The sequence below is a fragment of the Erpetoichthys calabaricus genome, chromosome 13 (assembly GCF_900747795.2).
Source record: "Erpetoichthys calabaricus chromosome 13, fErpCal1.3, whole genome shotgun sequence".
NCBI classification, from domain to species: domain Eukaryota; kingdom Metazoa; phylum Chordata; class Cladistia; order Polypteriformes; family Polypteridae; genus Erpetoichthys; species Erpetoichthys calabaricus.
In genome coordinates this window covers 48,317,067-48,446,628 of record NC_041406.2, presented here as the reverse complement: position 1 = coordinate 48,446,628, position 129,562 = coordinate 48,317,067, and the positions used below count along the sequence as shown (strand labels likewise).

The window sequence follows — 129,562 nt, the reverse complement described above, 5'->3', positions numbered from 1 at the left end:
AACAAAGGATAAAGTATCTTTGTAAAAGCTGTACTTTTTAAACGTTACAAGAAAAGTTAGTCTCTTTTCTTCAACAGCCAACACTGCTTATTTGAACTGGCTTCTCGTTAGATTGTTTACCTTTTGGTTGTTGGGTTTGAGTGAACGATAACTGTAAATTGTTTCATTTGTACCATGTATGCGGAATGGATGAACACTAATAAACTTACCTGTGTTTGCAAAAAAAGGGGGTGTCCAACTGTCACCTTCTTTTCTCTCGTTATGCTTTTCTTCTCTGGAACACGAACTTTGATTTGGACATTTCAATTTGAGGAAAACGAAGACGCACTTAACGTTGGCAACCAAGTGTGTGGATTTGCGCTCTACAGTTCAAACGCGTGCAGAGCGGGCAGAACCATTCTGGCTAAATGAAGGGGGAGAGTATAAAGTAGAGACTGCCGGGACAGTTACTTTTGGCCAAAAACAAACAAAAACAGTTAATTCGAAACCGTGTAGGAATTACTCTATTAAATATACTTCCAATAACTGGGTAACAAACACTAATAAAATAACGTTTTGGTATTTATGATGTCCCCTGTGAGTTAGAAGCACTTGGAATAATCCTAACTCTGCTCCTTTTACGGGAGGCTTCTCTTCTTCTACTGTGATCTCTCAACCCTCCATTGCAGACATGCTATGTGTATGGCATGCTGAATCAGCATTTGCCAGCCTCTAAATGCATTTTAACATATCTTCAAATCAATTTTAAGATATCTTAAAAAAACTATAGATATCTCCCATCCATCCATTATCCAACCCGCTATATCCTAACTACAGGGGTCTGCTGGAGCCAATCCCAACGAACACAGGGCGCAAGGCATGAAACAAACCCTGGACAGGGTACCAGCCCACCGCAGGGCACACACACACACACACCAAGCACAATTTAGGATCGCCAATGCACCTAACCTGCATGTCTTTGGACTGTGGGAGGAAACCGGAATACCTTGTTGGTTCGCAGTTCCTCCCTGTGTGGATAGCGCTTTGACTACTGAGAAAAGCGCTATATAAATGTAATGAATTATTATTATTATTACCCAGAGGAAACCCATGCAGACACGGGGAGAACATGCAAAGTCCACGCAGGGAGAACCCGGGAAGCAAACCCAGGTTTCCTAACTGTGAGGCAGCAGTGCTACCACTGCGCCACCGTGCCACCCTATAGATATCTGATAATATGTTTATTTCAAGACCTTAAATGCATTTTCAGATATCTTAAAGATTGTATTTCAAGATGTCTTAAAATGAAAAACCTGGTAATTTATAGATGCCTTAAATGCTTTTCAAGAAAACTTGAACAAACCTCCTGTGCATTTCTGACAGAGTACGCAGCTCTACTTGTGGTCCAGGCTTTGCTCTTGTCACATTTGGACTGCTGGAATTTTCTGTTGGCAGGAATACCAGCATGTGTCACAAGGCCTCTTCAGATGATGTAAAATCCAACCAGCTAAGGTGGGCACATGTCACTCCTTTCTTCAGATTACTACATTGGCTTTCTGTAGCAACATGTATTATGTTCAAATCCTGGATGCTTGATTAAAGAGTTGTCAGCAGGTCAGTACCTATATATATATACTGTAGATATATATATACTGTAGATATATACATACTGTATATATATACTGTATATATATATATATATATATATATAGATACATGTGAGGTCCTCTGCTGATTTCTGACCACTTAGGACTGCTGATGAATAGCGTCTGGTGATGTCACCTCTGTGTGGCACCAAATCTCAATTTAAATCCCTACTTTTCATGTGTAGCAGGAATGAGCTGCCCACCTCCATTTGAAATTCTGACTTGCTCAATGTGTCTAGGAAGCATCTGAAGCCTCTCTTGTTTGGTGAATTTCTGTCTGATTGATGATAGCTTTTATTTTGTTCTGAGCTCTTCACTTGAGATCTTTAATTTTGTAACCTTGTCCTTTGACATCTGTCCCCAAACAGTCCCTCAGTTATATTGACTTCTTTTGTAAGTCGTTTTGGATAAAGATGTCTGCCAGTCCTAATTACATAAATGTAAATGATGTCATGCAAATGTGCATTTCAAGACATCTTCTGATAGCTTTGTGTGCATTTGCAGATTCCTGAAATGAAATTCAAAATATCTAATAATTACATTCTTAAAAAATCCTGTGTTTTCAACAGGACTTCCATTATTTTTAAGATATTTTCATTTGTAGAGGAAATCAGAGATATATTGAATGGAAATTCAAAAATCTCAAAATGGTCTGGATATATTTTTGTAATATTTCAAAATGTAGTCAAGTGTGTTTTAAATTTCTTAATATGATACAAAAGGTTTTAACTCATTTTAAAATGCATTTCAAAATATTTCAAATTAGATTTCAAGCTATTAGAAAAATATGAAGTCATCTAAATAGACAAAGTTATTGGAAGATATCTGCATACCATTTTGAGATACTGCATCTAAAATGAAATTAAAGATCTCAAATGTGATTCAGGCACGTCAGAAATGTATTTTCAGTTATCTCAGAGACATTCCAAGAGCTCTCAAAATGACCTCTCTGTTACTTAAGATATGCGTTTCAAAAAAATTCAAATACATTTTCAGATATCTTAAAGTAGACAGGACTAAAAAAAAAGCAGGGAATAGGAAATTGAACATGAAGTGATTTGAGATTTCTGATATATTCCTTCAGGTAACTTAAAATGTGTAAGATGTTAGTTTGAGATATCAGAAAAAGTATTTGAGACTTGCTGAATTTATAAATGCATTGGGCTTTAAAGTATAAGGAATCATATTCCATGATATTTTCAAATGCATATTAGATATCCAAAAATCTTCTGAGCGTCTGTTTAGAACATTTGGAAAATTCTGGTTGTAAACAGGCCTATGCAGACCAAAAAAGTTTGCCAATTCTGTCCTCTTAACTCCTCTGAAATAACATTAAGTGGAGTTATGAAGGCTCCTAATGTCCTCCACTTCACCACAGTCCTTGGTGACTTATTCCATGGGCCTGTACTTCTCCTTGTGAAGAAAAAATAGGATATCCCCAAATGTTAATTTGGCTTGCCATAAGTCTGTAGATGCACACTGTTCATCTGTAATTGTATACTCTTTTCAAAAATGTTTTTGAAATAGAATAGTTTTTAGGTTTGTCAAGTCCTCAATTTAAGTTATTTAGTTTGCATATAATATAATATAAGCATACACATGTGAGACTATTGTTTAAAGGCTGCTCTGATCTTGACAAAAATCTTACATTTTGACAAAATCTTATTATAAAAAATATATTAAAAGTGAAAAATAATAGCCTTTTATTAACAGAGATCAAAATGCAGTACTGTACCTTACAGGATATCATCTTGTCCTTTATTCCAGCTGGGCATTACCACTAGATGGCAGTAGTCTTGAAAAATTGATCATACCATACCATTTTTCTAGAACTACTTAACCCTGAGCAGAGTTGCCTCATGGGGTGTTGGGTGGGCTGCAATTTTACAAATAAAGCAATGAAAGAAAAAAAGAAAATGAATGAAATGTGAAATATCCATTAATTTGGGCATTTTTTGTACTTGCATGTTCAAAAGAGAGCTATGGAGAGCCAGATCCTTTCTCAGCAGCAAATGGCACTTAATAGTAATCGGCCCTGGATGAGGTGCTTGTCATTTCAGAACACTCTAGTATAAGAGCAGATAAATATCACAAGGTACTTGAATGTTTTTGTAATTTTCACTTATTTTGTAAACATTTTTCTGGGGTGGCACAGTGGCGCAGTGGGTAGCGCTGCTGCCTCACAGTTAGGAAACCTGGGTTTGCTTCCTGCGTGGAGTTTGCATGTTCTACCCGTGTCTGCGTGGGTTTCTTCCCACAGTCCAAAGACATGCAGGTTAGGTACATTGGCAATCCTAAATTGTCCCTAGTGTGTGCTTGGTGTGTGGGTGTGTGCCCTGTGGTGGGCTAACGCCCTGCCCGGAGTTTGATTTCTGCCTTGCACCCTGTGTTGGCTGGGATTGGCTCTAGCAGACTCCCGTGACCCTGTAGTTAGGATATAGTGGATTGGATAATGGATGGATGGATGTTTTTAGGATTTAATGGATTGCATGCCAATTACACTTTACTCAGATCAGATATCTGTCCTCTACAATCCTCAAAGCAGGAAAAAAAGATCTCAACAACAGCCAATTTCTCCAGAGCTGGCTGGCCCAGTAAATTCAGCCCAGGATTTAACCGTCTGATACTAAAAGACGTCTCCAAGAACGCCAAAATTTCATCACGGGATCTGCAGGTGTAACAAGCCTAAAACGGATCATTTTCAATCTGTCACATTTTCCTCTTTTAAGTGTTTTATTAAACCAAACAGGTGTAAATGGAAACAAATTAGATGGAGAACTGCTGGCTCCTTAGTCATTTGCATCTTATTGTTAATTATCTGAAATTCCCATTGTTGCCCAGGAGGAAAATAAAGTGTTTTTTTTTTTAAATTGTTTTAGAAAAATATAATTAAAAAAACCACAACTATCCATCCATCCATTATCCAACCCGCTATATCCTAACTACAAGGTCACGGGGGTCGGCCGGAGCCAATCCCAGCCATCACAGGGCGCAAGGCAGGAATCAAACTCCGGGCAGGGCACTAGCCCACCACAGGGCACACACACCCACACACCAAGCACACACTAAGAACAATTTAGAATCGCCAATGCACCCAACCTGCATGTCTTTGGACTGTGGGAGGAAACCCACGCAGACACGGGGAGAACATGCAAACTCCACACAGGGAGGACCCGGGAAGCGAACCCAGGTCTCCAAACTGCAAGGCAGCAGCGCTACCGACTGTGCCACCGTGCCGCCAACCACAACTATAAAAATTTAAATAAATTAACAAGCAATGAAGACTCACTAATGTGCTTGTCTTGCAGTCTTGTATGTATGTTATCATCCAGTTGACGCTCAGAACCGGCCAACTCTATTTAATTTCCAAAGCAGCAGGGCCGCAGTGGGCTCAAACATACAGAATGCTGGCAGTCACCTCCAGTTCGCCCTCTGGTGGTCGTCCCGAGTGTCAACTGGATGATAACATGCATACAAGACCTCAAAATCCACCCCCCTACCCAGAAGGTGGTGCATTAGGGCTGATTTCACCCTAAAGTATTTTTAGTCGACAAATGAGAAACGTGTACCAAGTTTCATGAAAATCACTCCAGCCATTCGGAAGTGATGCTGGAACATACATACATTGACTTTTATAGATATAGATAAGGAGCCATTAAAAACAGTGAATGAAGGTGTTTAAGACTGAAATAAACAATTAACAAGTGAGACCACTAAAATGTAGCATCAAAATGTCACTTGAGCAATATGTGCTTCATCAGCAATAATTGACTTCACATTAAGAAACTGGGTTGGAACAAAAACCCCTACAGAAACTGCGGCCCTCCAAGACCAACACTGCCCATCCCTGTCTTAGAGCAGGGGTGGGCAGATTCAGTCCTGGAGGGCCGCAGTGGCTGCAGGTTTTTGCTCCAACACAATTGCTTAATAATAAGCCCTTATTGCTCAAGTAACACTTCAGCTTCACTTTAGTTGTCTCACTCATTAAGATTTTGAACCTTTACTGCTTATTTTAGTCTTAAGCAGCTGTATTCTTGGTTTTTAATTGCTCCTAATTAGCAATACCATGCAAATGACAAAAGAGACCAGCATTTCTCCATTTAGCTTGTTTTCATTTACACCTGTGTGTATTTACCATGCACTATTTGGTTTAATTAAATACTTGGAAGGAAAGTGAAAAGAAAAAAGTGAAGCACTGAGAATTACTCATCTGTTTTAGACTTCAAATCATTTGGATGATATCCTTAGAAAGGAAAATAAATCTAGGATATGAGAATGACCTGACATGGCAGAGTTAATTAAATAATTGGCAAGGATTGGTTTTTAATTAAGCAACTGGGTTGGAACAAAAACCTGCAACCACTGCGGCCCTCCAGGACTGAATCTGCCCATCCCTGTCTTACAGGATTCAACACTGTGGGTCTTGTGATAAGTTGGAGTATCGACTTTCATTCAGAAATCACAGACGGCTGCACAGGACTTTAATAGGTGGTGGTGTCGTAGAATGCCACCATGGAAGAACCGCAAGAGAAAATGGGGAAGTATATATTCAAATATATCACCTTTATCTGGAGGCCCTGTCTGCATGAAGATCTATTGTTTGACTGTTCAGATATTTTGAAAAAGTCAACAGTTTGCATCTTTTTCACTTCTTTAGATGACTGTATTGTAAATGGCACCCTTCAAAATGTGCTACAATAACATCAATTTGTACAAGAGAACATTAAAGAGGAAGGATGATGCTTTGTCAGATGGGGGAAGATGTCCTAAAATGGACACTATACATTCAACCAAGCTAAAAAACTAAAAAATGCAGTTCAACTTATTAAAGTGGATTATTATTAATGGCCTGTGAGGACAATCGCCGATTTTTTAGTTTGTTACAGAAAATTGAATGTTAACTTGGTAAATGCAGTATTAGCTCCCAGATGCTTGTGCTTGTTGAATTCCTGAAGGAAGCCATGACTTTCATTTGAGAAATTTGAGTGCCACACTGCTCAGGTCTGTAACCTGTGTTCTAATTGTAAGACGATGTGCCTTGTGTATGTATGTCTTATAATGACGTGTGTTTCTAATTATTGAGACAAGGCACAGCAACAATTACACAATGCTCTGTGGTTGGAAGCAGGCTGATGTTCATTCTGCTTTGATTACAGAAAGAAGGTGTAAGCCGCATGTGGGGTTTTACTAAGTGCGTGGGTATTTGCAGGTAGCTTTTCCTAACAATTATAGAATGATGGCACAGTGCCTGGATCCTAGTTCATTTCTAAGCTGCATTTCTGTGCTCTTCATCTGTAGACTCCTGGATGCCACCAGATTGCCCAAGGTCTCCAAGGCCTTGTGATGGTCCGCCATCCTCTAAAGGATTTGATCTTACTTTTTTTTTTCTCTTGCTCTTACTGTAGGCTCTTGTCTACTGTGTTATGGTGTTGGCAAAGTGCCTATAAAAAGTATTCACTCCATTGGAGGTTTTCGCATTTAATTTTTATTAAACAACATTCAATCACAGTGAATTTAATTTGGCTTTTCTGACACCGACCAGCAGAACAGGACTCTTTAATGTCAAAATGAAAACAGATCTCTTCAAAGTGGTCTAAGTAAATTACAAATATAAAACACAAAATGATCGATCACACAAGACACGCCGTCTTGAGCTCATTGTTACTAAGCCAACATCCAACTCGCTGCTCCATGGCAGCAAAAAACAATAGAATAGGTCTGAAAACTGAATGAGTGTAAATTCCGTGTTGATTTTGACTCTGTCTGTGGAAAATGATTGATTATTCTGACATACTGCAAAGGCATGTTGAGGGCACTAGAAGGAGCAACACAGGGTCCTATCTGCTGCAGAAATCTTATACGCATTAATATTCATTAAGTGTGAAAACCCTCATTCTGCCATTTCTGAGTTAGCAGGAACATCAGCCCAGAAGCAATCACATCGTAATGCTAATTTGCTCCCTCTTGCTGGACCTTTTAGGTAATATATGAGAGTGCAATGAGAAAAAAAATTAAAGTAATGGAAGGCAAAAAGCTTAAGGACGGCCTCTCACAGCTGCCTACTAATGTAATTTAGAAGTGGAGTGCACCTTGATAATACAGTTAAGACTGCTTAGAGATTCATGCTATCTGCTCCCTGCCAGTATTGTTATCGTCCCCCTCCTATGACTTCAGTGTCTGTAACTTGAAAGACTTCACCAAGGCCCCTTTTGTATAAGAAAGAAAAATGATTTTAATAAAAAAAAAACATATTATATACATATATGTAACCCACATACTGTATACTCTATACTGTATATATAATTGTTACTGAAAACATGTTGAGCATTTGCTTTTTCTCTACTCTTCTTAGTTTTCCTTCAGCTGTTATTGAAAGCTGTGTGCTTGAGAGTTCTGCTGGCTGAAGCTTTTTGTACCGATTCTCGTGATGTAGCATTTTTAAACCCACTTAATCTCTAATGGTTCAGTAGACCAGAGCAGATTAGCCAAGTCCTGCTGACAGTGAGTGGTTTGTTTTTACTGATCACCTCAATCACCTCATTGTGTTGCCAGTGCCAGGACCCTCTTGCTGCAGTCACGTCAATAAGTGCATCGGTCACTGCCTTCGCTTTAATGTAATTGGGCTCACTAGGACTGTCACAGCCAAGGCAGGAGTGGAATAAGGGATCAGGGAGAAACGGCAGAAGCTGCTCTCCATCCCCTTGCTTTAAATTGCACTATTGGCTCAGGGACAAAATGTACTAATCACTCAAAAGTAGATGGAACTCTTTTAATTACATTGATAGAAGGGAGAGGCTCATAGGCTCATTACATAATAAATTCTTAAAGAGCACACAAGGTAATATTTTAACAAATCTTTATCATATTTTTTTCACTTTCTATAGTGCAATACATACTATCACAAAACATTGACATAGTTAACACTGTCAGCACTACAGTACATAGATGATGCCTTTTGAGCATTTTAACTGCATGGAAAAAGAACTCAACAATGATCACTCAAGTTATGGAAACATCAGCCACGGGTCATTCTAACATTTTCGTACAGGCTTAACCCAAAGTAGCATTGTTCAGAAGTTTTTAGAAATGCAGCATCCTTAAGAACTAAGCAGAAGACCGGGAAATAAGTCTTTTAAAAAGAGATGTTAAGTTTGAAACAGAAATTCAGCTTCCAAGATGTTAAATTGTCAGGAGGTAAAATGAAAAGACTCAGTGTCCAAAAATTAAATATTTAATCCAACAACTGGAAACAACAAAAGTTTCTGCTTCTTTTTTTTTCCCCCCACACCTTCTCTATCCCTACCTAGTGGCACAGCTACAGAACACAACACAAGACACTTGGTTCTTTCTTTCTTTCTTTCTTTCTTTCTTTCTTTCTTTCTTTCTTTCTTTCTTTCTTTCTTTCTAAGTTCTCCCGCGGATAAGTTCGGACTTGATTTTACAGTATAATTTCTGGTATTTTATAATGTCGTTCGTATAAGTCAAATGCAGAAAACTCACGCTATTAGTCCAAGAGATTATGATATGCTAACACCCACCTGAGAGGGTAACTACAGAACACACTGCCTTTTTTTTTTTCTATGTGGGTGCGACAATGCACTGTATCAGCTTGTGCTCCTAATCTCTCTCTCTCACACACACCCTCATACACCTTTATCGTAAGAGCATCCCTTATCTACGATGGAATGTTCAATCAGAAGAAAATATGAAGCTGGTTTTAAATTAAAAGTCGTTGAAGTACTGAAAAAAATTGGTAATTGCGTTGCTGCAACAAAATCCGATGTGTCTGAGAAACTAATGCGAGATTGGAAGAGGCAAGAAGATGTAAAAAAAAATTGTGTGTCATATTTTTGAACAGGCGTATAAGTCTGGGTCTGATTTTATGCTTGATTTTTCGGGTTTAAAGACCCGACTTATATGTGAGCATATACAGTAAATTGCCTCCCCTCCTTTAATGTGCCGCTTACCTTAACTCTTCTGTTGGCACAGAAGCTCCCTGGCTTGAATGTGACGTAACTGACCTAACTTTATAATTGACTCCTCCTTTTTGGTAAATGAGCTTAAATATTTACAATTACTAGCTATGATACTTAAATTATTTTATTAAATTAAATTATTTACTTAAGATCCCACCTTCTTCTGCGCCACTACCACCTGAGCCATTATGCACTACAGAGTTGAACAATGTTGCTCCTGTGCAGCTAAAGGATATAGAAAAAAGTATTTCTAAAAGGAAAAATCAGTAAAAGTACTCTAAAGCTTTCTGGAATAGATGCTGTAATTTGGTTAAACTTACACGTAGAAGCAACACATAGCTATGAATCCACCAAAAGAGGATCAAGTCAGTATACACTCTGAACATCAGTAAAGCATATACCCTAGGAGCCATGCTGTTTTAGAGCTTTTGACTTACCTCATGGTTTCAGTTAGAGAAATAGACCCAGTTTCAACCAATGTCTCAAGAAGTGCATCTGCTGGGAGTTTATATCTATAAAGTTTAGGAAATTTTTCAGAGTATGTCTTCCATCTCTTGAAAATATTCTCAGTTGAATCAGTGTTCCTCTACCATTGCCAAAAATAGCCTGAGTGACATGTCATCACCCCTTCTCAAGACACAGTGCAAAAGACATTCTCTATGGCCTTACCAATCACTTCCACACAAAAGCCTTGGCTTTGGTCACTGCTGTAGCTACCATTCCATTGACAATTAGATATATTTCACGGAACACCCCTCTATTTATCAGTTTCTGTCACCAAAGGCACCTTGAGAGTTACTCACCAGATTTTAGAGGCAACTCCCACAAGATGCAGAAGAAGACCCTGAAAATTGTCTTCCTATAGCCACTCTAAACACATCCTCACTAAGTGTTTGGGTTTTCCAGTCTGTTCAGCAGATATTTGGACCTTCTTAGCCAACTTGTCAGCCAATGACAACCAGTTAACAGCTCAGTTACCTGCAGGCTTTACCTGAGTATCCGGAAGATACAGCCTTAGATCAAATGACACAATTAAAAAGTCCAGAATTGACTCTTAACCAAAGGTTCTCTGGTGCCAGGTGCACAAATAGGCAATCTTTGATCATGGTGCTTGATATGGACATCTAATAACAAATCACCACTTGGATTTGGTTCAAAAACACTGTTCCACCTATTTAAAGTACATCCCTCTAGGAATCTCAGTTCCTGATGTGAGTGTCAAAGTCTCCCAATAGGAATCAATATATGTAGCACCATATTCATTCTCTCCATAAAGCCTATCTGCTCTGAATAGTTCTTAGGTGAACATCTGCAAATATTAGTCAAAGCCAATTGTCTTTATTCGTGCATATACACCCCAACTGTGTGTATAAATTATATATATATATATATATATATATGGCAAATATCTGGGGACTTAATAGTATTAGAACATAGGAAATTTGACAAATGAGAGACGATTAAGTCCATCAGGCTCATTGTTGTAGCTAATACCTAACTTGACCCAATATCAAATCCAGAAATGTCTTAAAGGTTGTTAAAGTTTCTGCTTCAACTACAGCACATAGCTTGGTAGTTTGGTTCAGACTCAAACAACCCTTTGTGTAAAAAAAAGTTCTTGCTGGCTTCAGCCCTAAATGCACTTCACTTTTATTTCCACTGGTGTCCTCCAGTACATGATTAATCATTTAGTTGAAAGAATTATACTGGATCTATTTTATTGATGCTTTTGAGAATTTTGAAGACCTCGATTAGGTCCCCAAGAATTCTCCTCTGCTTGAGGCTAAACAGCTTTAATTCTCCAAGTCTGTCGGAGTAGGACATTTCTTTAAGTCCTGGGATGTAGCCCATTGCTCTCCTCTGCACAGCTTCATGTACTGCTAAGTCTTTCTTGTAGCGTGGTGACCAGAATTGTACACGATACTCCAGAAGTGCATTCACTAGCGGCCTATGCAATCTGAGTATGTAGAACATATAACCTAACTTTTTTTTGCCTTTTTAATAGCTTCTGCTCATTGCTTAGATAATGAAAATGTTATGTTATCATAATCCCCTAATTCCTTTTCAGAAGTTGCTTTCTGTAAGACAGCTTTCTTATCTTGTATTTATAACTAATGTTCCTTTTTCCAATTTGTAGCATTTTATACTTTTCTGTGTTAAACTGCAATTTCCAAGTGTTTGACCAGTTCTGAAGCTTGTATAAGTCTTCTTGAATTATTTATGCTGCCATTACTCAAACGTTAGATATCATCTGTGAATTTCACAAGTTTGTTAACTACAAGAATTAAAGTTATTAATATAAATGAGAGAAAGCAGAGGTCCAAGGACAGACCCCTGTAGGACTCCACTGATGACTTCAGTCAATGTACAGCATTTTTTTCTTATCTGTACTCTTTGTCCCCTGCTGGTAAACCAATTTCAGATCAAGTTTTGTTGGTTATCTTTAATGCCAAGAGCCTCCAGTTTCAGAATTAATCTTTGGAGTGGGATTGAAGGCTTTTTGAAAGTCTACTTAAATTATGTTGTATGCTTTGCTTTTGTCAACTACTGCAGTTGCCTTCTCAACAAAAATCTAAAAGATTGGTTTGGCAAGATCTTTCTTTCAAAAACCCATGCTGGCTGCTATTTAGTATATTATTTTCATATTGGTACTTTCCACAGGAGCCCACCAATGGCAAAAATCTAGAGAGGAGAGCCCACCCTTGATTGACAAATCTGGATCCAGAGCCAGTGTGGTGTGTAGAGTTTAGTCTGAATATTCTAGTTGATATATTTCAACCTCCTGCACAAGTTTCGGTTTCTCATCCAACTCCTCCCTTACACCTTGCAGGTGCAAAGCCCACACTGTGACACCATGCAGCTTCTTTAGGCTGAACTTGACTGAATTGCATGGCCTCCAGGGAGCATAAGATTATCCATATTTTGATTATTGTAATTGGGGGTTGACCTTTATATTCTTTGACAAACACTAGCGCATATAGACCAGTGACAAGTGACAGAGTGAACCAAGCAACACTATCAATCTCTGACAGACAACAAAGCAGCCAAACAAGCCACAGCACGATTTTACCAATTTTATTTTTACTATCTCTTCATTTGAAATAAATATGTAGCTCTTCATGTTAAATGACACAAGACAGTTTAATGAGCATGTTGCAAAATGTCACCAGAAAAACAGTCAGATTTGTTTGTTGGCATTTGAGTGACAACATCATGAACATGCAAATGCATCATAATGCCGTAATATACAAAACACAAAAGAAAGATTTATACATCGTAATTTACATGAGTCATCCATTTGCTTACTGACAGTACTGAGAAAATGATAAGTGAGAAACCTCTGTGGAAAATGAAGTCCCTGAAGCATGAAGCCCATGCACATTTATAAGCATTCCATTATTTTCTGTGGACCTTACGAGGGCTGAACGACTGATACGCATTCCCAGATATATCTTTATTTTGTTCTGTATATATTGTACATTTTGCAGACACTATAAATGTGCACACACAGACAATGTTTTAATGCCAAGCATCATGGAAATTGTGTTAAAAAAAAAAACAAAAACAAAAAAAACCAAGGGCTCATATCGAAATGTCCAATACTCAATGAAGAGGCTCTTTAAGATACACAAAGCTACGGCAAATAGGGCTCATCGTTACATCACTGTTCACCAACCGCCGATATCCACAATGTGACAGACATTTTAACCCACAGTGAGGTAGGTCAGATTTTAATAAATGAAAAAAAGTATTTGAAAGATACAAAAAAAAAAAAGACAAATGCTTACCCCAAGATATTTTTTGTCTTTTGCACACCATTCTGTGCACTTTTTTTAGCCCCTTAAAATAATTGTGCTTTCCACAATAATCTTGGTTTAATCAGTTCAAGAGACATCAGCGATTGTAATGGACACCATAAAGATTGCAAGGTGTCACCTTATTGGGGCGACTTCTAGAGTAAGGCTAAAGGAATGCTATCGAGAAATTTGTTTATGAGGGGTTTTGGTGTTCTTTTGGTCTTCTGCCCAAAGAATTAAATAAACAATGCATTATTAAAAAATAATTTTTGAACCATTGTGTTTTTAATCTGCATCTAAAAATGGTTTTGATTTGTTTTTTTAGTACTATTGTGTTGTAATTAAATGTGTGATGCTTTAACAGAGTACCACACCAAACAGTCGCCTTTGCTTACATGTGATATACTGTATGTGTGGACTTTTAAAATTGTGAGTAAAAAAAGACTGCATTTGAATCCCTGATTACAGAACAGAAAACAAATTATAATACTCTAAATACAGAACTTCAAAGGTTTAAACAGTACATAACAAGATTGTGGACACGGAAGCTGCAACATCGAGTAGAATATAGCTTATGGTACTGGGTACTTTTGCTGTCTTCATTTAATTGTCTTCATGCGGTTCTATTAAATATGAATTCACATTAAAGTAAAAGATTAAAGTGTTTCTATCCACACAGCACCCAGAATACAGATGTTCCAAAGTTCCCAAAGACCTGAATGACCTATGTAACAGTGCTAAGTCGAGGTAATGTTGTTCCACCTGCACCAGTCTGTTTCCTGGTTCTCTGTATTCTTCATCGGCTTTGCCATCAATTTCGTCCCTGCAGAGGTGGCGGATCTTCAGATGTCACTCAAGACGCTTTAAAGGTCTACTTAGCATACCGACTTTTGTTGAGTTATTAAGACAGAATACAATGGTCCTAAGGGATGTGTTTCCAGACAAATGTTTGGATTTTAGAAATCCCCGTCACCTATGTGCCTCAGAGCAGCAAGAGAACAGAAAGTCTAACCTGTGTTGTGTTGTGTTTTGTTTTGCATTGCCTCAGTCCTGCCAGATTGGTAATAGCACCAAATATACAACATACTGTGGGAAGCAAGCGTTACTCCTTTTGCTGCCTTCATGTAAAAAACTTGCAGTTTGTAGAGTCAATGTAGCAGTAAGAGGTGCATTTCAGCTCTCCATAAGACCTGGGGAAAGAAAAAATATTTCATGTACAGTTGAAGTGAAAGGCAGGCCGGGAAGGTCTAAACACATTGTTAAGCTGCTGATGCACATTAAGCATATTCTATAATGTCAGCCTTGGATACTGTGGCCATTCACTGGGTTTTAGGTGAATGCTATCTGAGTTCAAAATGGGTGCTAAAACCTTAAACTGTAATTTCCTAATGGATCATCCGCTCCCCAAAGACATTTGATAGGTCAAGCAGATGTTCTGCTACCCACAGTCCAATGTCATAGGAGGAAGGCACCTAAATGACCCTAAGAAAGAAAGAAAGAAAGAAAGAAAGAAAGAAACAAACTTTTTTTCAATTTCTATTCTTCAATTTTAAGATCTTTGTCTCTCTCTGTAGGACTTATCTTAATGGACTTAAAAAACTTATCTTCAATTAGGATTCTGCTACTTGTATATCTGTGTCATGTAAGTACACATTGATTATAAATTATTTTTTATATATTAGTTAATTAGTCATATATAACTATTTCTGACTTGCTGTTTTTTCTCTGGGGCGGCACGGTGGCACAGTGGGTAGCGCTGCTGCCTTGCAGTAAGGAGACCTGGGTTTGCTTCCTGGGTCCTCCCTGTGTGGAGTCTGCATGTTCTCCCCGTGTCTGCGTGGGTTTCCTCCCACAGTCTAAAGACATGCAGGTTAGGTGCATTGGCGATCCTAAATTGTCCCAAGTGTGTGCTTAGTGTGTGTGTGCCCTGAGGTGGGCTGGCACCCTGTCCAAGGTTTGTTTCCTGCCTTGTGCCCTGTGTTGGCTGGGTTTGGCTTCAGCAGACCCCCATGACCCTGTAGTTAGGATATAGCAGGTTGGATAATGGATGGAAGGATGGATGTTTTTTTTCTCTTGTAACTCTTCTTTTATATTGTGTAAAGCACTTTGAGCTACATTCCTTGTATGAAAATTAGCTAAAGAAATAAAAGTGTTGATGTTCTTTTTATTTTATGTGGCCACATGCTATACAGTATGTGGAATTTGGGGCATTGTTGAATACAGTATTAAAAGCCCCGAATTACACTGTTAGGACTATCTTACACAACAGGAAGATAATACAAACAATGAGCAGAACATCTAATTTAGCGCTATGTTGGGTTAACCACAAAAATTGACTATTCCGTTTGGGTGAAAGTGTGCAGCCACTGTGGCCCTCCAGTATGGGGAATGGACAAACTGCATTGCACCGTTTATACCAGTTCAAACTGAATTTGATACATAACTCAATTAAAAATTGGTCTTCTAAAATGTATCTGCATCTAATCCATAATATCTTATGTGTTATACTGAGACAGTAATTGTCTATACTTCATGTCAGTTCATTTATTGCTTCAATGGATGTTTAGTATTCCTTTACTGTATCCTTAATGTACTGTCTGTCTGTCAGTCAGTAATGCTATAGTTCTGTGGTTTACTGTCTGAAGGTATATACAAGTTTAAATGAGCCGCAAACAAAATTCAATTTGTGCACCCTGCCCCTAGCTTGATGTATTCCAGAAAAAAACAAATAAAGCAGGTTAAATCTAATCAGGTCCAAGCTATTTATCTTTACAGAACACAATGCAGCAGGACTTGTTTTAATTCATACTCAGGTGATTCAGGGGTGTGCCCTATGCTACTACATACAGGTGATCCATTTTCAATATAGGAATAAAGGTGGGAAGTTCTTCAAATTTCATCTACATCAGACCTTAGTTACTCAACAGTAAACATCTGATCATACAACAGCGGGTGACTATACAGCCACATAATAGCAGGCATGGCAAGTGTCGGGCCACAGTGTGTATTCAGACTGTTGGAGAAGCAGATGGTGAGTGTACCAGTTGTACCTTTACAACCTGACAGAGCTCAGAAAGAAAAAGCGGTCAGTTTCATAAAGGTCTGGTTAGAAGTCTACAAAGAAATGTAGAAATAAAGTAACACAAAACAAACCATATAGTACAGAGAGTATGAAAACAGAAAAAGAGAGAAGAGGTGTGTTCAGCATCAATGATAGAAAAGTACAAATTAAAAAATTGAACAATCCAAAACATCCAGAAAATAAACTATTCTTAAACTATGCAGAAAATTGGCCAAACAAGATTGTCTCCTACTGAATGAGGACAAGTTTACTGGTGCTACAGCCACGAAAATTAACTAGTTTCCAAAATATTAGCACAAAACTCACTTTGCAGGGGTATGTTGGGAGCAGCACTGATATCACGTTGCTGCACCCACCACACGACAAACCAACTGGATTGGGTCCAGAGTGTAGTGGGTGACACCTCAGCACCACACTGAACAGTGTGAGGTTTTTACAGTGGCGGGAGTGCCAATCCTGCCACCAACCCCCATGTTTTCCCTGTAAGTTGGAGGACCTGCTTACAGGGATGGATGCAGATTAACATCATACCCAAGATGAAGCAATTGCAGGTTAAGGGCCTTACAAAGTAGAGTCAGTTCTGGCATTTATGGGATTTGAACCAGCAACCTTCTGACTGTAGGCACAGATCCTTAGCCTCATAGTCATGTGATTGTTACAAACAGATTTGAATTGTAATTCCCAGACTTCTCCAACACATGGAAGTGATAAAGGTTTACTGCTATGGCAAGCTGAATTAACATTTACAGATAGTTCAAAATTCATTTTCAGATACCTTCAATGCCTTTAACAGTATCTGCAAAAACATCTATTTCAAGATGTCTTAAATTCCTTTTAAGATGTTTGAAATATACTAATTCAAGATATCTTGAAATGGTTGTCTGGTTTTCCATGCTCCTTTTTACCCGACTGGTCAAAAGCTTTGGCAACTAACTTAAAAACTCATGTATATTTTCTCCTGGATCCTTATGTGGTCAGATGAGTTGTGAGCACTTAGGACTGTATGAATGCTGAATAATGTAAATTGCATTGGTTATTGAGTTTTTTGCATTTAATTTTTCTTATGAGTATATGTTGTGGATACTATTACAGTGTATGTAATACATGTCTGGTAGCTTTTCTAGGAAAGTGTGAATAAGACTTTTGCTGTCTTTGAGACATACAGCAGTAACACAGCTTAGCTAAACTAGCATGATTGGTTCTAGAAAAGAAGATTCACCTGAAACTGTTTAAATTAACCCAAATCTGTTCAAAATATTCTTGTTCTAAAGAGTAACTTATTTATACACGTGGATGTCTTATATAAGCTTTATAATTTTTGAACTTTAGAAAAAACTTACCCAGGAAGATATGTTTTGCAAGTCTGATAACCAAAGTCTTTGCCATCACATTCTTCAACCCCATCATGCCGATATCCATCCCCACAATAAGCATGTTTGCATTCTGAAAAAATGTAATATACATGAATAATATTAAGAACAATATCCATCCATCAATCCATGTTCTGGAATCCCTTACATATAGTACGAGATTAAAGTCTTGAGGAGGCAGCGTTTATCCTGGTGGCACTGGGCATAAAGATGCAAATTACATTCACTCTTACTGTATGTGCTCACATGTGTTATAAATGAGTGCCAATTGTAGCAAATGAATAAGCTCTGCTTGACTTGCAGCAATCATTTTTTATATCAAGGTATAACTCTCAATGAAATTTAGATAGGTGTTGTATTTTTTGTTTATAATTTTAGACAAAAACCTTGGTAAAAGTACATGGTTTGATGAGCACCCCAAATTTAACGAAGACAAAATGCTTCTGCATATTCAATGTATGGAGATATGCTGGGTGTTTTAACACATTTAAACTGGCAGTGTAGCTGGGATTAAAGATGGAGTTGCTAAGGTGGTAAAGGCTTACACAAACTTATCATAGAAAAACATGCCACAAAAACAAAACTCAAAACATTTATGTTTCTGTTTGTTATATATCTGCTGTTATTTATAGGTTTTTGTATAGTCGCTGTTGTCAAGTATACAGAGCTGTAAATATTCAGGAGAAGGTTAGAGGAGTAGAAATCCAAAGCAGTCCCAACATGCTTTGAAAAGAGATGGGTCTTCAAAAAGCAGTTTAGGTCATTTATTGCATTTCAACTAATTAAATTTGAAGAAAAACTAAAAAAAAATGAGTTGTTCTAAAACTTTTGACTAGTAATGTGTGTGTATACATATATAAATATATATGTATGTATGTATAAAACAGCTAAAAAAGCAATTCACTGTAAAATCACATAAAACTCCTTTGATCATAATAAGATTGCAAAACATTTCAGTCCGGGACATCTCATTACTTTCAAATTAAGTGCCGCCAGGCTACAAGGTGAGGAATCAGCAGCATGCCTACAACTTACTGATGCAGCCATCAGTAACAATCTTGTTGCCGTCATCACAGTCTTCATCATTAAGCTCCTGCACGATTCCATCCCCACAAAAACCTTCCAGTTCAGGGCTTTCAAGAGACTGGTATGGTGTCAGCTGTGGGGAAAAAAAAAAAAAGATACGGGTCACTGTTGGCATAGGGCAGTGTTGATTTCTGAAACCTGGTGCTCTGGGTTTTATGAAGGCAACAGAAAACAAAAGAAACTGCACTTAAATAGATTAAACATTTAGAGTGGCTTTATATATTTGGTTAAGCTGAATGAGATAATGAAAAAATTAACAAAGTGATCAAACCTTAATTTCCCATAGACAGAGAAAATTAAGATACGCTACTACACGAAAGCAAAATGTAGGACTCAGAACTATTCAAAACAAGTGATGAGTAAACCGCACTGAATTGGCTTTTCTGCAAGTTTATAGAAATGTTTGGAAACTTTTCTGAACTTGCTGAAATGCACTGAAGTCAACGGGAAAGGACTAAATAAACTAGTTTTGAGTGGATTGTAATGGTGCAGCGGTCATTTAAGTGTCCCTTAGGTCTAGAGATGTGTATGCCAAGTATGCTGGAATAACTATAGTGGCCAAAAATGTGACCTGAGCTGTGAGGCAGCAATGCTAAACACTGCACTACCCTACCTCAAACAGTAAAAGATACAGATGGAACAATAACAACCAAAAAAAATGCAACAAATGGTCACAAAGTAGCAATAACTAACATTATATATCAATGCACTCGGGGCAGTGATGGCCTCTACCACAAAGCAGGTAGTGCAAACCAGTCTTAGAGGCCTGCCAGATGTGCACCTGAGCCATATAAGAGAAGGGATTGTGACGCAGCGCCGCATCAAAACAAACCTTAAACCCTGTGAAATAATAATAGAATAAAAAAAATGTATTACTATTTACAAGGCAATTCTATCTTTTTGATGGAAGAAAAAAGTGGAAAGCTTCAACACAGATAAATTGAATGTAGCTGGTGTGTCTTTTTTGTTTTTGATCTATCAGAAAGATAGAAACATCATGTAAACAGTTGTATATCTTTTGTTATTATTATTCTTTTACAGGGTCTCACAAGTTTTGTGACTCTAGGGGGGGATTTGGCTGCTTTGGGGATTGTATTGACTTGGGCACCACAGAACATGGCCAATTGTGTATGCGTTCAGCCTGCATCCCCTATCCCTTATATGGACCCAGCGTGCAGCTGCCAGGACTTGAAGATCAGCTTGCGATTTTCCATACTGGCAATTCATGCATGATGTGCAAAGAAGATTGGCCAATGATGTGCCTAAAAGACGTATGCTTACTGTATGCAAGTGTGAAAGTAATGTGCAAGGCTGCTAAAGATCTGTCATGTCATGCAGGCCTCACAAATCAACATGTGACGATGGGAAAAAAATATTTATCTAGGCAAGCCGTATGGAGAATTTCTAGAAAAATACTCAGGGAAAAACGGTCACTAACAAACACAAATTTTGTCTATCAACACTAGTGACAGTAAAGTATTTCATACAATATTCTTTGTATGTGTGACATATGACAAATAAAACTGAGCCTGAACATCCTATATAGTAAACACCTTGGTAGTTTATAAAAAAAAAAAAAAATAGAATGTCTTCACAATAAATACCAACATCACAAAAATAAGGAAAAATAAAAATCTCTTTTTGGTAAAGAATCACAGGAAAACCAAGGAGCAGCATAGTTTGTTTTAATTAAATTGAACTTATATAATAAGTTAACTAGGCAGTTTATTTGAGTTACTGTAATAAATAAAAAAGTAAAATTGTAAAATACCTGAACTGGAAACCATCCTTCTGTATCCTTAAAATAAAGTGACCTTTGATCTCTTCTGAAAGCCAGTGCATTATCAGTGTTTAGCCTGTCCAGTTCATCTTGATTATTTACCACAAAAATCTATAGGATAAAGAATGTAAATCAACTATTATAGACAAATTAAAAAGAACTTTAAAATATATAAAAGTATTTTATATTTTAAACGGACATTTTGGACTTGAGAAGAAGCACTTTAATGCACGATGGTTAGAAAACCATACAAGTCATCCCATAGTCTCAAAATAAAATAATCTAATCAGCAGTTTCTTGGTCTCTACTTTTATACCTAGTGGCATCAGATCTCTTTAAAACAGAAAAAAGGTAAAAGCTTTTAACAATTGGATTAGGCAGGCTCAGTGTGCGGGTGGATGGATAAACGGATGAGTGTTTTTATGACTATATCAGTGAATTTTATAGTGTTCAGTGCATTCCTCTTATTGCTTGTAAGTCACAGAAAATAGAAATCCATCAACAGCTTTTAACGGTAAAGATGCTAGGTCTTTATCCATCCATCCATCCATCCATCCATCCATCCATTTATTTAAATTTTTTCAGCACATAATCACAGTCCTCCCCAGTCTGTTCAGGTAGAATGGTGGCACAAGTCAGGAAACGGCTCTGGATAAAGAACACATGTTCACTTTGTTGTCCGTTACTCCTCAGTGTTCCCCACGTATGAATTATTTTTGCAATGTAACACTATTGTTTATATTAAGTCCATGCTAGTGTTAGAAACCCATTTCTACAAGGAGTTGCTATATGATGTGATGTGTTCCCCTGATGTCAAGTAGTTGCCAGGAATGAATGAAGTGCACAGGACAAGGACAGTACCCAGCGAGGCTCCTAAAGAGTAAACATCACACTGCCAGAAAAAGTATGAATTTATATAACAATAGGAAAGAACTGCACTGTTTGGGGGCACTAAGCCTTGCTGTTGTGGTTGATGCTCTGGAAACAGATTATGGCACCCTGAGGAGAACCTGGAGATATTTGCTGAAAATGCTAAAGAGCAGGCATCCCATCACATGCCAGGGATTTTTAATCTTCTATTCATAAAGAGAATGAGGTCATGGATGGCTGGATGGAATCCAGATCACCTCCATGCTGGCAGATGACAGCAGGCTGCTGATAGCTGGGATGGGCTTTGAGGATGCCCTGAATACCTGGCTCTTCAAAGGCTACTGACGCCACAGAGGTGCACAGAAACCAATAATCTATTCTGGTGATCATATAGGCAAAGAATGGCCACCATAGACTCTGAAAATAACTCTAGGACTTGACCAGATGTTAAAACATGCCAAGGATTTAAAGCAAGCTTGAGGCAGAAGTAAACTGAGAGTAAAGTCCAGAGAAGAGATGGCACTAAGGGTAACTGGTGAGACAAAAAGGCTAGGGTCCAGACTCAGATATAGGGAAGGAAGGTAGAAAGGGGGCGCTTAGGTAGTACAGAAGAGGAAGGTTAGTGGACAGCTCACCTTATCTAGAAGACAGATGTCTAAGACTTGTTCAGCCAGGCCCAGAGTTGCAGCAGGGATTGGGTTTGTTCTAATTGTTCTTATTTTGTGTGCTTTATTCTGCAATAAACGCCATTGGTATAGCTTCTGTCCTTAATTTATTGTAGATGTGGAGAGCTGCCACAAGTGTGTCCTCTAAAGTTATAATGATGTGTCTTCATGTACAGCATATGTTTATGGTGCTAAATTTCTACATAAATTGATCAAGAGACTAAGCCTCTACAGACATGTGGTTAGCCTCCACTGTCTGGAAATCCAAACACTTACCACTGGCACTTTAGGGTAGTTGACGCCAGGCAAAGGCTCCTCATATGGAGGGCTATTCACAGTTACCGGTGGGTTACAGTAGCATCGGCCTGGAATTCCAGGCAGTCCTTTCTCACCTTTTTGTCCCATTATTATTCGTCCTAGGAGTTTAATGTGAAAAAGGACAAGCTGAAAGCATTTGTTAAAAGAAATAGAAGAAACCCAATAAGATGTTATGGAAATGTTTAAAACTCTAATCTACTATACCAACTGCATTGTATCATTTAAAATTATTTCAGGTACATATTGCAGAAATATAAAGATGGCTGACATAATTACTGATTCACTTTTGAAAACCTTGTTTAATTAATAATGACATACATTACTACAATCTTCGAAATACAGCATCCACAATTTGTATGTTTATTATTCCTTTTATATTCTTTCTACTTTTCTACTGGATCAGTACACTCCACAGTCTGTTGTGAACGGATTTCCACCACACTACCTCTCTCTCACATTTACCATTAAGACCCCCGATATCTGTAAGTCCAATTGGGTATTGGCATTAAACTAAATCTATTTTTAAATATTTAGACTGTACAGTTAATATGTATTAGAAGGTACTGATTTTTTGCATTATGTATACAAATCTGTATAAAAATAAAAAATGAACAATAATGAAGATAATTATTTTAAAGCACAAAGAAAAAATGAAATTAACACAATAATAAAATTAAAATACTATATAGCAAACATGACCGATAGTGTTTTTTCTCAACAGTGTTTTTTGCTGTCAGTTTAATAAAACTTGCCAGAATGATATTTATTACCTACATGGAGTCTGCTTAAAGTGGCTGTCACATTTAGGATAAGCTATTAGGAAGTGGTAATCAGAGCTGGAGGTTTGACAAACTGCTGATGCAATCTGCATGAAGACTCTTGGCATGGCCATCCGTTGTTTTAAGCACCACGGCTTCAAGCTGATTTTCACACTGAGAGTTTGTTAACTACAGAAATCAATGCACCATCCAAGCATAATTTTTATTCTCTTTATTGTATTTGTGGAGAAAACTGTTGAATAATAAATGATGCATTATAATTGCAAAGAAATATTAACACACCATCATTTTTCACTTAGTACTTCAGTGACACATCTGTGGGGAATCGGTACTCACTATCAATCATTTTAATGTTGATAAGTAATGGCAGCCACATCTTACATCATCAGACAGTTCCAGACCAGATCTGCCGAAGCTAAGTTCCTTAAAAGTATTGTAGTGTGAATCTTTCTGTTGATCTAAGCCACTCCAAGTCATCTATGGTCCAATTTCAAACATTGTTAATCTGGACTAATCATGATCAAAGGAATAATGATCCAAGAAAGAAGTGCCACTCCATTACTAGGCATCACGCACAAGTCACACATATTAGGTCAATTTAGAGTCATCAGTTCTCAAATTTATCAGGCTTGTAGTCTGAAAATGTGACTATTCATACATGATCCTTTAAATACAATCTTGAGGAATGATGGAAATCCATCCATTAATTCCCTGAGCTCACTTATTCCATTACATGGTAGTGGGGAGACGGAGCCAGACCAGCAGGTGCAAGGCAGGAATAAAACTTGGATGTGACTCTGATTACTTATTTACGCCGGCCAAATTAGACTTGCCAATCTGCTTATCTTTAGGATGTGGAAGGAAATTTAAAATCTGGAGAAAAGCCAAACAGACGAAGATAGAAAGTGTGAACTTTGCACAAAAATCAAACTGAAGTCCTAGAAATGTGAGATGAGGCATCAGCACTGATCATTGTGCCACTGTGCTGCTCTATAATATACAATAATTGTGTCTTTATTTATTAATTTGGAGAAAACTTAATATGATCCTGGCATTTGGTCACCTATTAAAGGAATACTCCACACAAAAAGGATATTTTTTTATATGTTACTTACCCCATGTACTTTGTAATGAGGGTCGAGAAAAAAGTTTAATCTCATGTCTTATTGCAGAAAAAAGAATTTAGGATAAAACAGCAGCCAATAGCGACCAATGCTGTATAACCACAAATGATGTGAAAAAAGAAAAACAAAATCGCATGTTACTTGTGTGGCATGGTCCACATGTCAGTTATCCAGCTGTATGATGAAAATGTGCACAGCACATGCCTTTTTATTAAATATATTCTTTCAGAAAAGTCAGTGCACATCAAAAACGGAAAACTAAAACCTCATGGGAACTGCCATTTTAAATTCAAAACTGGAATCGACCAATGAATGAGAAGGAGAGACAGGTCTTCAATTCATAAAGGCAATCCCACCAAATTTTAGTTCCCAGTCTTTGACTAGCATTAATTTAGGATAAATTTAGCAATATTGTGCTATAAAAGTATTATGCACTTTTCAAGCATACAGCTGGATAACTAACATGTGGATTATACTGCATAAATAACTTAAGGCTTTTCAGACTGTTATACAGCATTACTCTATAATGGCTTATATTATATCATAAATCGTTTTCTCTCCATTCTGCATGAAACATGAGATTAAATATTTTCTTGGCCACCAGGTGGTAACATTTAAAAATACATAATATTGGTGAGGAGATTTCCTTTAACACTGCTGTTTAATTTTTAATACAATTTGTATTTGCTTCTGTTCTTCTCAGATGCCCTTTTCTGTGCTGAACCCTCCTATTTGACCACATAGCTTATTTCAATTTCAGTCCAACATTAGAGATGTAAACGTAATTTGCATTTCATCCAGTCTTAGCTTACTTGTTATGCACTTTACATAAATGCTACAAACATATCTAGTGAGGTTCAAAATATCTGGCAAGGCCTTGAATGCCTAAGATTTTATTCTTACCTGATCCAGGAAGTCCAGGTGGGCCTGGATGACCAGTAGCTCCAGGTGGACCAACAGGGCCAATGGGACCAGCATGCCCAGTGTCTCCCTTTTCTCCCTAAAGACATACGTAAAAAATGCATGATTTTAATTTTCATGGAGCCTGGTAATAATCAAACTATTTGTTGTTGTACATTTATGACCAAATACATCAAACTATTAAATTTTATCATTAATGAAGACCAAGAAATAAAACTTGCTTATCATTCATGGGAAGCCAAAATAAAAAAAAAAAATCCAACTTGAAGTTCAGTTTAAAAGCACATCTTGTAGCAGGACAGAATACTTGGGGAACCACAGCAAGTGCAAATCTACTCCATGGGTGAAAGAGATAAATGCCGCACTCTTATTTTTATGTAGGCCATAACAAACACATCCAGAGTTTGACTTTTATTACTTTAAAGTTTCATGAGCTTATTAGGTATACAGGTCATAAAACCCCTAAAAACATTCATTGCTTCATTTGCTTGCTTCCTCAGAACTGTATAGCATTTAGCTTTCTAATAAACAGCAAACCAGAGTGAATTCTGACCAAGTGTTTTATTAAAAAGGCCTCATGGCTGCTTGAATCAGCTATTTTCCTTGGCCTCTTGGCTCCTTTCAAGTGCTGTCCGTCCCTGATCCTTTAAAGAACCAGTTATGACTGATCAGTTAACAGTAACAGTAACAGTAAGTCTGAGAGTAGTGACATTTAGCTTCTTTCTTCTCTGAAAAAACAGGGGAAGAATAAGAGAACAATTAACTCTGCTGCCTCAGAGCTCCTGGAGACTAGGCACAAATCCTGGTCTGGTTACCATGTGGACTCTGCACATTCTCTCCATGGGGCGTTTCTTGCTGGTTTTCTATCCCAATAACTTACTTGTGGTGGGGTCCGAAGGTGACTGCTTTTAGACTGTTTATTACATAGAGCGTAACTGAACGCCCCAAATCCCATACTCATACCCCACTGTCTGGATTGACTGCTAATATACAGTACTTCAATACTTAACTCTTTCTTTTATAAGATAATTAGATGGGCTACCAGAATAGGTGGGAGAAAAAGTTACACATTTATTCATAATTAAACTTAAGGCCTCCAATTGTGCCAAAAATATAAGCAAATTGACAAAGAGTGTAGGTAAAATAATGCAACCTGATAATAAGCAGTTTACCTTGCATCCACAATGCTTACTAAAAGATGGCTCTCTGTTGTATGATGATTGCTATCTGTTCCGGCTTGGTCTTAGCTTTGTTACCATATGGCTATTGAATAGAATGAGAAATGGCCTGGCCTCCTCCATGGATGGAACAGCAGAGAGATGCTGAGGAAGATGGTATCTCCACAGGATGGAAAATGGCAAATGAGAGACCGTAGTGTGAAAACCTCCATTTATTGCGGTTCTGTAGCCCATGAAATGCCTCCTGGACCCAAGGTAGGATTAAGATCCCCACAGGCCCCTGGGTAACTTAGAACTTTAACAGAAAATTGGACATATTTTTGAAAATGCAGAGCATGGACACCAGGTCAGTTATCGCAGTGTGGTATTTCTTACTTTGATTTTGGCATGAGACTCGATTACTTCATCGCCTCTGGGGGATAGGAGTCACCTCAATCAGTGTGCAGATACTCCATTTTTTCATCAAGGGGATTGGTCCAGTTTAGTATTCAACCAATGAAACAGCTCAGGCATGACCCAGCCCCAGTTCAGATGCTTTCTTTATGCATTGTAAGAAAGGCGTTATATTGTGCCTGACCCAACACAGATTCACACGGAGGCACGTATAAAAATTAAACAAATATTTATTTTTCTTCAGCTGGAGGGCACATCTTCCCCGTAATCACCCCAGCCACAACATAGTCCCAAACACTAAAACTACAACACCAAAACACTCCTTTCTCTTCTACCACCACTCCTTCACAAGCTTAGTCCTCCTCCTCCCGACTCTGGCTGTTGAGTGGTGGTTGCTGGCTCCTTTTATGGTCCACCTGGAAGTGCTCCAGGTGATTGATCACCTGTTTCCGGTTGCACTCCCGGGTGGGGCTGAAGATTAGTCCAGCTTGGCTCAGGGTGGCCACCCCAGATCCCAACAGGGCTGTGGAGAACTCCATCTCCCATGAAGCCCTGCGAGAGACTGAGGCACCACTCCAACCCAGGGGGGCGGCCATCCAGCGTCCAGGGGGAGGTACTGCACCGTCCAGGGCTGCTCCCCCTGAATACCCATCAAAGGGTCGTCCACCACAGCATGTATAACTCCTCTCCAATTTTAGACAAACATGAAAGAAAGGACGCACCATTAATTAAACCTTAAAGTGCCTTCTCAAACTTGCTTTTCTTCCACAGTTATGCATTTACTTGTCCTTCCAGTCTAGGCTTTCTTCCTGGCAGGAACCAACCCCAGATAGAGCACCAGTCACTCACAGCATGAAAATTTAAGGTAGAGAATTAACTTAACCTGGACATCTTTGGAATATGAGAAGAAAAAGGAACATCTAGAGAAAATACATTGAGCCTCCACAGACATTGACTAGACTCAGAAATGGGTCCCTGGATGGGTGGAAGCAGTTTTTGACTCTGGAACATACATCCATCCATATAATTCTTTGGTGTTCAGTAAAGACAAGAACTAGCAATGAACAGACCCTGCGAGAGAACAGCCAAGGACATAATGACACAGCAGATCATTTAAAGGGGACAAGGCAAAGTGGGCAAAATTACACCAATTTTTTTCTTACTTTTTTTTTTACCAAGAGATTAGATAATGTATAGAAACAAGCTATTAATAGAAAACGAGTCAAATAAAATCATTAGGGTAGTGATACACCACAAAGTAAATTGTGGAAGTAGGAAAAGCAAATTATCTCAAGTCTTTACTTCAGGGGCAGTTACTTTCTTTGTAGCTCTTGCATTTTATTGCTGCCTAATCACTGATAGAAAAGTAGTGGAGTGATTCTTGTTGCTGCTATCCTGCTTGTAGACGTCTATGTCTAACTGATATCGTTTTGGCCGTGTGGCCCATAGAAGGAACATACTGCTGTAAATGACACATGGTGACTAATACAAAAAAAAAAAAGGCCTGTGAACGTATTAGCGCAACATAACAAGTTATGTGCTGATCATCAGTGAATGGCATGGAGACTACAAAATAAAACTGAGTCCAGCTCCTACTGTTCTTGACTTTGACATGAAACATGAGTTGACACTTTGCTGAAAATAAACCTGGTCTTAAGAATGTATTCCAAAGTAATACAATAATTTTGTGAAAGAGCTATCTAAGATTCTTTCCTTTCAACACCAAATTTATAAGAAACATTATCTGTCCACCCATTTCCTGAACCTTTTCAATCTCAGCAGCCTAATCCTGACTACTGAAGCAATAAAAATGATGCAACTCAGTTGATTTTGCTTTAGTGATATTGAAGTAGGTCATTGGAGGCAATAATAATATGAAATCTTGAGCCTGAATGTTCACAGAAGTGTCAGGAGACCGTACTATATATCTTCAGTTGGTAACATGAAGGAAAGTGAATAGCTCTTAGTAAATGTCATGATATTCCCTGGATCATACAATACAGGAAGTGCAGAGGAGCAACGCGACGCAATACACAGTCCTGTTTATACCATAATGTACAAAGTGAGGGGTCATAGGACCAATATAGCTGTAACATGAAAGTGATCAGAACTCTTTAAGCATTTGAATGTGATGTTAAGGATTAATATTCGTTAATGGCTCCCTTGTGTGTTGCATTTTGCCTTTCTCATAATTGCATTATGTGAAAAAAGGTAACTGGTATAAGATAAAGAAAGGGTGTTAGCTGAAGGCAGGACCCCTGAGCTTCTGCCTGGTCAAATTTAGCTTTGATATGGAGGTTATTTAAAGTATATGATGTTTTTTGTTATTAGATAGATAGATAGATAGATAGATAGATAGATAGATAGATAGATAGATAGATAGATAGATAGATAGATAGATAGATAGATAGATAGATAGATAGATAGATAGATACTGTCCAAAAAAGCTAAACAGGTTGTCTGGTTTAAAAATTACACCTCAAATTAAGTTTTTTAAGCCCTGCATTACAGCATGTTGCACATGCCTTTAGCAGAATATCTATTGTAATAAATAAACAAAAACACATAGGCAAAATCTGTAAGTTAAGTTATTGTGTTCATAAGAATTACTATGAATGCTTTAAAATTATTTCAGTTTTTCTCAGGTGCCTCCTGACTCGCCTGTACAAGAAACCCCCACAAATGATATACTGTTCAGCTGATCTTGATGTCTAGCTATGCCAGATGTTGAGCTCTGGAACCAAAAAGTCTTCATGTTTAGGGCCATTTCTGGACCATGTTTTGTACAGGAAATTACACCCTTATGATAAAGAGTAAATCAATAGGTGTTTTCAGCAAAAATACAGTAATCAGAAAGACTTGAAGTTGTCCATGCCATATCAATTGACCCCAGGGGTTCACCCCCTAATGGGACAGAAGGGGTCAAAGTTACTTCTTTTCACACTTTCAACTTAAAAAAAAAATAGCGATTGATAATACAGGCATGTGGAGAGTCATTTTATGTTATTTTGAGGTTGCTGATCATGAATATAATACTTTCCAATTTGTATTCTTTACCAGTGGTCCTAGCCCTCTAAACCCCACTCCCAGAAGATTAAAAATGACAAATTTCCAACATGGGGATATGGAGGATTATTTTAGACTATTTCAAGGTCAGTGATTACAAATATGATGATATTTTTGATTCTTTACTAGAGATCTAAGCCTCTGTGGACCTCTATCAGAGGGTGAAAAATGACACATTTGTTTTACAATTGAGAATATTTAGATGTTAAACATTTAAATTGAAACACTCATTTAAATATTTAAATATTTGATGCAGCAACTGTCCATCCATCCATCCATTATCCACCGCTTATCCGAGATCGGGTTGCGGGGGCAGCAGCCTAAGCAGGGAAGCCCAGACCTCCCTCTCCCCGGCCACCTCCTCCAGCTCCTCTGGGAGGACCCTGAGGCGTTCCAAAGCCAGCTGGGAGATATAATCCCTCCAGCGTGTCCTGGGTCTGCCCCGTGGTCTTCTCCCAGTGGGGCATGCCTGGAGCACCCCCCCAGGGAGGTGTTCAGGGGGCATCCTAACCAGATGCCCGAACCACCTCAACTGACTCCTCTCAATGCGGAGGAGCAACAACTCTACTCTGAGTCCCTCCCAGATAACTGAACTCCTCACCCTATCTCTAAGGGAAAGTCCAGCCACCCTCCGGAGAAAAACCCATTTCGGCCACTTGTATCCACGATCTTGCTCTTTCGGTCACTACCCAAAGCTCGTGGCCATAGGTGAGGGTAGGAACGTAGATCGCCTGGTAAATCAACAGCCTCGCCTTTTGGCTCAGTTCTCTCTTCACCACGACGGACCATTGCAGAGCCCTCACTACTGCGGATGCCGCAACGATCTGTCTGGCAACCTCCCGCTCCATTCCTCCCTCACTTGGGAACAAGACCCCGAGATACTTGAACTCCTCCACTTGAGGCAGTAATGTGTTCCCAACACTGAGAGAGCATTCCACCCTTTTCCGGCTGAGAATCATGGCCTCAGATTTAGAGGTGCTGACTCTCATCCCCGCTGCTTCACACTCGGCTGCGAACCGCTCCAGTGAGAGCTGGAGGTCACTGTCCGATGAAGCCAACAGAACCATGTCATCTGCAAAAAGCAGAGATGAGATTCTGAGGTCACTGAACAAGACCCCCTCCGCTCCTTGGCTGTGCCTAGAAATTCTGTCCATATAACTTATGAACAAAATCGGTGACAAAGGGCAGGCAGCCCTGGTGGAGTCCAACCTCAACAGGAAACGAGTCCGACTTATTACCGGCAATGCGGACCAAGCTCCTGCTCCTCCTGTACAGGGACTGAATGGCTCGTGACAACGAGCCTTGTACCCCGTACTCTTGGAGCACACCACACAGGATGCTTCGAGGGACACGGTTGAATGTCTTCTCCAAATCCACAAAACACATGTGGACTGGTTGGGCAAACTCCCATGGCCCCTCTAGGATCCTGGCCAAGGTGAAGAGCTGGTCCAGTGTTCCACGACCGGGACGGAATCCGCATCGACGAACTCTCTTCTCCAGCACCCCTGAATAGACCTTACCGGGGAGGCTGAGGAGTGTGCAACTACTGTATTATTGTTTATTATGTACTTCTGTCTTATGAAGTAAATCGTTACATTTCTTTTGAGCACCCCGAATATGTGGGGTTTATGCTAATTCAGACTACTTTTTTACTACTACTGTATATAATGTTGTGATGGTGTCATATATCATGCTAATTCAGAATTTTTGATATACTGCAACTAAGACAACTATTTTAACCTACTGGTAGGCTTTAACATTACATAAATAAAATCTCATAGAAGAAATAAGTAAAGGCTCTGACAACTGGAATATAGAAGGAATTATACATATTTGGAAAACAACATTTTAACAAAAAATGTTTTTTTCCTGAAGCAACAAAGTTCACATTTACTTGCAAAAATAATTGACTTATTGTGATAACTGCTTTTAATATATAAAGTTTAATAACATACAATTGCTGTGCTGGTTACCTGCTTCAACTGAAGAGTAAAACATTTATATGTGACTTGTTTGTTGCATGAGGTAGCTAAATGATTAATTTTAGTATGTTGTTCAGCTCAAAATTATGCAGCCCAAGAGTTTGTAACTATATTTAACCAAATCAACTGCAAGATTGAGTTTCTATATTTTTAGTAGATAGAGATGTCACTTCATCAATGTGGTTAGGCTCCAGTTTAGCTAGAAGCTGTTGCCGTGTTCAGATCAAATGAAAATTACTTATTTTTCTACTTAAAGCTTATTTTCATTAGTGAAAAAGGGCAAAGTAAAGTATATTTTTAAAATATGTCAGTTGCTTGCTCACTAAGAAGCAAGTGGGTGGCACTTCAGTCTCGTCCCTGCCTGTGTGGAGTTTGCATGCTGGGTTGCTCTTTGTAAACAAAGCATGCAGGTTGTTATTTTACTCCAGTCTGGCCCAGTGTGAGTTAGCTCTGTGACTGACTTGTATCCATTTCATTGTTGGTTCTTTCTTTAAACCCAAGGATGTTATGATTTTTGTATTAAAATTAAAAAATTAAAAATGCTTATGGATAATAAAACGATCAACAGAATGATATTAAAGGTATGGAGTTAGTATATTGGTAGCTACATATTGCTAACACACAGAATAGGCAATCAGCATGAGTGGTACTAAACGGAAGTCATGTTACATGAATGATAAAATGTTCACTAAAACCTAAGAAAATATGCCACAGATTTTTTATTTTGTGTGTTGCATTTTTGTCAGTTGTCCTGAGGAGACACGCAAGTATGAATTTCATTCATTATACTATGTACATATGACAGTAAACTTGACTTGCATAGTGAGATAGAGACCTCTATAAATGTGATGACTTCTAAAAACACTGACAACATGATTTCTAAAAGGCCTGCCCATGTGGTTTAGATCAATCCTCATTAACTGATGACACCATGGGAAAGACACAGCTGAGGCACTGTTCATAAGGCTACTGGTCATAGTGATTGACCTCCACTTTCACATCCAGTAAACCTCCAAATTAAATACACAAGCTAACCACAAATGTATATTCTATGTCATAAAGGGTACACATCAATCCACAGTATGAGATATTTTAATAGCCTTTGTCCATTACTGGTTAAGACATAAAGAAATAAACTACTATGCCAATTCAAGCATAAGCACTTGGCAAACTCAAAATATATTTCGCAAATTGTTCTAGGAATATTTAGACGAATCAATCCGCTATCCTGGAAGCCAGCCTAGCCACTTCTGACAAAATGGCATCCTCCTCAGTTACAGGATGAGCCTGGAATATCCTTCTTCTTCCCAAAAGAACAGCTGTTGAGCCACATACTACAGAATACAAGAAGCTATAATTGCTTGCTTTTAAAGTTAATTTACTGGATGTCCACAGATCACTTTTAAAAATCAAATAACTATATTTTGTTTAAAAAGAAAAAAAAGGGTAAAGTGACCTGGAACATACAGTATGTGCTTCATACATTCATACATACATACATACATATATACAGTATATATGTCCAGACACCTGGTTAATACAGTTCAGGGTTGGGGGGTTGTAGCCTCGCCTATCCTGATAGTACTGTGATATAAGGTGACTGCATCACAGTCCATCACAGAGCACAATCAAGCACACACCCAAACGGACTTCAAGTTAGAGTCACCACTGATGGTGACATTAACAATGCATTGTCATGCTTTCTCCTAGTCAGAGCTCACAGGGAGACAAAGTATCTTGCAGCCCATCATATGACAATAAGGAACAAAAGTGCATTTATAAATAAACATTACCTAACTGAGCATTTTGTACATTTTCTTTCTGCTTAATATTTTTTATTAAATTACCGTATGCACTGATACAAACTGGAAGGCAGGATAATCTCAAATGTCTGTGTCATCCTGTCCCAGTGCCTCACCCTAACTTTCACAAGCATGCACTGTTACTTTTATAAATTATTTATTTGCACTATAATAAAGCTGATTGGTGAATTTCCAGCCAATGATTAATCACTGGTTTGCCTCCTGCTTCCATACGAACTTCCAAACGTAAATACTATTTATAATCATTTTTCCCTTATTTAAGTTTTCCTTTCCATACACCTCACCTACTGTAGTAGCACTGAGCAGAACATCAAGTCCCCTGGTGAATGCTCTTGGCACTTTCAACAGTAAAGTCTGCAGCCACTCAGTATGTTTGTGTGAATCAAAGGAATAACCAAATGATGACCCACTTCAACTTCTCTAAAGCATACACTGAGCAGTCACTTTATTAGGAGCACCTACCTTTCCTATCTCCTTGACACGTTCATTCATTTATTTACACATTTATTTTCCTAACCTATATACTACAAGGGGAGAATACAATGTGTCAGCATCCCTGAGCATAAGTCAGGAATTCTGTCCTTAGATGGGATGTGTGTCCATCACTAGATTAATTCGCCAGACCTGACTGACTACACTAACATATATGTATTTAGGATATGGTAAGAAACCAGAATAAATTGGAAAAAAATCATGCTGGCACAATTAGAATTTGGAAACTCAACACTGACAGGGTCCAGAGTGGGATTTCAACTCCAGACTTTGGAAGTAAGAGCCAGTACCTGTGTCTTCCACGGTACGTGCAGACAATCCCACTTAAAGTTAATGAAATATGGCAATAGATTACATGTGTATGTGTTTAAATTAGAGCAAAGACAAAACTAAAGATCTAAGGGACTTTAACAATGACTTCATTGAAAAACAGATAGAGTGTCACGATTAGGCATGAGCAAATCCAGTGGAGTTTGCTTTGACATGATTTCAGTGAAATCATGGAAATGTTCGCGAACTTCACTAAACTTAGGAAAATGCATTGAAGGTAATTCAGAATGAGGGATTGAACTAATTTTTTAAGGTATTGTGGTGGTGCAATGGTCTTTTAAGTATAGTTGGCAGAGAAGCATCTGCCAACTATACTGGACCGATTATTGTGTCCAAAAATATCACCTGAGCTGTGAAGCAGCAGAGCTTACCACTGTGGCCTTGTGCTTTAAACAACAAAAGACGAAGATGGAGTGATAATCACATACAAAATGTAAATGGCCACAAAGTACCAATAAGTAAAAAAAAAACCTCATTGGGTTCACAAAGTTCCGGATCTTCATGGCACTGATAGGCCATGCCACACAGCAATTTTTAAATTTGCACTTCACACACCTGGCACATTTTTTTTTTGATCTGTATTAATGTCTCACACTTTTTCATCCAAGTAGAAGTTAGAAATAGTAGTAAATCTTTCGTTATTCTCATTATTTCATAAGGTCTGATGTGTTTTCTAATTCAGGAAAAGGGAGGTGTCAGACTCCTTTAAGATTTATTTTGACTCACACCATGCTGCGTGGCTAATTGTGCAATTAGCCATGCAGCGTAGTTACTAGAAAGTAAGTGCAAAGAGATCAATGCTATATACTTTGCAGCAGTGTTTATTTATTTCCCTACTTGAATTTTGGAGTGCCAGCAGTAAATATATTCATAGAAGTGTGTACCAACACAGCCACAGAGCCTGTGTATTTACTCGTGGGGCTGTCCCTGTCACAACTCGATTTATTTACATAGCAAGAAACAAAACAGGCTTCATCAAGCATAGAATGTATAACCTACAATAAACTTATGCAGAACAATAAAGTATTTTAATAATATTCTCATTATAGTCAGCTAAGGAACACCTCAAATTAAAATATTGTTCGGCTAGTGACATATCGAAATCGTGTATGGAGTAAATTATTCACAAATCTGTGAAACAGGTTGGGCAGTTCCATAAAGTATGAATTTGAATACACCATACACAGGTGTCAAAGTTCTGCACGTATATGATCAGGTAGGGCATTGCTATCCAACATGACTGCTAAAGCTCTATGATGGGACACTGACCTCACAAAGCATCTTGGGGTACTGGAATAAAAGTTTACCTAAGCTAGTTGCATGGTAGATTTTCAGGAAATCTTTTTGGCAAACATGGAAATTTGCTGTAAAAAATTCTTTGGGGTATTTCCCTAATCAAAACCATTCATGAGCATATTAGAATCAGCATCCTTACTGGGAGTTTTCCCACATGGCAGATGTTGCTTTCAGGGGGGTCTAATGCCCAAAGTCTGTTAGCTAGTTTAGCCTCAATCTCCAAGTCACTGTGTGATACTTAGAAAGATCATTAATCTGCTCCAAATCCAAACAAAAAAATCATAAAAGTAAATGTACTGTACCTAATGTATGTACTTGTAAACTGCTTGATGAGTAGCTTGTTGATGATTGTGAATGACCTGAAGAACACATAGCCAATGACAGCAATGTGGTTGGAAACGGCTGCTAAAGATGACTGATACAACTTATCCAGAGTAACAGCCAACTTAACACAAAATTTATGAACAAAGAATAACAGGATGCACAACTCATTATACCTTGTCACAATTGGTACAACCGAGTGTGAAGCGGCTGGGATGAGAATCAGCACCTCCAAATCCGAGACCATGGTCCTCAGCCGGAAAAGGGTGGAGTGCCCTCTCAGGGTTGGTAGCGAGATCCTGCCCCAAGTGGAGGAGTTCAAGTATCTCGGGGTCTTGTTCACGAGTGAGGGAAGAATGGAGCGTGAGATCGACAGGCGGATCGGTGCGGCATCCGCAGTAATGCGGGCGCTGCATCGGTCTGTCGTGGTGAAAAAGGAGCTGAGCCGCAAGGCAAAGCTCTCAATTTACCAGTCGATCTATGTTCCTACCCTCACCTATGGTCATGAGCTATGGGTAGTGACCGAAAGAACGAGATCGCGAATACAAGCGGCTGAAATGAGTTTCCTCCGCAGGGTGTCTGGGCATTCCCTTAAAGATAGGGTGAGAAGCTCAGTCATCCGGGAGGGGCTCAGAGTAGAGCCGCTGCTCCTCCGCATCGAGAGGAGTCAGATGAGGTGGCTCGGGCATCTGATCAGGATGCCTCCTGGACGCCTCCCTGGTGAGGTGTTCCGGGCACGTCTAATCGAGAGGAGGCCCCGGGGAAGACCCAGGACACGCTGGAGGGACTATGTCTCTCGACTGGCCTGAGAACGCCTTGGGATTCTCCCGGAAGAGCTAGAAGAAGTGGCCGGGGAGAGGGAAGTCTGGGCATCTCTGCTCAAGCTGCTGCGCCCGCGACCCAACCTCGGATAAGCGGGAGACAATGGATGGATGGATGGATGGTTTTACTTGTGATATAGCTAAAACAGAAGTTCAGATGGGTCAGAATATGATGAATACTCAGGCAATTTCATACGTCTTCCGCTAACCATCAGCAGTATATGCTTACAGTATTAGTGCATTAGGGGTGTTTTTTTCATGGTGCACATTTGGTCTTTGTTATTTTATTAGAACAGTGTCCAAATACCACAGGCTGTGAATATCATTGCTGATCAAATGTCTGCTTTCATGGTTACATAAACGTTTTCAATAGGATAACACCCAATGTCATAAGACTATGAAAATCCAGAAACGATTCCTGGAAGCAGATAGTAAATTCAGTTTAAAGTACTGACCTACCTATTCAACACATGCCAATCAAACAAGCAACTGTGGGAAGGTTTGGATGAAGATATTTAGGGTAAAGATCATTACCAACTAAACTGCAGCAATTTTGAGCATATTGGAGTGGAAACTGGCAACTGTCCAGTGCTCAGTGATTGACACTTAGCCCTGAAGAGTACAGGCTGTTGGGAAGGCAAATGGGGAACAGTATGGGAAAGATGCTTTATAAATTTAATAAAATCAAATCAGTAGTAGATACACTTGTTGTGATTATTTCGGGAGAAAATGACAAGTCTACATGAACATGAAATTGAACGAAGTGTGTTTTAGGGATATCAGAAGTACTGGTCCATAAACAGACCAGAGTCATTGCACTGAGGACAATAAGATTAATAAGCAAAATCAAAATGTTAGCTGATCCATTTGTCCTCTAGACCTCACCCCCTCACATTTCCTTCAGGCTCTCTCTCCCTCTTTCTCATTTCTGCACTCAAGCATGTCATCGACACTTCAATATGCATAGGGACATTTCACATAACATTCAAACGGACTTTGATAACCCCACTACTCAAAAAGCCCAACCCACACTCAACCCATCTCTGAGAGGCTATTACAGAGCAGTCTCTCTTCTTTCTCTTTATCTAAAACTACTGAAAGTGCTGTCTTCACTCAATTCTCTTCTTCTGCACAACACGATCCTAATCAATCTGGCCTCAAGAGGGGCCATTCCACCCAGACAGTGCTGTTGATTGTTGATGACATGCTATGGTTGGCTAAAACTACCACTATGCCACCTGTGCTTATCCTTCTGGAGCTATCTTCTGCTGTTAATAATGTAAACCATCAGATCCTTCCACCCAACTTCTCATTACTGGGAATACTCTCAGACAGTTTGAGTCGTATCAGGCAAATCCTGTCAGGTGTCAAAGACAGGAGAGATGTCAAAGTCACATCAGGTGAGCACTGAGATGTCTCAAGGATCAGTTCCAAGTCCTCTGCTCTTCTCTGTGCACACCTCCTCTCTATGTCCTATTATCAGTCCTACAATTTCTCATAGCACTACTCAGCTGCACTGTTGTTCCCTCCTGAAGGCAACGCATCCTCTGAAGGAATCTCAGCATGTTTCAGTGACATTTCAGCATGGATAAAGGAACACCATCTCCAGTTTAACCAATTAGCACATAATCCTGGGGTGATAATTGTTGACCAGCTAAAGTTTGCTGATCACATTTCAGTAGTCTTCCCTTCATACAGATTCAATTTGTATAACATCTACACTATCAGACTGTAGCTGACCAGATCAACTCAAGCTGAGCTGCCCACATTTATCCGAACAACTGACTCCCTCATTGTGTTTAGGAAGTGTCCGAAAACTTTCCTGCTTTGTGAATATTTGCTTTATTGCTAATGGTTTTTGATGCTAGGTTCTCTTTGTACTTAAGGTGAGGCAAATTTATATTGTATTTTAATTAATTTAATGATTGCTTAGTTTTAAAGTGCATAGTAACTAATGTTGACTCTCTTACGCTGACCTCTTTGGATAAAAGCGTTTGCTAAATGAATAAATGTAAATATAATCACAGCAGTATGTCAGGCATCCCTACTGCAAATTATTTTATACCATTTAATGTGTTACATGTTTTGCTTGAAGAACAAACAAAAGAGTGGCTGAATATTCAGGGTTTTTTTTTAAACATCTTTTCGGCTTGTTTCAGTAAAGTAGTTTGTTTAATGTAAATTTCAGAAGTAGTGCAGACATAAAACACATGGAGGCCCTGAACAATTTTTCATAGCCACACCACATGTTTATTGTGCTTTCTGATGTGAAATTGTTCAGCTTGGGAGATCATTTTATTGTTTCTTTATTGCTTTTGGCTTTATAGGCTTAATATGATTTGGCTTTATATTGTGTGTGTTTTATATTGAGTGCTAAGAATACAACAATGAGATCAGATTGGTATTGGCGTTGGTCTCTTATGACAATTTAATTGTGTTCTATTGTCTATGTGTTACCTATGAGAATGCAATGAATGTACCAACAGAGAGCACTATTGACATTTATTTTAATAAACAGCAATAATTAAACAAAAAAAAAAAAAACTTACATGTTTTCCTCTTTTGCCAGGTCTACCAGTTGGGCCTCGATGTCCTGATACTCCAGGTTCTCCCTTTGGACCCATTTCTCCCTTATAAAAAAAGAACAATAAAATTTTAAAATATGATACCTCCTTTACTATACAAATATTTCAAAACCTGTAACAGCAGTTACATAGCTTCTGAAAAATATGGATCTTTTATTTCATTAGAGAATAACTCAAAATTACACAATGCAGATTAAAACCATAACTTTTGTTTTTTCATGTTAAGGATCAGTTCTGAAATTTGTGTCACAAACTGTGTTTGGTGATTATTCTTAACTATACAGTTACGGAAACATGAGCTTTCACATTGAAAACAAACATGCATTTAAACCACACTGCGGTAAAAATGTATTGAAAGCTTTGCAAGAGGAGAGTTTCAGGACTTTGTACCTTTCAGCATCTTGGATGCTATGCCTAGAAGTTTAATTCATTCCCAATATAAAGAAGTAGCAAATTTCACAGATGATGGCACAGGCCACTTTCTGAAACCTCTTAAAAAGTGACACTGTAACAGTGGTAGTGATTATAAATGCATTTTAAATAAAAAGAGATGAAAACAAAACTTCCAGCTAGTGTGGGCAGTGGGAACACAAACCTTTAGTGGAAGCTCCTACTGCTAGACATTCAACAGTAACTATATGTAATGCAGTTATTCATTAACATCTACAAATAAAGAAGCAGTTTACTTTCAGATGTGAAATGTAAGACCTGCAATTGTATTTTGGAAGACATTTAATATATTTCAGTGGTATTTTTTCTGATATTTCTGACAGCTGTTTTGCAATATCCCTAAAAGTGCGCCATTTTTGAATCATTTGACTTTTTTTGTGTTGGATAAGAAAATGCATTTATTTGCTGTATGCTACTATGTATTTTCTTTCACTGATGCATACTTACATGCTTCACATGCACATGCCCCTAAAGTAGTGTTAGTTTTCATTCAACGACAGCACACTCTATGTATATACAGTAAATGGCTGAGTTTCATTATCAGTGCCAGAATTTATGATTGACTTTTTATTTTTTTTATTTGTAACTTCTAAGATATTTTGGTCTCAAGTGTATTTTATCATTTTGATTGGCACTTGGCAACAAATGTGTTTGAATTAGTCCTGTTTAAAATCCACTTGTGTCACAGTGGTGCCCACTGCCACTTCCACCATCATATCACTCACAACGGCACAGATTATTCTATTTAGCAAATGTTCAAGTAATAATGGACACTGATGGCATGCATGTGTTCTGTCCTAACTATTAAAATGGTACAATGCTCCACTCTTGTTACAGTATGTACTGCTATAGCTACTGTAATTGCCAGCCCTGTAAAATCCCAAATTTGAATTTAAAAAGTTACAAACCTTCTGGCCTAGCATTCCAGGTAGTCCCATATTTCCCTGTAAGACAATAAATTCTTTAATTATCAAATGTAAGTGATCCACAGGGTAACAAATAAAAAAATACACCAAATAAAGGGTGTTAAATGGTACCATGTTAAAAATGTATGTTCATCAATCTGTTTCAGTTTGTATCACTAAATTATTTCTGGAGTAAGAATGGAATTAAAATGAGCATTTAAAAAACTAGGGGGCTTTGCCCCCTGCTTGCTTTGTTTGCCCACCCCCTTGCCTCCGCTATGTGGCAACCTTTTCGGGTCTCTGCCGCTCGCGATGTGATACAAAGGGAAACACATACAGTTTTTTTGTACCTCCTCTTTGCTCAATCAGCTGCTGGCTTGCTGCTGTTGCTGTGCCGCGTGATCTGCATTTCTTGCGGTGCACTTCTGTCATATCACCTATGTCCATATATTTCGATCTCTTTGTCTCTTTACCTTTTCATTAATATCGCATTGAATTTTGATCCCGTGTTTGGAATTACATCGTGACAACACAGCGTATAACTGCCTGTGAGTGAATATCGTTTCTTTCTCTCTACAAGAAATGTGGACACTAATAAACATTTTAAAAAGTTGCTTGCTTACCTTTTCACCTTTCAGACCTTGCTCTCCTTGTTCACCTCTAGATCCCTTAGAGAAAACAATTGAAAAACAATCAGTTTATATCTAGAACAGGAATCACAGCAAACGTTTTTCAAGCTGAGTAGGGAAAAGTGCTACATTAATACAATGTGAACATGCCCTGGACAAGCGGGTTAGGGAGATTGATGGACTGAGGATCACATAACTAATTTTAAATTCTGTTGAAAGTACAGTATATACTTGCTCAAAAAACACCTTAAAAGTGGGAATAAACAAAATTGTCAAATAAAATATTTAAAAAGTTTTCACTTTATTTGGTAGAGATTCAGATCCTCACTGGACTGATGGATCAATTTATTTCTGTCTACATTTTTTGAGTAGAAGTTATTTATGGAATCAACCCAGAATCCATTATGAATGATGCAAATAATTGTAATCCTTAATATATCATGCAAAGAATACAGATGAGACAGATTCACTTCAAATATAAATTATCTCACAAAAAATTTTGTATTTACAAGTACAGGACAAAGACTGTGAATGTATATCGGGATATATAAGAAGAATAAGTCATAGAATTATGTTAGTACCTTTTCTCCTTTAAATCCAGGCAAACCCTGTGAAGCAACAATAGCATATGTTACTCCAGAGTGAATCTACATGCTTTACCATTACAGAATAATAAAAAAGTACAACCCTTCCATTGTACCAAAATATATTGAGCAATCATAAAATCTCTCTATATAAAATATCACACATGACAGAAAAAACCTTCTCTTCTGCAGTGCAACCTCAGAAATAAATGAGGAAGGTTTAGCGAGTGATACAACAAGATAACAATCCTCTATTTCTTCCTACAGCAGAGACGACCTCAACCAGTCATAAGTGCCATGAAGCATCCAGTCCTCGCCTACACATCTGCCTCATCGGCTCCTGGTGCTACTTAAGCAACAAGCAAACAAAGCAACAGAGTCATTTTGAACCAGCCAGGGAACTCAACCTTCACATATACAGCATCCACAAAAATCCAAACAGCTTTCAGAGGAAGAATTGACCTTTTTTTCTTTTGCTTTCAATCTTCAAATTACACAGGGTAGTCTGTGGCACTCTTTTTGCCAGTCTCTATTTCCAGGATCCTGCTATATAAAATATACGTAAATTACATACATTAATTCTTTGCCATCCTCTTATCAGTGTCCTGTTGTGGCCTTGGAATGAAGTGTGAGATATTGACCTCATGAGAGAGAGACCTAATGACAAACCTTGTCGTTTAAGTCATTAACACTAATCTGCATGGTTGTAAAATTGCTTGCAAGATGCCGGCCAGCTAACCTTTCATGAAGAATCATTGGAAGCGATGAGTTTTGTTTTATTTTCATTTCATCCAATATCAACAGAGGTGGGTAGAGAAGCCAAAAATTGTACTCAAGTAAGAGTAGCGTTACTTCAAAATAATATTACTCAAGTAGAAGTAAAAAGTAGTCATCCAAAAAATTACTCAAGTAAGAGTAAAAAAGTATTTGGTGAAAAGACTACTCAAGTACTGAGTAACTGTTAAAGGGCCAGTCACGGATAGTTGACACAGACTGCTCAGCCAATGAGAGCGCAGCAGGTCTGCCATGCCTCAGAGACCCGAGTTTGATTCCCCGCTGGGGAGAAAGTGTTATTTTTTTTTTTCTTTTTAATGAGATCGTTATTTTTTTATGTGGGAAGCTCCTTTTAAAATATTTTTTAACAATTGAAACTGCAATTAACATGAACAAGTGTCCTTATAACTGTTCTTATTTTTAAGTTCTGTAAGACATACACTGTCAGACAGATCACTGAATAATGCACAGACAGGCACTGTATAATAGAAGATATAAAACTATCAGGAGAAAAAAAACAGATAGATAGATAGATAGATAGATAGATAGATAGATAGATAGATAGATAGATAGATAGATAGATAGATAGATAGATAGATAGATAGATAGATAGATAGATAGATAGATAGATACCGTGTTTCACCCGAAAATAAGACAGGTTCTTAAATGAATTTTTCCTCCAAAAGATGCGCTAGGGCTTATTTTTCAGGGGATGTCTTGTTCTTCCCTGAACAAAAATCTGCATTTCTCTCTATTATAAAAAAAAATCTTGGAAGGAGAAGATACATGATTTTCTTGGAAACACTTTAATGTCCCGCAAGACAAGGCAGTGAGACAAAAGGACAGCTGCTGCACATGCTTTTAAATGATCGACACGCAGCACTACAGCAGTAAGACAACAGCTGATCCAACCGTGTCTCTTTAGCGTGCGTTCATGACAGTCCAAACCAAAAGTCAGGGGACCTTAACAAAGATTGGGAAAACTGTTACCTCAATCATGAAATGCACAAGACTCTAAATCAGAATTAAACATTTTTAATTGTGAAGCTGAATGAAGAGTAAGACCAATTACATTGTCCGATAAACTTTGGTCACAGAGAGAAGCAACCAGGCAGGAAAGGAACTATAGGTAGTGTGACAGGGGGCCGGGATGCCCCTGCTGTATATGTTCCGGGAGAGCAACCATGGGCAGCTCAGTACCTCCCCCGGGACACTTGGTGGCAGCCTCCCTGGCCAATGGTGATTCCCCAACCTCCCGCAGGGCTCCATGGGAGATGGAGTCCTCCATAGCCTGGTTGGGAGCTTGGGTGGCCACTAGGGGGTGCTGCCTGGATTCCACAGCCCGGCTGGACAAATCTTTAGTGGTCAAGCACCTAGAACACTTCTGGGTGGGCTATAAAAGGGGCCAGCCACCACCACTCAGTGGCCAGAGTCGGGAGGAGAGGACAAAACTTCAAGGGAGGAGTGGTGGTGCCAGAAGGGCGTGTTTTGGTTTACTTGTGCTTATTGTGGGACTGTGTATTGCCTGTGGGGTTCACGGGTAAGACATGCCCCACAGGTGAAGAAAAATAAAAGTCTTGTGTTTATTTTATACATGCCTCCATGTCAGTCTGTGTTGGATCAGCGCCAATATAGCGCCTTTGTTACAGTAGTCAAAGCCTACAAGGGAATACTGGATGCAAAGAAAAACAAAAAACAGTCAAAAGTTCATTGGTGCGAGTTGGCCATCTGCACTAGAAAACCAGCGTCCATAGATTCAGCCACCCAGCATAGGGATAGGCAACTGCAAGGGGAAAAGACATGGCAGCTACTGGTTGGATGTGTTCAGCGGTTTTACAGCCCAGATAGGAAAAAACGATGAGGCACAATAACATGCTGCTTGTATTAAACTGATACATGGCAAGTACACAGCCAGAGACATTTACTAAAGATGAAAGCTAGAATTATTTCTCAAACAAGTCTGTTTACACCTATAAACATAATAAAAAGTGGTGTCTCTTTCATTTCTGGCATTTTCTAAAGCAATCAAACAGCATTTCAGAAGACAAGCTAAAGTCACTAACCTTGGGCCCTATTGGTCCTCGTGCACCTGGCAATCCCATTAGACCTGGATCTCCCTTTTCACCCTGAAATATGAAAAAAGAAGAAATGAAGTCTTTTGGGGAATACAGTCATTAAATAAATACAGCTAAGGCATCTGAAATGTTGTTTTCCTGTCATCATGGATAGTGTGGTAGAAGATATTGTACGATAAGCAGCTGTTAAAGGACCAAGGCACATTTCATCTGATGCTGGTAGTCTGCATTCAGTGCTGATAAATTATAAGCAGCCACACTGCGGATTTTCCTATAATATCATCTGAAAATATCCCAAATGTATAGGAAACTGTAACACCCTGGATTATCACATTTAAACCCAATGTCCACAAACCAAATCTTGGACGTCAAGTTGCCAAATGTATTTAGAGTTTCTATTACCAAAAAATATTTGAATATTTGTACCACAACATATGTCATCCAATCATCCATTTTCTAATCTGAGGTGTTGAATGCAGACTTACAGAAACCCACAGCCTACCCATGGAATCACTTCGAAAAGAGCAAGAATGAACACTGGCTGAGGTCAGTTCACCACACGACACACTCATGGATGCACTCAGATTTGCTCACATCACAATTGATATTTGCCAAACCATCTAACTGCATATCTTCAGTCTGTGGGAGGAAACTGGAATATCCAGAAAAAAAATAATGGAAACAGAGGGAGAATACTTCAACTCTACACAGTGGTGCTACAAGCTGGGAATTCAACCCTGTATCTGACTTCACACAATGCCACAAATACAAATCTTTAAAACACAATTTCAGATATAGTGTATCATTTTGGTAATCCAAAGCATTACATATAATACATTTTTAAGCATTTTAGAAGAATCTGTTGTCTTGGTGCAGTTCACACCCGACTCAACTGGGAATTCTTGTATTTAGATAGGGGTTGCATGATGGTGCAGTGAATAGCATTGGTCCTTCTTGATTCTGGAGACCTGGTTGGACCCAGCCCAGTTTGGACTTTACATGCTCTCTCTATACACATTTTGTGTTGTTTATTCCAGTTTACTTGCAGATCTGAAAAGTAGTGGAAGTGAGGTAAATCGGTCCAGTGACGCACTCATTGCATTTTGTCATGTAGCAGTTCCTTCCTTGCATCCTAAGATGCTGCAGCTTGTTTCAGAAGATGTATTAACCTTAAAGTGATAGCGTGTCCATCAGCCTTGAGGACACCATGAGACTTTTAAGACAAAGGCTTTGATTCTGAAAATGATACAATTTGGTACCCGGCGGGGGTTCATGCCGGCCGGGATGCCCAGGAGGACCGGAGGAGGGCTTGTGCCTCCTCCAGAACACGAGGGGGCGTCCTCCCTAGTTGCTGTGGGGGCCAGGGATACAGAGCTTGGAAGCTCAACCCTGTAGGGGCCCGTGGTCACCGCCAGGGGGCGCCCCGATGCCTTGGGAGCTCTGGACCTCAGTACTTCCGCCACACCCAGAAGTGCTGGGGGGAAGAGTATTGGGGACACCCAGAGGACTTCCGGATACACCGACAGAGCTTCCGCCACACAGGGGTGTAGCTACAGAAGCCCTTAGGATACACCTGGAGTCCATCCGGGGTGTATAAAAGGGGCCGCCTCCTTCCAGTCAGGGGCAAGAGTCGGGTGGAAGAGGACGAAGCTTGGTGAAGAGGAGTGGAGGCGGACCAGAGACTTGGAGAAGGCATTGTGTTGTGGCCAGGACTTAAGGGGTGATTGATGCTGTGGCACTGGGTATTGTGCACTAAGATGAATGTAAATAATGTAAATAAATGTGTGTGTGGTGAAACCATCTCATCTACCTGTCTGTGTCCGGGCTGTTCCCCACAACAATTAAAATGGAATACCGAGAGTATGAGTATGGCCTTTACAGGGGATAAACCTTCACTGAGCTGCATCTGTATGATAAATAAAACAAATAGTGTTGGATTCTAAAAAGGTTGAACAAATACTAATAACTTACATCAGCAGTCCATGGCTATAACACTTGTACACAACCATGAAACTGAAATTACTTGAATAAAGGCAAATACAGTAATTAGTTGAAAGGAAAACCAACATGCATAGCCATTCTAGTGTTTTGCAGACATTTTCTAAACAAGTGATAAGTGATGTTCAGTTGTGTCACAGGATGACTACCAGCATTGAGTTAGTCCATGTACCTGCCAATGTGTACACTGACGTATTTTGTCTTTTATGTCAGTACCTCTTTCTGCCTAACAAACTTAGAATCTGCTCCATTAAAGGCTCATAAAGGTATCGATTATGTTGAGCATCTGACATTTCACACTAGCTGAGATCACAATTATCTAAATGTGTTATAACAGTCCTCTTCACTCCTTCGATATTCTCTCGATGTAGTTTTCCCCTTATATTTTTGGCACTGTTTTTACATATTCTGGTCAGCCTTCTCTAAAATTTCTGCTGTGAGATTATTATTCAGTTTCAAGCCTGAAGCTTTGATGATTTTAAACATTTCTGTTGATCTGCTTTCTTTCTAACAAAATGCAAACAATGGAAAGATTACCCTTAGGAAGATATTATGGAAGTTGTTACATTACTGTTTGCTTCAACCGAACAAATTATTTAGAAAATGCATGTGGCATCCAAGCTGGAGAATATTTTAGCTCCTGTTAATCTTGAAAGACTTTTATCAGATGTCAGTAGGATGTGCCTCTAATGCCCAGCTGCTTCCTTAAGGCATTTCAAACTGACCTATATACTTTTATTGCCTTTCCTCATAACTTTGAGAACCACTGCTGCACACTACAGAAAAGGATCTGGGATTTCTTCTGTTATTTGGAAATTTTTTTTGTTTCCAATTTTTTGTAGCTGTTCTGGAAAAGTAGAGCTGGCATTCTCCTTACAGTGAGCAATGCAATAAACACACTCACTTCTTTCCATTACTTTTATCAAGGCATTTTCTACAGTGAAAGTGTAGTTGGGTGGCAGAGTGGCATTTATTGCAGATGGGGTTGATGTCCCAGGTGCCTTCTGGCTCCCTGGGAGGAGTGTGAATGCTCACTCTGTGTCTGCATGGGTTTCCTCTGGGTACTCCAGTTTCCTCCCAAAGATATACAGGTTAGGTGTTATCTCATTGTATGTTCATCCAAATAATGCTAGGTTAAGCTTAGGAGTAAATGTAAATATAAAATTACCTGCCAAATAAACAAGAACATTTTCCCCAAATGAACTGGAGTGCATGGGATGTAGCTATGTTTTTACATGACTGCAGTATGACACGGGCTGACTGACCTTTGGCCCACTTGGTCCTGGCCAACCTGCTGGCCCTTGTCTTCCTGGAAGGCCTGGTGGGCCTGTCCTTCCCTGGAAAGGAAAATAGCCTGATTATTTTTAAAACACAAACAGAAAAAAACACTATTCAGTCAAAAATCAGAATTCTACAAGTAATATAGTAATACAGATAATGTGTTAAAAAAATAAGCCACCTGACTAAACTCTTGACACCCTTCCCTAACCCAGTAATGAGAGCTACATGACAAAACAACCCAGTATGAAGTGGTTCCTCATATCTATTAATACAACAGAAAAGGTTTGGCAGAGACCCAGCAGGCTTATTTTACATTGGCATTAATGAACTCTTACCGAACTGTCGAAACCTTCTTCACAGAGAAAGTATTATTTTTTCCCAATTTAAGTTTGTATAAGGTATTATTATCCTATTGATTTATGGCATATAGTTTAAGATTCTTCTAGTTAAACAAACCAAGTCTTTGCACTGGTGACATATTGAAGGTACCACAATACAGTACAGTATCTTTATTTTACAACAATATGCCTGAGTTGTTAGGGTCGTTTTCTATTTTCTGTACTCTGCACGATGTATCCATCAGTTTGTAAGTGTTGCTCACTTGGAAAGAATTTTCAAGGGCAAGTAGGGAACGGGAAAGCAAGGACTCAAGGGAATAGTCAGACAAGTTTCATATAAAAAGAAAGAAAACCAAACTTAAAAGTGCAACACTTCTTTAGAAATTTGTATGGGCAGGCAGAATATTTCATAAGCCAATAACCCTTTAATTGTAAGTGTTTGGAAACAGAATTCTACAAGGACAACACAAGGAGAAACACTGTGGTCCTCAACAATGCTTTCCTTATTCACCCAGTATGGTAGATGACATGGGAAAAGTTCTATATAGAAGAGCTGAGGTCCAATTTTCATCCTGAGCACAAAAATGATCCTGGGGACAGATGAGAAGTAACTTCACAGTAAGTGTAGAAGGTCTAGATGTAAGCTGTGGGATGCGGCAGGCTCTTTATGAAGAATATACTGAGACAAGAAGAATTAAGAGAAAGACAGAAACATCAAGGAATCAGAAATGGTGTCGTTTTGATAGTGAAAAGTGAGGAAACCATCCTCCAAAAAAGAGGTACAAGACCTATACTACACAGGCTCAGAAGCACCTTTATTTATTAGGTATGATTTATAAGATCTCTTAGGTCATTTCCCTCATTTCCCATTTAATGTATTAATAAGCTAACTGAATGAAGGTGTAGCAATAATGCGGAATAGATGGTGAATGTTACCTGCAGCATGATGGAATCAAAAATGGTTTGAACAGAGTAAACTAGTTTGTGGACGGTCTGGATTTAGCAATTGGATCTAGATGGAACAATCAAAAGACTCCTTTCCTTGTTTCAAAATAAGTGTAGTCATTGCTAAATTAATTGAAGATCTGTCTTTGTGAAGGTGACTGCAGAAATGTTGGTTAAGCAACTGATCCCAAAAGGTGGATAATAGCTTATGAGGAGAACCTCAGAGCCTGGCAATTTACCTTTACTCATAAAAGCTTCCCTAAGTTCAGTCATTAAAAGTAGGAAGTCTAAGAGAGAAGATTCTTCCTAGTTAGATTAGAGAATTCCAGACCTTCAAGAAAACAGTTAAAGTTAAATGGTGAGGATATTTTTGATTTCATTTTTTTCTGACTTTGACATTATGTCTTATGATCTTTTTCACACCCATTTAAGGGTTTTAAGCATGCATATTTTAGTTTCAGTAAATGTATTGGATTTTAAAATGTATTTAAAGGAGTTCAATTATTTCTGTGTTTGTTTCCCAGAAGGTCACGACCTGCAGTGTCACCAGCACATCAGGTTAGAATTTGGTGAGAGGCATTCCTGCTATTCGAGACTGAGGACAGCTTCCTTAAGACTTTGCTTGCGGATTTCTTCCAATTAATTTCAATGAAGTGCATTAATCACAGAGGGTTAATTGGTAATGAGTTATGATTTAGTTTTGATGGCCAATGTGGAAGTTAATGAACTGCATCTTCTAGACCCAAGAGCAAGTAACTTTTTCGGTTTCGTCCCAAACGCAAAGTATGACGCCCATGCGAGGTGGAGCTCTGGAGAGGCAGGGATTTAATTCTCATTTAGGGCAAGTATGTAATGACTTATAATACTGCACAAGAGCATAGAAACTTAAAGAATGGATTATTTTTTATACATTTGGTCTGATATTTTGATATTTTGAACTGGGCTTGGAGTGACCTATGATAGGTTTCTTAGAGCAACTGAAACTGTACATACTACATGTATGGTAACATTGTATTACATTTGTGCAGCTACAGTATATTGAGAAAAGTTCTGTGACTTCATCAAAAAGAGAAGAATTATTATATTATGTAGTGGTCTGAAGATCAGAGTAATCTGTGTGTCAAATGGAACGCAGAACATGTTGCCCTGGAAAGATAGCTTTTCTAACGGCTGAGGTGACACAAAATACATGACAACAGTGTAGTCAGTTGCAACCCTCACCACCATGGACTGGCATCTATGTTCCAATGTCAATGCAGCAAAAGTTCCTAAATATTTTTTACAATCATATTTTTGTCAGAAAAATAGAATTATTTTTAAGTTTGTATTAAGATTTGTTTTTCTCAACAAGTCCATATTTAAAGTTTGAATGAATAATAAGCAGCCCCATTTTCTTATATAGTATGCACCTGCACCTAATAACAGTTGCTGGGAGAATGCACACGCTCTTCACCGGCATGACAGGGCAGAGACTGAACCCAAGACTTTGGAGCAGGCAGATAGCAGGTCTAACCATAACACCACCTACTGATTGACACTTACACTCAGTGTAATGACAGTACAGGACACATTTTACAGGTAAATTACTAAATAATTGAAGGATAAATTTTATGAACAGAATTACTTTACAAATTTGAACTGCGAATTTTAAGTGGGTGGAAGGGTGGTACAGTGTTTAGTTGTGCTGTCTCACTGCTATGCAGACCTGATGATTCATCCCAGGAGTTGGTTATTGAATGCATGGATTTTAGATGTTCTTCCTCTGTCTGCACAGATTTTCTCTAGTATCATTGCAAAGACATACATTTTAACATAACTGGTGTTTCTAAACTATGACAGTATGAATGGATGTGGTGTGTTCTGTGATTGACTGAAAATCCATTTAAGTCTAGACTCTGTCAGTATAGACTGCGAGACTGTATTAGAATGAACAGGCTCATAAAAAAAATGAATAATTTAAATCAAACAGGATAAAAGCCAAAGAAGACAAAGCTTGCAAGAATTAAAAGAGGAATGCCACAAGCCACTGTAATATATTGTATTGTAAATTTAAAATTTTAAAACAAGAATTATAATTGGGTTAGTAAGCCCAGGATTGGTTGCTGCTTTTGACTGATGTTGCTGGGACAGTCTATTGAATCCTTTAACTCTCAGTTGCATTTACAGCTTTGAAAATGGAAGAATGGACAATTTTTTAAAACTAAAAACTGGTGCTTCATCAAAGTCAAATCTTGCTAAGAATATATCTACAGTAAAAATAATCAATTCAAATATTTCCCCATATTAGTCCACAACAAAAAGTTAATAAAGGCTTCAGAGTCTTTATGGCACTATTCCATCAACAATATGTCTCTTTTTTTTGGTGTGATTGAAACTTTAGACAAAATGAAATTGAGTTGGACAAGCTAAATGAGTCGTGGAATATTATGTGTCTCTGACCAAGTTTAGCTGTAAGCATATATAATCTGCGATGCAGGCGGTGTCTGCGTATGTCTGGTTCCCTTTAAATTTAGCACTAAAAAAGTCTCTTCTGATCCAACATACCACAGCTGCACTATTCTTGAGGCGCTGAGAATAATAAGCTCAATACTTGCAACTCAATGCATGTGTCCTCTGAGCTATATAAAGTACTCTTTTGGTATGTTAGATCACTGAGCTTGGGGATTAACTCTTCTATTACTTTTTTTCTCTTTTTGTCTCTTTCAATCACCTTCTGACAGTATGGTTAACTGGGACTGAAGCATTAAGTCCTTGAGGGGTTTGGTGCTGCTCAACTTCCAGGAATGCTTCAGTCGGCACAAATGCTATTTCATATATTGTACCTAAGTGCACTGTTCCATTGTGACATTCTTTCGAGTTAATAAAGTTAATAAAGGTTCTGAGTTAATACAACTACTGCATTAATCATAACCTGCATGTCTTTTTCCATTTGAACAACTGTAAACCTGCTTTTGCCCCCTGTGTGTGTGTGTGTGTGTGTGTATATTTATATCACAATCTGATTATTTGTGTAGTCACCTACCAAGTAATGCCTGTGGTTGTTCGGTCAGTTGGCAGACATCCGCCATGATCTTTCAGTTGCGAGAAGCAGACTGTTACTCTATAACAAACACATACAGTGATCCCTCGCTATATCGCACTTCGCCTTTCGCGGCTTCACTCTATCGTGGATTTTATATGTAAGCATATTTAAATATATATCGCGGATTTTTTGCTGGTTCGCGGATTTCTGAGGACAATGGGTCTTTTAATTTCTGGTACATGCTTCCTCAGTTGGTTTGGCCAGTTGATTTCATACAAGGGACGCTATTGGCAGATGGCTGAGAAGCTACCCAATTTACTTTTCTCTCTCTCTTGCACTGACTTTCTCTGATCCTGACGTAGGGGGTGTGAGCAGGGGGGCTGTTCGCACACCTAGACGATACGGACGCTCGTCTAAAAATGCTGAAAGATTATCTTCACGTTGCTATATTCTGTGCAGCTGCTTCCTGAAGCGACAGGCTGCGCGGTGCTTCGCATACTTAAAAGCTCAAAGGGCACGTATTGATTTTTGACTGTTTGTTTTTCTCTGTCTCTCTCTCTCTCTCTCCCTGCTCCTGACGGAGGGGGTGTGAGCTGCCGCCTTCAACAGCTTTGTACCGGCAGTGCTTCGCATACTTAAAAGCCAAACAGCCCTATTGATTTGTTTGCTTTCCTCTGTCTTTCTGACAGACTCTGCTCCTGACGCGCACTCCTTTGAAGAGGAAGATATGTTTGCATTCTTTTAATTGTGAGACAGAACTGTCATCTCTGTCTTGTCATGGAGCACAGTTTAAACTTTTGAAAAAGAGACAAATGTTTATTTGCAGTGTTTGAATAACGTTCCTGTCTCTCTACAACCTCCTGTGTTTCTGCGCAAATCTGTGACCCAAGCATGACAATATAAAAATAACCATATAAACATATGGTTTCTACTTCGCGGATTTTCTTATTTCGCGGGTGGCTCTGGAACGCAACCCCCGCGATGGAGGAGGGATTACTGTATATCTATATGGCAGACGGCTGGGGATCCTGCCCAGCCGGGACACCTGGAGGGACCAGGAGAGGAACGATAACTTGCCTGGACCATGAGAGGGCAGCCGCCCTGGTCTGCATGGGGGCCACTGGATCAGAGCTTAAAAGCTCAACCCTGTTGAAGCCTGTGGCCACCGTCAGGGGGCACCCAGCAGATTGCGGTGCCCTGGATTGCAGCATTTCCGCCACACTCTGAAGTGCTGCCGGAAGAAATTCCAGGCACACCCAGAGTGCTTCCGGGTGCTTATGCGGCACTTCTGCCACACCAGGATGTGCCACCGGAAGATCATGGCACCTGGAGCACAACTGGGGCATTATAAAAGGGGCTGCCTCACTCCATTGGACAAGCCGGAGTCAGGTAGAAGAGGACGGAGCTTGTGTGTGGAGGAGTGAGGGTGGCAGAAACAGAAGAAGAGTGGGAGAAAGAAGGGAAAGTGCTGGTGGGTTGTGGACTGTGAGAGGTGCAAAGGACTGCATAGTGATAAAAGCAGGATTAAACATGTGTGTTTGAATGCGTCGTGTCCGGGCATCTTTTACTATATATACTATATATATATATATATATATATATATATATATATATATATATATATATATATATATATATTGTCACACACGTGCGAGTAGGGGGACGTTGTGTGGACCAAGTAAAGGTAATTCCACGCCAGGCCAGGGGAGGGCGGGGTGCACTAAACCTTCTCCTGTTATCTCTACAGACCAGCTGCGGGAAAACATATCTGAGTCAGTGATGACACTTCCGGTTCCGCCACCCAGAAGAACGTCACTTCTGGTTCCGGTGCACAGAGTGATGTCAGAAGAACATCACTTCCAGTCTGATCACTTAAAGCCGCCATCTTTCCCAACCCTCGTCGGTTCTATCTTGGACTCAGTGCTATCAACAGCTCTGTATTATTCAAAAAAACCATTTTGCAGGCAGGAATATTATATGGGTGGCTGCCCCAAACCTTTTTACGTGTGTCGAGTCTGTTCCTTTTCACTATAATAAATATATATATATACTTTTAGTCATTGTTCATATGTGCAGCCCCTTTAAAGAGAACGTCTGTTTCTTTTCGTCAGTTGCCTAATTTCTGAACATACTGATTTGTAATTGACACACCTTCACCTCATAATTCCACACAACCAGAAGTTTCTGAAGACCCAGACTGTGTTTTGGCTTGTCACAATTATAATACTTTTTTATCATTGGATAGCATGGCCTGGATAAATAAAACTTAAACTACACCAAACAAGATTTTCCTTATTACTTTATTCATGAGCCACCTCTGAGGTATCTTGCTATCTCTCTCTCTTTCTTTTGTTCTCTCTCCTTCCTTTTTCTTTTCTCACCAGTTTAAAACTAGATACCAAAGCCAAAACAGGGAGTCAGAAGTGAGAAATTGAAGAACAATATCTTTTTTTACACTTGAAAACATAATAAATAATAAACTCTTAAACTTATGGGAAAATATCTGAATTATAAAATATAAGAGGCTAATAAAATTATTTGCTTTTCACTCTGGAAGATCTGGATTCCAGTCTCAATCGACATGTCCTCCATTTAAAAGTACTTGATACCCATAGTGTTTAGTTAAAAGGCTAGTTGGTCTGAAGAAGCAGCATATGCTTGTATATCCTTCAAAAGTTGACGTGTCGTACATTAAGTACTGTACAGTGCCATGCTCATCTAGTATCTTTTACTCAGATAATTAGTGACAAGTCAGACTAATAATGATCTCCATACAAACCCGAATGGCTTTCTAGAATGGATTTACTGTTGAATCAGAATAGGAATTGGGTTCAGTTAACAAGATTGGCCAAACTGCAATGACGCTGAATGACAGCTGGCCACAAGCTTGTTAGAACTAACAAGTATACAAAAAGAAGCCGCAAACTGGGAAAACAGGAATACTGCTGACAATCAACTAAAGACTCGTAGACTTTTTTAAGTTATTGCTTTTTTCACAAAATTATGAGATTCCCTTGCTTGATGTATTATAATCAGGCACAAGGAAGGGACCTGATTCTTTACAGAGCAGAGTCTCTCATAAACTCACTGAAACAATTTCGAAAAATTAATTAACTTATTCTTCATGTCTTTTGGGATGTGATATTCAGATAAAAGCTATAAAGACTTGAGCTGAACATATGAACATGAGAAATTTAGAAAAGTACACTAGGAACAATTCTGACAAGAACAAGCCATGCAGTCCAACAAAGCCCATCAGTCCTCTCCAATTATTGCTTTTCCAACATCCATTTTCCATCTGGCTCGTGATGAGTGAAGTTGAATTAGCTTGCATCCTAATTACCCAAAAACCTATATGCTCCGCCTTTACTTACTGTCTATCCTGTTGTTTGCTAATTAGCTGTCAAAAGCATGTGCAGTATACCACACAGACTGTAACCAGGATAGGATATAAAGCTATGTCCCTGGTACAGTATTATGAGGCCAAAGAGCTAACCACTTTTTCTTCTTCTTTTTCCAATGTTTTTTGTGTTAACATAAAACTACGAAAATACTTTAATAGGTATGATCTACATAACAATCTTTACTTTAGACTTTAGGAAAACACAATATTGAACACAAAATGTCAGAGATATTGGTCAAAAGATTAAAGGACTCTTGTTAGGCTGTCCTACATATGCTTATAAATTTTGTAGACTGCCCAGGATAGGGTGGGCAGCAAGTCTGTCTAGGGCAGGGGTAGGCAATGTCAGTCCTAGAGGGCCTCAGTGGCTGCAGGTTTTTCTTCCAACCCAGTTTCTTAATGAGAGGTCAATTATTGCAGATGATGCACTTATTGATCAAGTGACATTTTGATGCTTCATTTTAGTGGTCTTGCTTGTTAAGGCTCCCCACCCTTAATTGCTTATTTCAGTTTTACACAGCTGCATTCACTGTTTTTAAAGGCTCTGTATTAGCAATGAGGTGGAAATGACACAAGAGCCTGCAGTTCTCCATCTAAGGCTTCAAATCATTTAGATAATATCTTTGGAAAAGAAAAAATGTATGATAAAAGAACCTAACATTGCAGACTAACAAGTCATAACATTAAATAAGGTCTGAGATTGGCAAGGATTGGTTTCTAATTAAGTAATTGTGTTGGAACGAAAACCTGCAGCCACTGCAGCCCTCCAGGACTGACATTGCCTACCCCTGGCCTACGTTATAAGAACTGTGATTATTGTTGGACAAAGTGGGCATTGCCCCTTCTACTAGGATTTGTAGTGGCACAACAGGCCTATTAAGACAGCAGATTTAATAGAGATGCAGCAATTCAGCTTCGCCTTCCTGCAGCTTGCATTCCAAAGTACCTCATAAGTGAATGAACTGCAGTACATACCAGTCTCAGCCTATACTTCATTAGATAACAAAGGTGCAAGTCAGAGTTGAACAGAGACCCATTAAGACCAAACGGTGCCAAATGGGCATTTGAATCCAAACAAAGAGCTATAATTTAATGAATGACAACTGTAATAGACAAAATAATGCACCTATGGGAAGGCGCGGATTTTGTAACTGGAAGCGACATTAATCCAATCATGAGTGGTTTCACATTCCTTTAATGTGTGGAACTCTTTCTAAAATGACCTTCTGCTTTCTTCAACTGATGAGCCACTTTCTGTTTGGGGAGCTGAAAGCCAAGATTCACTCTGTCAAGTCAAGTTCTCTGAAAGTAACTGAGCCCAGTCTGAGAAGACTAAGAAGCAACCATTGCTTCAAGAAGGGGGGTTCAGCATCTAAACTCTTCTGCCAGAAAAAAGCACTGCTTTTCCCTAAAAAGCTGCAAATGGCGCATGAAAGGGCCTAACTGAGAAAAGCACAGAACGCCATGAACAAAAGACCATGTCGCAAAGAGAAAGAGTGCACTCCAACACTAGAAGAACCCTCCACTGGAACCAAGAGCAACAACTCCACACAACGTCAGACATCACCTTTAAAGGCTTTGTATTGTAAAATTAGAAATAAATTAGAATTCTAAATATCCAGAAAATAGGCAGCCTCTTTGGTGTTATACTGTTGTCTGTCTCATCTCTCTTGTCGTGTCCTGTTGTTTTTGCCAATATACTGTACAGTATATGCAGTTATCATACTTGTATAATCCTTGTGGTTATCAAAAAATTGCATTATTATGTTTCTTAAAATGAGTGCGCTTTAGTTACTTTGATATAAGTCTAATGGCCGGAGTTTGCATTCTTCAGCAGAGAAAGGTAAGGTTAATAAATTAGGAGCCTTACCGAATTATTTAATTAATTACCGACATTGCTAAAGGCAAAACGGATACTTAATTTAAGAAGAGTTCAATTCTCTTCTATTTCCTACAGTATGCTGGACTTTGATTTTGCTCAATTATAACTGAACGTGGACCGCCCAGTGTCCATCCATCCATTTTCCAACCCGCTGAATCCGAACACAGGGTCACGGGGGTCTGCTGGAGCCAATCCCAGCCAACACAGGGCACAAGGCAGGGAACCAATCCTGGGCAGGGTGCCAACCCACCGCAGGACACACACAAACACACCCACACACCAAGCACACACTAGGGCCAATTTAGAATCACCAACCGCCCAGTGTTCTCTCTAGAAATACTAATAACCAGAATTCGTGTTTACCTCTCCTCCACTGTAAACTGGTTATATCTCAATTATAATATTAACAGACATATGTTGTTAGGATATGTTCATGTTAATCAAATGGATATCAGTTTAATTATGTGTTTATCATAATCAGCATGTTCATGTAAATAAGTGTTGTATGGTTTAACTATTTCTGCTGTTCATTATTAATGTAAATTTTGTACCAGGCTCACAAGCTATATTTAGTCAAGAGTGCTAAGCAAAAAAATAATTCAGTTGAATTGAGTATTGTGCATATAGGTGGGAAAGGAGTGCAGGGAGAAGAATATTTTAAACTAGGCAGCCTGGTTTAGTAGCAAAGGTGTTGGTCTTTAAAACCTAAGGCTTCTAATTCAACCCCCAAAAGACTAATAACATGATCCAGAACAGGTCACCTAACCTGTTGGTGCTCCTAAATAACTGCACACCATACTGATCTTATAAGTCATCCTGGATAAACGTATCAGCTAAATAGATTGGCCAAACTAAAACTAATGAGAATACTGAAATTACAGAAAAATGCTTCATTATATTGAAATGTGTTATATAATAACTAAAATTTACCTCTATTGTTTCACGCACGAATGAGAATATTAATGTCTTGTCTTCTTAGTTCAGTGTAAAAAAATAAAAGGAGACTTCCAGGGACATTGTTTCAATAATGTGCAGTGACTGAATTTCTTTTGAAGGAGTTCTGATATTTACACACTTCAACACGCATATCGAGATGTCTGCTAGAAGTGTCAGAACATGGATAAAGCACATTAGACACAGGAGCAATGCTATTACTGATCAGCTCTGTAATAGTAACAAATAAACTGCCTCTCCTGAGAACAAACAACACCAGACCACCAAACCTGAATGTTCTTAGGAACTAAGACAAGTACTCAGAGAACACTTACACAGACATGGAGAATGTTGAGCCTCTACACAGGCGATGACTGGGTCAGAGTTAAAACAGAACTTGGAGCTGTGAGACAACAGCACTTATCACTGTGCATCCAGGCCAGCTCATCTGTAGCATGCTCAGTTTTTGCTATTTGCTCATGTAAGCAAATGGCCAAAGAGAGACTTTTCATATATGCAAGAAAAAAATCAGAACATAGGACCATCATTGCGTAATCCAGCAGGTGACAAAGAAATGGAAAAAGCCACAGATTCTCAAGCTTGGGTATATAGATATATATAAGTGGGAGGAATGTCCAAGAACAGTGCTAACGGGTGAGAGCTCGTGATTGTTGCAGCGTCATGACCATGTAGCAGTGTGGTTCACAAAATTTGATCACAAAACATTAAAGCAACAAGATTAGTGGGAGGCACCTTGAAAGATCAACTATACTTTATGACACAAATAGATGGCCTTTATTAAAGTGAGATCACCTCTGCTAATTGGGACAGTGCCAGAACTATAATACTGGGGCGTCTCAGGCTATTCAACATTCAAACAAATGGTAAATGTTCTGTAAAAAAAGAGGTAAATTATATAAATTATACAAAGCCAACTTACCAAGTCATTAAATATAAAAATAGTATACCTACACTTACTGTAATCAACTAAAAATTGTCCAAGATGTTGTTTGAAAGGAAAATAAAATCAGTACGCTTTACCAAGTCCTGCAGTTGTGGTATCTCTAATTAAATGACGGGCTGTAAAATGCAGTGTGACCTTGTAGTATTAATGGAAATGAAGTGATTTATGATACTGTGAATGTAGGAAGGAGAATTAGGCAGACGACACCACAAGACACAGGATACAGGCTGAACTGTAAGAGTCCCTGCTTCCCCCAAGATTTAATACATCAGACTGAGCTTTACTAGTTCACCTTGGGTGACAGTCTGACATGAAGGAACCTAACAACATCGGGCAGAAATAACAACCAGTTCTTTAATTAACAAAGCAGGTCTCAAGTCTACTCTCTGGTTAGAACTGCACCTAGTGCTCCTGAGATAGGCCATATCTCCCGCTACCCCTCAAAGAGAATGAGCAGCTTTAAACTTGGATTAAAGAAAGTAGAATTACAACTCAGAGTTACATGGGGGTTTAGCTTTTGCCTTACAGCTTCAGCGACCAGAATTTGATTTCTGGTTGGAAGCTGCCTTTGTGGATTTTATAAATTCAACCCCATCCATGTAGGCCTGGTTTGCTTGCATAATCATCACCATTGTCATTCTGCATTTTATGGCAAGGGTTGTGGTAGCAATAGCAGAGTTGGACTGACCAGGCCTCCCTATTCCTAGCCACTTCCGTTAAATCTTTTTGGAACATCCAGATACTCTCAGGGCCGAGATGATAATCTGTCTAATGTGTTCTAGTTTGCCCTCAGGTCTTTAGTTGTGTATCTCTCAAGGAATCCATCCAGAGGGTTTTGGTGACATAAAATGACTTGACAAAGTTAAAATGCAGGAGGACACACATGTAAAGTAAAACATTAATGAGAGAAAATTCTTAAAATGCTATATATGAAAAAGAAATCTCCTAAAGCAGCATCTGCTGGTGACATAAAAACAAATTAATAACAGTTACCATCAATAAGCTTTAATAGTTTGTCACCAGTTTTGCTTCTCTTCCAATGTGAATTATAGGAAATGTATTTCCCTAACTCTTTATTTATATGAAGACAATGACAGCAGGGCCACCTAGTGATTTTTGTTAAACTTAAAGAAATGACAAGATGCCTAGACTTGGCTAAGCATTGTAGACATGTGTATCCCCCTAGGTATCAAATTAAACAAACTGTGAAAATCTGAGAGGAACTTAAAGGAAAAGCACCTGTAATGCCAGTGAGAAAATGGTGTTAAGAACTAAAACTTTATTCAGTTTTATCTTTGAAAAAGAAGATACAATCAATGTACTCACCTTTGATCCAGGCCTGCCAATTTCTCCCTGAAAAATAAATATTGTACACGCTTAACTTTATACAGCTTCAGGTTCAAAGGAGCTGTCGTGTGTGTGTATAGCACAGAGAAAGACAAATTAAATTCTTACTTGCTCGTTTACAGGAGTGTAACAGTAGCAGGAGGTTAACTACATTTTTCAGATACAAATGCATTTTTTCATTGCTTTATATAGTAATTCCCCAGCTTCAAGTAAGTCAAGTTTTAGAAATGCTGCTCCTTAATGTGTTTATGAAAATTATGGAAGCCTACTGTGATATAATGTGGCATATGTGAGTTCATACTTACATTCACACTTTTAAAAATGACATAACATTACATTTCCAAACCCACTTAATCCAATTTAGGACCAAGGGAAGCCAGTGCATACATAGTCCAGTAGTGTTTGGCACAGGGTAGGCACTGAAAAAGTCCAGGATGGGGTACCACTTTGCCGCAGTAGCCTATCATTTTGCATACACTTAAATCAGATCTTCAACTCAGAGCACACTATGGTTTCTCTTTTTCTGATTAATTTCCTGTTTTATCAGACAATGGTATTACTCCTCCTAAGCAAAGGAAAGCTTAATATCCTGGGAAGCAAAACCTTCTTGTTTCCTCGTGGGCCATATAGGCATAGAACTGATCTTTGTTTTGGCTTGAGGTCTGTTGCAGACCATACATTTAATTACATTCTTTCAAGTAGACCTCATCATGTCCAGACCTATCTTGAAATTTTAAATTTCCTAGTAGAAACTTATCTTTTTACATTTATTTACCAAAGCTGTTAGTCAGAGCACAAATTCTGTTTTGTTCAAAAATATAATTTCCAAATGAGTCTTCTACACAAAGATAATTTTTGAGGCAGTATGCGATTGCTAATACTGGGTTTGTGCATGTGTGAATTTTATCAAGGGAACACACGAACACACACACACACACACACAATATTATATATAATTGCATATAATGCTGAATTTAATGCAAAATTAAAGTCCTTATAAGCCTCCATACTGCGAATTGATGCAAGTACCTAAAGCATAAACTCAATACCATCCATATATATATATATATATATATATATATATATATATATATATATATATATATATATATATATATATATATATATATAGTGGAACCTCGGGTCATGAATGTCTCAGACCACGTACAAATTGGGTTACGACCAAAAAGTTCGCCAAACTTTTGCATCTGCTCACGACCACACACTTGGGTGAAAAACAAGCCAGTTTCCCTTCCGGTTCGAACGTGATGATGATTTCCGCACGTGTTCAGTTTCTCCCTGTGCATTCCTTGTGCAGCAAGCAAGAGAGAGAGAGAGCAAGAGAGAGAGAGAGAGAGCAAGAGAGAGAGAGAGAGAGCGAGCAGGCTGGCCGCGTAAGGCAGAGAAGGCAGTTAAAGAATGCACCGGGCTTGTTTTAAAGAGACTGATTCGAGCATTGTTTTAACCTCGTTGTATTTAATGAAGACTTTTTTCTATTGGATTTTAACCTCCACTTCACTTCTTTTACAGTGATCGGTTCGTAGCGTGCATTGTTGCAATGTTACTTTTCTTGGTTGTTTATTAAATTACAGATTTTTCAAATGTTCATGTTTTTCCCTGTGCTTAAAACTCACTAAAAAAAAAAATGTTTACAGCGAGCAGTTCGTAAGGCTATAGCGTGAATTCTTGCAATGTTACTTTTCTCTGTTCAAGATTTTCTCAGTGTTATTCAATGTTTTTACATTTAGTTTACTATTACGCTGTGCATTCTATGGTATAATTAACTATTTTTGTGCTTAAAAATCTTTAAAAAAATATATTTACATACAGTTCGTACGGTCTGGAATGGATTAATTGTATTTACATACAATCCTATGGGGGAAATTACTTCGGGTCACGACCAAATCCGGTTACGACCAGAGTTTTGTAACGAATTATGGTCATTACCTGAGGTTCCACTGTATATATATACACTGCACCCCCTCTTGGGAATCGAACCTCAGACATTTAACCATTCTATGATCTGCTTCTCGCAACTGAAAGAGGGCACCGTGGCAGATGTTAGCCGATTTACTGACCAACCACAAGCGTTACCTGGTAGGAAACCACCCATACAATCAGATTGTGATTCAGACTACGAATGCCATGAATGTAATTACCCCGATCTACATACTGTCAAATAAATGAACCACACGCCGTGGCGCAACATAAGAGGCTTTGCCGCTGACGTCCGAGGTTCGATTCCCGAGAGGGGGTGCAGTGAGTGTGAATGCCTGATGAGCCCAGAATTAGGGCGAAACATGTGTCGCGTACTCTTTGCATTATTTGACAGTAAACTATTTCAACCATATATATATATATATATATATATATATATATATATATATATATATATATATATATATATTTCACCAGAATTTATTTATATTTGTATAGATTTACCATGACCAAACTGGACACTGTGCTAGAGGCCACAAATGGAATTGTTTTGTGAATTAAAATTCCCACATTTCTGGTTTTCTTTCCATAGTTAGAATAATTAATTTTCTTACAAAGCAGTTCCTTACTTTGGACTTTAAGGATTTGAGATGTAAGATCACTTTTTTCTCCCAAATTTGTGATTAAAATATTTAACATTTCAGTGTACAAAGTGTACTGATTGATCTGAATTATACTGTTTCTGCCTTCTACAAAAAACGTTTTGATATTAGATTAAAATACAAAGATTTATGTTAATTTTAGCTTTATCACGAATTGTATGACTTCATTACTGATCATTGCATCAGAGCTCTTATTGATTAAGGCTAGACGCCTGAGATCAGGAGCTATAGCCCTGGATAAAACTACTCTTCTGAACATTCTCAGCTTCCCTCTTCTCCAAACGTTCCCAAATCTTGCCTCCCCAAATGAGGCTAAGATCATACACTTAATAGTTCTTGTATTAGAACACTCAAGAAACATATAAGAGAGACATGTAATGTTCAAAACATGCAGCAGTGAACTAAAGACTGAACTGAGATATATTTTACTTATAACATTGTCAAGATCTCATAAGTAGTTAACTATATTGCATTAAAATATGTAACATTTTCAGTGAGTGTCTGCCAGTGGTAAGGTTTAACATTTGGTATTATTCAAAGAAATGGCTCTGGACGTGGCAGGTTTTCCATTAACAGCTATCATAGCTCAAAGCAGACATACTGTCTTCTTTTTTAAGGTATCTACAATTACTTACGTCTGTAAATAGTACAGAATTTTTTGCCTTAATAATTGCATTCAAGTGTCATTAACCTCTGTGTTAGTGAATTGTTTAAAGTCCTAATTTTCCAATTCAGCCAGTGATTCTCTTTGTGATTCTATTTAGTTCCTTTATCTTGCCAAAATATCTTTATAACTCTGAACATGGCCGACTACTACTCCATCACATAGCATTTAGACTCCTTGTATACTTCTTCCAAGAAATGGTTTGTGGAGCTTGCCTTGAAATAAACCAAATTACTCTAAGTCGGAATTGTGCCATGCTGTAGTAAACTCATATCCAGAAGAACTTAAACAATGGAGGTATACTTTTGGCTTTCTGAGGAAAAGATGCTAAAGAATGTAATTAAGCAAACATCAATTTGAAACTTGGGTCCTTTTCAGGGATGCAGTTCATCTTCATTTTTTCCCTTTTAGTGCAAAAAAACTGTCCTTCGGGGAAACAGATGTTTGCAGATGATGTAAGAATGGGTCAAAAAGCCAAAATAGACAAAGATGAACTGGCTGCTCTGTTAATGTGACTTCAACAATACACAACTGAGCAAAAATGGTTGAAATGGTTGTCAAAATCAACACCTTATTCTCCCTTGCAACCCTAATTATACATTTTATGGTTCTTTTGACAGTGGAATAATTTCAGTTTGTCAAATCAAATCACTAATTAAACATATTTTTTTTCCTTTCTTCAGGATATTATTTTGAAACCAATTAGTTCTGGTCCAGTGTTGTAAGGCAGTTACTGAAAGCATCCTTAATTTCTCCATAACAGTTTGATTTGTTACTGCATCTCCCTGCCATCCAAAGTACTAGATGCAATGCATTGTCCACACAGAAGAGAGAACTGCAAAACTGAAGCTGCACTCCTCACAGGACACATTCATTTCTTGGACAAATAAACAAGCATGCAGATCAATAAATGACCACACTCATCTGGATAAACATCTCTTGGGAAATGTTGCAGGTTATTCAAATTAAGAATTACTCGCCATGTCAATAGTTTCAGTCCTAAGGGAGTCAGTCTGGTCACATCCCCCAAAGTTCTAATCCTCAGCACCACACTGATTTTAGATTTACTATAGAAAGGCTGGTAGAACATGTAGCCAAAGAGCAATTTAAAAAGTTGTGGTAATAGCTTAAGTATTATGTATTTATCATGCTAGGTGTGCTTGGTTATCTTTCTTGTATTATATTATTGTATTATGTACATCTTGCTGTCACACTGTGCCACTTTCACACTGATATTTTTGTAAACCAAAAACAGACATTCCCAATTTGTCCCAGATTAAAAAAAAAATCTTTTAAAACTTACCTTCTCCCCTTTTGGTCCCATTAACCCTGGAATTCCTTGAGGGCCCTATGGATTAGGAAAATAAAAATTTTAAAAATAAAAAAGCATTCAATATACCTTAATATAATATGGATCAATGGGAAAATAAAACAAACAATTTGAATCCATTCCCTATGATCTTTTTCTTATTCTTTGAAAGACACAGAGTACTCACAGTAATGTAGTTCATCCAATGCCTCTAGAGGTTAGTTGGCTGCAGCAATGGAATTATTAAGTGCTTTAGGAGAATGAAATATGCTCACATATTTAATTTAGTTTTGAGCAGAGAATGGTACATGGATCTTCAGAATTCTCAAAGGCATTGATAAAGCTGACCCAACAGAATTCTTTCAGTTAAAAAAATGAGTAGCTTGTTAACGGACATAAGTACAGATATAAGGAACATTGTATTCAAAGCAGAATCTAGGAAGCACCAGGTCACACAAAGGGTTGTGGTAATCTAGAACAAAGTCATGGAGTTGGAAAAAAATACTGCCCAGATGAGATACTGCAAAAATTAAGCTGTCAGCTAAGCTAACCAAGTGAACTTGACAGGCTGAGATGTTTCCTCCCTTTTACCAATTTTCAAACTGTAGTGCAGGATAGTCAACAGCAGGTGCCTGGCCATATTAGGCCCAAGGTGACATTGGTCCATCCAGAGGGATAGCTGGCCCACCCAGTCAGAGCTGAGAGAATTTTATTATTGGTGCCTTAAGAGGACAAAAATATTAAAACTGAAATTGAAACATAAGTCATACATATATGTATTGTACCTTTCAAAAGTATTTTTTCATTTAACTTAATTTGGAACACTTTGATATGATAGCTTAGGCTACTGGCACAGCAATGTTTACTGCACACATCATTTGACCTATTCCAGCTCTTATTTTTTCTCAACTCAGATAATATTAGCTAACAAAACAGATCTACTGTATGCCCAGATGTGTTATAGCCAACTAACCATTTTAATAAATAAGGATACAACCTGAAGAAACTCCATCATCACCACTCCATCATGGTACAAGCAGCACTAGAAGTGGAGGGTACTTCTAATTTTTCATAGTGTACTCACCAGCTGACATTATACACTCTACAACATCTTCTTTTTTTATTTAATACAAACATGATTTTGCCCTCCCATTATCTCTAAGATCTGTACTGTAGTTGTCACTAAATATCATGACCCAGGATGCAGTCTGTTTCGCAGACTGTGTTTGGCTCACGTTTCATTATTGAGTTTTTCGTGCTATTCTCCTAACCTGCTGGGGCCAAATAGGGTGTCTCCTAATAATGTTAGTTTGGTCACAAAAGGGCAACTAGTGAATAAAAATAAGAAAAAGCACCATTACAAAATCAAAGTGAGTGGAAATACACAGAAACACATACTAGCAGATTGCAGCATCAGAAAGAGAGTGCCTCCCCTTCAGCACCTGTAGTAAGTAAAGAGCCTGTTGATGCAGCTAAAGATAACAACAATATTATTACAAATAAGTTACTGGACAAAGATGGCAAAATGCCAGAAGGTGTTGGCTATTAGCATAACGAATAATGAGCATGGATGGACATAACCTAATGGAAAGTGGGCTTGACAGAAAGTTACTGGACAAAGGTGGCAAAATGCCATTCGATGTTCTCTATTAGCATAAGCAGGAATGTCAAAGTACATTTTCTGTGTTAAGCTATGCATTAAACTGACTCAAAGCCCAGGGAGAGTGGCTCACTCTGGGGACAGAGCATGGCTGTTAATTATCTTTTAATAAAAGTCTAAAACTGGAACCAGAAGGTTTTGGACACTGTATGATTTCCTGGCTTTGGGTATTATTGGTTTAGGATTTTATTCTACAACACATACACCGAAGATGCAGACATATGTCCTTTTAATAACTAGAATTTGAGCATATTCCAACATGTGGAAGTCTATATTTTTCCTATTATTTATATAGTTTAGAAGAATTGCACACATTCATATTCATATCTCTCTTTCATTATGTTACATGCCTATAGCTCTCTATCTTTGGAAAAAGAAGAGCAAATTATTTTACTATTTAGCTGAAATCTCTGAGAGGCTGAACCTCTACACCACTGTGTAGAGTGCCACCACACATTTTTTTCTACTTCAACCACTGGATACAAGCACATGCCTTTGCCTCACAATGCAGAATTCCTTTAGTTAAAATAAAGTACAAGCCCGTCCGGTGATTTGCTGACAATGAATAACCCAATTTCTGAGTGCTGCAAAGAATGGGAAGTCCTGATAGTTTTCAGCCAAGTAATAGAAGCAGTTTATTTCTTAGAACACAGTATATCAAAAAATATTTTCTGCTGTAAGATACAGAGTTGTTTTAGTGACCCAATGCTTGAGAGAATGTTTACTACAGAGGGCTGCTGATATTCAGTGCACCCTAGCACACCTGTGAGAGGCACCAAGGATGTAACAACCTTAATCAACCTCGATAAATGTGAATTTCCCATTGGGATTAATAAAGTATCTATCTATCTATCTATCTATCTATCTATCTATCTATCTATCTATCTATCTATCTATCTATCTATCTATCTATCTATCTATCTATCTAAATAAGAGGGCATCAAAGCAATCAAGAATGTAAAAGCCATGGCTATGGGACTGTTCTTAACCAGATGAGCTGTGATGGCGTGATTGTTTTATTCATTAGGAAAAATCTGGAACATCTAAAAGTAGTTCTGAATATTAAGTTGTTTGGCACCTAACAGGACATACTGCTTTGTAGCAGTTAGTAAAGTGGTGATGATGATTGAAACAAAGGCAACATTTTAGAAGTGATACAGTTTGTTGCAAAGTATAACAAGAAATCACTGAGTTGTGTTACACAGAACAATTCACTTGAGTCACAATACTATTATGAAGAAATTTAAATTACCCTTATTTCGAAAGTCCACCTACTTTCAGAATTCTGGACTCACTCCAGATTGGAGGGATGGCAAATGTCTCATCTTTTGGAACCACACACTGCTGGTATGCTCTGAGAGGTTTCCTTTTTATAATTTTTCTTGTATTGATTTATGGAAAGTTTGTCTGGGGTTTTTAATGTGTATTGTGTATTGGAAATACAAATCAAAAATATTATTAAGGGCCCCCCAAGTAAGGCTTCATGAAAACTATCCATCCATCCATCCATCCATCCATAATCCAACCCGCTAAATCCTAACTACAGGGTCACGGGGGTCTGCTGGAGCCAATCCCAGCCATCATAGGGTGCAAGGCAGGAAACAAACCCTGGGCAGGGCGCCAGCCCACCGCAGGGCACACACACGCACACACACACACACACCACGCACACACTAGGGACAATTTAGGATCACCAGTGCACCTAACTTGCATGTCTTTGGATTGTGGGAGGAAACTTAAAGCAATATAATTATAATACAGATAACACACAAAAAAGATTTTTCTACATTTTGATCCATCTCTTAATATAACTTATCTATGATACAAAAGTAAAACTGCTACTACTAGGAAAAGCAAAAGAATTAGTATTGGGTGGGTTAAATAAAGATATAATTTAATGGCAAATGAAACTAATTTATAAACACTGTGTACCTGGGGTCCAGGAGGCCCAGATGGGCCTGGCGTACATGTAGGCATTGTAGAATTCTTTTTTTCTTTATTTTCTTTGTTTTCTTCATTCTGGAAGAGAAGAGAAGAGGCATAAACCTGAACGGTTGGAAATACACACCAGGTGTCTAAAATTCAATTCCTTCAGGGCCACAGTTGTTTCTCTTCCAAGCCATCTGTTAATTAGATGCCCGCTCTTGCTGTCGAAGGAGCATGGCATTTCCATTGATGGCTTGCCACAGCTATCTGTCTAAAATTTTTGGGAATTCCCAGCAGTGCAAAGCTTACTGCTTTAATAAACTTAGAAAGATGCTAATTGCTGTCTTAGCTTTAGTGTACAGGAGTCAGTCAATTGGAAATGCCATTTAACAATGAGGAGGAAATCAAAAAGGCAGCCAAGAATGAAGCATCTAATTGAGATCAGTTTGCGCCTTAGTCTGTTTATCATAATGCTGCTGCTTCAACACAATTGAGAAAAATCACTGAATGATTTAAGTGTATTGACTCAATCCTGTTTAGAAATTACTTTTTTTGATTTCCTCAGCAAAGTAAAATTTACACTGCCCTGGCAGTATAAGAGCAGGAACAAGCAACCACAGCAAGAAGTGACTTCCAAATAAAACTGAGTTTAAGATGTAAACCACCAAACAGTGTAGTTCTCCGCTGAGTGCAAGAACGTGATGTTTTTAGTGACTAATCAAACTGAAATGATCTGAATAACACTGATCAAGTTTTATGAAGTTCCCCCATCACTATGTGCCAATCCATTTTCTCAGTTGCAGGGCATACAAGCAGGGATAACATATAACTCAGCTAAATGGCTACTGTGCTGTCCTTAATTAAAGTGAATAGTTACTACTTTGAATTGTAAAGGAAAGTAAGATGTACTGAGTGAATGAAAAGCTCTTAAGGCAATTCATTTTAGCTTCATTTTATGTATAATAATAGACTAGAGCAGCAGTTCCCAAGTTCAGTCCTGGGGGACCCTTGTGGCTGCAGGTTTTTACTTCAACCAATTTCATAATCAGTGTGCCATTCATATTTTAATGCAGATGTTAGTGAGCTGTTATTTTTAATTCTCTTATTCTAAGAAATTCTGGGATATTTATATTTTTGCCAACATTGCAAAGTTTGCTTTACTATTTTCTGTTTAGCTTTCCTTCTTCGATAGGGTTTGCTTCCTTAATTGTATCTAAATGCTGATAACACTGAATACTAAAAGGGAGCAATTACTGCAGTGCCATTTTCACTTGTCTGGTCATTAAGTAACATTTCTAACAAATTAGCAGACAAGTGAAAACCATAATGGAGTAATTAATTTAGCATTTGGTGTTGTTTGTGCCTGTGTTAGCACTGCTCATTGCTAACCATCAGCATTTGGGTACAGTATTTATAGGTCAGATTAAACCACCTAAATGTAAGGATGGCACACTTAGCGTAAAAGTGATTGGCGAAAAAAACCTCAGGCCATGGGGCCTAAAAGCCAATGTACTAGAGCATTATGTTATGGATTATACAGTAATGTTAATATCTTCTGTTTTAATGTGAATTACTTTGCCAAGTACACTATACGGACAAAAGTATTGGGACACACCTATTAATTATTGATTTCCAGTGTTTGAATCAGACCCATTGCCACATGTGTATAAAAGCAAGCACCTAGCCATGCAGTCTCGTTTTACAAGCATTTGTGAAATAAAATGGGTCATTCTAAAGAGCTCGGTGACTTCAACTGTGGCATTTTGATAGAATTCCAACTTTGCAATAAGACGGTTTTTGAAATTTCATCCTTCCTGGATATTCCACAGTCAACTGTAAGCGATCTTATGGAAAGTAAAAGCATTTAGGAACAGCAGCAACTCCGCCACAAAGCAGAAGACCACGTAAAGTCACAGAGTGGGGTCAACAATTGCTAAGGTGATTCTATATCTGAAGAGATCCAAACTTCTATTAGCATTAATGTAAGTTCAAAAACAATGTGGCAGGTGCTACGTGGAATGGGTTTCAATGGCCGAGCAGTTGCATGCAAGCCTCACATCACCAAGTCCAGTTCCAAGTGTTGGATGGAGTGGTTTAAAGCACACCACCACTGAACTGTGGAGAATTGGAAACGTGTTCTGTGGAGTGACATATCACACTTCTCTATCTGGCAGTCAGATGGGTGAGTCTGGGTTTGGTGGATGCTGGGAGAATGTTACCTGCCTGACTGCATTCTGCCAGCTGTGAAGTTTGGTGGAGAAAGGATAATTGTTTGGGGCTGTTTTTCAGGGTTTGGGCTAGGCCCCTTACTTCCAGGGAAGGGCAATCTTAATACTTCAGCATACCAAGACATTTTGGACAACACTATACTTCCAAATTTGTTTAGGGAAGTCCCTTTTCTATTCCAGTATGACTGTGCCCCAGTGCACAAAGCAAGGTCCATAAAGACAAAGTTGGAGGAGTTTGGTGTTGAACAACCTGACTGGCCTGCACAGAGCCCTGACCTCAACTCCATCGAATGCCTTTGGGATGAACTGGAATGGAGATTGTGAGTCAAGCCTTCTTGTCCAACATCAGTGCCCAACCTCATAAATGATCTACAGAATGAATGGGCACAAATTCCCACAGAACCACTCCAAAATCTTGTGGAAAGCCTTCAAAGAAGAGTGGAAGCAGTTATAGCTGCAAAGGGGGCACCAACTCAATATTAAAGTCTATGTATTTGAATGCAATGTCATTAAAGTCCCAGTTGGTGTAATGGTCAGGTGTCACAATAACTTTGTCCATATATTGTACGTTTGAATAGACTCTGCCAAAAATTGGTGTAATAATAAATTCAATATGCAGTATTTTATTAACATATATCATACTGAAGATATGTGTGATTTTGTATAGAACCCACCATTTAAAGGGGCTGATGTACTGTATGAAACACAGTAGTCATTAAATAGATGGATCTTTTAAACATTTTGTCAATACATTAGAAACTATATATTGGCACCCAATAAATATGCCCTTCTTAATCTCAATGGAGCTTTTGACATTATTAACCACAACACCCTTATATAGAGCCTAACAAATTAAACTGAACTAGTTGCTCCTCTCTGATTTTGGCTTTCTTCGGTGTCAAATTCATGTTGCTCGACGTTTTTCATCTGTGACATCCCTCATTTTTCCATGCTTGTTTAACATTTTTTTTCCCACTGTCTACATACTGACATTGGAGCAATTCTTTAACCATCATGACCTCATGTTCTTCATTTATGCCGAATACACCCTTCTCTACTTAAATATCACTCTTGGATGGACAGTAGATGTAGACAAGTTTACTGCAGGTCTCAAGGACAAAGTGCATAAAATGTGTGTACGTACTTCCAACAGCTGGGTGTGAACAAAACTCTACAGCTCTACAGAAAACACCAGAACTGCACTGAACCTTGGCTCACTGAACTTGTCCCTTCATCCTCTCTTAACAGCATTCAATCTAGCAATTTAAGCTTCTTTCTATGATGTTTAATCATTGCAAATTCCTCACTCTACCTATTTGCATTGGTTCTGTAACTATGTGGGAAATACCAGTCCATACTGCATTATGATCTCTGAACAACACTTGCTGGGAAGAGGTTCCCAATTTGTAGTTTAGCAATTTCAATTTCTGATGAGTTGCTCAAGATTGTACTCATGGGGAGCTGTGTGATGGATTCTGCTTGACATTTTGTTTCCTTCTAATTTTCTTCCCTCTCAGAAAACAGGCTTTGTTGCCTTTAGAGATGGACCCATCAATTTCAATCTCTACATTTCTTTTCTCTTGAATACACCATTAACACATTATTAATTACTGTATATTAACAAAAAAGTAAAAAATGCTTCTGCCAAGGTCTGAACTCAAAGTAAATGCAACGAGCTTATTAACTATACAACCTACAGTATCCCTGCGGTGGGCTGGCACCCTGCTTGGGATTTGTTCCTGCCTTGCACCCTGTGTTGGCTGGTATTGACTCCAGCAGACCCCCGTGACCCTGTGTTAGGATATAGCGGGTTGGACAATGACTGACTGACTGACCTACAGTATATACTACAAAGGCCGATATACAAGCAGCGCCAAATCTCTGTCACTAACTTACAAGAGAGTGAATTGAGTCAGCCTAGGATACCCGTTGTGACAGTTGAATCCATAAATGAGCTGTACGCTTCCTCATTGCAATGTGTCAATTGGTGATGTATCACATGTGGCATATGTACTATATGAGCTGGGGTTGCATTTAAGTTTGTCTGGACCTTAGCAAAAAATAAACGAAATGCTTTCTTCAAAAAGAATTAAAAATAAATGATTTTGTTTAAGAATTTGCAGTTTGTAAACATGCATTCAAGACTACAATTTCTTCTCAGCTCTTTTAAACAAAAACTCACTTGTTCATTTAACCCTTGCTTATACCACAACTATTCTTTCAGGTTTGCTTCTTTAATGAACACTCACTTGATTATTAGATGCCCGCTTGTCGCAAGACTGTGATTTCTGTTTCAAACCTTTGGGATCTGAGAAACACTTGACAGTGAGCCCATTCTCCCACTCATTCCTTAACTCAAAGTATTACAGGATTTCTGATTTCCCTTGTGAGTTGGCTTAAAAGTTGCTTCCATTCCAGCTAATCCCAGAACTACTTATGGACTCAGGATAGCCCTACTTTTACTACCACTATTCCAGGACACCATTCTGCTTTGATTTTCTGCACTTTCTTTTAGCATGTCATGTTTTCCTCATTTGCCCCCTCAACCTCAGCATTGCACCATGTGTTCTTGTGTTTTGGCAGTCCTTTCTCTAATTGCAACTCCCGTTGCTCTTAACCAGACATTCTTCATTACTTCTCACTGGGCACACACCTTCACACCTTATGCTTCTGAACTCTTATTTGTTCTTGTTACCAATTTGTCACCAAATTCACTTCTAGACCTTAAGCTTCAGTAAATACTTCATCATAGTTTTATTCATACCACTAAATACAAGATCTCAAAAAATAAGCAATGCTGTGATAAGCAATCTTTTCCAGTATTATTTTAATATTTGTACCATGCCTCAGGCAACTATCCTTACCAACAAATAGTTTATTATGCTCCTTATATCACCAGTTAATTTGTTTCATGTCAATGGACTAGTCATCAAAGAGAACAAAACAAAGCAAAACAAAAAAAAACTGAACCACAGCAAAATATAAAACAAAACACATTGGATAAATCTCCAAAAGTATAAAAGGAGGAAGAAGGAAGAAACCACTGCTGGTGCTTTAAATAATCCTATATGAAACAAGGCGCATTTTTGACACCCCACTCATCTTATCCTTACTTGGCATGAGACAATACACTTAATCTACATACCATGCATATTGAGACACAGGCTTCATGGTGCAGTAGGCCCAATGGATGGTGGATCCTTGGGACAACAGAGCAAATGACAAATAAAAGATATACTATTTTGAGAAAAAATGAAAAATATTAGCTTTAAAACAAACACACACAATCATCCCAGCCAATACAGTTTTTATCCTCAACCCTGCTGGATGCCGTGGGGGCTGCTAGGGGACGCTGCAGGGAGGAACAAGGATTATTTGCCCTACGCCCCAGAAGTACAACCAAGTCATTTGGACAGAAGGAATGATGTGCTTCCGGGGTGAAGAAGAAAGGATTTTTATCTGACCCGGAAGTGTTTCGTCCTCTCTGTCCACATGACTAGGAACACTTCCGGGTCAGATAAAAATCAAGGACTATAAAAGGACTGTGGGAAATCCCAGACGTCGAGCTGAGCTGGGTGGAAGGGTGGCAACGCGTCTGGGAGTGGAGGATTGTTTATTGATTATTGATTATCGTTATTGTTTATGACTATTGTGGAGTGTAGGTGCTTTGTGCACTTTATTAGTGTCCAAATAAATAATAATTGGACTTTTACCTGGTGTCTGAAGAGTGGTCTGAGGGTTCAAGGGGTTGAGAGGACCACAATCTGTCACACAGTATAAGCTCTGAGCTCTGCTGCTCTGTACAATTACAAAAGTAATCCCCTTCCACCGTATAACTTGTTGTAGCCTGATAGTTACCAGCCTTGTTTATAAAACTTTAAACATAAATATAAGCGTATGCCAAAAAATCCCATTTATAAAACCTGACATATGCACATTTCTATTCAATTTACCTTTATAAGTCAAATTCATCTTGTAAATGTGTGTACAACAACATTTATTTATATAGCACATTTTCATACAAACAATGTAGCTCAACATTGAGGCTGAACATTCTTCAAACTCCGCCTTGAAACAGCCATATATGGAGCATGCTAATCAAACTCATACATATGCAGCCATGATGCTATAGATTTTCATTGGCTAATAGTGTAGCCTCCCTCCTGATGCACTGAGACCTCATCACCTACATTCTGGCTGTATCTGGCTGTACTCCACAACTGAGCACAAGATCAAGTGCAGCATTATAGCGTCTCTCTTCTGCATTCTGGGGATCAGAGAAAGGCATAAGGAGCCAGCGTCTGAGCGGGTGGCTGCTATTACCTGGCACATGTAGTGACATGATTGCTGTAACAATGTACAATACAGGACACATGAGAAACTGTTAGTACAGACAGTTTTGACATCACAGATGACTTGTGTGTTAATGGAATGTCACTGCTTAGGGTTGACATAAGCAGCTTCATTCTTGCCAAGTGTTCTTATTGTAATATGAGTGCAGTAAACTTCATTGCTGAAAATTACCTTTTTTATGTTGGCAAATACATGGTATGTTTTATGTATGTACACCCACACCATACAAAAACTGGATGTAGCAGCTCGCTGATTAATTTATTGCTTCCAGCACAGCAGTGATGGAGTGAAGCTTGGCTAAGTTATTCAGTCAGCTAGTTCTCTGAGAAATGGCAACAGATAGTCGATATAAACTAAACTAAAAACTTTTTCATTGCAAATACACAGAACTGGCTCTCTTAAAAGAGGTCTAAAATACTGTCTGTACATCACTTTTCAGAGTTAACGTTTGTCACGTCAATGCACATTCTAACAAAGGTTTGTGATATGTATTATTATACACGTGAATTGTCATTTAGCTGGATTGGCTACATTTCCCTACTTTATCGAGAGTGTCATCATTTCCCAGTTTCTCTGAAATGTTACATATGGATGGGATTGCCCTAAATATACGCTCATTCACGCATCAAGTGTTCTTTTATAAATCTTGATTTTTGCATGGAAAGCTATGTGTGCACATCTTGAGCCCCTTTTTGTGTGAAGTTTTATATCTTTGACCCCCAAATCTCCTAGCAAATTTTTTTGATGTTGACTTTACTAGTAGAATACAGCATAGCAGGTATTATGAATGCCTGAAGCTAACCACTTTGAAAAGCTTTGAAAAGCTTCCTGCTTTCTTTAAAATTTGTAATCCTATCATAAACATTCAGTATTTTCCATGGCCAGTGATACAGTATTATGCAAAGTGTAGATTATGTGATTTAATGATGGCTCTGCAATAGGTGATTCATTTTTCTTGGTTTTAGAATTAAAACTTGCTCACCAGGTTGTTACCCAGCAACCAAAACCCCCAAACACACCAACACACAGTCCTGGGTTCAAATACAAGGTGTTTATTCCACACAGATTTCCAATTTCCTCCTTTTCAATAGGCACTATAAAGTAATACATTCTTCCTTCTCCTTCCACACCTCCTATGTAGTCTCATCCTCTTCCTCCTGACTCTGACAACTGGTAGAGGAGAAACAGCTTCTTTTATGCTGGACCGAGGAGTATTTCCGGTGCCACAGCACTGCACACTAGAAGCAATTCTGGGTCAGCTGGAAGCCCTTCATAGAGGGTATAACAATCCTGTGCAGCTCCCCATGGCAGGACCTAAGGACCCTGACAGGGATGTTCCATGAGACTGCAATTTCCAGCCTGCCCTGCTGGTATCCATATGGGTGCCCCACCAGTGGGCTGCTGCAATCAGGTGTACGGAAGGAAAACACAACCCTGGAAAGCAGACACCTTCTGTCCTTATGAGCAGGCCTCTCTTCAAGGATAGGCACCCACACCCACTCTGGTTGGGACGCCAGTCCATTTCTGTCCTTCCATTGTGGTCTCCCTTCCTAACAAGGAACCAGCATCCATCCTGGTTGGGACACCAGCCCATCTACCATGGCACTCACACAATTAAACGTAGTGCCCAAGGTATCTACAGTGCAATGTGCACAACAAGCACAGGGCAATTCAATAAAATGTACTTAACTGAGAAACTAGTTACATCTAAAATATGGGAGAATTAAAGATGTTTTAAAAATAAATCAGGACTGTATTGTGTCACTGCGGTGGGTTGGCACCCTGCCCGGGATTGGTTCCTGCCTTGTGCCCTGTGTTGGCTGGGATTGTCTCCAGCAGACCCCCGTGACCCTGTGTTCAGATTCAGCGGGTTGGAAAATGGATGGATGGATGTATTGTGTCAGCTCACAGCACTGTTACATGCAGGTGATTTCTATAAACATTTTTTGTGATTAATCCACTGATCACCAGTCAACCAGGGAGAAATAAAAATAAACGATTGGAGCAGTCAAATGCACAAACCAATGAAATGAGGAAAATACAGTGTGTGCTGTGTATGTATATTGTGTCAGGTAGGTAACCCATAAATCTGCAGACTGGCACAATTGGTAAGTTAAACTATTTCTTTGGTACTGTAAAGCACCAAATGATTCCAATATGAAAGTCCTGTTTTCAAGTTTGGGACTACTGTACATTGTGGGGGCTTAAAGTAGAAAATGAATGGAGTTCTCTTTAAATATACAGTATTAAAAAAATGACTCTCACTCCTCATTATCCTCTAAATGAATTAAGTGGGTCTGAAGATGGGTGAATATATAGACAGACTTGATATGTAGATGGTCTAAGGCAGGCCTCCTCAGTTTAGGCCCAAAGTTCAGTGGTGCCCATACTGTAAATGATGATACACATGCAGAACAAAAGTACACTTTTAATAGCCTGGAATCAGTGTGTAACTAATCATCAATAAGCTCTTGTGGTAAAGGTCCCTGATCTGTCCATATCTGCTGTATCTAAGCAGTACAGCAATGAACATCAGAGCCATTAAGTCTAAGGTTTGAGTTTACCATTATTAAAAAAAAAAGAATTTCACAGAATGAACTGTACATTTTCAGCAGGCACTGATAACAATAAAGCCACATCTCTACCTGTTGGGTAAGTACTCAGCGTGACCCAAACTAAAAGAAAGGTAGGCAGAAAATGTAAAGGCTTGCATCCCCCAAGACATAAAAAAAAATAGAAACCAGTACAATACATCAGTCCATCAGCCAACATACAGCATATGACAATCTGGCTCACCTGATTGTGAGGATCTCGCAGTGATGGTGGAGGAGGGAATAAAGGAGGAGGCGGTGGAGTAAGGAGGCAGCATATATTGCTCGTGCTTCTCTTTTTATGTTCCAGTGATTTTAGTGCTATAAAAGAGGAATAAACAACGAAAAAAATCTTGAGTCTCAAAATGAAACTGCAACATCTACTCAAAGAATTTGCAGTTTTATAGGCATTTGTGTTCCTGCCTTTTTTCAACCCTCACATTAAATTGTCAGGGGGAAATATATTGCCTCTGCTGCATGCAATTAAATCTGCTGTTTATGGAGCCTGCATTAAGTAGATTAAAATGGAAACACACTGAAAAAAAAATTAAACAAATATTAGCTTGGTAATTTTAATATATTAAGACAACAGTTTTTATCTCAATGTTTTCTATTTCTGATTTTGACAAAGTCACTCACAGGAGATCCCCCAGAAACAAACACTTATTATTTAAAAATTATAAATGATAAAACAAATTAAATAGAACAAACATGCGATAGACCATCAGACAAAAAGGAGTGGTACAAAACAGGAGATTAGCATGGCCTAAAGTGAGATGAGACCACATGCTGGCCAGAAGGAAAGACGATACAGTACAGTAACTAAAAATCAGACTCCTCAGCCTTCACTGGTCTTGGGTTGGAGAGTCCAGTCAATAGTCAAATCTCACAATTCAGTGAGAGCTATGAAGAGTGGACTATTCTCTGCTAGATATTTCAGATTTCGTGAGTGTTTGCCACTCTTGTTTTCTCAAGCTTTGTGGACTCGGGTTAGAGTTTGCTATACATATATGTGTTCTGCAATTTCTGATACATTCTCATTGAACAAGTGGTATAGAAAGTGGGGTAAGGAGTACATCAGGTAAGCTGAGAATTAAATACAATTAGTCTACGTATTTTAATACATGGTGCTAGAGAGTGGAAATGCGTTGCTTGTTGGTAGGACATGCAAGAAAGAATTTCACTATGCACTGTACACTTGACAATACTTCGGCTAATACATGCCTTTCAGATCCTGCGCATTTTTAGTGCTTTACAAACTCATGACAACAGGAAGAGGTCGTCATTTGCAACACCAGCAGCCTAGAATGAAGAACTTGTGCTCACTGCTTTACAAATTGATTGACCTTTCTTCCACCGCTAACTTCTTAGTCATTTGAAGCTTATAAATGGGGTTTTCACATGCTACCCAAAACCCTTTGTGACGATGTCCATTATCTATATTTCATTGCAGTGCTTAAAGCAGATATAAAACTCAACCAATGGTACACCTTGCATCCTTTTAAGATCTTCTTATTTGAAGTTACACTTCTATAACTTCTATGTTCTGTGTAGGAAAAGATGGAGTAGCTGCCCCAAGTGGGAGGGAGGGAGGGTAGGTAGGTGGGTAGGTGGGTAGGTAGGTAGGTAGGTAGGTAGGTAGGTAGGTAGGTAGGTAGATAGATAGATAGATAGATAGATAGATAGATAGATAGATAGATAGATAGATAGATAGATAGATAGATAGATAGATAGATAGATAGATAGATAGATAGATAGATAGATAGATAGATAGATAGATAGATATTTTTACAGAAGCTCAATAAATAAATATATAAATAAAAAAAGAGATCAAACAATAACCCCCCCCAAACAAAAATTGAATTATTAAAAAGAAAGAAAACATCACACTAAAAATAAAAACATCAATCATGGTCACAGTAAGGCACTATGGCATGTGGCCATTGGTATAAAGGAGCCCTGGTAGAGTTTCTTGACACATGTTTGACAAATAATTTATTGGTTAAATGTATTTTATAACAATGTGTTATAAAGAGGATGTGCAGCATTTATCATAATGGCACTCAGTTTTGTCTTCATCCTCTCCTCCACTATTACCTCCAGTGGTGTGACAGTATGTCCCATAACTGAGCCTGCCTTTTCAATTAGATTGTTGAATCTCCGGTGTGCATGTGTGTTGGGGGGACGGGGTCTGGGGGCTCTTTTAAAGTGATGTTACCATTTCAAGCACAGCACAGAGTAGAAAATCATACTTGCCATTCACAGAGTTGTAAACATGTAAAGGATGTCACTACACACAATAAGGGAGCTCAATATCCTTTTGTGTCCTTCCTTATGCAGTTCCTCTATGTTAACAGACCAATACAGGCTGTAATGGATGTGGACCCCCAAGTACTTGTAGCAGAGCACCACCTCCATGTCCCCTCCCTAAGTAGGGATTGGGCATAGAGGCTTTTTGGTGCAGTGAACGACAGTAACAAGTTCCTTGGTTTTGCTGATGTTAAGTTACAGCCAATTCTCTTTGCACCACGAAACACTTGACTCCTATGCTCTGTCTCATATCCCCTATCAATACACCCCATTAGTGGAGTTATATTTATAGTCCAAGGTGTACAGGGTGAAGAGAAAAGGAGACAGGAGTGTCCCTTGTGGTAATCCAGGGTTGCTCAAATCCACCTTGGAGACACAGTTCTTGAGCCACACAGACAGTTGTCAGATAGTCCGTTATCTTCCACTTGTGTATCTCTGAGCTTACCCATAAACAGGGGTGGCACGGCAGAAATCAGAAAACATAGTTCCCACAGCGCTGCCAGCTTTGTCCAGATGGGAGTAAATCTTATGGAGAACATAGATAATTGCATCTTCCACTTCAATCAATCAATCAATGGATGTGTGTCCAAGTGGTCTTGCACAAAAGGATTCATCTATTCCATTACTATACAGTAGAAGTTGCTCAAGGCCTGTTCAAATGTGGCGGTAGTATGCAAAGAATTGTTACAAACAGATTAAACATCAAGGCAGAGTGAAGTAACCGGTATCCAAACAGCACAGCTCAAAGTTGTACATTGATTTTAGTATAACCTTTGTTATAAATTGCAAACATCTAACAAAATCTTATCCTTTCACAAATTGTGTCAGAGCTATATTATCTTACAAGCAGCATGGCCGCTTTAATGCAGTATTCCAACATTAATTTGTTGCATCTCTGCACACACACTTCAACATGCAACATGACTTTATGGCATTATGTCTAGCTGTCTATATTTACAGAGGCCTCAAGGTGGCAAACAGAGCCACGGCACATCTTTTAGAGAAACATTAATTAGCAGAGAAACACAGTCAAAGCAAGTGAGGAAAGAAATAATGACTAAACATGAGTTCAGTAAAACAAAAAATTAAATGCAATCTTGAAAATGAGAAGCATAAAATTAGAATAAAGAATAATAGATAAAATAGAAATATGCAAACAACCTTGAGTGGGGCCAGGTATAATTTACTAACACAAAGTATGAACTGTGAAAATACGTCAGATGAAGACATAGACCACCTACAGTATAAACATATTTTTCAAGTTTATACATGAAAATTAACTCATCCAATTTCTAAATTTGTGTTTAACACTTTGTTTCAAGAATCCTCCATACATAACTGAAGCTTGTTATGATAGTAAGGACTATTAAAGATATTGGTGAGTAGGACCAGGAGATAAGATATAGTTAGAAAGCCAAAGTGGGTTTAAGGCCACGACACTGAGAAATCAGGCATCAGAACAGAAAGAAACGAAAGGCAAAAATCAAAGACAACAAGCTATGGGGTCAGCACCAATAAATGACTGTAGAGAAATTAGTTTTGAGAATACATTTGTTTGACAAAAAGGGTTTTTGTACCCGTAAACTCAGATGAGGATGTGTTCAAAAGGATGACCTTTTAATCTGTCATGTTGAGGCCACAACCTTCGAAAAATGCCCCTAATGGGTACTCATGGGTAGTGACCCAGCAATAGGAGAAACAAATGGCAGCTTCCATGAAAAACTAAAATTATAGCAAAGACAATGCAAAATAACATACAACCCAAAAAGAAAGCCATGATTCAATAAACTGACCTCAAAATTAGATTCCTCACTGTGAAAGACACTGAATAGGAGTGTAAGAACATGCCATTTAGTACAAATGCACCTATAAAAAATGTAAAATAACCCATTTTACAACAAAACTATCGTCTTCAAATTTCATTTTACATTAATAAAGGTCTGTGCATTTCTTAAAGATAAGGGAAGGGCAATCATGCAAACCAATTAGGTTTGCTGTAGGCAGCAAAGTATGTGAGCTATATGATTAGCCATCTTATTTATAACAACCTAAGATAAGTAATAATTGAACATGTGCTCATTTGTAAAATTCAGGAATCAATTGTGAAAAAGATGCCCGTCCATGTCAGGGCACGCTTTGGCACACACCCACATGGACACATTTTAGAGTAACCAACTAATATAACACATACTTCTTTGGAAAGAAAAACATGGGGAGGGCATGCAGACTCCACACAGAGAGTTATTTGGTTGCAATTCAAATAAGAACATAAGACATTTGACAGTTAGCTTCTGAAGCTCATTTGTTTAGCTAATGGCTATGTTGTCCTAAAACTTCATGCAGATACTTTTTAAAAGCTGTCAAGGTTTTTGCCAGTGGTGCATAAAGCACCCAGCGCTATACTTGAGTAAACCTAGAGATGCCTTTCTGGAATGTGGCTTGTGTAAAAGTAAAATTTGTCCATGAGAAAAGTACTCAATGAGAAATTCTAAAGTATTTAATATAAAGTGCATTTAATTAAGTATCAAAATTACAAGTAAAGGTAGCATCACTTCCTGTTTTATATATACAGTCAACACAAGTTCTTACACTCATATAATAATTCAGGCTCCCGTCTCTTTGCTTGCGGCTCTTTTTACAATCACTAAAGTAGGAGTCAAGTAACTACAACTTAGAGCGGCGACATTCCGTGTGAGCTAACATCTTAATGAATGTATTTTAATTAACTGGGTCAGGTACTAAAAGGTGCTCCCCCTTTGAGAAGGAGCTAATCAATTCCAAAAAACTGCTTCATAAAGTATATTTTTTAGTTTAAATTAAAAATGATTTTAAGTGTTCCCAGTCCTTAAAAATGGCACCCATTTGTATCCAAGTAATAACGAATTACAATAAAATTGGCAAAATTAGTCTAGTAGTACCATTGGTCATCATCCAATTAAACATTGCCCATCATTAATCAATGTTTAATAAAGAGCCGTACCTAGATATTATCACATCTAGTTTAACAGTCAAAGAAATGGCCTTTTGGTTTTTCTTGGGCTTTTCCAACTACTGTAGTTTACGAAATGTTTTGGAGTTGTGATACTCAGGATAAAGTAAAGAGCAACCCACGTGAGAAGGTGAGTGAACACATCATGTGAACACACACATTCACCTCACTGCCGCCTGTGGATCAAGCCCAGGTAGGCTGATGTGAGGACAGCGTCTAAACTCAGCATCAGCCATGGAAATTACTAAGGCTGGAGATTATTTGTCACCAGCAGCCATTCCCACCCCATTGCACAGGCTGCCATGAGCAGTACTTGGATGACTGCATAGATAATCGAGTGTTTGCACCAGCAGTACTGTATTCATTTGATTCCTCACATAAATTAATTTGCTTAAATCCAGGGAGAAACCTGTTTTTTAGATCATTGACTGAGTAAAGATTTGTGCATATTCATGCAGCCCATGTGTTTTCTGCTTTAATATTGCAGTATTCAATAAGTCTAGCAAAACATAACAGAGTAAAGATAGTCATTTGTGTTAAAATGTAGTTAAGTAAGAATGGAAGCAGACAGAAAATTTTATGCTCAAGTAAAGTAGAAATATTCTCTAAACTTACTCAAGTACAGTAACATTGCTAGAGTTCTACATTGTTACTTTACAACACAGGTTTCTGCTTCATCTTGATGATTCGGTTGTTGTTCTCTAGGACACTGGAGCTGTGAGACAGCATAGTGCAACTGGGCAGCTCCTAATAATTCAACAAAATAACCAAAACATCAATATGACTCTGTTGTATTTATGAGTTGAAAGTAATCTCTATCCATTTTGACAGAGTTTCAAATTAAACAGGGTAGGAGATTACAGGGTAAGAGAAGACTTCAAGAAGTCATGAAACACCAGGGTGCTGTACCGTGTTAGCCATTATGGATGTAATGAGAAGTCAAGCAAAATGACACCTTGTATTGGCTAACTGAACAGATTACAATAAGCAGGCATTCAACGCAGCTCAGGGCCCTTCTTCAGGCAATATGTAATCATGAAGTCATGAAAGATACAAAAAGGGACAAGGTGTTTCTCCACTTTGGAGACTCAATAGTCAAGCACTGCTTAAATACAAGGAGTCTACCCTTAGTAAGAATAAAGTTAAGAAACACAAGCACAAGTATGTGCATAACGTTAAACAAAAGGGGTGATCAAGCGCTACATCACAAGCAAAGCATCAGAGTTTCTGATACAGAGAAAGAGGAAATTAGGAAAGTACACAGATACAGCAGTGTGTTCTGAAATTCAACACAGCCATGATTAATGATGGACTCTTATGAAATTTATTGGATACAACAGTGATGCAGTGATTAGAGGGGTTGCTTTACAGCTGAGATAGAAAGGAAAGCTCACAAATGCATTCAGAGTATTTGTGAGTGTAACGTGCTTGCCTCACCTCCAAGTAATCTTTATAATTGGTAGAGATAATTAAACCAAGTAATCCAAGTAAGCATTTCATTTTACTTTGTACATATGATAATAAAGATCCTATAAATCTACAATACAGTCGATGACAAATTATAATCTCAACAAATACAGGTATATAACAATTTTTGTCTAAATCGTTCACATCATCATTTATCATTCATCCTCATTTTAAGTCCACTTATCTTCTTCAAGGTTATGACAACAGCATCAGGCGACGCTCCCATCAACTTCTTCCCACACATCCCATTGATTTCTCAAGGTGAAGGACAAGAGTTGGGTGGAATGTAAAGAGACGGGAAAAAGTGTGATAGATTTGGGCATACTACATTATTCATATTGTACTGAACACACAGTATAACTCACATACTTCCCAGACTCCCTCACAAACGTTTAAGTAACCTCCATAAAAACCTCTGCCATCTTCTGACTCGCATATTCTTTTATTTGTTCTTTGGAAGCTGCAAATTCCAATTTCTCTACATCACTCAGAGTATTCTGGTTTCCTCCCACATCTCAAATAAAATACATGAATGTTAAATAAATTGGCGACTGCGATATGGTAGGGTACAAGTGAGAGCTGGTGTCTACAGTGGCAAATGTATGAATCATCTGACTAGAGCTCAAGTGTGGGTCCTCAAAAGTGAAGGTGGGAACATTGGGCCAAAATTTCTTAACAATGGTTATAAATCTCATGTTCTGGTATGGCTTATCAAAATTCACAGGGAGGGGTTGCGCTTCGTTAAACAAGCTCACTTAGAAACAGGGAAACATATCATGCAGTTGTGTGAATCTCTTAGGTGACCCACTTGTGAACCAACAGTTTTTGTTTTTTTAATTAACATATGTGGATGAAAATTGTGAAAATCTGGCTGGTGTGCTGATCGATTTGTGACAGCAATGACCTTACAATATGGCTGTGACCATGCAAAGCATTATGGGGGACTGGGAAAAAATATATGCCTAAGCTGGCCCAAGACGAATTTCCAGGAAAATATTTGGTGAACAAGGCCACCGGTGAACACAGTATACAGTAATCCCTCCTCCATCGCGGGGGTTGCGTTCCAGAGCCACCCGCGAAATAAGAAAATCCGCGAAGTAGAAACCATATGTTTATATGGTTATTTTTATATTGTCATGCTTGGGTCACAGATTTGCGCAGAAACACAGGAGGTTGTAGAGAGACAGGAACGTTATTCAAACACTGCAAACAAACATTTGTCTCTTTTTCAAAAGTTTAAACTGTGCTCCATGACAAGACAGAGATGACAGTTCTGTCTCACAATTAAAAAAATGCAAACATTTTTTCCTCTTCAAAGGAGTGCGCATCAGGAGAGAGAGGAAAGCAAACAAATCAATAGGGCTGTTTGCTTTTAAGTATGCGAAGCACCGCCGGTACAAAGCTGTTGAAGGCGGCAGCTCACACCCCCTCCGTCAGGAGCAGGGAGAGAGAGAGAGAGACAGAGGAAAACAAACAGTGAAAAATCAATACGTGCCCTTTGAGCTTTTAAGTATGCGAAGCACCGTGCAGCATGTCGTTTCAGGAAGCAGCTGCACAAAAGATAGCAACGTGAAGATAATCTTTCAGCATTTTTAGACGAGCGTCCGTATCGTCTAGGTGTGGGAACAGCCCCCCTGCTCACACCCCCTACGTCAGGATCAGAGAAAGTCAGCGCAAGAGAGAAAGTAAGTTGGGTAGCTTCTCAGCCATCTGCCAATAGCGTCCCTTGTATGTAATCAACTGGGCAAACCAACTGAGGAAGCATGTACCAGAAATTAAAAGACCCATTGTCCTCAGAAATCCGCGAACCAGCAAAAAATCCGCGATATATATTTAAATATGCTTACATATAAAATCCGCGATAGAGTGAAGCCGCGAAAGGCGAAGCGCGATATAGCGAGGGATCACTGTATTCCCTGTGAAAAACGCTTTAGCGAATTTCCCAGATTAACACTATTCATTGCCAACTTCTTAAGATCATTCCTTACAACAAATGTCATACTGAAGATGCCGATTTGGCTGCCACAGCAGAAGATGGTATATTTTCCTGAGTTCAATTGCTCCTTTCCTTTTAACTGTCCTTCTGAATGCCTTCTATACCAATAGGCCATTTCTCTAGTTCTACTTTCAGCTGTTTGATTGCTCCTGCTTTGAGAAGTATTCCGTGTTGCAAAAAATACATTGTTTATCTGTTTTTGGTTCGTATATCAATTATCCATTAAATATATCCAGGTTCTCCTGTGCTTTGGTGTTGTAAAAATGCATTTTTTGAGCTATATTAAACCTAAGCCCAAAACTCTTAAGGATGACCTCATCCCTGCCATACCAACCATAACTTAGCTTTCTGATGGGGTTTCTCACCTGACCCTTGACAGGTCTGCTCACACCATCTCTGGTCATCACTTGAAGTGAAGATACTGAAAGAATTGGAGGGGACATATCTAGCTAACTGAATCTGGATAGAATTTCATCACCCACTTATCTGGCTTGTAAATTCAAAGTCAAATTTTGCAGTCTGTGTACACAATGAAAACAGTCCATAAGCCACCTGAGCCAAAGAAAAACTGTTTTTGCTGGGTTTGAGGATCATGTCCTGATCTTAAAACAGGTTCATAGTACTTCAGCATTGCTACACAAAGATAAGCAGAACTCAGACTTATTTAGCGAGCTGACGGGATTGCCCAGTGTCTAGAGCTTGGCATCCACAACCCATCCAATTCTGTATACAAGAAATTGTAAATGGCAAATAAAGTAAATCATTATTATATATTATTGCTTGGTTATAATATTGTGTTGCTTATATTGTTTTACCTGTTTTCTTTCAATTTATCTCATTCAAAGCAAAATTATGAATATTTGTCTACAATGTAGGAAAGAATCTAAACAATGAATCGATTGTTCACTTGGTGCAGCTTAATAGTTAAACTTGTAATTTTTCCAGTGGCAAAAATACATGGCAGCTTTAAATAATCGTCTGGGAAGTTTCTCACATTTCCCTAGAAATTTTCATTAGATCGTTACACACAAAACATCTGTCTTACAGAGTTTCAAATTTAAGTTAAAAATAAACTTAAAATGCTATACTTATGTTATAACCACATTAAAAAACAGCAGGATTCACTGGGACAGAGGGCCTCTGTAATGTGGGTAGCACCTGGCACTGGCATCAATGCAGCAAATTAAATACCTTGCCTGACTTGCTATATTTTATTTATTTATTAATTTCCCCCCTCCATTTTTTTCCTCAGCCCTTTTGCCCAAATTCAAGGACACATTGGCTAGAGCCTGACCTGGGCACACTGGGAGCAAAGCAGTAACCAGTCTTGGATGGCATGTGTGTCATTTGTATTCACTGAAGATAAGTCACTTTGCTGAATAATATATCCTAGTAAAACTCAAGTATTGGGAGAGAAATCCACTTAGATAGACAGGATGAGCAAACTTCACACAATCAGTGACTGGAACCGAACCCAGCCTTGTGGATCTATGAACTGGGAGTTGGCCCTGGCCTTTTCAATTGATAAAGATTACAGTATATCTCCTTAACACAGCTAGGACGTGGCCCATACAGTAGGAGAATGTTCTTTTGGACCAATGCCCTATTATAACATTTAACCAGATAGCAGTCCTAACATCAATATAATATAGAAACACATTTAATTTAACTGTTTTCATGACTTTATTCTGGACTTGTTTTATTACTTTAGAGTAATGTGTACTCTTACTGCAAATGAAATGTTTGATATTCCATTAGCAAAGTGAAATCATTCAACTTGACAACTACAATCATTGACTCACTAAAGCCAAACTATAGAACATTTGTTATACTTTATAGTCTTAAAACAAAGGATTTCTCTTCAGAGGTCTAACTGGATATTTAGTAAATCAAATACATAAAGTGAGTGACCCTAAACAGGGCATCACACAAATGTGTTTTGTCATTAAAACAAATACTCATCAAAGCATATAGATTGGCAATTGAAAAAGCTGTTGTTGCTAATGTTCAGATAAATACGCTTTCTTGTCTTTGTGTATGTGTTTTGTAAGTAACATAACACTTTGTTTTACCAATGTACCAAACCAAGGCAGTTGGTAGAGAAGTCTTTAGACTTCTAAAATTTCTTTTTGTACAGTTATTCCTTTAAAAAATAAAACAGTAGAGACAACAATGAACAGAAACAAGACAGGCTCTATATGTTACCTATAACTGCATTGTTGGTTATGAGTACTGCTTTCATATTTCTGTAACAGAAACAGATGATACAGTTTTGGCACAGCATTACTAAAATACAGAACAATATATAACGTTGATAGCACAACATAACATTCTCAAATCTGCTTAATTCAGTCTTGGGAGGCCAGCACCTATTCCACCAGTACTGTACCCTGGAGTGGGTGCCAGTCCATCAAAGGGCCACTCACACACAAACCCAAATCCACAGTCACTCAGGACTAATCTGGAGTCAGCAGTTAACATAACTGACATGTCTTTAGAGAGGAGCCTTGTGAAAGTGGGGCAGAGGATTCAAACCCTGGAAGATACAATAATGAAGCAGCAGTAGCAGCAGCACAAACCACTAAAGACAGCTGATCTAAGAATTAAATGTCAACTAAACAAGCACCAGAATATGACAGGCTGTTAGATTTTCTATTCAACTAAAATCTTAAAATGAAGTCTTGCTTTTAAATATTCAGTTGATGAGACAGCCTTCAGAAATCAAATCCCATTTATGGCTAGTGTGAAGACTAAAAAGACAGCCTTAAATATGGGACCTGACTCTGTCGAGAAGGAACAGATTGTGTTTGTTTAAAAGAAACTGGTAAGAATCAGACAATCAGCTAAAATGTATTCATTGTAAATTCAAAGCTACGGACAACTGGCTCTTTACAAAAAGGAAACTAAACATAGCATAAAACACAATTTACAGGTTTCTGCTTTACTCAGAGGTCATTTTGGTGTATGTAACAATGACATTTCTGAATAATAAAATCATAAAAAAATGATGGGTGTATAGTATGTAGTGCTTTTTATTATGTCACTGCCTCTATTAACAGAATGATTAATATAAAGCTTTGAACAACTGCTTTCTGCAGTACTGCAGAGAAGACGTTGCTTGCCAGCTACGACATGTTGCTTTCCATGAATAGGACGTTGTTTTTCAATGATCAGTATGAACAACAGTCAAAAGGTAGTGGAAAAAAATAACATGTATTATACAGTAAATTTATATGTTTACAGGCTTTCAAACTACAGCAGGATTTTAAAATTCAGTAAATCTGAGACAAACACTAAAACATGATAAAGAACTGACACACTGTCAGTCTTCATTATTTATACATGAACAAGTACACATAAGATTTTGCCTGTAAGCATTTAAACTAATTTGAGATGTAATTTAACAATTAAATGGTTGTAGCATTATTGTACTGCCGAAATGCAAAGTGCTCTGGAGTCTGCAATTTATGCAGCAAATCATTCCAGCACATGCATATTCTGTAGAGTAGTATACAAACAAATGTACTCAACACAGACACACAGATACAAACACAATCAAAAAGATAAGCATATATATATATATATATATATATATATATATATACATACAGCAAATATACTTTATATACTCTGGGGCAGCAAAGAGTCGATATTTCCTTATATATATGTATGTGTATATATACTGTACATACATAAGAAGAGCAGGCTTATTGCAGCCCCAAAATGAAATAATCTGAGGAATTAATGTATATAAGCACATGCATAGTACTTACATTCATATATACTCTGAATGGGTTACTTTGAATACACTCTTACATGCATTTAAATAAATACATTTATATATCCCATTTCTTAACCTGCTAATCCAATTCAACGTCACAGTATGCATGTTTGTATGTATACGCACGCACGTACACATCTGCTATACACCTTAATACAAAGGGCCAACAGTCTGCACTCAGAGGTCAATATCGGCAAACTAACTTAAACTGCAAAGTATTTTTTGCTGGGGTACCCCACAAATGTTTTTGGATTAGAATGATGAGTTGAAACTTCTCTAATCTACTATTCAGGTTGATTTTCCATACTACCGTCTACCAAGTGCTATTAACGTTACCAGAGGATTTGCTAGTGACATATTCAAAGCCAGCTGATGTTTACTCTTCTAACATCCAACTGGAGTCCTATAGCACTTGGTGGGGGAGGTTGAAGGGGTGTCAGGGGTGGTTCATAAGTATTTTTAGAAACAGATTTACTTTTGGATCACACTTTAACCATCTTCATACAAAAATAGAATGGAAGGTGTAAAAAGTAATTCACATCTTAAAGAACATAACATATGCACACACACACACACAAACAAATATATATATATATATATCCAAGAGCAGGAGCATGCATGTTATCAGAAGAGCAAAACTTCAGATTGTAATCGGTGTCTTAGATCAGCCAATGAAAAGAAGCTAAGAAAAAGAAATAAATATATTGACTGGAAACAAAAAAAACATTACTCTCTTGCAGAGTCTCTGCATGTATTAGAGCGTAAAAAAGAAAAAGGTGCATTACCTGCTGGGAAAGAGACAATGTTCTCCAAGAAAGAAGATTGAGATAACACAAAGCAGAAAAGAAGCTGGAAATGACATCCAAATGTAATCAGAACCATGCTGCTTGGAGATACTCAGCAATTCAAACTCCTGGGTTCTGGCTGTGGTTTCAGGATTTCTCTCTCTCTCCCTTTCTCTCCCTCACTCACCCACTCTGTCTCGCTCACCCTCCCTCTCTCTCTCTCTCTCTCTCTCTCCCTCTTTCTCTCTCTCTCTCAATTTCTCTCTGCCTTTAGGAAAAAGGAATGCCAACCATTTCCCATTAAATCTTTTCCTTGCACCAGACCAAGCTATATTTAAACAAGCCTGCAGATCAGATGCCCCCATCGTGTATATTAGATCCTGACACTATCAGATGAGGACCCTGTACTGAAAGCTACAAACAAATGCAGCATATTCCTAACATGCTAAATACTCAACCATATATTATATATATATATATATTTTATATATATATAGCACCCATTTTCTTGCCAATAACAAAATCCTAAAGCATTCTGCATTCAAATGTGTTTTGAGTAAGTAACAGATTTCTAAGAGAACGCACACCGATCCAATTTGTCAGGGTTCTTTCATTTTGAAAATAAAATAAAATAAAATACTGTCGTATTATGTATGACACTACATTTTTCCTGGAAAGCAGAGATTGTGGATTATGCTGTATATCTTCACCCAGCAGTGGCTTGAGAACAGTGTATGCCTGTTATTTTTATAAATGTGAGGAGGTGCAGTCTGGCATGTGGGTCTGCTGTATGCGAGTGTAAAAAAAATAGCTCAGCTGGAGTCTGCCATGTATCATTTAGAGTAAAACCTCATTTTGGGATAAACATTATCAGGTATTAACAGGTGCCATTAGGATAATGATTAGTGTCTTGTTTATTACACTGTCCCCTGGCTAATATTATCATTATTATAGAGGAGGGAGAAGCTTTTTCATTTTCTTGGAAATTTATTTTAATTGTTATTTGTAGTATTGAAGTAGCCGCAGTAAAGTGATCAAGGCATTTGTTATGGCCTTTTACCACTGAGCATTAACCTCCTGTCATGTGCTTTAAGATGGTGATAGATTGCATATCCTGAAGCTTTAGCCAGAAAAAGCTGTACAAGAATCATAGGGGAAGACTAGAATACAACATAAGGGACAGCCTTTTTTAACTTTAATTTTATTACCCATATTATATCATACAAAGTTGCAACACATAGCGGAGTGCCAATGACAACACCAGGCATGATTTTTCTGAATGCACAGCATAGCACCAGGCTCTTGTGTCATAGTAACAATAGTGGCACTAAGAAATAAACAATAAGGCTTCACATAATAATGAAAATCACCTTTAATAAGGATTCCACAAATGTATAAATTGACAATATTATAATTTTCAAGTTCCCTAAAATATAAAGTCTCCACAAAAATAATCAATTCTCAAAGAAATATTTATCAAGTTCAGAAAAAAAGGAATAAAGTTTAACAGATCTTAACAGTGTAGCCTTTGCCCACAAGTGAGTGGTGTGAAGTGGAGCCAGCAGCGATAATGTCCATGGCGTGAAAGATTGTTTGAGCTGCTTGGAAGGAGCCGTGGAAGAATGGGGTGGTAGCAGTGGCCTTGAAGGGGGACCTTGGAAAGAGATGGCCTCCAGTAAACCTCTTACTAGGAAACAAGGGGCAGACATGTATCACAGTGTATTACACTACTAGCTCCAGTAATGATAAAATAGCTGCTGAATGATGTCATAAAAAACACACAAAATAAATATCTGTCAACATATTATTTTGTCACACAGTACAACCACTAAAGATCAGTATTTAAATATATCTCAACATCAAACATTAAACACCAAAAGCAGAAATGAAAATAAATATTCATAAATTTTTGTTAAATGGGTAAGGAGTGTTTTTTGTTTTGGTTTTTAAATACATAATCATCCATCCATCCATCCATTTTCCAACCCGCTGAATCCGAACACAGGGTCACGGGGGTCTGCTGGAGCCAATCCCAGCCAACACAGGGCACAAGGCAGGAAACAATCCTGGACAGGGTGCCAACCCACCGCAGGACACACACAAACACACCCACACACCAAGCACACACTAGGGCCAATTTAGAATTGCCAATCCACCTAACCTGCATGTCTTTGGAATGTGGGAGGAAACCGGAGCGCCTGGAGGAAACCCACGCAGACACGGGGAGAACATGCAAACTCCACGCAGGGAGGACCCGGGAATCGAACCCAGGTCCCCAGGTCTCCCAACTGCGAGGCAGCAGCGCTACCCACTGCGCCACCGTGCCGCCCAATACATAATCAACATGTCCAAAATTGCAAGATGTGCAAGTTCACTCACCCTTTAAATCGTCTTACATAAAAATCAATGAATGGGTCACTTAAAAGGCCTCCAGCCTTCAAGCCACAAGGCGGAACTGAAAACTTTAGGCCGCACATCCACACACTTGAGCAAAGGTACGCCTAAAACACTGCAGGGTCCCAGCACAAACTAAACTTCTCAAATTCCAATAAGATACTGCATTGAGCATATCATTGAAACCTGGAAAAATTATTATAACAACCAAATTATCTTTATTATAAAATATTAAAAAATACATTCTTTATTGAGGCAAGTTTACTACTTATTTAATTTGTGAACAGTAGCACCATCTGCTGGGGGATAAGGGCAGTAGGCCTCACCTACCTTTAATGCAGAGATATCAAAGTCAAAGCAAACTTTATTGTCATCTCAACCATATATAAGTATACAGATAGACGAAATTGCGAAGCTCAGGGTCCACCGTGTTACAACATGAAGTGCAAATAAAAAAATTAAATTAAAAATAGAATTTAAATTTAAATTAAACATTTCAATTTAAAGTTAAAATTAAAACACAAACAAGACATGTGACTGGCGATACTAAGTGTTTATCTTTTCACTATTGCTTATCTTTTAACTGGTTTCATACCCTCACTTCATACCTCATGTCGATGCAATCAGTGACTCCTGCACATGCCTGTCTGTGGGCCCAGGGAAAACATGCCAAATCCACACGAATAACAAGTAGATCATCACATGCATCCGATCTGCTTGGAACAATGAGGGAGCAGTGTCAATCACAACACCACCAATTGCTTTAAATATTACAGTGCTTTTAATAATTCTTTTAACCCCATTTTCTATAAATACCAATGTTGGTTTGGGGTATGGCGCTGCCTCCCAGGTACGGTGTTTTGGGTTTGAATCCCACAATTTGTTGGTTTCTGATTGGTAGGCAGGTTTTGTCTAAGTCTGTGTGGTTTATTCCCTGGGCATTCCAGTTTTCCCCCCAAAACTGTTAGGTTAACTGGCAATTCCAAATTTAATGTGTGGGTAAGTGGGCATTGGCATAGATTGGCACCCTATGCAGAGCAGTTTTCCTCACGGCCTGCAGTCCTGCCACACTCTGACCTTGAATGGGGCAGTTCTTACCATACTTGGCCCCTTGTTTATTACTGATGTTTATAACTGTTTGTCTGCAATCCAAAGTAAATGGGAGAAGTGACATTTTTGCTGTTGGTTTAAGTTAGCAGAACAAGTACATCTGCTATTGTGCAAGACAAACTTTTTTTTTTTTTTAAATATTGTGATGGCAGAAACTAAACAGTGTAGTATTTATACAATACAGGAGTCTAGCTGGGCTATTAGCACTTAATTTTTACTTTTTTCTTCTTATATTTTACATTGTAGTGCACTCTGGCCTTTATATTAGAGTACAACTGTCAGTTAGTTAGAAACAAATGAAAGGAAGTGAATGTCCCTACAAGTTCTCGGCAGATTCTTTCAAACAGACATGGTTTTAGGGCCCACCCTGGAGAACAGAACAGCACTGACAAATTTGGAAAGTTGCTGTGGGTAGCTGGGATATTAGTACCAGACACAAATTAATTGTAAAATTCAGGCTAAATTAGCAATCTGATCTACACTCACTTTAGGTCTGTAATACTTGTATGCAAAGACAGTGTATGCAGAGAAGAGAATTTTTTTCTCAGTTTTTAACGATTTAGCGTTCTGTTTTGTATTAATTGCAAGGCTCACAATCATTCACTCTCACACCCGCTTACACTGCGGCAGGTTAGAGAAGCTTAAAGAACCCAATGTGCAAAATGAAAGTTTGGTGCCACCAACTGATCTAACAAAATGTCTTTGGAAAAAAACATCAATGGAAATGAGCAAACTGGGCATGCCAGCGCTGCAAGGTACAGTAAATTGGTTTGGCGATTTGACACTGGATTTTCTTAAGGGCTCTGAATAAAACTGTGTTTGTATTTTCAATGCATTGTGATGAAATGAAGCTCAGTTCAAGTTTCTGGTCTGTGCCTATTGCTGCTATAATAGCCTCCTGGTATAGACGTGAGATTAATATGAAGGTGAATTGATGGAAGTATGGCTGGTGACAGGTTGGCAGATTTTATATCTCAGGTTTACTTTGCTGAGAGCTGAGGCTTAAGCTCACTTTAACACTACAAAGGAAAACATAAGGGCATAAAATCAAATGAAGAAAGTATAAATGGACAGACTGCTATTAAGTCCAGGTCTGATGTTGCAGACGGGATAAGCTCCATCTTGCCATGGCTCTGTAATGGCAATAGTAGATTTAAAAAACAGAAGGATAGACAGGCAGAAGCACTAATATGATAGACAGGCACATGTCCAGGTCTGGTTTAGAGGTGGAATGGCCATCAGCTCACCCTTCGGTCCTGAAAGGGAAAGCCTGCATTCAGAATATATAAGGACTTCATTACAGCATTGTGGGATCTTGCTCTTCATACATCTAGAGGAGTTAACAAGTAATACATTAATGAACTAATAAAATAAATGACATTGTGACTGATCCTCCAGGCCAAAAGAAAAAAAAATCTAAACGATTGTCTTGTCCACTGAGTCAACACATTAATTTAAAACTGAAGAAAGCCCAGTGACTAGGACTGATACCATGGCTCATTGCAACCCAAAGGAACACTGGTAAAAAAAAAAAAAGGATTAAAAAACAAAAAAGAGCTAACTAAAGAGAAAGAGAGCGGTTACATAAGCATATCAATTCCCCAGCATTCCCTGAAGCTCATCCATGCACCTATGATATGTGAGCCGCTTATGTAACAAAATTATTAATTCATATGCAGGCTGCCTTGTGGTAGAGAAGCATCAGCGGACCTTGTTATTTTTTTCTTTTCAAACATATTTTATTTATATAGCATCTTTCATGCAAGGTTTTAACATGAAGTACTTTACATAAAAGAGCAACACAAAGTTTTCTCAACTTTAAAAAAAATAACAGCTTATTAATAAATTCCTCCAGTCATTTTCTGCATCTGTTTTATCCACTACTGGGAGCCATAACCAATCGTGCCAGCATGACCACATGAGTTGTAACTTTGCAATAACAAACCTGAGGAGGCCAATAGGAAGTTGCAATTATCTGGAGTTCATAAAAGACGGGGTAGGGTTCTTGGCATGACCTTATTAAGACACTTGGTGATATTTTATACCTAGATCCAGGACTAAGATATTTCCAAGGTTTCTAACCTCAAGACTTTAAGCTTTATAGAGAATCCTGTGAAGATGCTGCTACTGCTACAGTCTTCGTTTTTGTCATAAAGGTTTTGATGTATGCTGAATCTGATTCTGCACTCTAAAAATCTATTTAAAACATGATTAACATTTTTTGCATATGTTCATTTCATCTGCAGACATACTGACCTGTATAGAGCGGTGGTCCCCAACTCCAGTCCTGGAGGAGCACAGTGGCTGCAGGTTTTCATTCTAACCCTTTTCTTAATTAGTGAGCTGTTTTTGCTGCTAAATAAATGTTATGAAGCTTAGTTTTTCATAACCTGGAGTCATTTTTGTCTAGTTGGCTTTTAATTTGACAACTAGCTGCATGTGGTCTTCAGGACAAAAAAAACCTGAAGACTCCCTAGAAGTTTACTATATTTGTGAACTTGAAGAAACATCAGCTAACTCATAAGAATTACCAAGGCAGATGATGTGGACCCACCTGTGCTTGCTGCCCCACTGGCTTTCATAAGAAGACGTTGATGATACCATATATTAGCCGTATTGCAGGCATATGAGTTCTACTAATCTGTGTCTCAAGAAAATACCTCCAGATAGGCAATGTTTTTAGTAAAAGCTTCAAGCCTTGCCCTCTGTTGCTGAGGTGTTTCACTGGCATGTTGTTATGCTGCGGCGTTTGCTTCATTTTGATGTTGTTTCTCTTCATCTGTGTCATTAATATGATGCCATTGTTGCACGGCAGCGTTTGCTGTACACTCGTCTTTTGTAATGAGAAGTGAGATGCATGCAAGCCCTGAAAAAATGTAAAAGTGCACACATGAGCCATCTAGTGGCTGTAGTCGAGCGTGAGCAGAGTGGACTGCTCCATAAACACACAGGTCTTTCATTTATATACAGTATTTCGGCAATCCTCCGAATACCGGTCCCAAATTATTTAACAACTGTTTTCCTATCGAGTGGACAATACTACACTGAAAGCCGCGAAAAAATATTTATTGCAAGACAATAAGATGTATTTCCAATATTTTGTATTAATTCCAGCACAACAGCTGCAACGTCTCTTAGTGGTAAAAGTAGTTATTATAATTCACTATGGTGTCCCAGCTGGTCAGACCCTCAAACAACATCACATGCTTCGACTTCACGTCATACAGCCAGAAGTACATCATCATTATTATCTTGTCAGATATCATGATGCAACCGATATTTTTAAATAAGTAAGCTGGTTATAACTAACCTTATTGCTCCCGCTCCTAAATATTGTCCACTCGATAGGAAAACAGTTGTTAAATAATTTGGGACCGGTATTCGGAGGATTGCCAGTATTTCTAATAATGGTACTATAAAACTATTTCATTTATATTTCTTATGGTTATTATTTTTTATCGTTCCCTTTGTGTTATCTTAGAGGTGCAGAGTCGTCATTTAGAGCTTCTATTCATACTGTTTCTGACAATAGCATCGATTGCTGGTAACCACATGAGACAGCTGTGAGCAGAATAGAGGCTCACCCCGTGTTTTGACATGGTAGGGTCCTTGGTTGACCCAATTTTCTCTTTCAGATGCTTTACTATGAACTTGCTCTTACCAGTCTGGTGACTTTCAGGATTGACTACTATTATAGTTAAATACTTCCCTCTATCTTTTACTTTAGTAACCCCAGTTAATGTAATAGAGAACTGGAAGAGGCAAGAGAGAAACGTACACATTTTATTCATAAATTAATTTATGGTTTCTAACTGGGCCCAAAATATAAGCAGAACAAACTGAGTGTTGACAAAAGAATACAAATGGAATAATAAGCAGTTTATCTTGTGTATTTAGGCTACCAGGTGGCTTTCTGTTTTAGTTTGTTGATCAGTTTCTGGTCTTACACTGAAATGGCTCCTGGATGGTCTGGCAGAGACTCATCATAGCTGTCTACATGAATGGAGCAGCAGAGATACGTCAAGCATCAATTTATCTAGTTTTGATTGTCCTTGACACACCCCTTGGACCACTGGGTGTGCAGTCCAGCATCAGGCACTAATTATGCCTCCATATCATCCCTGGCCAGATTTTCCTTTCATTTCATCCCACCCACCTGTATTTCTCCAGGTTGTTTTCCTGTAAGGCGTTCTCATACTTCTAGAATGTGTCCTCTTTCCAAAGGCTGATAAATTCTACTTGTCTTTGTGTTTCATCCATCACAGAAGTTAATCTGTTTGATTTATAACTATGCCCTGGACAAGAACTGGCCTATCCAGCTTCCCTGGCAGGTTAAATAAACTATTTAAAATGAGATATTGTCAGACATTAATAAAAAATAATTATCAAATTATATGTTAGATTTTACTCTCCATTACACATAGAAATTGGTTTCAAAACAAATTTATAATGGAAAATTAAGACAATGCCAAAAGAATAACCAAAAGAAGAGTTTTGGTTAAGCAAAGAGTCTAAACTAAAACAAAATGGTTGTTAGTTCAAAATGTTACACAAGAAAGTATGTATTGTAAGATGCCTGGGGTGCTGTTGCCCAGTTAAACCCAACAGACAGATGCGGACACAGGGGTAAAAGCACCAAGAAGTATTCTTTTAATTACTTGTTCTTGCACAGTGCCTTCAAAGCACCACAGCCACAATAAACACATTTAATTTGATACTAAAAACACAATTCTTCTCTCCACCACACCTCCCAGCAAGCTCCGTCTCACTCCTCCCGACTCCGGCTCACTTGCTGGGTCTCCAGCAGTCCTTTATATAGTCCTTGACCCGGAAGTGCTTCTTCTCTTCCGTTCACATGCCTTGCCAGCACTTTCAGGTCAGATGGAGAACTTGCTTTTTTCTTCAGCCCCGAAGTACTTCGGGGCTTCCATCCCTGTGACTCGATAGTACATCCGGGCTATGGAAAGGATACGAATCTCCAGGTCCTCCTGCAGTGTCTCCTGGAGGCACCCATGGTATCCAGCAGGGCTGAGAAGCCAAACTCCAAATCCCATGGTGCCCTGCGGGAATCCAGGGCACCACTATGCTGCAGGGAACTCGCCATCTGGAGTCTTGAGGGAGGCAGTGTCCCACAGTAGCTGCCTTCCCCCATCCTTCTCTTCTTTGGGTGTCCCGGCCAGGTTGAGCAGCCGGTCATCCGCCACAGTATGTATGCCTTTATGTATGTTATATAAGCGGCCAAAATATCAAAGCAAAAGCTCTGGACAACTAAAGATCCTTTCCCTAAGTAACAAAGCAAATACAAGTTGTTATTTGAGCAAGCAGCACTTACGATGACGCTGTAGTAAAACATTTTGTTTCATGCTAAGCAATTTAGGGAAAAGATAACAAAGAACTTTGCTCTAACCTTTGACTTTAGTATGCGTTTTGTTTTTGTCTCCTTCCTGGGTATTGCTAAGGGATTTGCCAGGGTTGCTTTTTATATAATATTGTTAAATTTCATTAAATATGTTTGTTATTTTCGCATTTTACTATTTTCTAATTATTACTGTCTGGTTTATACGTCATCCTGCATTTTCTTATGTTAATAGCTATTGTCCTTGCTATTTATCTATTGAGCCTAAGTGGCTAGAACCTCTTGACACTGCAGCTGTGGAATCGCTCCAGGTTTGGGAAAAATTGAGTGTTAGTGCTAAGACATTTGCTTAAACTCATTTTTATTTGGGTCATCTTTGAATTTTGTAAATGTGCTTTTTATTGGTCTCTTTGGATTTTGGACTTTTTTGCTTTTTTTTATGGGTTTGGATATTTGGCTTGAGGGCTGGTTTCATAAGATTTTGGTTGGCCTCTTTGACTTCATTTGCTCTGTTTTTTTTATTTTGTTAATAAAAAATGTAATTATAAAGAAACTTGCTTTTTTTAAATTTGGGCAGAGGTTTTAATGATTTCCTTTTCCCTTCTTGTCAGAATTTTAAGCTTGGATGTTTTTTTGCCAGTACAGGCTGTAAAGCCTGTTTCTTGAGTTTGGGATCAGGCTAACCTGGTTTCGAGGTTCACAGGAAGGTTGAGTTCTAGTTTAGAAGTTGAAGCCCTTTTTGAATTTTGTGAGCTGTGTAAGTCATAATTACTTTGACTTTTCTTGTGCTTTAGAATTTACTGCGACTTAATTTCCAATTAGTATTTTCTTATTTAGACAAGTTTTTTTATCCCGCACACAACAAGTACAAGGACCATACCTAAATGTCCAGTACTCACTGCAGTTAAAGAACCTCCAATCCATAAAAATCCCATTTTGTTAGAATTAAACTGAGAATTAAATGGGTAACTGACCCATTAAAGCGATTGATCAATACCAGGTTTGAAAATGTTTTGTACACAGTACTGTCTTTTGGTTTACTGGGCAGCCATTAGTGGTCACACAATGTGTTTTATGTCAACCAGGAAAGCACTGAAACAACAAAAGTGTTATGTTACAGTCACGGTGTGTTTCCTGGCTGATAATTATTTTCCTTTCCCTTTTTTTTCTGCTATTTTTTAATTATTATTTTTCATGTGTTTATGTAATTATGTAATTCTTACTAATAACATTTTATTTATATATTAATAAGCAATTATGTATTGTGTTTAATTATCTAATTGCTATGCTTCTTGTATTCTCTGGGTAGAACCCCAAAAGTTGTGGATGCCACAATGTCACTTTTGAGGGACTGTTGTCTTCTTTTATATTCAGGTGGAAGAGATCAGAGTGTCATTGACGTTTGTAAGTACAGTGATCCCCCGCCTATTGCAGAAATTACGTTCCAGACCCATCAGCGATAAGTGAAAATCCGCGATATAGAAAGACCATATAAATAAACATTTTTTTTATAGTTTAAGCCTTAAAATACCCTTCCCACATGCTTTAAACACATGTAAACTTATTAAAACACACTTTGTAAACACATATGATATGTGGATGTCGGGCTAAGGATATGAGTAACATCTCTATTATAAAACATTTTAATGTCATGCAAGATAAGGCAGTGAGACAGGAAATCAGCTGCTGTACAGGCTTTTAAGTGATTGACGCAAAGCCCAACAAGCAGAACACACAGCTGGCCAGCAGCAGCAACAAAATAGCAGCTGAACCGATCGCATCCCTTTAGCGTGTGTTCAGACCACCCCTTCACAACGCAAGCAGCGTTATACGTCCCACAAGAAAGAGATGTAACCACTCCCGGGGCAGGAAATAAAGGACAAATATTGTTTTTACAAAAGTTTTAAAATAAAAATGAAAATAATGCATATGTAACAATTCCCATGAAAATAACAATCTCTTTAAATTGTTTATCCGGTAAACCAAACCCGGGGGTGGGTGAGCGAAGTGAGCAGGGGGCGGAGCTCCTAGTAATAATAATAATATTAATAAATCTGCGATTGAGCAGGGGCGTGATAGCTGAACTGCAATATACTGGGGGATCACTGTATTGTATTGGATTTTTTGGTTTGCTGAATTTTTGGTGAAGTTTATTGGAAGCTGCTATTGATTTTTTTTTGTTTTGGATTGCCATTTAGGTAAATTTGTTTTGCCTATATTTTCACTTTTTCCATTTTTCTTCTATTTTTGTGTTCATAGGAATTACTTATGAATGCTTCAATATCATTTCAGTTACTTTTTTTTTGCTTGGTGCCTCCTGACTTACTCGGATGAGAAAACCCACACATATGATAAACTGTCCAACTCTTCTTGATGTCTGTTTATGGAAGATGTCAAGCTGTTTGGACTTCATCCCTGTTTTTTCATCTTCCAGACCCATAAAACATAATTTTAGGCAAGTTAAGGACCATATTTGAGTAGGAAGATACATATGTATGTTAAAGAGCTAACCAATAGATGTCTTCAGCAAAAATGAGCAGGAGGACTTGATGGTGTGTATACCACACCAACAGATTCATGGGTTCACAGGCTGATTGGTCTTGTCCTTTAAGCCAGAGGTTTGATGGTTTTCTCTCCCATAAAGGGAATTTTTTGTACAGTTGGAAAATTTAAAGTATATTTTTGAACTTCAAAGATCTGATCCCCATTTTTGGCCTGTGCAGGCCTTGAAGCCTGCCTGCTGAGTTTGGGTTCAGGCTGCCTGGGGTAAAGCTTACTTTTGGATTCCAGATCTGGAGATTACTGGTCTGGCTTAGGATATTTAGAGACCTGCACCCCTTTTCACCATCTTGTGTCACTGTGCTCCCAACAGTAATGTTGTTTGAAAATGGATTCAAGGATGCGGGTCAGACTAGTGATGGGGTAAGCTAATAAATGTCCAGTAAGCCAGACAAGCACACAGATTAAGCAACAGGGGGAAACAGAGAGTTAACATATGACAAAACCAGAAGAAACAACCTAATAGCATGATAATAACTGAGTCCATGACCAAGTAGCAGACAACTGCCTAAATAATAGTAATAATAAGCTCAAGCAGGTTTATGTGGTACCGAAGTAATTGTCTTTCTCGGTAAATGGTAAATAAAAAGGAGGGCTGAAGACAAGGTTAGAAATAAGGCAGGGTGGCTGCAAGTTCAGCATATTGTGGGTTCGCTTCCCGGTTCCTCCCTGTGTGGAGAGCGCTTTGAGTACTGAGAAAAGCGCTATATAAATGTAATGAATTATTATTATTATTATTATAAGAATAAATGAATAAAGTACTTGTGGAAATTAACATCTAACAATATATTTCAACACAATTTACAATTTTTAGCAGAAGCATCCAAAATTTAATATGGCTAGAAAGGTGATATTTCATAAAGGCTGAGAGCTCTTTTACAATATTTCCTAAATACATTTAATAGCATGATTATTAGACACAAAAAATTCCCAATGTTTGGTAATTAAAACATTCAGTTAAAATATTGAGATTGGAGAATATATGTATATTATCCAACTATTTTTTTGTTGGGTGACCACCTACAATATTTTTTATGTTGTTTCATAAAATGTGAAACAAGTTTTTAAATCACTTCCTTCTAACACAAAAATGTAATCAAACGTCACTGCAGTGTGGTGTTCTGTTCACGGCTTCATTTCTGTTTTGCCAGCCTACTGTATTTTGGGGACTCCCATACACACTCAGTGTTCATTACAAACTATTTCTAAACTACAAAAGACTTCTTGACTTCAATCTGAATGTTCACTTTGAGTCCTACCCAGCAGCATTATATGTGGTTTAGGTTTGGAAGAATTTTGGAAATTCTGCTTTCTAATCAAAAGCACATGCAATGCTTCCGTTTTTGTTTACCTCCTGGCTTTCTACTTTTCTCTAAACCTGACACTTCCTGATGTACTCACACAGGTGCATATGACAGCAAACAAGCTGGGCTTCTGTTTCTTACATTGTCATGTGCAGCTGTGACTGCTCATCTTCATTGAGATGATTAAAAACTGAAAGAAAAATAAGCAGGCAAAACTCTAATATTTTTAACACTTTAAATCAGAAGAACAACAAGTGGAGTTAACAAATGCTTGAGCAGTTAACTACAAAACTGAGCATGCTTTTCAAAGTGCTCATGATTGATTACCTATAAAGCCCAACCAAAATACAGAATAACTGAACTAAGACCATTGAGACTTTTAAATGATTTTCAACTTCTTTATCTATCTGCCATAATATAGGTTTTTCGATCATCATTTCCTCCATTATATTCTGTCTTCTGCTGTTCTTTTCATTTCTTGGTAGGATATATCATCTTTCAGGTAATAAAACGTGTTGCTATGGCCTTCCACTTGATTTCTTTGTCTCCAGTTTATCCTCCAGCACAGTTTTCAATAATCCACCTCCTTTTCGTATGTGTCCCATCCAGAGTTTTTGCCTTCTTCTCACTGTTGCAAGCACACTCTGCTCTTCACTAATCCTTTCCAGCACTTATTCTTTAGATCACAGGTGTCGAACTCCGGTCCTGGAGGGCCGCAGTGGCTGCAGGTTTTCATTCTAACCATCTTCTTCATTAGTGACCAGTTTTTTGCTGCTAATTAACTTTGTTTGCCTTAATTTTAATTAACTTGACTCAGCCCCTTTGTTGTTTCTTTTTCCTTAATTAGCAAGAAAACAATAATGAGACACAAAACGAGCTGCCCACATGACCAGCTATCCACAATATCTGAAAATAAAGAAAGGTGAAGGTCTCAGTAAGACTGATCTCTCAGATCACCAAAACATTTTGACGGTGTTCTTAGAAAAAACAGAAAATCAACAATTTTGGAAATGTCTGCTGTGGCAGAATGAGAGCAGCAACAAGCCATGGAATTAAAGAACGAGTTTAATTAACAGCAAGAATCAGCTTCTCATTAAGAAACTGGTTGGAGTGACATTGGTTGGAGTTTGAAGACCCAGTTTAGCTGGTCATCTGTTGGCTCGTTTCACATCTCATTTCTGTTTGTCTGTCATTTAATGAAGAAATTAATCAAGTCAGAGCACTGAATCCTTAAAAACAGGGCAAATTAGTTAATTAGCAGTGAAAACTGGTCACTGATTAGGAAAAGGAGGGTTAGAATGAAAATCTGCAACCACTGCGACCCTCCAGGCCCGGAGTTCGACACTCCTGCTTTAGATGATTTATCCATCCAAATGAACTCTTCCATTCTTCTCCATAACCACAGTTCGAATACTTCCAGTCTATTTATATCCCCTTTCGTTATTGTCCATGTCTCTGCTCCATTCAATGCAATGTAACACTCCAGATTACTCTCTTTATTATTCTTTTCTTCAGTGTTCTATCCATTCTGTCTGTTGGCATTCTTCATTTTGCATTGATTGATTTCTTTTTCACTTCTTTCATCCCTTGACAGCATACTTCTCAAATATTTAAATCTGCCCACTTCTTCTAAGATGGTGTTCTCCAATGTTTTTCTTATTTCTGGTTTTGTTTTTCTTTCCTTTAATAAGCACATCACTTTTGTTTTCTTTATATCAATCTTCATTCTATACATCTTGCTTGTGTAATCTAATTTGTTCCTTATTATCTGTAGTCCATCTTCATTGCTTGATGCAATTGCTTTATCGTCTACAACTGTAGACCAATGTAATCCATCTTCCTCCAACTTTTACCCTCAACTTGTTGTTTGTTAGTACTTCTTTATTTAGTCTCTAAACGTAGACGTTAAACAGGATTGGTGAGAGTGAGCATCCTGGTGTGTGACCTCTTCCCATATGACATGCCTCTGTTAGTCATATATGGTTCTTAATTTTACTGACTTGTTCATGAATAGGTTCCCAATATTCTTCTGCCTTGCCAATCTACTCCTGTGTCTCTCAATATCCCTAGCAGTTTTACCCTGTTTACTTGGTCAGAGGTTATCTCCATGTCCACAAAACAGACACATAATTCCTGTTTACACTCTAGACGCTTTCACTCAGTATCCTCATCACTCCAGCATCATCTCTCATTTCCCTACCTTTTTTGAATCTACATTGACCTTAAATTGATTTTAAATGTTATTTTTTATTAAAATTCAATCTTAATATATCTTGACATATCTGTAGCACAATGAAAAGTGCATACTAGAAGTATGCATAATGTTTGGATAGGGTGAGGTGAAAAGTCCTATCTGATGTTTTATACTTAGAGTAACATGATAAACACCATTGTTTATAAGCTGTGAGAACTATAGGATACTTAAAATATCTGTTACAGTGGTACTCAAAGCGTTTTAAACAGAGGACTACTTTACTCAAATCAAATCTAACAGGCGGACCACTTGAGTCTGAAAGTCATCTGGAGTTCTAACCCTTTCATAAAATAAATTTAGCAAATGCAAGTTTGAGAACAATACTATGAGCCACATTGCTATATGTGCATTTCAAAGTTTCAGATTTCAACCAGTGATCCAAATTAACCCTTAGCCAAGAAGATCAACTAGCAGCTGGAAGTCTGTCAGCCCCAATGCACGTGTCACTAGCAGCACTGACCAGATGTGGACTCTCCAGTTTATGAGTCCTGTGTGCTGAGTGAGATCAACTGGACTGGAGAGGGACTGAGATTGAATAAGTGTTAGAATGAAAGACAGTTAGATGAAGCAATACTTACCATCATCCTCAAGAAAGATAGATTGTGTGCTGCATCGTGGTAGTTTTAAATCCATTTGTCAGGTATTTATGTACAGTATATTGATTTAGGAGCACTGATGTCAAAAAAGCAGCCTTAAATGTTATAGCTAAATGTTTAGTTAAGCAAGTAAAAGATTAAAATACCTGAGCAATTTACAAGATACTCTACCCTAATGGCTGTCAGCTTGTGGACCACTTGACTCACACTTGGGCACTACTGGTGGTCCATGTACCACACATTAGGAATCATAGGTCTATCAGAAGTAGATTGTTATATTATTACAATGAATTCCTTCTTGTTGCTGTAGCTCTAGTGGGACCTTTCCTTCACGGTTCTTAAAGTTCAGATGCTTGCTCATATATTCTGGTCACCACAATGTCTCGGGTAACATGGCACATGTATCAGGTGCCTAGCAGCCTGCAGTATCATAGCAACCAACACACAAAGAAGGCATTGCCCTTAAAAAAAATCAAATACACAAAAATGAATCACACATCAAAACAAAAGAAAATGTCATAAATAATTAATGTGTTCCTCAGAACTGGACAGTATGTCATGGCCTTTCCCGGATCTCTCTCTCTTAGATGTAGTTTTTTGCTCTCTCTTTGGGTTCTCTTTTTTCAGCCATATTATTATTATTATTTTTCTAATTGTTCTGTAACTGTGCCTTTCTGTTTTCTAGTTTCATATATTAATTCTGGTAAATACCTGATGTTATGATTCTGCTGAACTACACCATACTCAAGACACAGGCTTACCCAAATGCTAGGCTGCAAGGCTCCAGATATGGTCTAGTAACAAAAATCATTCTGGTCTCGAACTCAATAAGCAGGCTTCTCGGCCTGCATGGAGAAAAAAGGACCAGACTGAAGAAAACAACATTTTTAAGGGATGAATGGAACTTAATAAACCAATGGTCAGAAATAACAATGCATTTCTACTAAATTTTAAAAATATTATTAACAAAATTCAAAAAGAACAAAAGGCAAAAAGCTGAGTCAAAAAGGGATATGTCCAAAAAACAATGCAAAATCTGAAATTTAGAAACCAAGCTAACATTCATAATCACAAAATCATAAAGAAAAGAGCACTTACACAATCAAAGATCAAAAAATACAGCGAAAGAAACAGAAGCACAAACCACAACATCCCAACACTAATGACGTGCGAAAACCTAAAATAAATAAAGCTACCGACAGCTGTGATGTCAGAAGGCCCCTCTCATGTTCCACATATACAAGACAAGATACATAGAGGATATAGAGACCAAAAAATACTGAATATAATTAACATTATCCAACAAAATACTACTAATTGAAGAACAATAAAGTACATATCCAAAGAAACAAAAACATATCCAACAACAAAATGCATCAACTAAAAATAAAAAAAGAGAAGAAACTTGAACTAGGGATAAAACTCTGGCTACACCACAACACCTGATATCTACAGTTAATCACGTCCTCCCATTTCTTGTTTGGGTGTGTGGCCTTGAGGCACTTTATTCCTGCTTTGTATGCTTGTTTAGTTCTTATTTTCTTTTTGGTTATTTTCTGAATTATGATTAGGGTTTGGGTTAGGTATAGGGTTTGCATTTGAGTATTGAAAGTTTCTATTTTTCTTATTTTGAATTTTCTGTTTTTTGTAATATTGATTTTTTTTTTTTTTTTATGTTTGCTTCTAAGATTTGCACTGGGTGTGACGAGGATGGGTAGGATTAGAAATGAGTACATTAGAGGGTCAGCTCAGGTTGGATGGTTGGGAGACAAAGTCAGCGAGGTGAGATTGCGTTGGTTTGGACATGTGCAGAGGAGAGATGCTGAGTATATTGGGAAAAGGATGCTAAGGATAGAGCTGCCAGGGAAGAGGAAAAGAGGAAGGCCTAAGAGAAGGTTTATGGATGTGGTGAGAGGGGACATGCAGGTGATGGGTGTAACAGAACAAGATGCAGAGGACAGAAAGATATGGAAAAAGATGATCCGCTGTGACAACCCCTAATGGGAGCAGCCGAAAGAAGAAGCTTCTTCACTGGAAGCACTTTGTTTTTTTGTTAACCTCTTTACTTAATTTTATCAATAAAGTGACATTTCTGCATTAATGTCCAGGTAGACTTTACTACCCCAGAGGGAAGTTTGTTTGCAGCAGGAAAGTACAAAAACAGGAGACATTATTCTAGAGATCCAATAGATAAACAAAGACACAACATTTGACAACCAATGTTATTGCATGGACACACACTCAAGATCAATACAAAGAAGAATAATTACTTTCAATAGTACACAAAATAATAATGCAGAATTTAACATTTAGCGGCATCCTTATAAGTAACAGAATTTAAAATGCTTATAGCTCTAGAAATAATAGTTCTTAAATTTGTTGCTCTTTACCTTTGCAAACCTAAATCAGCAGCCTGATGGCAACAGCTATAATTCAGAGCAAAGAGAACGGCTACTGTCTAACAGCATTGCATTGGCTTTCTTTCTAACCTGTTTGCAATACATTTCAGTAATAGAGGTCTGCTGTGAACCAATAATTTTATGGCAAATTTTTATAATGTTATTAAGATGGTTTATATTCTTAATGCTAAGGTTGTCAAAACAACAGTTAAAAGAAAATGTAATAATGGACTCAATAAAGGACTTGTAAAAAAAGTGTCATTATGGTTTTGTCCACTTTAAAACAGTTGAGTTTCCCAAGAAAGAAAAGTCATGGCTGCCCTTTTTACAGATTTGTGCTGTGTTAAGATTAAAGTTTAGTTTGTTATCAATGATTATTCCCAGATATTTGTATTGCTGGACCATCTCCACTGTCTCCCCTTTAATTAAATTTGAGACAGTGAATGGTGGAGATCACCTGAAACCTACCACCATATCTTTTGTCTTAGAAGTATTAAGTCATAAATTAGAGTGAACACACCATTGCACAAACTCATTAACAACAGGTCCATGGCTGTCTGCCTTAAAAGGCTCACAATGACAGAATCATCTGCAAATTTCAGGATATGTCTATCCTTGTGTAAACTCCTGCAATCATTTTTATACAGGATAAACAAAAGAGATAAACAACAACCTTGTGGAGTGCCAACAGATGAACTTAGGCTATCAGAGAAACAGGCATTGACACTCACCCTTTGTGTTCCGCTTTTTCAATTCAAAAGTGTTGCTGTGGTGTCCTCCACACCTCTCTTTTGCTCTGTATACAAATTTGTGAGTGTCCAGAAGAACCTCAGTTTTGTTAAGTACTGTAGTTATTTCTTGATTAACTTCTCAAATGATATGAGAAGTTAATGCCACTAGTCTAATGCTTTGGGGTGTGCAGTTACCATCAAAGATACAAGTTAAAGATCCATCCATCCAACATGTGTACCTGCACTGGCCAGAGTCTATTCTGGTAGTTCGCTATAAAGCAGGAGATAGTCCAGTAAATGATGCAGTTGAAATATATTCTCAGTATAGAAAAGGCAGACCAGCCACAAGCAAAAAAAAAAAAAAATAATAATAATAATGAAATGATTGCCTGTGAAATTCAGCAAGAAGTCATGGTTTTCCAGCAGCAACTAAAATGCTACAAATGAACCATCCCTTGTCATGGAGGAAAAAAAAAGTGATGCTATTAACATTAAGATACATGAGCAAAGAATACAAATAAGGTGCAAGTATTATGAAGGATTCTGAGTCAGGTAATCTTGGCATCAAGAAATCAGGAGATGCCAGTTCAGATGAAACACTGTTAACTAAAAGAAAGCTTAAAGAGCAATAGAACACTACCTGGATAAGGTGGCATTGTGGTCCAGTGGTTAGTGTTGGTGTCTCATGGCTCCAGATCCCAACATATAAACTCTGGCTAAGTCCCTGTCTCTTTGGAATCTATGCACTCCGTCCAAGTCTCTGTGGGTTTGGCTTCTTCACACCGCAGTGTCTTGCATTGTTAGGTTAACTGGTAACCCTAGAAAGCAAAGGTGTGGAAGTTCAAGCCCAAGCTCAATTTTATTGTTATGTGTTCACTGCACAGTCAAAGTATTGCTGGCATGTCTCCTCGGAACAGTTAGCAATAATATAACAGCAGCAAAAACACACACAAAAAACCTATACATAGTACACAACTATATGTGTATATGTGTATGTGTGTGTATATATATTAAATTAAATAATAAAAACCACCATTTACAAACTGCATTTTGTGTTTACTTGTGTTATATTTGACTAATGGTTAAATGTGTTTGATGATCAGAAACATTTTGTGTGACAAACATGCAAAAGAATAAGAAATCAGGAAGGGGGCAAATAGTTTTTCACACCACTGTATATATATATATATATATATATATATATATATATATATATATATTGTGGAGACTGGCTCGGACACAGACAGGCAGACACGTTCATGTCACCCAACACACGTTTATTATACATTAATATTTACAATAAAAGTGCACAATCCAGTGCCAAAGCACCATTCACCCTGTCAAGTCCTTGGCCACAACACAATGCCTTTTCTCTTCCTGGTCCGCCTCCACTCCTCTCCAACACGCTTTGTCTTCTCCCTCCCGACTCTTGCCTTGACTGGAGGGAGGCGGCCCCTTTTATGTGCCCCGGATGGGCTCCAGGTGCATCGTTAGGGCCTCCGTAGCCACACCCCTGTGTGGCGGAAGCTCCCAAGGTGAAGCCAGAAGTCCACCAGGTGCCCTCAAGTTTCTTCCCCCCATCACTTCCCGGTGTGGCGGAAGTACTGAGGGCCAACACTCCCAAGGCATTGGGGCGCCCCCTGGCGGTGACCACGGGCCCCTACAGGGCTGAGCTTCCAAGCTCCGTACCCGTGGTCCCCAAAGCCACCAGGGAGGACGCCCCCTCGTGGTCCTGGAGGAGGCACAAGCCCTCCTCCACTCCTCCTAGGCGTCCCGGCCGGGCATGGATGCCCGCCGGGCACCACAATATATATAGTCACGCACGAGCGCATGGGGAGCAGCTTAAGGACCCGACGTGCACTGTGACAAGTCGTGCCAGGGGACAACAGTGGGGTATTAACCTCTCTCTTTTTGTTTCCTCAGCAAGAACGAAGCACCACTGCCATAATCTCGCCCGGACGACTAAAGAACCGCAACACTTCCAGGTCCCTTTCTACCCTCTGGTCCCCGTTTGATGACGTCAGTTACCCATCCATCGCCACAATTTTCCCAGCATCCCACTGTTTTCATTTCCGGTCCGACCCTATAAATTGTCCATCTGCCCACCCTCATGTGTCTGATGATTTTTGAGTTGCTTAACTAAGCATTTTGCTGACCTTACTTTACAGTATACAGGGCTAAAAACCCCAAATCTTTATACTTTGTGTTTGTCTCTTATTACAATATATATATATATACATACATACATACACATATATATATATTAATTATTATATATTATTATATTATATACTGCAGTGGGTTGGCACCCTGCCCAGGATTGTTTCCTGCCTTGTGCCCTGTGTTGGCTGGGATTGGCTCCAGCAGACCCCCGTGACCCTGTGTTTGGATTCAGCGGGTTGGAAAATGGATGGATGGATGGATGGATTATATTATATATTATATATATAATATATATACTATAATTATTAATCACACACGTACACTTCGGGGTCACCTCCACAGCTCCGGCAAGGTAAGTAATTCATCCTGGGGACAAAAGGGGGATGTCATAGCCAACTTCTTTTTCTTTTCCATTCACAGTTCTCGGTGGCAAAGACAAAATTGTGAATGACATCACTCTTACCCAGTTTCGAGGACTCTGCCATTCTGGAAGAAATCCTCTAAATTCCAGACACTCAAAGGAAGTGCTATTCATTTTTGAACCTGCAACTGATGGTGAGAGAGTTCCAGTGCTGTAGCCAGAGACAGGCAACTGCAGAACAGTTAACAGATTTCTTTAAATTCCTAGGGGTATGTGTTAAGAGTAAACTGGTTTTTGTGGAGAAAACAGGCCAGTGGTATAAAAAATATTAAAAAGAGGCCTCAGTCTTTTACACTGCGGTTGACTGGATGTTTAACAACAGGAGATGCAACAAGTCACTATAAATGGATGAGGAAGACCAGCTGTGTTAGAGAACTGACCATGGAGTAACAGGAGGAAGTGACAGAAAAGAGGAAGATAAAACAAATTTGAGACCATCTCAACTAATCTTCTCCATAATGTGTTGTCCACAAGCAATGTTAGGCACAGGCTCATAACACTAGTGGGATTACTGGGACTTGTTTTTGCCTTATATTGCTTCTTTAAATCACGTCCGTTTTAATCATATCCAGTTATACCAGACACAACAGAATATGTAAAGAAGTTTTTTATGGTCATCAGCCATTAAAAGCACGCTGGATGCATAGCATGTGTATAGTTTTAGTTTTTGCACTAATTAAATGGTTTGCACTTTGTTTTAACTATTTTACATTATGACTTTATGTTCTTTATTATTGGAGGAAAAAGTGAGTTTCCTCACAGGCCTGAATATCTGTCTCTGTGTAACTATTCACCATATGACTACCAGACAATACATATACATGGATTACACAACTTCACTTTCCTTTTCAGTACCAAATGAAAGAGATGCACTTCATAGCACTTCATACCATCCATCCATCCATTTTCCAACCCGCTGAATCCGAACACAGGGTCACGGGGGTCTGCTGGAGCCAATCCCAGCCAACACAGGGCACAAGGCAGGAACCAATCCTGGGCAGGGTGCCAACCCACCGCAGACTTCATACCATCAAATAGCAATTCTGATGATGATACCATCACTATGCTCTGTGTTGAAGAGGCAATAAGATTTTCATCTTTATGTGCATGCGTTTGCAGAATAATGACTGAGACTCACTTGCTCTTTAACAACATTACAGAATTCCAAAAAAAAAAGAAGAGTATTTTTTAATATTAATATTTCAAAGTATATATCACTATCATGCCAAACTTTTTTTTACCAGTCCTTTGATTCTGCAGACCTTGCAAGCTATTTTGGGTCAAGAGAAGTCAATTAAAAGAAAGTGAGCTCATAATCTAAAAAGCCCTGAGGAATCCTGTTGTTTAAAGCATTAGGATGATTTGTTTTAACCATACAGGTATGCCAAGCCATGAATGTAGATATATTACATCCTAATTAATTAAAGAGCTGGCTCCAAAATTGCATATCCTCAGTGCTGACCCTGCTCCATCTGATATAGCTGCATACAGATTCTTTTCACAGCCTAAACACTTACTGAAGACTTTTTGCCCAGGCTTACAGAAGATGTCTGATATGTTTTTTGACCGTTTCCTTTTTAGTATCATATTAAAGTCAGGCCTCCTACGGTTTCATCTGATATATGTCATTTCTGTATAACTATATTTGTAGAAAAATCGATAAGGAGGCGCGTTTCATTGTCGTTCACATCTGGTTCCTGTTTTCTCCTATGGAGTAAGGCTGGTTACTCTGACCCAATGTAAAGGAGGTCTTGTGTACCTTGAGTGCAAACACTAGTATACCTTTACAGCCGTCTACTTCAAGATGTTTCCACCAATGCGGCCACCAGCATTTGTCAGAGTCCAAACAGACCAGTCATACAAGGTCACGATTTTTGACCATTTCTAACAGAGATGACATAAAAGCATCTGGATGAAATACAGACAGCGCAATTAAAAGGCTTGTTTATGTCACTGTTGTTCTAGAATTCTTTAATAACAGGAGAAGTGTTATCTTCTACACATGTGATTGACAACAGCAAATAACTCATGACAACTAACATTCTAACTTAAATTCATTACACAAATACATTAGAAGTTAACCAATTATATTCTTTTATTTACTGAACCTGCTCGATCCAAATTTGCCCTATCAATAGCCATGCAGTTTCATGTAAAAGGTAAGAATCAGTTCTTTCATCTGACAATTGTAAGAAATTTACTACCATGCTGTCCATGAAGAGGCAAACACAATTAATTCATAAAATACAAAAAAGTATAAAGTATTTAACTGCTTTTTCTACATTTCAAACACATTTTCAATTGTTTTATCATGACAACAGCAACATAAAACAATGTTTTTTTTATAATAAACTGCAATATACCTGAAAATGATGTTGGAATAAATGTTTCCAAAATGATGTGAGAAAATATAGAAAAATGAAGACTTAGTCCAAAAATTTAAAGGCAAAGGATTTAGTGAAGAGTGAAAACGAGCTGCGAGGTGAAGACCGAAAGCCAGATATGTTCTCATTAAAGTAGCTGAAGGTGCCGGGTCAACTTTATAGTTTTGTAGCAGCTGTGCGCACACATTCAACAACATAACCTCACCAAGTCAGCAGTCATATGACCCAATAGTGGAAGGTAGGTGGAAGAATAAAATAATCTGACTGACCTACAGCCTAATTATAGTGAAATGAACAGGATTTAGCTAAACTGGACTTCTTTAACATGCAATGGACTGGGACCCCATCTGACCTTGAGGACCAGGTTAAAAATACAATGGATTTGATCAAAAAATATAATGCAGCCAGCAGGACCCAATAATACTATGGTACTGTCATTTTATTGTTTTTTTTTTATTTATTTACTTCCTCATTAACATGTTAAAACTCCAAACCCTTTTTTGTCCCACTTCTGGATGTAGAGAACACTCTGATTGCATGACAGTACATAAGGTGAGCTGTTTGTTATCAAAGAGCGTTGTAAAGAGGATGTGATATGTTATGAGTCACTTATTGACTGGATTATTTAATTGCATAGACTTTCTTTTCATTTCCCATTTTGTCAAAATATACTTAATAGGCCCTTTTTATTTTCAGTTGTACCTGAGTTAATCAATGGTTTCATGCTGGCATAATATATTTAAATTTCAAATAAGATTATGATAAAAAAAAATACAAATAACAATTACATAAATCGTCATGGCTCTGCCTTGCCTTTAATACCTTTTAGTGGATCAGAATAATATAGAAAATAATTCAGCATGTTATTAGTTTAATTATGTAAATTAAGACAAAAGGCTCATCTATCACACATGAATCATTTCCAAGAATAGGTTAAAAAACAACAAAAAGGCAAAAGATAGAAAGACCTCCAGAATGTTTGGGAGAAAGACACATTTTTGCTCAGTTCCACAGTTTAAAATTACAAATCAAGCACATTGCAGATTTAAATTAAAGGGTACCATGTACATTTTGGTCACACCATGTAGAAATGACAAGATAATAATATTATATCCATCCATCCATTTTCCAACCCGCTGAATCCGAACACAGGGTCACGGGGGTCTGCTGGAGCCAATCCCAGTCAACACAGGGCACAAGGCAGGGAACCAATCCCGGGCAGGGTGCCAACCCACCGCAGGACACACACAAGCACACCCACACACCAAGCACACACTAGGGCCAATTGAGAATCGCCAATCCACCTAACCTGCATGTCTTTGGACTGTGGGAGGAAACCGGAGCGCCCGGAGGAAACCCACACAGACACGGGGAGAACATGAAAACTCCACGCAGGGAGGACCCGGGAAGTGAACCCAGGTCCCCAGAATAATATTATATATATATATGTATATATAAATAACAAATAACAGACCCCCAAACACACATAATAAAATAGACTTAAGGTTCATGATGTGAATGTGGTGCTTGTATGTGGTAGTGCACCACTCCTGCTACTAGTGGACCATGCTTTCATTTATTATTCGTGTCACGCATGCAGGTCATGGGCAACAAGGCACTATGTCTAAAGGTAGACCCTTTAATACAGCCACACTTGCACTCTCAATTGGTTCACTTTAGACATTTTGGCAGTCAGAGGCTTCTAAAAGCCATTACATCACCGTCTATAATCTTGCAGGCTTTTTAAACAGACATTCAACTTGGAATATGTAAACTTTTGACCCTCTGAAAATCTGACATCGTCTAATTTTGATGTTACATCCTATAGAAATATAGTGCATACCCTAATTGACTTGACACAGGGAATATACCTGTATTGTAAAATGACACGCTGGAGTTGTGAAACATTGAGTTTGAGGGTCTTCAGCCTAGGTGGATGTAAACTTTTGGCATCAGCTGTAACAATGTTATTATATTGAATGTACATGAATCATTTTTACCACAATTTGTATACAGTGCCCTTTTCACGCTAGCACACCAAACCATTCAGTTTAACTCAGGCTTTAACTCGATGAAATAGTCATTACTACCCTAGATTGTATTGAAGCAGATTACCTCTTTAACAATGTACAGACTCAAAAAATGCATTTAACTTGTTTCGTAAACTACTGTCCATTGGATTGAATACTCAGCACTTTTGGCTAATATATTAAGCTTCCCTCAATAACTGAACATTGCTCCATCTGTTGTATTATTTTCTGTTTGGTCCAATCTGAAGAAATTTGTGGTAAAAACAAGTGTAAACCTTTGCAGCATTACAAGTATGGTCATTTGAGGGTGTACCTATACTGTCACCTACCTGGGTCAAGTCACATCACAGAACCTAACATGTAAATCTTTGCGGCTCACTGGTTAGCGCTGCTGCCTAATAACTTCACAGTCCAGGATTCAAATGTTGGCTTGAGTACTGAATGCCCCTTAAAACATTTTCTTATAAATTCATCCTGAAAAATACACCATATAGAACAAAATTAAGGAAAATAAACCACAAATGAAAACAATTATTAAATTAAAAGACTTAATGAATAAACTGTGTTAAAAGACTCCTGCTAATTACTTTGACAATAGTCTCTTACCCACTCAAATTTTCATTTTTTCCCTACATGTCCACTACGCATTAGCAGCGTTCTGAATTTCTACGCATTTTCTTTAGCTGTATTTTGGATTTTACACTATATAATTTTTTTCGTCATGACAGAAATGTCATTCTGCTGCAATTTTGAGAGCCTGTTTTTTTATTTACTATTCAATAGTTATGGGCATGGTCAGTTCATGATAGACATGGCCTCGACTGACAGCAGTGGGACTCAAAGTCCATTGAAGGGCACATCCACACTCACTCTAACTCGCAATATCACAATGTACCAGTCTGGCGGTGGCAAATAGCTCAACTTGTGTGCGTTTAGCATTTAAGAAATAATTGTGATGCCTGAAGAAAACCCCCCTGGGCACATTGCAGGACATGCAGACGGTGACTGAGCTGTGCGATGAACCCTGGTCTCTGGAGAACTGCCAAACAACAGGTCTTCATCAAATTTATTATTTTTCATTCTTAAAATAACCAACTCCTGTTCCCGAAGCTAGTGAAGATACACAGACAGATTAAGAAACAAACTGAAAATTGACTTTGCGTGAACCTTTTAATTTAGTCTTCTGTGTGATTTTCTTAAGAAAGTGTTATTTATATTAGGAGGAGACAAAATCCAATATGATTATAAGAAGTGGTCATCAAAATAGTTTCATGTAACATACACACAAGCAAACTAGTAGACCAATATAAATGTGAATTAGCATAAAGAATCCACAGATAAACCCCTTGATGGCTTCTTTTAATGGCCTCATGTAATCAGAATCGCTCAAAGCAGCTTGTGTGTCTGACGAATGCCAACCAAAACAAACCCTCCTACTGTCATTGCCCTCCACAAAGTGATCCTTATCGATCTTGTAAAGCTGTTACAGCAAGTGGGCCTTCAATCCCCTCCAAATGTTTAGTTTATTTATAACAGCTGATATGTTCTGGTCTATTGATGGAAATAAGGATAAAGATCCTCAGAATCCAACACTAGGACATTATGGCAGAAATCCTATTCTTTACAGATTAAAATATATGGCCCGCCTGTTGAGATGAAGGGTAATCTGTTGCAATACATTAATAATGAATACAAATCACTTTCCCAGAGAGAATAAAAAGTATCATTAAGGGAGCAGCAAGAGTGATTACAGGTTAATCTAAAAGTGAGGAGTTTTAGACATAAAAAATGTAAAATTCATGTGCATGACTGAGAAATGTTTTAAACGTAGTGCATCATCCATGCATTTTATAAAACAGTGTAGAAAAGGCGCTATATAGCGCTCGACCCGGCACAGACTTACGCAGAGGCACATGTAAAATAAACACTTTCTTTATTTTTCTTCAACTGGAGGGCACGTCTTCCCCGTAATCCCTTCAGCCACAACACAGTCCCACAAGCACTTAATATAACACAAACAACACTTCTCTCCACCTTGGCACCACCACTTCTCCCAGGCAACCTCGTCCTCTTCCTCCCGATTCTGGCTCCAGAGTGGTGGATGCTGGCCCTTTTTATAGCCCACCCGGAAGTGCTCCAGGTGCTTGATCACCTGCGGCTAATTGCACTTCCGGGTGGGGCTGCAGAGATGTCCAGGTGGGTTCCTGGCTCCATGAAGCACCCCCTGGCGGCCACCCCAGCTCCCCACAGGGTTGTGGAGAACTGCATCTCCCAGGAAACCCTGCGGGAAACTGAGGCACCATTGTCAGCCAGGGAGGCTGCCATCAAGTGTCCTGGGGGAGGTAGTGAGATGTCCATAGCTGCTCCCTCGGAACATATACAGAAGGGGCGTCCCGGCCGGGCATGGGACCCAGCCGCCTTTCACAATTCCCCTCCCTCAGATGAGGCTTATGGGGCTCATCGGCCTGCCCCGCGAGGGCCGGTCTTCTCTAAGACAGGGAGTCGGCATCCTTGGCTCCGCGGTTGTGCCCTGTGAAAATATAACGAACAGGTCTGGGGGTGCTGTCCCGACGTCCCTGCCACTCGGATGTCCTATCTGGACAACACCTCCAGACGTGGCCACCGCGGCTGCAGTTATAACATAACCAACCCCCTCCAGTTCGACCCTTGAGGAAGCAAACAAGAAAACCCCTGCCCTTTCGCCCGCACAGAGGAGGGCTCGGGACGTTTCCGCTTCTCTGCAGCATAGCCCTCCTGCGCCGTCAAGCCAACGGGCTTACGCTGTGCTCTGTTAGGAGTTCCTGTTTTCTTCTTCCGGGTCCTCCTTTTCCTCTGGGGTGCACTGACAGTCTGGATCCCCTTATGGGAAGAAGGGAGACCCTGTGCCGTCTGCACCCCTTTAGACGGCCGTAAGACAGGCACGGGCAGTCGGGGCGGAGTCATTTGGCAGCTGATATTCACCAGCTGCCTCCCCGTACGCTCTTCTGCCATGCCGTCTGTCATCACAGCAACGTCTTGTGTAGTGGGTGGAGCGGCCTGGCAAACAGTACTGACCATCACTGCGGCCGCTGCGCTCCGCCCCTCCAATTCCTTTACGGCACCGGCTTCACTCATCTGTACCGCTATGTCCCGCAGGCAGGAGGCCGACGCCCCCCGTGTCTCCAGCCATTTAACCACGGCCGCCATCGGGGCGCCGACCCTCTTGTCCAAGTCCTCCTTCATCTCCTGCAGGACCTGAAAAGCCTTAACTAAGGACTGCAGGGGCAGGAGCACTGTTTGCACCTCCCGTGCAGCCCTAGAAAAGGCAATCTTTTTGGTCGGCGGTGGACTTGGGCTCCCCTTGTCCCCTCCCACCGACCGCGAGCCATCAAGGCCCTGTGGGATCTCCGCAGGGCCGTTCGGATATACGCAAGGATCGGGGAGAAGGCCTGTCGGCCTCGCCTGCGAACCTTCCTCGGCGGGCAACTGACACCTGCCCCCCCCCCCCCTTTACCTGCTTCAGGGAGGAGCTCCTGCTCCTCAAGCAGGGACACCATGTCGGGAAGCACAGCCGGGCTCTCCTCCTCCCGCTGATCAATCGGGCCGAAGGATAGACACAGCCCAGCCTCGCTCTCTCCGCCGTCATGCCACAGACAGACTTCATCCTGCCAGCAACGGGTGGTTCGCCCTTCGGCGCTTTGGAGGTAGGCTGACGCGAACGCGGAAAACCCTTCCCGCGGCCCTTTCACTTTGGGCCCGTCACCTACCTCCGGCTGTAACCCGTGGTGCTGGATGGCTTGGCAGTGTCTGGCGGCTGGCTTCTGTGTCCGCCCGGCTTTCTTCTTCCCCATTTAAGCAGTGCCTGCAACAACTCCTTGGCGGCCTTGGTTGCACTCTTTCGCACTGTGCTGCGCATGCCGGCTTGCGGCCCCTGCCACGTGTGCACGCTTCGTTGCGCTGTGCTGTGCTCTTCTCTCTGGGCAGTGCGTGCTTGCCTGCAGCTGCGACGGGAGCGCGCTCTTCGTACAGCTGAGTTGAGCACGTGCCTTGCGCTGTTGCGCTTCGCTATGCCGGGTCTCCACACAAATTTTACTGCAGGTTCCGGTCCAATTGGACGGACCGGGATCCTGCCAACTAGGCCAATGTAGAAAAGGCGCTATATAGCGCCCGACCCGGCACAGACTTACGCAGAGGCACGTGTAAAATAAACAGTTTCTTTATTTTTCTTCAGCTGGAGGGCACGTCTTCCCCGTAATCCCTCCAACCACAACACAGTCCCACAAGCACTTAATACAACACAAACAACACTTCTCTCCACCTTGGCACCGCCACTCCTCCCAGGCAACCTCGTCCTCTTCCTACCGATTCTGGCTCCTGAGTGGTGGATGCTGGCCCTTTTTATAGCCCACCCGGAAGTGCTCCAGGTGCTTGATCACCTGCGGCTAATTGCACTTCCGGGTGGGGCTGCAGAGATGTCCAGGTGGGTTCCTGGCTCCATTCAGCACCCCCTGGCAGCCACCCCAGCTCCCGACAGGGTTGTGGAGAACTGCATCTCCCAGGAAACCCTGCGGGAAACTGAGGCACCATCGTCAGCCAGGGAGGCTGCCACCAAGTGTCCCGGGGGAGGTAGTGAGATGTCCATAGCTGCTCCCCCGGAACATATACAGAAGGGGCGTCCCGGCCATCTGTCACAACAGTAACACAGTTAGTGGGTAACAGAAGGCTGGTGTATGGAGCACAATGTGGAAACAACCCTGGATAAACTGCTAGTCATTTACAGGGCACAGTTACGCTGGGCAAATTTTGAGTTTTTAATCTTCAGTGCATACTCTTTGAACATGGGAGTGTGGCCAGACTACACAGACACGAGGAGAACACAGACAGAGAATAAGTGCGTCTCCTGGAGCGTGGAGACAGCAGGACTAATTGTTGCACCACTGTGCCTTTTCTTTCCCTAGTCCTTCAACTAAAAACCTTCTCTTATAAATTGTTATATAATGGCAAAGTTTTTTTATATAAAAAAAGCAAAGGCTGGTTTAGTGGATACTCAATTCTGAAAGAAGGCAAAGCAATAATTCAATAGGCTTTGATTTAAGTTTGTTTGAATACAGCAGATATTTGTGCGTTACTTTAGTGTTTAACTTTCAGTTCTAATATTTGCACACTTTCTAAAGAATGATTTCTCCAGTTTAAAAATATAGGAATATTTTGATGGTTTCTCAAGATCATAAAAAGCTAGTTTGTTCACTTTGTTTCAAGCAGCATTGTCTCTTGTATTGCTTTAAGGTCTCTCTGTTAAACCCTTTCACAAACTACTTTACAGTTAATTCAAAATGCAGCAATAAGGATCGCAACAACAACTGAGACCACTGGACACGTAACTCCAGTTCTAAAATTACTCCTCAGATTCCAGTTAAGTTCAGATCCCACTTCAAAGTCCCCCTCAACACATACAGTACAAAGTGTTAAATAGCCTAGAGTGCTTATTTTTTTATAAAACTACACTGCCATGGTACACTGTGATCTCAAGATGCAGGTCAGCTTAAAAACCCATAGATATATAAAACAACAGTAGGTGGCACAGCCCCTGGCAATGGGTTAGCAAAAGTGTGGAATGATCTCTCAGCAAACATAAGCAAAAGCTCCTTTTAAGCAAAAGTCGCCGTTTAAGCTGAGGTTGAAGATTCATGATGTTGTCATAGCGGCTGTCTGGTAGAGCTGCTGTTCCTTTTGTTCTGTAATAATTGTTTTATTTTGAAAATCATTTTTTTCCACTTTCTCTCTCACATTGCTATCCTGCAGTGGCGTACCTAGAAGTGCATCACGGACCCCTCATCAGACCCTCATGGTAATCTGCATTAATCATTGTCACTGTTGTCTACGCTGTCATCCACTGCAGGGTGCAGCTGCCCTTTAACCTTGTATGTACAATATTTACAGCATGCATCTAATTGTGTTTTTTCCTGGTAATGTCTCAGCATTATGTGCTTTCTTATTTTAGGTGTTTGCTATTGGTTTTGTAATTAGTGCTTTACTGATGGTCTGCTTTCCAACAACAAAATGAAGCTGATCTGAAATGAATTGACATGAACATTTTTCTTATTTAAAATTAACCGTCTCTCCAAATTATTTTATATAAAATGTAGCCTGTGCTCTATATTTATAAAGATTTAGATTACATAATATATTAATATTTCTGACCTGTTTTAGTTCGTATTCACACTTATGACTTGGGTGGGACAAATGTGTTCCAATTTTCTTCCCAGTTGTGCCTTCACTTCAATATACAAACTCGCACAGCAAAAATCACACACAATGCATGGACAGATTTAAGTTTAGAAAAGTTTTCAGTTGTCTTTTCAAGGCTAAATTAAAAACTGTTCACATATCCACTCTAAATATCTAAATGTTGACAGTTTAAGCTCCTCTCCAGAAATCACTTTCTGACTGACCTCTAAGGAGCATTTTAGTGTCAACCGCTAAGTCCTCTTTTTTTTTTTTTTTAATCTTCCTCTTGCACCTCGATATTTTATATTTTACACATATATTTTGGAATTTTTCTCATAGGCTTTATCCTTCTACTACCTATGCCATTTTTACAAACATTTTACAAATAATCTGAAAAATACTGAAAACAAGTTAAAAAATGTTTTTTATAATAAACTGTAATAAACCTGAAAATGATGTTGGAATAAATGTTTCCAAATTAATTTGAGACAATATAGAGAAATGAAGACTTAAAATTTAAAGGCAAAGGATTTAGTGAAGAGTGAAAATGTGCTCATGTGATGATGTGAAGACCGAAAGCCAGATGTGTTCTCATCAAAGTAGCTGAAGGTGCCGGGTCAGCTTTATAGTTTTGTAGCAGCTGTGCGCACACATTCAATGACGTAACATCACCAAGTCAGCAGTCATATGACCCAATAGTGGAAGGTTGGTGGAAGAATAAAATGATCTGACTGACCTACAGCCTAATTATAGTGAAATGAACATAACCAATTGTTAGTATGGTATTGTAATTTTATGGGTTTTTTTTTTACTTCCTCCTTAACATGTTAAAACTCCGAACCCTTTTTTGTGCCACCTCTAACTCTAAAGAACACTGTGATTGCAGGACAGTATATAAGGTGAACTGTTAGTTATCAGTGGGCGTCACGGTGGTGCAGTGGGTAGCGCTGCTGCCTCGCAGTTGGGAGATCTGGGGACCTGGGTTCGCTTCCCGGGTCCTCCCTGCGTGGAGTTTGCATGTTCTCCCCGTGTCTGCGTGGGTTTCCTCCGGGGGCTCCGGTTTCCTCCCACAGTCCAAAGACATGCAGGTTAGGTGGATTGGCGATTCTAAATTGTCCCTAGTGTGTGCTTGGTGTGTGGGTGTGTTTGTGTGTGTCCTGCAGTGGGTTGGCACCCTGCCCGGGATTGGTTCCTACCTTGTGCCCTGTGTTGGCTGGGATTGGCTCCAGCAGACCCCCGTGACCCTGTGTTCGGATTCACCGGGTTGGAAAATGGATGGATGGATGTTAGTTATCAAAGAGCTTTGCAAAGAGGATGTGATATGTTATGAGTCACTTACTGATTGGCTTATTTAATTGCGTAGACTTTCTTTTCATTTCCCAGTTTGTCAAAATATACTTAATAGGCCCTTTTTATTTTTAATTGTACCTGAACTAATCAATGGTCTCATGCAGGCATAATTTGTTTAAAGTACAAATAAGATTTTGATAAAAAAAAAATGCAAAAAACAAAGTACATAAATTGCTGTGGCCCTGTCTTACCTTTAATACCTTTTAGTGGATCAGAATAATATAGAAAATATTTCAATATGTTTTTAGTTTAATTATGTAAATTATGACAAAAGGCTTATCCATCACACATGAATCATTTCATGTAGATAGATAGATAGATAGATAGATAGATAGATAGATAGATAGATAGATAGATAGATAGATAGATAGATAGATAGATAGATAGATAGATAGATAGGAGTGTATTACATTATAGATAGATAGATAGATAGATAGATTCTCAGAGATGCACTATCTATCTATCTATCTATCTATCTATCTATCTATCTATCTATCTATCTATCTATCTATCTATCTATCTATCTATCTATCTATCTATCTATCAACCTACCTACCTACCTATCCATGTGCTGGTTATGAGATTTTTGCTTTTGTATACAAATAACTACAAATTATGGAAACTGTAGTAAGAAATAAATTTGAAAAACATCTGTATAAATACAATATACTAAATAACAGCCAGCATGGGTTTATGACAGAATCTTGCCAAGCCAATCTCTTCAGTTTTCTGAGCAGGCTACTGCAGTAGTTGACAAACACCAAGCAGAACATAATTTATTTAGACTTTCAAAAAGTCTTTGATACAATCGCACACCAAAGATTACTTCTGAAACTATTAGATGTGGGTATTAAAGATAACCTACCAAACTGTATCTCAAGTTGGCTAACTGGCAGAAGACACATGGTACAGATAAGAGGAGAAACCTCCATGTGGAGTGCAGTCATCAGTGGAGACCTAAAGGGGTCTGTCTGTGGACCAAGACTTTTTCTGATTTATATTAATGACATTGATTCTAGTATATCAGCAAACTTGAGAAATTCGTAAGAGGATAATAAAATTATTGAAATGGCAAAACACACAGGAGACAGCACGAATACTTCAAAAAGACTTGGACAATCTCCAGAACTGGGTGAACACTTGGAAAATGTAGTTTAATATAGAAAAGTGCAAAGTGCTACACTTGGGCAAGAGGAACACCAGTTATAAATACAGATGAAGATACTGTTCTAAAGGAAAAGGATTTAGAGGTACTGTATATGTTCACACAATATTCTCATCATCTAAGCAATGAACAAAAAAAAATTAAATAGACAAATAAAATGTTAGATCATATTGTAAAAACTATAGTGTAGGCCCTGCAATGGACAGATGATCTGTCTCGGTCTGTCTCTTGTCTTGTGCAGGATAGCATATGGCCCCTTCTGACCATAAACTAGATTGGAAATGTTTGAGAATGTTATTTTACTATGAAACAGTAAAATCTTTACATTCTTTATGAAAATACAGTATGTGTTTCTGAAAAAGCAAAAGAACAACAAACCCAGTGAAGGTTTACGGTATTCTAACGTCCACTTTCTAGTCCATCCATCTACTGATTTTCAAACCCACCTATTTTGAGGAGTGTCACAGGGAAGCTGGAGCCTATTTCAGTAAGCGTCGAGCACAAGCCAAGAACAACCCCTAGACAGGGCACCAGTCCATCACAGGGAGAACACAAAGGCACACACAGACACTCACACTCACACACTCTTGTGCCAATTTTGCAATACTGATTCACCTAACCTGCATGTCTTTGAACTGTGGATTCCTCAAATTTTAAACCAATTCAACCCTAATTCAAGGTTGTGGGAAGCAGATGCCTGTCCCAGTAGAGCTGGTCACAAGAAAAACAGCATCCTTAAACGAGGCATCACTTCATCTTAGAATACATTAACACTCCACCAACTCACTCATACTGTATGAGACCACCAGACAGTGACTAACTACCCTGATATGCACATCTTTCAGATAGCAGAGAACAAAACTTGAGTGCCTGGAGAAAGGCCTCATGGACAAAGGTAGAACATGCATGTTTCACTAGTCCAGGGTGAGAACTGGAGTGTAACATAACAAATTTCCGCTAAATCCTATTCAAAATCAGGAGGCCGGATGCCTATGACTGCAGCATCTCGGAAGCCAGTATCTAAATCAGTAGAATAGGACAGAAGTCAGGAACCAACCCTCGATGGTGCAATACTCCAGAGCAGGGCCCAGTCTTACACACACTGCTAATTTAGAAAAACACACAGAGACTTGCACATTTGACATAGACAGCAGCAGGTGTGGGGTAAACTAGGGATACCAGATCCTTGTGATAGCAGTGATAACCACTGCACTCCCATGAAGGAATTACAATGGATTATTTAAAATTTATAGAAACAGCAAAATTTTGTAGCTAGAATCAAAACATGTGTTTCTCTTTAGGTGGATCTATTAAAAAAATGAAAATCATAAGGTAATTAATTCATGTGAATATTAAGGTCTACATAAAATATTTCTGCTTTGTACCGTAGAGCTTTAATTAAATTGCATGAGCCACTACACCTCTCTTCCTCGCTCCTTCTTATTTCTTGTCGGCTCTCTAAAGTGCAGCTCAGGATAAATCTTTCTGGGACATAAAGCCCCCTTGTTACTATGGTAACATACTGGACTGCATAAATGTGTTCTCCACTGTGACATGTTTCCCAAACTGATGCAAGCGAGAAGCATTTTGGCTTAGTGACCTTCTTTTGAAAGTACTCCCTATCGATTAGCCGCTGGCAACCCTGAACAGGAAAGAATGGGTCATAAAAGGAATGGACAGATGGAATGAATTTAGCGAGAAGCTTTTGAAACTCAGACTGGCCAGTATATATCACCTGTCATAAACAATCTTATTGTCATCTTTATCTCCACCGCCTCAGGCTCCAACAAAAGGAAACACTCACTTGGTGTGTGGGAATTGTTGGACTGAGCTACAGGCTGAAATAATCCTGACATGGCAGTTATTTGTATTCTAAACCTTGGCTCAGTCCTGTAAACATAATGGGTTATGAAAGGTCTTCTGCACAAATGGTCACTCTCTGGTCCCAAGATAGCTTTTCTGAAACCTTCCAGACAGCATCTTTGGTGATTATCCCAACTTCAAGACAGGGAAGCCAACTCAAGCCATTTAAGGTCAACCATAAATGTACAATAAAAAGCGAGTCACACTTCTAAAAATGTGGCCCAAAATTTTAGAAACATTTAGATAAATGGTGTGTACACCAGTTTCCACGCTCATTTCGAGTTGTGTAAAAAGTAAGAGAGAGGAGAGAGGTTAGGAGCACACATGGATATAGCACATAGCCGCACCCACCACATGACAAACCACCTCAAGATCCCAGATTAGGACCCGAGTGCAGCCACACATAGTTCATCACACTAGTTCAGATGGAATGGAACAGTGTGAGATTTTTTATGGTTGCTGGAGTGCCAATTTTGCCACCAACCCCCAGGTTTTTCTGTGCAGGTTGGAGGGCCAACCTGCAGGGATGGATGCAGATTAACGTCATACTCAAGACAGAGCAATTGCAGGTTAAGGGCCTTGCTCAAGGGCCTAACGAATTAGAGTCACTTTTGGCGTTTATGGGATTTGAACCAGCAACCCTTCCAATTGCCAGTGCAAATCGTTAGCCTCAGAGCCAAAACTCTACCCTTTAGTAAAAACTAAACCTGCCATAAAGTCACGCCTATTCTCACGCCAGCTTTACCCTGTACGTACGCAAGTTTCCACACAGTTTTGCAAACTGGTGGCACCCAATGTCAAAACAAAGCTACTGTTCTTGCATGGTTTCTCATTCTTTTTTAGATTCACATCCCTGATGTGGGCTTTATCAAATATACTGAAATTAACCGCATATCGTTTATAAATTTAAGGCATCAGATTGTAATAAACCTGTAACAATATAATGGTGCAAGGGATGTCCAAGCTATTCCATAGCTGCTTTGTCGTTGTTACTCTCAGTGCATCACTCAGAATATTTTGACCCACTGTATCCAAGTGTGGAATCACAGCTGTACAGCAGCTGATCGGAAAGCTCTACGATAGGCTGTGTCGAGAGTGTAGGGGATTATCGGGATACAGCATCTAGCACACACTGCCTCAGCCATGCGCACAGTCTATTTAAACATCTCCCATTCATCAAACACTTCAGAGACTTTCAGAGCTTCATCCCAAGAGTGATAAACACTCTCAATCAGTCCATCAAGTGGTCCTGCTAAAACTGTTTGTACATAGAATTACAATTACCTACTCTAAACTTGTACTAAAGTTGTAATATTGCAGAACCTAAGCCACTGTATGAACCATTTGCACTAACAGCACTATATGCTTTCTGCACTTATACGTTCATATTGTATATTTTTCATTGCT

General features: G+C 38.8%; 1 protein-coding gene across 1 annotated transcript; it reads right to left on the bottom strand.

Moving 5' to 3' along the window:
* Positions 1 to 12,728: 12,728 nt before the first annotated feature.
* Positions 12,729 to 92,034, bottom strand: colq (collagen-like tail subunit (single strand of homotrimer) of asymmetric acetylcholinesterase). Its single transcript, XM_028818212.2, has 17 exons — positions 91,870 to 92,034; positions 78,747 to 78,862; positions 69,376 to 69,462; positions 65,778 to 65,822; positions 61,190 to 61,216; positions 48,361 to 48,432; positions 45,086 to 45,148; positions 42,246 to 42,272; positions 41,659 to 41,703; positions 41,039 to 41,074; positions 39,645 to 39,725; positions 25,376 to 25,472; positions 22,528 to 22,667; positions 20,708 to 20,827; positions 18,886 to 19,009; positions 17,821 to 17,923; positions 12,729 to 14,588 (listed from the first exon to the last, which is right to left on the bottom strand). The coding sequence occupies exons 1-17, from the start codon at positions 91,964 to 91,966 to the stop codon at positions 14,519 to 14,521; spliced, it is 1,350 nt and encodes a 449-aa protein (XP_028674045.1). The 5' UTR covers positions 91,967 to 92,034; the 3' UTR covers positions 12,729 to 14,518.
* Positions 92,035 to 129,562: the final 37,528 nt, after the last annotated feature.

Coding starts and splice junctions, on each gene's coding strand:
- colq (XM_028818212.2), bottom strand. CDS start 91,966: ATGGTTCTGATTACATTTGGATGTCATTTCCAGCTTCTTTTCTGCTTT. Junction 42,273..45,085: donor GAGGACCAATAGGGCCCAAG/GTTAGTGACTTT, acceptor GTTGCTTCACAG/GGTTTGCCTGGATTTAAAGG. Junction 39,726..41,038: donor CTGGAATGCTAGGCCAGAAG/GTTTGTAACTTT, acceptor TTTTTTTATAAG/GGAGAAATGGGTCCAAAGGG.